Here is a 144,179-nt window from a genome sequence, read left to right as displayed (position 1 = left end):
GCTGAAAGACCTAGGCATTTTAAATTCAAACAAAAGCTGTATTGCGTCTCTGTTCATTTCTGTTGCTTGTTTGTACACCCCGTTTTGTTGCTGACACCTTCTTTCTGAGGCAGATAGATCAGCTCTGACACTGTCCTCTTGTATCCTCTTGTGGCCTTGAAGAATGAGAACAGCCAGGCTAGGGCAAATGACTTGGCAGCACAGCCTACTAACATCAGTGGCTCAACACTCAAATTTAGCTTCATGTGGGAACCTTGTAATTTATACTTGTGAATCTATGAAAAAATGCTTCCAAAATCTGACCAAATGAAAGAGCAGCGGGAAAAAATCTAAAAGCATTTGAAATTTTATCTAATGTTAATTATGGTAATGTGACACAGCAACATGTTACTTTTCAGTCTAATGAGAATGCATATATGCAGGGTTTGTTAATTACTAGGTTCTAATAAAACGTTTCCCTAATCTTTGCTTCTTGTTGGCTGTCTAAATGAAGAGCTGTGCTGTAAAACAGCTGGGATGTACTTTGACCTCTGAGGACATCAAAATGAAAGCTGTATCTCTGAAAGGTTAACTAGTCTGTGTAAGTACAGGCCCCTTTCATTTTTTTAATACACTTTACATAGCCTGAGATTAAACTTCTTTTGGGTTCATTAATCAATTATAACTCATTCCTAATTAAGGGTTAGGCATACCAACAACAGTTCTGACAGCTGATATGCTAAAAGTAATGAAGTAGTTCTAATTATTCTTTGACATTAAATTCATTCTCATATGGCATACTTAGAATGGCGTTTTAATAGGGCTTCTGATACTATTATTTCTGCAATCCTGTAATCAAAAATATGCTCTGAATTATTTCTTTTTAAACATAAAATGTGTAATAAAGACATCAAGAAGCAACAGTTTACAAATGTCATAATTTGCCGTATGGAGATGTTAACAATGAATTCACATTAGCTACAGAGAAGGATTTAAAAATGTATGAGAAACTGAGCAAAAACTGCCAAGTTTCACAAGTAATGTACTCCTGTCCCTGCTGGCTTGTCAGTTAAATCTAACACCTCTCTTTCTGTACAAGCTGTTGGCTCAGGGTGTGTGGAAAAAGGAAAAGGAACCAAAGGGAGGGGCAGCTGCTTCCTCCGCTGGAGATATCGTTTGCCTTGGAGACCAAATATTGTGAAGTTCTTACCTTTCAGTTTATATCAGAAAGATAGTGTAGTAACAGAAGAATTGCCATACCAGATCAGATCAGCAACGTGTCTGGCCAAGTCCCCTATCTACGGGTCTGACCAGCGCCAGGTGTTTCACAAAGAAAAGTGTTGAAGTCTGTATGATGAATAACTATATGTCTAATATATTTTTTACAAATCTTGCTGAAGTCAAGGCCTTAATTAGATATCATTGGTGTGAGCTCAAGAAACTAAGCAGGTATTTCAGACAAGAGATTTCACACTTTCATGTTGTGGGGTTTTACTATTTTTTTATTTTATAATACCAAAACGTTAAAGTGAAAAATAGTTTGATTTACTTTCTCTTATATCCTTGCTTATCAAATCCCAGCTGCGAAAAAACAAAACTCAGCCAAAAATTACTTGTGTGTGGGGTGGGGCTGGGGGAGTTCCCACGCTGTGAAACTATGAGGGGTTTTAGAAATGTCTGTATCTGTCAGTTCAGCACAAGTTCAGGTCAGACAGTTTCAATGCTGCAATAGCGAAATGTTTCTCTGCCCCCTGAACCCTGCTGGTGACAATAGTATTCTGTGCCTGGTAAAATGCGTAAATGTTCAAGGATGTCTTTTTCAAACTAGATTAGAGTATATTTCCCAAAGGAATGAAAGTATTTTTGTCATAGGTCTGGGTGACAGTGAAGTGTTTGTTAATGGTGGTAGAATGTGTAAAACTTGAGAGAAATACATGTGAATAGAGAACATTTTTTTATTGTCTTTTACAGTTTTCCCTGAAGTCTTCCTTCTTTTGGGGCTCCTTTTTAAGCATTTGGCAGATGGTCCTTTACAAGCTCCTGAAGGAAGATCTTCTCCTTGCTGGCCTCTAAAGGGTCAGACTGGGTCTGAGTGCTCCTGTGTAGTATACGAGGGGTCCTTGCGGTAGCAGCACCAGCTAAAACCCTAGGTCTGGAAGTCCAGTCCCCTCAGAACCTTGCCTCACCTCTCCACTGACATCCAGTCACCTCCATTCTTTCTTTCCTTTTTTTTCTCTCCGGACTGTAGCTTTTTGAAGGAATAAAAAAATAATAATAATAATAAAAAAAAAATATTAGTTAAACAGAAACCTCATTGATCTCCCATGTTGGTTTATCATTCTACTGTGGACACCTAACCCAATGCAACTACCTACTTCTCCTTTTTGTCTGGAAGCAGGGATGATAATAGAAATCACTTGTTTTGAAATGCCACATGCATAAATACAGTCACATATAGTACCTGGCCTTATTTAGATGCATGGGATATTTGACTGATTCTCTGTCATTTGCACTGGAGTTACTCCAGATTGACATAAATGTAACATTTTCATTTATTTTTTTATCCTCACCATGGGTGATGTGTTGAATACTATCAAAATCTGCTTATATTATTGTCTTGACTTTGGGCTGAGGATCCCATAGCCAGGATAGATCAGCCAGGTTTGTCTTGGAACTGATACTGAACCTCATCTGCATGATTTGCCATTTTCCTACATTTACTTCAGCAAGATGTAACTGGAAATGGCATGGAGCTGTCCCAAACAGATACACTGACACCTTCTCTTTGCTTCTCAGGAACAGTATGTTCCATACTTATTTCCTACAAATGAGCACCATTCACTGCTTGCCCTGAAAAGCTCCCTTTTCTGCATGCTGCTTCTATCCTGTGCTGTAAGCAGCTGTGTAGCCAAGGCCAGAGGAGCACATGCAATAAATATTTGTATAAGATGCATCTATTTTTATAACGTTCTACCTGTGTGGCAGCTTTTGCAGGGGTAACCTTGTATCTTTAAATCAGACCAGAGAGAATAGCTCTAGTTATGCTTCTTATTTCAGGGCCACTGTTAGATATAAGCCGTCCAATTTCTGTCTCCCTCCCAAACCTTCTTTTTTTACTTCTTTTGACTTCAGTGCGTTATGGTATCTGCCACACACACCTACCCATGATGTGTGATGTTAGCTTTTGATGCAAACTAAAACTATATTACAGTCTTCATGTGACGTACACGCAGCTTACAAATATTAATTATAAAGCTGTGATTTTTCAAATTGATAGAAATCTAGACTATTTTATTTTTTTATTTTATCGGTACTACTAATTCATGCTATCATATAACAGACACTGGCTGAACCTCTCTAGTTACAGGGTAAATTTTGGGTTGTTTTTCTCAAAAAAAAAAAAGTAACAATGAGGATTTGAATGTGAAAGAAAAGCAAACCTATGATCTGCATATGTTTAGACAAGACACAAACACTGACATGGAATGAAGATCAAGACTTCTGTGAGGGGTTTTCTCTTCTCCTATTCTTGTCATGCATATACCAGGAAAATCTGAAGGCTATACTGTAAATGTCAGGGTTAAGTTCCCTCTTTCTGCTTCAGAAGGCATGAATCAATACACAAAAAATGCTTTCCTTCTAAGTTTAAAGATGTGTAAAAGCTTAACCATGTTGAAGGTTTGCTGGGTTTGTTTTTTGTAATTACAGTAACAACTTCTTAGATGCCATAAACCCTAGAAAACACATGTAAATATTATCACTAAATTAATTTTGATTGAACATGCATTTAGATCCTTGCTTTAATTTTTGTGTGCAAAATACACAAGTTTTGAAACACAATCATAAGCAGGTAAGTAATATTGACTCTAGAAATGGAAAACATTTTACATTATATAGTACTTATACATCTATGCATATGTACATATATCACTGTACATATAATAAAAATGGATTTGAATGACCTGTAGAATGTGGTGATGAGCCCACAGACCTGCTGTCCTGTCCAAGAAGGGCAACAAACACTAGATGGGCACTCAGGTCAGACACAGCCTCAAGGTCTCAGCCATGGAAGTAAGGTACCTTGTGAGGTATGCGGACGGTCTACAAACTCACACTGAATGCAGCAGAAAGCATAAGCTTTACATCACATCCAGGATTCACCTGGGACTACAAATACGTTTACTTCTCACTAACAGTCTTAGGGCTATACCATGCATATAGAAATGAAGAAGCCATTATATTCCTCCTGGGGAAAAAATGTTACCCATTTTTTTACTTTTCAGACTTTGCTGCCAGGACCGCCACCAGCATCTGCTGCCACTGGTGCTGGGTTTCCTTCAACAGGTTCAAGACTTCAGGAAGTCTTTCTGTTCTACATCAAGACAGGAGAAAGAGGCTCATCTGGCAGCCTGTTGAACACTGCCCACCATTTACCTGTGCTCTTACAGGAAGGAGGCCAGAGGTAACCAGATCAGCTGCTGCTCTGCCTGGCTGGTTTTTGTGGGTTATACATTTCTACTACATCGGCCAGAAAATCACTGATAGTGTAGAGAGGTCTTTCTCAAGCAGTGATTAATTAAAGTCTCTTTATTCTTACAAAACAGGCTTTGGCTAACCAACTTAAATTTTATTTTATTTTTTTTTTAACAGGAAAAAACCTCCAAATATTTAATCAAAAAATTCCTAACCAGAGCTAGTCACAAGAAGATAATATTTCTCCTGACTAAGTTAGTATGTGGAGACTGTAAAGAAATATATTTGCAGCAGGTCTGGGGCACTGTTAATTTTTCTTTTTTCTGATTGCATCTGTGTGATTTCATTAACTGATAATTGCTTTTGATGTGGAATACAGAAGGAGATAAATGGCTTGTGAATCAATAAGTTACAAGATTTCAGAGTCACATTGATTTTTATCTCCAATTTACTCTGCATTGAATTTAATTATAAACAATACACTCCATTTGTTTGAAAAAATGTATGCAAATTTTTGTTTGAATTGTATTTAGTGCAATTATAATTCAGTTGTTTTAAAATAAATTATGACTTTTGAGCTGGAAAAACTGTCACTTCAATTCCTGCATTGGGAAAATATCCATGCATATCATCCCCTAATCATTATGTGGAAGCTCTTCAAAAGGTTCAATGAACATTTCTTAAAAAAACTAGCCTATGTAGAAGTTTTCATCAAGGATAGTAGTAACTCTAGGTGATTTTTTTTTTAATTATTCCAATTAATTTTTTCAAATTTTTTTATTAATTTATATTTTGTTAATTATTTCTGCTCACCTGAAAGTGTATTTTAAAACAATAAGAACTCATGTAAATAAAGAATTATTTTTATGACCTGGTATGGAACTGCTTGTTCCTGCATTCTAAAAGTGAAACATTCTGATTTTTTATTTCTTCTTTTAAGATTAAATTTCCTAAATTTAAATTAAGGTTTAAAAAATCTTAAAATGAAACTTTTGCTTTTGAGTTTCAAAACATTTAATCTAAAACCATTTTCTTCAAGCATTTGTGTTGGTAAGAAAATATTTTCATTCCATTGTGATAATATGTTTTTGGATATCAAACTGAAAGAACACTTTTTTGCACAGTGATATAGAGATTTATTTATACAGAATCAAGGTTTTTAAAGGAAACTGATGATTCTGCTGTCTTGTGAAGGATTTTCTTATCATTATAGCTAGTTTTCTGCTAAACCTAAATTTGGTGTTGTCACTACATGCCAGTAAATTACCTGTTAGAAACACCAGCCTAGTGCAGAGATTTAAGGTTTTTTATTAATGGCTTAATACAGGAATCAGTTTTATATAATATAAGCCAGATATATTTTCTGTTGTGGAAAAGGCTTCATGGAGGGACCTCTGGAAAAGGAAAATTGTCAAAATTATGATTGTGGAATTACGTTCACTTGATTCCTTGAGAATCACGGAAACGACACATACATAATATAAGAGGTCTAGTCTCAAGCATATAGGGTGTCAGAAAAAGAAATCTGGGAAATCTGAAGCCATACCTCTATGCACTGTACCCTTTAAAATATCTTCCAGTGCAGTTTGCTTTATAGCCAGGGGGTGGGGGGTGGGGTTTGCTTTTGTACTCAGACTGTCTACAAGAGCAACTTTGTGTGGTTAAATTCCCTTTAGAACATCCCAGCCCCAGCATACTTAGTGCTCAAGTTTATTCATGAGAGTCCTCAATTAGGAAATGCAGAATCAAACTTTTAACCCCATCATGGGAATGGAGAAGCTCAAAAAGGAATGTATTTTTAACACCTATTAGTAAGACTTGTTTCAGAGTGAATTAAGATCAATTGGAACACTTCCATGAATCTAGTTTGGCTGTGAAAGAGCTCTGTGATCTGATACTCACGACAAACATTCGTGTAACTTTCTATGTTTACAGAACTATATGATGAGTAAAAAATTTGTCAGTTATTTTGTACAGACAATGAAAGAGCAAATATAGTAGAAATGCTTAATTGTGATATTTTTTTTTTCTTTTTTTTCTTTTTTGTAATTAAAAGTTGCTTTTTGGTGGAAGACCATTCATAGGAATATAGAGACAGAAACTTATAGAGTCTGCTGAAAACTGCATTTCTATTACACATACACCCCATGTTGTGTGGCTAAAATGTTCAAGATGTGCACAATGAAATTCCATTAAAATACCTTTTTTTTCTTTGAAATGTTTCTCAAGGAATATATTTAATCTACTTAGAGCAAGTAAAACAGCAAATTATTTTTTACATAAGGTGTGGAAAGGAATATTTTAGTTTGTAGAATTTCACACAGCAGCATAAGTTTCTAATGATACCCATATAAAAATTGCCATCTTTTAATTTGTTTCAAATAAAATAATGTAGATGATTCAAATGTTTGTCTGGCAAATTTTACTTGTAGATGAACCACTCAATTAAAATTAGTTTTAAAATTGTTAAACATGTATTATATGGTTTGTGACATGTTTTTCTCTAGAATAAGCTTGTTTTGGCACCTTTTCCATTGATGCCTTAAACTGTAATAACAGTTTAACCTTATTTCTTAAGAAAAGGAGTTAATGGAAGATATTTCTCCACATAATTTGAGGTAAAGACTGATACAAAAATAATAATTAGTTTCTTTGTTACGCCTTCACCCTCTCTATTGCATCTTTTAAGCTTGACTAGTTCATAAACTCCACCTACTCTCCCTCAGACTATCAATTTCTCATATTTTACATTATTCTGTAATTGTTTTGTCACTGTCAGTCTCTTCTTTACAAATTCCTTCCTAACTTTCCTGCTTTCCTCTTATGCTTTACTACTGTTTACATTCCTTCTTTGTAGCCCTTCCTAATCTGGATCTCTGAATTATTTTAACCAAGTTTCAAGCCTGTGCCTAGTTTTTTCCAGGATTTCTGAAAGGTTTCTAATTTTCTTCAGTTTTTTATATGCTTTTCCCAAGAAATTGGATATGCATCTTCAGTAAATCTAGACTTTTCTGCTTATGCAATTCCCACAATAAATCTCAAGACTATAGTTAATTGCCGGTTTTTATTTTATTTTATGCATTCATTTTTCATCCTTTTTGTGTCCCTGTGTCTAGGACTAGAATCACAATCAGTGATACAGTTTACTTTATCCTTTCTGCCACCAAATTCAAGCAAACTGTTGATTTCAGCTATAATTGCTTCTTGAATCAATGTCTCTTTTGGCCTGAGTGAAGAATCACCTCTTACTGTAAAACTAGTTGTTCCAAGGTGATAATTTAAGCTGCTGAGACAGTGCTTCTCTAAACAATTTTCTGCTATAATAATTGGCCTGTTTCTATGCATGCAGTTGTTTGCCTGTATCATTCTGTTGTTGAAACTTAGTTGTTTCTTTGATCTCCTTTAGTAGATATTCAATATTCTCATTATTGTCATAAATACAGGAATCCACCTCTGCTAATATGTTTGAATTCTGTGAAATACACTTTGTAATTTTCTGCAAAGATCATACTGTTTTTAATCACAAATGCATTTCTTGCCAGCTGCATCACAGCTATTCACTAAAGTGGGCCAGAGAATGAAAATCTTTTGCCACTTTCTGTACTGCTCAGCGTGTTTCAGCCTTCTTGTGCTGACCTGTGTCACTGTTCATTGCCCCAGGCACCTGCCTCTACGGCAGGCAGGGAGTCAGATGCCAGCCCCTTGGGTCACATCTGAGAATTCTGAAGGGTTTGGGTGGGAAGAATGACATGAAACCCTGAAACCTGTGTGCTTGGACATGACCAGCTGAGATTTCATCTTCCACCCTGCAGTGGCTTGGCTCACCTGATTCTCTCCCACCTCTCTCTTCTCTTTGTTGCCATCACCAAACAAGAGGGCATGCTAGAGCTGCCCTAGAGGAACATGCATGGTAACTAGCTGGCCAGTAAACACAAGTAACTGGTTAGCCAGGTATTGCCATATGAAGCAATCAGCAGATGAGTCCTGCCTGGCTTTGATCTTTGTTTCCTGTCCAGGTACTGATTTCTTCTCCTCTTTCATCTGTTTTGAAGTGGTCAGCAGAGTTCAGAAAGTCATTGAGAAGGAAGGAACTGTAAGACAGGTAGATGGGCAAACGGAGCAAGGTCTCCTGAGCCTCATTTCATCAGGAAGTCAGACTAGAGCGAATATAAAACACACACAAAAAGAAGGAGACAAGTCAGAATTAACACTGCAAAATCTGAAATATTTCACTGTAAAGTATAATTGTAAGGAACTGTGAAAGGTCAGCTAGTCCATCCCCCTTAAGAAAGATTAAGTACTTGTACATTGCAGTTGATCAATGGTTTCAGCTGAAGAAAATGCTCAATTCAGGTGATCTCACAGTGTGGATCCCATCCCATTAGAGTGCACCCTTTCCTGAATGCCAAAATTATCTCTCCTGCAAACGATTATTCTCTGGTCCTGAATACACAAAAAGAACCATCTATTAATCTCTTCTTTTTTATGACTGATATCTGATAATTGATCAGATGGTTTGCTTTGATCCCTCTTATTTTTCAGCCAAAAAAACACCACCTCTTTCTGGATTTCCTTGGAATTATTAAACCTTATGTAGTGCCTGTGTCTCTCCCCTAGATTATCTCTGATTCAATTCCCTCTTTCCTGAAGTCTGATATTCAGAACTAGATGTCTGACTACACCTTCAGCTGCAAGATAAAATGATGCCTTCTTTTATCTTCCATATTACACTGGCCATTAATATGTGCCAAGAACAAGATACAGTACTTTTTTTGGTGACAATTTTATATTCCTGAATCATACCCATCTGATGCTTCAATAGCACAACCATGCCTTTCTTTTTTTTTCCGAAGTAGTGCTGTCATGCCATATTTCACTGTTGGGCATTTCTACATGTTTCTATTTCCTACATGCAGTATTTCGTCTTTTCAGCCTGTTGATTTGGAAAAATGTCTCTACTTTATGAAGACAGTTTTAAAGTCAGACTCAATTGTCCAAAAGGACCATTGCATTTCGCCCTCTTTTGCAGTCTGGTAGCATGTAAAAATATCATTCAGACTAAGAAAAAAACCCATGCCAAAGCAGAGTAAGTCACTTGTGGAATCCCAAAAGAAGTGTCCAGCCCATAGATGAATGTTTCATAAGCGGTGGTTCAGCTACCATTACCACATGCTATTGCATCTAGATAATATTTACTGAATTAATTTGTTGGACTGTCTTGCAGGTTATGTCAAAGGCCTTATTGAGCACAATTATATCACATCTGCCTTCTCATCTTTCAAATAGCACAGTTACTTTGCCTTTGGGCAAGTTCTTGGGCACTATTTGTCTTAAATTATAGGAACTATTTTTATCACTTTATTACATTGCAGGTGTTTTAAAATAGCCTTTACTTACTTTTTCTAGTATTTTTCTTAGCGTTTGAATTTGCATTGAATGTGAATGGGTCCCTTTTTCACCTTTTAGTTTTCTGAGATCTTTCCTCCTGGCAGCAAGTTTGCAATGATAATTGCTGCTAATGCAGGTAAGTCCATACTGATCTAGAGGGCATCATTAATCTTGCAGCAATATAGATAATAGTACTGCATGAGGTCAACTAGTATTCATAGCTCATGCTTGGATTTTGCGAATACCACACAAACACTTAACATTTTCAATGGTTTGGTCACTAAATTTAATGTAAAAATTATATAAATTGTCTACAGAAAGATGGACTATAAATTGTCTACAGAAAGATCCCTCCAAGCAGTAAAGCTGGTTTGCTCACATTCTCCTTCCACAGCACTGTGTTGCTAATCAATAATTAGTTAGAATATATTTGTGCTATAGACCTAAGAAAAAACCACCTTAGAGAAAGCTGCATCTGCTTTTTTTTTTTTTTTTTTTTTTTTTGTCCTTTTATGAATTTTTATTCAGGAAAACATTCTTTAAGAAATTGCATAACCATACACTCAGCCTCATGTATATGTTGAATTCCTGCAAAAGACCAGTTTGTATTTAAAAGCTTTCTTGTAGAGGGAGCTAATAATGTGCATGGTTAGTCAGTAAAGGTGTTTTCCACAGTGCTTCTCTGAAAGTGGACCATTTTGAGCTTAATTTTTCATAAAAGAAAGATAGTCTGAAATTTCACCCTGGAATAGTCCCATCAGGTGACTGGAGCTTTAGAACCAGCTTGAATTCAAGAGGGAATAGCATATGGTATTTCGATCTTTCTCCAAGGGTTTAAAGACACATTAAGACATTAAGTAGCTTTGCAAAAAAACAATCACAGTTGTTTATTGCGAACAGAAATAGTATATCAGATTGCAAAACTCTGACTTTTTAACATCTATAAATATCTTGGTAATCACAAACTTTCATAATGAGGCCTCAGTTTCACAAATATTTTTATGAAGGTTTAAATCCTCTGGTATACCATGGATGCACAGCCTGTAAGCATGGCTGTAAGTCCTATCAAGGTCCCTCCTCTGAGATTTGCCTTTTTACAACTGCAGCATTCATTTAGTGACTGAGTTCTGAATCATAAATGAGAAAAATTAATGTTTAGCCAATTTGGTGTCATTACAGTTATTTTTTTATCATTTTTAATAATAATAAAAACTAATGTGTGTGCATGTGTGTAGGGAATTTACTGGGTCTCCATCTTAAACCATTTGTGTCTGCCAGCTACTGCTCTTTCATTTGTGTCTTCAGGTTTTAGTTGAGGAACTTACTTGCTATTAATGCATGTATAATTTAAGAAGTTGTTATATTCAAGCTAAATAGTCATGCTTAAAAATGGCACCCAGAGAGAAGTGTATTTCACTGAGGTGTGAAAGCAACTCTCCCTTGAAAGACAGGTATAAAGTCTAACAGTATAGGAGAAGGAAACAGATATACACACACATACACAAAAAAAAAAAAAAAAAAAAAGCAAAACCATAATTTGACACTGAAGACAAAATACAGGGTGGGGGGACATGTGAAAAAATCCCAAAACCAGTCACATTAAAGTTAAAATGGAAAGCCTTGAATTCAAACTCACAAAACCTGTCTGTATTCATCACAACACTGGTGATCTGCTGTGCAATTATAGACACACTTGATCATATTTCTGCAGCTGATTTACAGTCTGTGTTTAGCCATCTTCTCTACTAAGACCAGAAGAGGTTGAAGTAGTGTTCAAGTTTTTGAACAGCATAAAATGTGATCTCCAATTTGGATGAATCCACTAAGTGCAAGTGCAATGCAAACAAGTAATAATAACAAAATACTGTAGTTTTCTTCTAATACCAGGTTTAAAAAATATTTTTTTATCACTTCAGGTGCAAAAATTACACTTGGCATTTTCAAAATAATAAGATTAAGCCAAATGAACTCCATTAGACCAAATAATAAGAGCCCATTTATTAATAATTAGCTTTATTCCTTCCTTTGTTGTACCCATAAGTCCTAGAGACAGAACATGGATTAAACAAGCAGAGCTGAAACTACTAGAATTCTCCGTTACGCAATTTTCAAATACTTGTAAATTCAATGGGGCGTACAGGAATGGATTTAATAGCAAAGGAGGACAAAATGAAATTTTGATCCTTCCCATTAACATTGTCTAGTGCTAGGTGTCTGTCACATAAGGGAGGAAAAGCTGTATGATTTGAAGACCTGTACAAATTCACCAAGCAGTAGATTTATGTGAAACCTTCTTTGAGACCGTCAACAGCCTTCTTTCAGCTTTAATGGTGTCTGTGATTCTTAAGCTTTCAAAGGAAATCCTGAAAAAGACAGCCTTTATCTGAAGGAATTCAATTCTTCTCAGCTATGGAGTCTGGGGATTCTTTAGTGTTCTATGTCCATTAGAAGAGAGCAGTAGGATTTAATTGAATGAAAATAATGACATTCTTGCTTGTGAAATTTTTCAAGAAGCCCTGTAGAATTGTGCATCTACAGTAGATTCTTTAGGTTGCTTTCAAAAAGATCACACTTTCCTATTAAATTAAATGGGAATGATTTTTAAGACTAACTTTAAATTTGCTTGCCTTTATTGGGAAAGGAAAAAGGGGGCTGCCAGTATTCAGAAGTGCCTTACACAACAGCATTATTTAGAATCATAGAATAGTTAGGGTTGCAAAGGACCTTAAGATCATCTAGTTCCAGCCCCCCTGCCGTGAGCACAGACACCTCACACTAAACCATCCCACACAAGGCTCTGTCCAACCTGGCCTTGAACACTGCCAAAGATGCAGCATTCACAGCTTCCCTGGGCTGCCCATTTCAGTGCTTCACCACCCTTACAGTAAGGAACTTCTTCCTTACATCCAATCTAAACTTACCCTGTTTAAGTTTGAACCCTTTACCCCTTGTAACTGCAGTCCCTAGTGAATAGTCCCTCCCCAGCATCCTTATAAGCCCTCTTCAGATACTGGAAGGTTGCTCTGAGGTCTCCATGCAGCTTTCTCTTCTCCAGGCTGAACAGACTTTCTCAGCCTGTCTTCATACAGGGGGTGCTCCAGTCCCCTGATCATCCTCATGGCCCTCCTCTGGACTTGTTCCAACAGTTCCATGTACTTTTTATGTTGAGGACACCAGAACTGCACACAGTACTCCAGGTGAGGTCTCACAAGAGCAGAGTAGAGGAGCAGGATCATCTTCCTTGACCTGCTGGTGACACTCCTTTTGATGCAGCTCAGGATACGGTTGGCTTTCTGGGCTGCGAGCACACACTGAAGCTGGCTCATGTTCATTTTCTCATCAACCAACACCCCCAAGTCCTTCTCCACAGGGCTGCTCTGAATCTCTTCTCTGCCTAACCTATAGCTGTGCCTGGGATTGCTCCAACCCAGGTGTGTTTCTACTGACTTCAGGGGGAGCAAAGTCCACTATCACTGGGCAAGACTGAAGGTTACACCTGAATATTGAAAGTTTCAAACCCAGTCTTTTCAGGTTTGACTCTTAAACTTAACCTATCAGCAAGTCCTACTGGAGTAACACTTCTGAGTTTTGTTCTAGCAGGTCACTTAATTGCAAGCACCTAAACTGGCTGATTCTTCTCCCTTTATCACGCCAAAATCAATTGCAGAGAGTCTACTACGTTGTAGGGATCTGAAATCATAATGTGCTATCAAGCTCAAAGCTACTAAAGATATCAGAGAAATATTTAGCCCGTCAGCTTTTGTTTCTTTGCTGTCTTTGTGAAATACAATGTGCTATTGCAAGGACAGACCCATTCTTTGATACGTTTTTGCTGAAATTTTCTTCAGATTTGAGTAAAAGGTTCCTTCATTGCTGCTGTGAGCAGTTTATTTGCCTTTATTTCTTCCAGATAGTGCTGCTTGTATACTGCTTTCCATCAAGACAACACTCTATACAGGCAATGCCCAGTTACACTGGGGGATTTGGACTTGGAAGTTTCCTGTGGAGCAGATCATGAAGGTGTGAGAGCAGTAGTGAGACTGGCCCATGACAGTAGTAGACTGCATGAGTATTTAGCAGAAAAAGACTGAAATACATGGAATGGGCTTAAAAAACAATAATCTTTACTAATATGTCCTGTTACTCACAGTCTGTGTCTAAACACTCTAGATCGGGAGGTATCAATGTGCCCTCAGGACTGCAGGGCAGCTGGACCACACTGTGGGATGGGAATAGCGTAGCATCCACTATCTGACTGCCCTTTTTTCCTGTTTTTCAGTCCCAGCCTGAGTCTCCAGAGGACCTTGGCTCTGCACTATGTTAAACATCTGACAGCCTGCATCCACAAGTACCTCATGACTGAGGGCAGAGCACACGCCTGCCACACACATGGGCAGCAGCAGAGGCAGCTGGCAGCCTGCAGGTTGGCAACAGGAGCACATCAAACGTGGGAAGCCCTGCAGTATGCCAGTGGGATGGTCCATAGTTACTGTGTTTTGGAAATAAAACATACACACAGGAAAATGTTTCATTTTGCCTGCTACCTCAGAAAACATTATTTGGAATACTGTTTGGATCAAACCAATAGTAGATATTTGTGGGGTTTTATCTCCCCCTCCCCACTCCCTCCTCCCAAGCCTGGACCTTCCCTTTCTGTCATCTCAAAGGAACAATATGAGTATTTAATTCATCATAAAACATTGCAGGTAACTTTAATTAATTAATTAATTTGATTATATATAGTTATATTGAATCAGTTATATTTCAGTTTGTATATTAGCCAGAAGAGAAGGAATAGCTGTCCTTCTTCTACCCATTACCTTGGTGATTTGAATTTCCCCGTGAATGTCAAAAATACAGGCTCCTTATCCCCCCCTGCACATGCAGTGAAGGTACTGTCCTGATTGAAATGATAGTAACACATTCATCAAGCCCCTGCTCTGAATGAGGCAAAAGTAACTTTTACCCCCCCCAATTTCAAATGAATCTCTTTACTCTGAGGTATTTTAACACTGGTGTCCAGTGCTGACAGCCTTTTAATGTCCTTCAGGAATGACTGGGATGAAGAAGAGTGTTAGGAATGGCTCTCCATCCCAGAAAGTGGTACTAACTAGGGCAACGAACATGTCTGTCACAGTTGTCAGTAAGTTGGTGACTGGGCACATTTACAGGAACCTGCAAATGACACTCTGACTCTGAGAGAGGAGGGCACTGCAGGTTGTTTGCTCCTGTTGTACCTGAGGGTGAGTGTAGGCAGCTCCAGTGTGGATCCATGGCTGGTACTGAGAGCATCTGCTTCCCTCAGAGCCCATCTGTACCTCCCTGCGGCAGCCTGCAGCCTGAAAACTCACGCTGTGGAAACTTCACCGCTGGCAACTGTGCAGTTCCCACTGTACCAGCTTTCAGGTTGTACACAAGCATATACTTATTATAATGTAATAATATGTTGTTAGCTGTGCTAAGGAAGTAGAGCACAAGGCTCTCAGAAAATATTCTTAGTGAAATCATTAACTGAGAACAAAGGGTTGTTAAAGCTGCCTTAACAGTAGCTTAATTTAGTAAAAATGGGAAGGAGGAGATCAGTGTTTTCCCTACCCTCCCAGGAATTATTTTAGGTTTGCCTGCGGTGGCACTGTGTGACACCCAGAACCAAGCTGGATGGTGGCACTGTAGGGGAAGCTGCAGAAGGACCCCAGGCACTTGCCAGCCTCATCACCTGCCCTGGCAATCCTTTTGAGCCAAATACTGCATCAGCCCTGTCAGGAGTCACCAAAACTCCCCACCATACCCTACCCCTTACCGCCGGGTCACCTCTGGCACCCTACCAAGTGACTTGGAAGCAGTCAGCAGTCTCCACTATTATACATGAGATGTGAAAGAAAAAATGGCCCAACCTGATTTTTGCTAGTCTACAGGACAACAAAGCAAATTTTTTTCCTCAAGCCTTTGGCACACAAGCCTGTAGGGCCCATGCTGGGTACACTGTGCTGTGGGACAGCCCTTCTTCAGGATGTGCTGTGTTGCATCCCTTGCTCTTCTGACCTCTCCTTTGTAAACTGTTCAAGCTTCCTATTACACCATTTGTCCTATCTGTCACTTTTGATAACCTGGCAACTGCTACATCCACTTGCTTTTAATTACCCTGCCATTTAATTTGTTTTAAGCATCTGTGTCCAGTTTCTATCTGGGGTCATTTTCATTGTTTGTGGCTAATAGAATTTGAAAGGAATATGTTTTTTCTTCTATTTCATTCTAATATAATCCATTGTGGTTTGCTAGTCATCTGTTGCTGTTGATTTGCTGCCGTACAGATGATTTCATTACCTAGAGATCATTGTTATTACCATACAATCCGTATTTATTAACTGCCATATCAATTATCCACCCTGTTGCTTATTGATCTGAAATCTCCCGAGCAGCTGATCTCCTGGGGCACATTTCATCCTGAGTACAAATCTAGCAAGTTCACTGGAGTCATGTAAAAGATGAACCTGGCTCCTCTGGCATACTGATCTCCTGCCAGTACCTTTATTAAGATGCCTACTGATTGTGCAATCTCCTGGCAGATTTGATGCCAGACAGTTTACAGATCCTGTGGTTCATGATTTCACTGATACTGATTGGTCATTTGCCACCATTATTTTTACTTTCTTCCTTCTCCCCTGTGATTCTCATACATGGGATTTTTTGGTTTGGTTTGGGTTTGGTTTTGATTTTGTCTTCAGTTTCCATCTGCCTGTTCAATTTTTTACTTTGTTCTCCCTTCTCTCCTCTAAGCTTCCTCTGCTTGTACCCCTGCCTTCCTGTACAGCCCCAAGCTGTGGTATCACCTTTACTGTGTTTCTGTTATGTCACCTGCAAGTCCCTAAGGTATCTCTTAGTTTCCTTACATCAAGCATTGGTATCTAATTTTCCCATTCTTTGCTTCTATTTTATGTTTCTTGGTCACAATTTGTATTTTGTGCTTATGACCAGAAGCCCTCTCTCCTTTCTTCCTAACCCTTTGGGAACCTCATTCTTACTTACCCCACCGCCTTCTTCCTGATTACCTCTGGTACAAAGACCAAGCACACATAAATGCAGGCAGGTCTTGTAGATTTCCTCTGTTGGCGGGTAATAATCATAGAATTATAGAATCATAGAATATTTAAGGTTGGAAAGGGCCTTAAGATCATCCAGTTCCCCTCACATAAAACCTTTACCTTTAGATGGTATTTGAAGAAACACTATAGTAAAGTGGGAAGTATCCAATTTACAGATGTGGTCTGTAAGGCAAAATTGCATCAGCACTATTGGCTGCGCTGGGACAGAGGTTTGCTCCACTTCTCTTGGGAACTGCACTGGGCTCTGAGTCACATCAGCTCCACAAAAAAAATGGTCTTGGCCTGTGCCTTGTTTTTTTCCTCAGTCTGGACTTTGGTTGATGGGTTTTCTGTTCAAAAGCTGGCAATAATTCAGATGAACAGCAACAGAAAATAAGTGAGGTTGTCCTGGCATTTAAATAATCTCATATTTTCATGTGCAAAAAATCCTAGAAAATAACTGCTCAACATGTTGAGCAGAATCATCGTCTCTTGCCTAACAGACTTCTGTTTCTGTAATCACTAGTGATTCCCTGAACCCTGGTTAAAGTAGAAAAAAAGAAAAAGTGACAACAGAAATGAAATGACCAAGATATCTGACCTCTGTTATATGAACACTTAGAGGATTGCTTGGTTGTGGTTTTTTTTTTCATTTCATTATAGAAAAGCACTAGCAAGTTTACCTTGAGAAAATATACTGTGATCATATTGGGTTTAGAATAATTTCATTTTTCTTTTTATTTATTTATTTAGTTATTTTTTTTAATAAGAGGTCTTCACTTCAGCTGGCCTCACTGGATTCATGCTACTGAACCAAAACAGGTGGCAATAACTTGTGAATATATGCTTAAGAAGTAACTAATAGACATTTTCTATTTGCACTAACTTTTGTTCTTCTGGGAATGTGTCAGAGGGATGGAAACTGACTGCGAGTGCCCTGAGGAGTGCTGTCCTGAGCTTTCCCGTGATATTAGTTCTCTACACTTGGAAGAAAGAGAGGCAGAGAGGAAATTCCTAATATTAAAGACTACTCTAGGGTAAGAGCTATGCCATTTCATTGCCCTTCGTTAATGCTGCTTGACTCATTACTGCCTTCTTTGTCCTGGAAAAGCAATTTAAAGTCTTTGGATAGTGCTGCTCTTACATATATGTCACTGGTAAGCAAGTAAACATAAGAAAGCACCAGGGCAAAGGGTTAGGGAAATAGGAGCTCCAAAGAAAGACTCACAGACCATCCAATTTAGTGCTGTTTAAACCGAAGTGTATCAAGATGAGGTGGATGGTGAGTGCTAGCCTATACAGCCCTGCCCTGGTGAGCTGCTGCCCCTGCCACAGTGGCAGCAGGGCTGCACCTGAAGGCTGGCTGCTCCCTACACACAGCCTTAGTTCTTACAAAGCTGTTTAGAAATGGTTTGGCTGATGTTTTATGAGAACAAACTCAGCCTTGAGATTGCTGGGGAGATAATGAGGGTTAAGCAGCTTCACCTTGATATGTCTCTTCTTCCTGAATAGCACTTTAAACTTGGCCCCACATGTATTCACTGACCAGGAGTTATTTGAGTGCACCAGCTGACCACTGAAGTTCAAGTATCATCTGTGACTGACTGAAGAGTTCTAATTATGCTGAAAGCATAGCACTGTGAGGCTGTGGAATGTAGGAGAAAAATCTGAGGGGAGAATGATGCAGTGATTCAGGGTTAGGTAACTACTGAAATTGCTGAACCTCCTAGGCTGAGCAACCATCCTGGGTTTTGAGTTACTGGCTAGGCTTAAACCACAACGGGGGGTCAGACACTACCAGAGATATCACTGCCACAGAAATTAGATTATTGTAATTTATTATGTCATTACAGTTGCTTTGCTCCATGCAGTGCAGGATGAGGCAAGACAAGTCAGAGGCTGCACCTGTGACTGCTGTAAAGTGACCCTAGAAATGGCTGGTAGTACCGGTTGATCCTGAGACCTGGAGCTTTGTGTCCATATTGTTAACACCAAGTCCTGCCTTCCCATGATGCAGGCAAATGTGGGGCTTCTCTGATGAAGGTGGTAGTGTTGAGTACAGAGTGTTGGGAACAGCCCACAAGGCATGTAAAAGAGATTTGAAAATTTGGAGTTATTCAAGACTTCCCATAGGGATGCCAGGGATACTCAGGCCAGCATCCAGGCCACCCCTGCAGAAAACGAGACATGAAGCCTGCCTTAAGGTGTATGCCATACAATGGCCAGACCCAAACCTCCAAGGTTGGAGCCCAAATATTTAGGTAAGGATTAACCTCAGCCAAAAGAGGGGTCACCTGAGCACACAGGTTGACAGACCACTGCAGGCAGCCCAGGAGAAGCCAGTGACAGTACAGGAGAGCCACCTTGCCAGGCAGGAACTAGTACAAATGAAAATAACAAAGTTTCAAATGACTTTCAAAGAACTAGTTTCATGTTGAGAGAACAACAGCTGGAGGAATTTTTTCACTAACAACTGTTTTTTCGTGATGTTGTTAATTGGTACATAGAAGCGTTGTGTAGGATGGTATTGTATCATGCTGGGAACCACATTTAATCTGCTGCCTGTGAAAGAAGAATGCATTTATATCTCTTTGAATTAACTATGGTTTCTTATTAAATGTGCTTAATGAATGAAAAACACTAGAATTGCAGTATTTCAGAATACAAATCCTGGTGCAGGTGCACCATATGTGTTTCCCTAAGAAGAAATTTACACTTCAGGGACTATAAACTTCTTCACTATTGGTTGGTTGTTTGGTTTTTTTGTTGTTTGATTTTGTTGTGGGTTGTTTGTTTGTTTGTTTAAAATTTGTATTTGCCTGCTATTTTTTACTCCCTACTGTTTTCTATTAAAAGAATGCATCATTTGTACTGCCCAGGATATATGAATTTTATATCACAGTACTCTGGCTTTTTTTATTTTCTTTTTTTTAGTTAGTAATGCAACAGGAAGGCATTTAATGCCAAACACTTAATGAAAGCAAATAGAACAAACATGAATAGCAAGTCTTCTAATGAATAAATCTGAATAATAAAAATCCCTGTGGAGCACAGAGGCAGATAGGTTAATCCTTTCACTTGAATTTTAAACCTGACTGAAAAAAATACCAGAAGGGTTTTCACGTTTAACACTTAGCTCTCCATGAAACTCAGAGAAAAAGGGCTTTTATTCTTAATGTCTGGTCTATAACTGTATTTGATTCCTAGAATCAACAAAAGGATACTTATAATGAAATTTCCATAGCATCAGAGAAGACAGAGAAGCAGCAGTGCTTCTCTGGTTGATGACAAAAAAATGTAGCAAACTGAAATGGAAGAGTAACCATTGAACTGGTTCTGAAATGTCATGGCAGAAGAATAAGACTGACCCCCAATCTCCCCATCTCTTAAAGCATTTACCTAACTAAAACTCATAGATAAAAAGAGATTGAAGTGCTGGTATCCATCATTCACTCTTGTCTATTCTTTGTGCCTTATTTTCTTCTTTTTTTAGTGTTTCTTGAAAGGAAAGACAACAAAAGAAAAATCAAACTAAAACCAAAAACAAACCAAAAAACAACCAAACAAAAAACCACAAACAAACAAAAAACCCGCACCAACAAACCAACAGCCCAAAACAGGAAAAAAAAACCTTTCATTGATTCAACTGCAAGTGAAGGTAAAACCTGGTTTTATCTATTCTAAATGCCAGTTGTTCTCAAGACATATTTCAGCACCACTACTTTTTCACTTTAAAGGTTGCTTTTATTTCAATCATGAAACATTGCCAGGTGAAATAAGGGAAATCTAGATCTTGGAAGCACCTTAGAAGCTATGGATTTAGTTGTTGAATATCTTTAAGCAGTTTACAGCTTTATGGGGGAAATCAGGGTTCTATCAGCATGTCAGAGTTATATGTTCCAAGACTGGACAATCTGTACCAATGTTAACCTTAGCAAAGCCAATGTATGTCTGCAGTGGTGCACACTTCCTCCTCCTTCCTGGACCCCTCTGCTTCCTCAAGAATTCCTGTTAGTCTTCTCACGAGGAGTTGGACGATAGGGCACTCCCTGACCATTAAGTCCAACTGCTTAACAAAGTCAGGAAGGGCCACACAGATAACAGCAAGGTCGGGTACTCCCTTATCATATCACAAGTTTTTTTTGAGATGGTAAATCATTCCCTGATGAAGAATGGAGGCCAGGATGAAAATCTACACTGACTCATTGATTGGCTAATCCTGTTTTGATCCTATAAATAGGGGTCCCAAGAGAGAGTCTCTTTGAGAGCTCCTGGACCAAAGTGAGCTGCAACAAGTTATTTCCCTCTGAGTGGGATGCCTCTTACAGCCATTAAACTCCCAAAGTTTATGAAAGAGGGGGATCATCGGCCCAGGCTGTAACTGCTGCTCACTGACACTCAACCCTTCACCTGCTGAGGAGTGCTGAGAAAGCTGACAGTATTACTTTTCACTGCACCTGAGGGAAATTTTCAGCATATGTATGTATATATATATATATATATATACACATCTATAAATCCATATATCTCATCCTAGTGTGTTGTGTTAGTTTAGGTACTTGTAAGTGTATGTACATTAGCTTCAACAATCAAATGGTGGTAGAAGTCCTGTGATTACTTTTTAACAATGCAAACTGCTGCTAAATTACATTTGTAACCCTTTAGACATAAACCATTGATTAAGATTACTTTTTAACAATGCAAACTGCTGCTAAATTACATTTGTAACCCTTTAGACATAAACCATTGACTAAGATTGGATTCAGCCACACTCCTCTCCAAGAGGAATTTTAGAAAGCAAGGGGATCCAATCTGAATCTTGTGGCTCAATGGGAGTACTTCCCTTATCCCTTTCACCTCTAGTTCCTCTACCTCAATTTCCTTTTAAATTCTATTTGGTATTAACCATTGTCCAAATCTGAGACTACAACTAGATCCAGCTGAACCTAGGCTCAATCAGGAGTTTAGAAAGCAAGGGGGTATAGTCTGAGTCTTGTGATTCAAGGGACAATCTCCCTTATTCCTTTGTACTTTTGGTTTCTATATACATCATTTCAATTAAACTCTGCATAAATTATTTTAACCCAATCCTGTATAAATCATTGTCAATTCTGACACAAGCTCTTTTCATATTTAACGGAGTGGATCTTGCCATCAAATTTCGTTTAATCACACATTTATACATTTCTATTAAAATTACTTTTGCTAATATCTTTGATAGTGATTCTTTTAGCAATCCTGAACACTCTGGTTTCGCAACAATGTTTTACAAATTAAAGGAGTACAAAAGATGCCCATATGGTCTAGACCATTTCTGTAACCGTCCTTTTTAACCTTGTTTGAAGGTGGCAGTAGAAAGATAATTAGTATTAGTTACCAATAGAGAGATTAGTTTTGTTTCCTTCAATATTCTATATCAAATTTCCTGCTTCCTTTGCTGAATTTAGAACTTCAAATTTACTGCATGACAAAACTCTATCTAAACGAAATCCAGTCAGTGAAAAGTCAGATTTAGGATAAGCGTTTATTTTCATTATGAGAATAAAACTGAACACTTGAAACATAATGCTTAGTCTTTTGCAAATATGGATGTTGAAACAAGTTGCTTATATGTAGGGTCCAAGAAAGCACATGACTGAAGGCTCACCTTTGGTTCTGGCTACAGAAATCATCAGCTATGTCAAACCATCCTGCAACATGGGTAAAGTGTTAGGACCTATTGATTCAGAATTGCGTTTGCAAGAGAGATATCAAAGCCAGCAACAGAAGTACCCTTAAGATGGATAACATCTACATGTAGAAAATATCTAACCTCAGATATCCAAGCATGAAGATGACGTTTTCTAGAAATTCAAAACATTGTCAGCATTCAATACTGGATAGCAAAAACCTTAATACTAACTGTGCCTACAAAAAAAAAAAAAAAAAAAAAGGAAAAATATTTTTTTATTTCTTTGAAAAAAACCCAAGATGAATAAGGGAAACACCAAAAATTTCATGCATGCAAACACACACTTTTTTTCTTTAAAGAAGCAGAGACATTTTGTTACTTTCCTTTTGTTTTCTTATGAAAATAATATTTATTAAGAACTGATTGCTTTTGAAAAAAGAAATGAGAGCTCAGAAAGTGTTTTGAAAAGTAAGAACTAGCCTAATAGCAGCTTTGAAAAGTTGCAACGTATGAATCAAAGAGGTCACACCATATCAGACACTGAATAGAAAAAAAATATTGCATGAGGTCCTTCCCGAGTTATCAGTGAGCCAGAAATACCTTCTCACAGCAACATGAAAAGCAGATGCTCCTGCTGGCACTGTCACCTATATCTTCACATATCTCCAGGCTATTCCTCTGGGTATACAAGTGCTCTACCAGGCTGACAGGGTCTGGCAAATTCCTAAGTGCCTGGATAACATCAGATTTTCACACATGAGCCACTGAAATAAACTCAAAATAAGTTTACGAGGAGTGATATTGAATCACAAATTCCTGTGGTAACTGTCTACGTTGACCATCACCATTAACAAACAGTCCGGATGCAGGGTGCTTTTTATATTAATGGTATGGAGCATACTTCTGAAATGGAGGAGAAGAATAAAATTGCTGAGGTGAGCAGCTCGAGAGAGGAGGTCTGCAACGCCTGAGTGGGGGGAAGCTCAGCGCCCAGGAGCCTCAACTCAGAGCGGCCAGAGCCACCAAGGGAGCCTCAAGTCCTCGACAGGACCTGCCCAGGAGCCGCCAGCTCCGCTGACGCGAGCAGGGACTCACAGGGGGCGGAGCCAGGAGCAGCGGCACCAGCCCTGAGTGGGTAAAAACCTGCCCCAGGGAGCGCGAGCGATCAGAGGCGTGGCGAGGCAGTTTGCGGACAAACAGTGGGGGGTTGAGGTAGTTCGCTCAGGCAGGCGAGCGGGAAGATGGGCACTCGCCTTATAACCAGAACTCGGTCTGGGAGCTCTGCTCTGTCTGCCCCGGCGGTGGCCAGCGTAGGCACCCAGACAGAGCAGGTGACAGGGGAGGCTGCAGCGCAGAGCTCGGAGTGGAGGGAGTGCCTGCACTGGGCTGGTGAGGGAAAGGTGCACGATGGGCAGGGCTGCGCTCGGTGCTCCCTGGTGGAGGCCCTTCTGCAGCAGGTGGCTGAGCTGCGGAATGCTATTACCGGGCTGCAAGATGTCAGGGTAGCTGAGAGGAAGCAGGGCTGCTTGCTCCAGGCCAACACTGTGCAGGGGCCTCAAGCTTCCCCTCCAGCTCATGAAGGAAAGAAGGAGGCCGTTAACCCAGGAAGTGGGGGAATAGTAACAGAGAAAACCAAAAAAAAAAAAAAAAAAAGAGAAAGAGGACAGTTAAAGGCAAGGGACTTCCTCCTAAATTCGTTGTCCCCACGCAGAACCGCTTTGCTGTCCTGCAGGGAGCTAACGAGGAAAACCACTCGCACCATGAACAACCAGCTGATGCACTGCTAAAGAAGATCTCTACTAGTGCTGCCAGGAAAAAGTGGCAGGTCATAGAAGTAGGGGGCTCTACTTTGAAAGGCACAGAAGGACCCAATCTCAGCGGAGGTGTGCTGCCTACCAAGGGCACGGATCAGGGATGTTACAGAGAGGCTGCCTACTCTAGTAAGTCCCACTGACAATTACCCACTTCTAGTGATCTATGTGAGTTCTAGTGAGATAGGCAGCAGTAGCCCAGAGAACATAAAGAAGGACTACAGAACCCTGGGAGAGGTGGTTAGGTGCTCTGGAGCTCAGATAGTCTTTTCGTCAATTCTACAGGATAAGGGAGGACCTTAAAAAGGCTAGGATTGGCCAGGTTAATAAATGGTTAAAATGGTGGTGCCATGGTCAGGGGTTTGGGTATCCAGAACATGGGACTCAGTTTGGGAGGCCAGGTCTACTGGGGGTTGGTGGAGCTGCTCTGACAACGAAGGGGAAGAGCGGTTTTGGTAGGAGGCTTGCCAGACTGGTCAAGGAGGTTTTAACTAGATGTGTTGGAGGAGAGGGGCATCACTCCATCCTAACACACCCAGTCAGTTGCCAGCATCTAAAATAAATGTTCAGAGCAATATAGAGATATTTCAGCCACTCCAGCCAATGAGCCGGCTTCAATTGGAGCTCGTCTCAGATCCCTCTATACAAACACCCGTAGCATGGGGAACAAACAAGAGGAATTAGAGATGTGTGCACGTCTACGGGGGTACGATATAACAGGTATCACAGAAACATGGTGGGATGTCTCCTATGGCTGGAGTGTTGGAAGGGAAGGTTACAGGCTCTTTAGAAAAGACAGGCCCAGCAGGCGGGGAGGGGGAGTTACTATTAATGTCAGGGATAGGCTGGAGAGTATGGAACTCTGTCTGGGGACAGGTGAGCAGTCACCAGAGAGTTTGTGGGTCAGGGTTAAAGGGAAAACAGCCATGGGAGACATTACTGTGGGAATCTGTTACAGACCACCTGCTCAAGAGGACTCTGTAGATGAAGCACTCTATAGACAGATAGGAAAAGCCTCACGCTTGCAGGCCCTTGTTCTTGTGGGGGGACTTCAACCACCCTGACATCTGTTGGAACGATGGTACTGCATGGCACAAGCAATCCAGGAGGTTCCTTGATTGTGTGGAAGACAACTTTCTTCTGCAAGTAATAGAGGAGCCGACAAGGAGAGGTGCCATGCTTGACCTTGTGCTCACCAACAGGGAAGGGCTGGTTGGAAATGTGACGCTCCAGGGCAGCCTTGGATGCAGCGATCACGAGATGGTCGAATTAGAGATCCTCAGGACAGTGAGAAGAGCGTGCAGCAAGCTTACTGCCCTGGACTGCAAGAGAACAGACTTTGGCCTCTTCAGGAACCTGATTAGTAAAGTTCCATGGGATATAGCCCTAGAGGGCAGAGGGTCCAAGACTCTAGGTTGATATTCAAGGATCACCTATTACAAGCTCAGGAGTGTTGTGTCCCAACCAGAAGGAAGTGTGGCAGGAGGGCCAGGAGACCTCCTTGGATGGATAAGGAGCTGCTGAGGAAAATTCAAATGAAAAAAGAGGCTTATAAAAGGCAGAAGCAAGGACAGGCAGCCTGGGAAGAATACAGAGATGCTGTCCAAGAAGCTAGGGTCCAGGTTAGGAAGGCTAAGGCCCAGTTAGAATTAAACTTGGCCAGGGATGTTAAGGATAACAGGAAGGGATTCTACAGGTACATTGCGGATAAAAGACAGACTAGGGACAACGTAGGCCCTCTCCAGAAGCTAACAGGAGAACTGGCTACCCTGGATTTGGAAAAGGCTGAGGTTCTTAATGACTTCCTTGCCTCGGTCTTCACTGACAAAGGCTCTGACCACATCACCCAAGTCTTGGAAGGCAGAAGCAGGGACTGTGAGAATGAAGACCTTAAGCCCACTGTAGGAGAGGATCTGGTGCAAGACCATCTTAAGAACCTGAACATTCACAAGTCCATGGGACCTGATGAAATCCAGCTGCAGGTCTTGAAGGAGCTGGTGAATGAAGTTCCTAAGCCACTGGCCATCATATTTGAAAAATCATGGCAGTCAGGTGAAGTTCCCGATGACTGGAAAAAGGGAAATATAACCCCCATTTTCAAGAAGGGGAAAATGGAAGACCCAGGGAATTACAGACCAGTCTCACCTCTGTGCCTGGCAAAATCTTGGAGCACATTCTCCTGGAAGGCATGCTAAGGCAAATGAAAAACAACAAGGTGCTTGGTGACAGCCAGCATGGCTTCACTGAGGGGATATCCTGCCAGATCAATGTGGTGGCCTTCCATGGGGCTACGGAACTGATCATAGAATCATAGAATCATAGAATCATAGAATCATAGAATCATAGAATCATAGAATCATAGAATCATAGAATCATAGAATCATAGAATCATAGAATGGTTAGGGTTGGAAAGGACCTCAAGATCATCTAGTTCCAACCCCCCTACCATGGACAGGGACACCTCTCACTAAACCATCCAACACAAGGCTTCATCCAACCTGGCCTTGAACACTGCCAGGGATGGAGCGCTCACAACCTCCCTGGGCAACTGATTCCAGTGTCTCATCACCCTAACAGGAAAGAATTTCCTCCTTATATCCAATCTAAATTTCCCCTGTTTCAGTTTTAACCCATTACCCCTTGTCCTGTCACTACAGTCCCTGACAAAGAGTCCCTCCCCAGCATCCCTATAGGCCCCCTTCAGGTACTGGAAGGCTGATGGACAAGGGTAGAGCAGTTGAAGTCATCTACCTGGACTTGTGCAAAGTGTTTGACACTGTCCCGCACAACATCCTTCTCTCTAAATTGGAGAGACATCAATTTGATAGGTGGACCACTTGGTGGATAAAGAACTGGCTGGATGGCTGCACTCAAAGAGTTGTGATCAATGGCTCAATGTTCCGCTGGAGACCAGTAACGAGTGGTGTCCCTAAGGGATGGGTGTTGGGACTGGTCTTACCCAACATCTTTGTCAGTGACATGGACAGTGGGATTGAGTGCGCCCTCAGCAAGTTTGCTGATGACACCAAGCTGTGTGGTTCAGTTGACACGCTGGAGGGAAGGAATGCCGTCCAGAGGGATCTTGACACGCCTGTGAGGTGGGCTGATGCCAGCCTTATGAAGTTTAAACACGGCAAGTGCAAGGTCCTACACCTGGGTCGGAGCAATCCCAGGCACAGCTACAGGTTGGGCAAAGAAGAGATTCAGAGCAGCCCTGTGGAGAAGGACTTGTGTGTGTTGGTCGATGAGAAAATGAACGTGAACCAGCAGTGTGAGCTCGAAGCCCAGAAAGCTAACTGTATCCTGAGCTGCATCAAGAGGAGTGTGACCAGCAGGTTGAAGGAGCTGATCCTGCCCCTCTACTCTGCTCTTGTGAGACCTCACCTGGAGTATTGTGTGCAGTTCTGGTGTCCTCAACATAAAAAGTACATGGAACTGTTGGAACAAGTCCAGAGGAGGGCCACGAGGATGATCAGGGGACTGGAGCACCTCCTGTATGAAGACAGGCTGAGGAAGTTGGGGCTGTTCAGCCTGGAGAAGAGAAGGCTGCGTGGAGACCTAATAGCAGCCTTCTAGTATCTGAAGGGGGCCTATAGGGATGCTGGGGAGGGACTATTCACTAGGGACTGTAGTGACAGGACAAGGGGTAATGGGTTAAAACTTAAACAGGGGAAGTTTAAATTGGATATAAGGAGGAAATTCTTTCCTGTTAGGGTGGTGAGACACTGGAATGGGTTGCCCAGGGAGGTTGTGAGTGCTCCATCCCTGGCGGTGTTCAAGACCAGGTTGGATGAAGCCTTGTGTGGGATGGTTTAGTGTGAGGTGTCCCTGTCCATGGCAGGGGGGTTGGAACTAGATGATCTTGAGGTCCTTTCCAACCCTAACTATTCTATGATTCTATGATGGGACAGACTGTCTTTCAGAACCACAAGGAATCAAAGGACTACAACTTGAAAGGACTACAAATGGAAGAATTTCCACTTGTTGACCAGGAAGACATCACTGGATTCAAGAGGCTGTAAGCTTATGTATTTCCTTCCTTCTTCTTTCTTTCTTTCCTTTCTTCCCTCCATTCCTGCCTCCCTCCCTCCCTTCCTTCTTTCTCTTTTTCTCTTTCCTCTCTTTCTCTTTCTCTGTTTTCCCCTTTATCTCTTCCCCCTCTCCCCCTCTCCCCCTCTTCCCCTTCCCTTCCCTTCCCTTCCCTTCCCTTCCCTTCCCTTCCCTTCCCTTCCCTTCCCTCCCTTTTTCTTCTTTTATCCTTCTACTTCATGTCTTTCATAAGAATAAGAACTTGGCCAGACTTTTGTTCCTCCTGACAGTTTAGGGAAGTTTTGCAATAAAATAAATTGTAACGTTTCAAAAAGGGGAGTAGGAGAAATGAAAGAGAAAGCATCAATACTTTTTAATGTGTTAATTATCAATTTTAAGTTATTCTGAAACCTGTTGTTTTATAAAGGTGTTCTTTAGTGTCAGGCTGCTTGTTTTCTTTTTTCAGGAAAAAACTGATGGGAAGCTCACTCCAAAATCACAGGAATATATACAAAAGCCTTTTCTCCCAGTAGTAAATGAGTCTGTATGTGGAAAAGAGCAGTCTGATGGGCACATAAATTCTGGCTGTACTAGGGACCTAATTACATGCACAGTTCTGGAACTATCTGGATATATTGCCCAGGAGGGGACAAACACTCTCATGAGAGTGAAGAAAATTGTCATTAAGGACTGTTTTAGGACAGCATGAAGGGTGGATATCTCTAGATATCTTGGCCGGATGTCTTAGGGAGTGGACTAGATGACTTTCGTGATCCTTTCCAACACAAACTATTCTATGATTCTGTGATCTGTCAGGGATGACTTTACAGCGAATGTGAATGAGCAATGAGTAGCAAAGAGATAGCAGCCCATGGTAATGAGATTTCTGGCTTAAACTCCTGCCTTGAAATACTTTAAACTCTGCAATGTAGGATGTTATTTGTATTGAAAATCTATTCTCTAAATATAAAACAGAACATGTATTTTGCCACTAAATGTACTTAATTTTGCAGCTTAAATTATTGTAATTTTGTTAGTTTATGTCTGCTAAGAAAAGCAACCTGACATTTTTGTTTCAAAATAATCATGCTTTAAAATCCTTTATATGTGACTTACATTGTAAGAAGACAGTAGAAAGAAATTAAAAACCCCAAAAGATAGAGATAATAGAAGTTTTTGTTATAAGAAATGTGCACTTTATGCACCAGATGTCATTTACCTTGTGCTTTTCCTGAGTATTGAGCACTTGGGAAAAGGAACATTAGCATTAGTAATGTTGGCTTGGTGACTTTTGGGAGACAAATTTTAGACATATCCTGGTCTACTTCCTTCCTTATGACATTACCTGGTTAAGTCGTCTAGGTGAGGTTTGGCAGATCTGATGAAAATGACAGCAATACTGGGAAAAGAAAAAAAAAAATCAATCACAGTGTTTTAAAAATATCTTTTAGTTACATAATGCTGCAAACACCCTTGACTTGGAGCCAATGCCAATACTGGCAATGCAAACCATGATCAGAACATCATTTCCTCATTTCGTTTTTCCAACACCAGAGCTTTTCCGTTCTTGTTACTGGGGTACAGCCATTGCTCAAACACTGCTGAACCTTAATTTTGTATCAGATCCAGGAATTTAAGGGTTACTCTGGTATGTTGAAGGCTGATTACTTTCTTATGTGCTTTCTTCAAACAGAAAGACCTTCACAACCCTGGTCATTTTTATGTAGGATCTTAGGGCACAGATCCTTACAGGTTAGCATCAACTCTCTCTCAAAGTTATAAAAATCCATATTCTAGTTTCTGTCCTTATACGTTAAAGTAAGTTTCTCCCTGGTTTCTACTCATTAGTCTTTGTCCAGTGCAGAAGCACTGGAGCATGAAGGTTTTTATTCCCTTTTTTTTCTTTTTTTTTTTTTTTTGAAGATATGTTCAGCCATGATGGTGTTTCTCATTAGCTATATCAACATGTATGTTAATTTTCACAAACTTCTTGGGCATAATGCTGTTTTTCACCAAGGAGTTGATTATGCATTGTATGAAAACAAGTATTTGTTCTCAATGCAGTGCCTTCAGACAATGTGGAAAATTCCAGAGCTGTGCTCTGGGAAGGATAAAGAAAATCAGGCACCTCAGTCCTACTCACAGTGTGTCCATGTCATTAATTTCTTTGCTAAAATGTCTCTCTTTTCTAAAATTACTTATTTTTTATATAGAAATCTTTTTTCTCTCAGCATTTCATTTTCCTGCCCATGAATCTGTCATGCTGTTGTTGTCCGGAACTGAACACAACAGTCCACCTGAGCACAAAGGCATTATTACATCTGCAGTATTATTTTCAACTCCATTACCTTTAGCTGTGTTTACCTCTTTGGTCATTGTTTTGCTTTGGTGTGACTGACACTAGTCATCATACTACCTGTTCACTATGGCAGCATGCTGACTTTTCCCAAGCTCTTGATTTCTTCTAGCTATGCCCTGTCTAAATGATTTGTACCTAAAAGGGTGGTCTTCTGATCACCACTGCATATGGACTGGAAGGATGCCATCTGAGTGATCCAGAAATGGATTTTGTAAAGTGAATGTGTTCATAAAATCATGGAATAGTTAGGATTGGAAAGGACCCTAAGATCATCGAGGTCCAATCCCCCTGCCATAGGCAGGGGCGCCTTACCCTAAACTGTGTTGCCCAAGCCTCTGTCCAACTTGGTCTTGAACAGTACCAGGGTTGAAGAATTTATCACTTCCCTGGGCAACCTGTTCGAATGCCTCACCACCCCTCATGATAAAGAGCTTCCTTATATCTAACCTAAACTTCCCCTGTTTTAGTTTAAACCCACTACTCCTTGTCCTACCGCTACAGCCCCTGATGAAGACCCCCTCTCCAGCATCCTTATAGGCCCCTTTCAGACGCTGGAAGGCTGCTATGAGGTCTCCATGAAGCCTTTTCTTCTCCAGGCTGAACAGCTGCTACTTTCTCAGCCTGTCCAGTTGAACCTTATGTTTCAGTTGTGGCTGGGGCAGAAATGTGTGTTTGTAATTATTCCTTTTAATCCAAAAAAGCAGGGAACATATAACCCAGAGACATAATGAACATGCTGCTACTCAGCTGCTGGGGCACCTGTGCTGCTTACCTTGACATGCATTCTTTATCACATTTCCTTTATAATATTCCATGGAATCATTACCCAGTCAGACCTTCATGATAATGGTGGCCAACAGGTAATATAACACATAGAGAAAACAGTCCCGCATCTTAGCTAAACAGGCAACAATCAAAAGTAACAGCTTCATAGTTAGGAAATTAGAAAGTGCAAATTCTGACAAATGCATCTGTATTTATAGCTCTACAAACACATTTAATTCAGTCAATTTGTGTATCTAGCTACCTTTTATACACGCAGATCTAAAAGTTGCAGACAGCAGTAACTGGTCACTTTTGATTTAGACTCTTTTTTTTTTACTCCTACATTTACTCTTTTCACTGCCACATTTTGAAAGAGATAATAGAATGAAATTTTCAAGAAAAATATAAAAGCTCAGTGAAGCTTGCATTTCCTTCACCTTAATGTTCAAAGCAGGTAATTAGCTTTATTCCAGGCTTCCTTTTTCTTATGCTTTTCTCTGCACTTACCCCCAAGTCAAATGGTCAGCTACATGGTTTGCGTAATTAGTGCCCTTTGTCCAAGGTGGAGTCTGTATGCCTAAATCCAAAACTTCTGTACTCAAAATCATAACAAAATCTGCCAACTATCTTTTGAGCCATCCAGTGCCTGTGGACACCTTTATTTTTAATGTTATTATCCCTGACTTGCCTCTTTTTGACTCTTCATCTTTATCTTCAGGTAGATAATCTGAAGTGTCCTTAGGCTTGTCAAGGTCTTATGCAGGAACCCACAAAGTGCTCCCCATACTACTTTCTCTTAGGGTGCTTTGATACGCTGTGGTGGCTTGACCCTGGCTGGACACCAAATGCCCGCTAAAGCTGCACTTTCACTCCCCTCTTCACCTAGAAAGGGGAGAGAAAATATAATTAAAGGCTTGTGAACTGAGTTAAGGACAGGATCCATCTTGGAGCCAGCTGACATTGTCTGACACAGGGAGCTTCCATCAGCTTCTCACAGGAGCCAACCCTCTAGCCCCCCGATACCAAACTGCCACACAAACACCTAGGCACAGCTCTGTGCATCAGCAGTCACTGGAGGAGGTGGCAGCATCACTTCTTCAGGATGTGAAGTAATGCTTGGGATATTTCTCTCCAAACTTCAGTGTTTCTTTAACCATAGTTCCCATGAAAGTGCCTAAGCAGAAAAGCTATTTACAAGATGGAAGAAAAGGGAGTGTGGGAGGGAAGTATTGATTTCCTTCTGTGAAAAAAACGTCGTGTTTCATGGAATAATAAGAGGAGTGGGGAAAGCAAAAGTGAAAACAATGTTTTTTAAATAGTGACTGATATATAATCCAAACTCTACTTCCTGAACATGGACTTTGTGTGCATTTTACATGAAACACTAACTGGATAAAACAACAGTGTGATTTTGGGAGGGTCCCATAGGAAACAAGGAAACAGTTCTCTCCCTGCAGTTGCTGGGTGAGGGAGACATCACTTGTTTAACTCGCTGTTGTCAGTATGGTAAGTCCTTATGAAACAAGAGACAGAGCCAACAAGAGGGAGATTGAGAGATCCCTCCTCAGTAAATGGAATATAGCTTATGTGGTGATAGCAGTCTCTCAGGGATCGTTCAGATCCCTTTCTTTGACCACTTTTCAAACATACGGCTGAGCTTCTACTCCAGTTTTGGGAGAATGGTGCTAACTAGATTTAGTGAAGAGGATGTGGATGCAAATGTCAGAATTGCGTCAAACAGCTTTTAGGTATCTGCTTTTACCTGCTCCTTCTCCTCCCACCACTGTCCTCTCTGTTTTTGTTACTCACATAGATACCAGAGCCATAGATGCTAATGCAATGCAATGGAAGAGGCAGTTGTATTACAACAACAATCTTTAAAAACCAGGATTGAGCAGACAAACACCTAGAAATAAGCATAAAAAAAACTCAACCCAAACCCCCATCTTAATGTAAAACAGACTTCATAGCCTCCCTTCACTCTCTTTTCCCTAGACTTCTGGCATCTCTCTTGAGGCGTCATGCAGATGCTTCTGTCTATCTGGAAGCCAGTTTAAAGAACTCAGCATAGAAAAACCTGGTTTTATCTAAAATGCTCTCTCGGCAGGTGGGAGGCCTGGGTTAAATTTCTCCACCAAATACAAGAGCTTAATCTCCATGCTTTCTGTGCTCTAGAAGCCTGCCTTAATCACAAGGCTACAGGCACCTAATTCAGAGCCCTTGATTCTTCTCTTTGACACTGCAGTGCCCTAGACTGTAGTATGCTTTTATCACTGTGTACTTCTGGGTCTTTACCACTGGCAGCTCCTTATGTTTCACCTCCACACTGTGAGTTCTGCTGTAATTGTGTTCATGTAACAGGAATAACCCCTCCAACACTTGGAATTTAAGGATTTCTGGATCATGTCTCTTACCCTCAGTGCTGTAGAATCAATCAAAGGAATGAAAAAAAAAAAAAAAAAAGTTTATACATAGTAGAGCTGCTATAGAATAATTCTTTGCTATAAATTTCATTCCTATAAAGAGAAGATATAGTATCACAGTGGGATTCACTGAAAAACAAGTTTGCCTTGGCTTTTGATCCAGAGTGGGAATTATCCCAATGTTTTTTATTTTTAAGTCCGTGTCATTTCACAAAATCCTGGCCATATTTTCACTTTATTCTCAAATCATTTGACCATCAGTCTCTGAAATGGATGCATTTTTCTGATTGGTTCTGTCTGGCTTTTTATTTTTTTAATTGCAAGAAATAAGGAAACCTGAAACAGTGAAGATCAAAGATGTTTAACTTAATACTAGTCTGAGGCATCCAACTCTACGCTATTCTCTGCAACAGAAATGCATAAGTAAATGAATGACACTTCTCAAGCTTCTCCTCTCAGTTTAACAACAGAGGAACAATAAAATCTTTTGCTAGAGTTAATAATAAGGACATTTCACTGGAAATTTTGAAAGAACAGAAGCACAGGGTCATATATTGAGGTTTCTCATTTTACTTGAGCAAACCCCTATTAAAATGAAAAGGAGAGCTCCCTAAGCCTGAGTGAACCAGAGTCATTAGTGGGTATAATCTGTAATTTCTTAGTAAAGGTGAAGTTTCCATAAATGATCCAGAGCCAAACCCTCAGGAAGTATTTAAGTGCCTAAATTCAGTGACTAGGTATGGCAGCCAACAAGTGCTCAGAGGAAGCTTTCCATGATTGGCTGGGTGCCCCAACCTCAGGACATCAGCAGGAGGAAATATCCCCATTGCACACCAACCATGAGGCAAGAAGGTGGAAGCGTAGAGATGACAACTTTGACATGGCCGCTACATAAGACCATTGCATGTTTGTGCAAGGTGCTGGCACCAGGGAGATGCAGGGGTGACCACTTTGGGAAGAGGTCTCAGCTGCCCCATGCAGGATACAGCCGTGCCAGCCAACAGACCCACCTCAGGGCAAAGCTGGGCCCATCAGCCAAGCCAGTGGTGCCTCTGGGAAAACATATTCAAGAAAGGACAAAAATGCTGGACAGGCAGAAGAGGAGAGGAAAAACAAGTGTGAAAACCAGCACTGGTAACAATGAGATCAGAAGAGGAGGTGCTTCAAGCAGAGAAGCAAATTTTACTGACAGGGACTACAGCCTGTGGAGTACTTATTCTGGAGCAAGATTATCCTGAAGGATAATGGGAGGAAGGAGTGGCAGAGAGGAGCTGTTACGGGTGATCAAGCCCATCCCCACTTGGAAAGGAGAGAGGAGTTGAGAGTGAAGGAGCGCAGTTGAACATGGAAAAGGGGGAAGGAAAGGTAATGTATAAATGCTTGGGTTTTTGTTTCTCACTACCCAAATCTATATTAATTGACAATTAATTACATTAATTTTCTCCATGTTGAGTCTGTTTTGCCGCTAATGTTATCTGGTAAATGATTTCTTTACCTTTATCTCATCTCAGAAGCTTTCTGCTCTTGTGAACCTGAGCAGGGGGAGTATGTTAAGAGCTGCATGGGCCAAGGCTAACCCACCACAGAAGGTTAGCAACATATGCCCATGAAAACCCTTAGCCAGCCCTGGGCTCCCTAGAAAACGAGAGAGATGGACTTACTGGAGAGAGTACAACAAAGGGCCACTAACATGGTGGACTAGAGCATCTCTCCTTTGAGGAAAGGCTGAGAGAGCTGAGACTGTTCAACCAGGAAAAGAAAAGCCTCAGGGGGATCTTATAATTCTATATAAATACCTGAAGGGAGAGTATTTGACTGCAGTGTCAGGTACTTTCCAGTGGTGTCCGTAACAGGACAAGAGGCAGTGGGCACACACTGAAGAACAGGAGGTTTCCTCTGAACATCAGGAAAGACTTTCACTGTGAGGTTGACACAGTGCTGGAGCAGGTTGCCCAGAGACTTTGTGGCGTCTCCATCATTGGAGACATATATTCAAGACATCTGGATATGATCCTGGGAAAATGGCTGTTGTAGAGGGCCCAGCTTGAGATAAGAAAGGGGGCTGGACAGGAGAAGATGACCTCCAGAAGCCTCTTCCAACCTCAACCATTCTGTGTAAGTGCCAAAAAGTGAAAAAGAAGATTTCATCTTTCCTAAAAATAGGAAAGTGACAGGATGTGAAGTCCTTTAAAGATCTCTTACTTGTTATGACAGAAATTTGACAGAAAAGACATCACTTTGCAAGAGAAATGTTGAACTAAGACTTGACTGAAATCTCTCTAGACTATATTGATTCAGAAGTTTTAAATGCAGTGGCTTGTCCCATTTTCACAAAACCCTATGAAAGGTGAATGAAGGGATGAAAATGATCATTCTTGCCTTCTTAGGACATTCAGATATTATTTCTAATTTAGTCAGGAGAAATGGTATCTATCATTTTGTAAAAGACTATAGTTTATCATTTACAACTACCAGTTTCACCTGCTTCTTCTTAATTTACATGACAAGCTGATAAAAGATCTTTGTCATCATTACTGAACATGCTTGCACTTTTATATAGTCTTCATAATTTTATTTAATAGGAATATTAAAGTAGATGAACTACAATTTCTTTGTTTATGTAGTGCACCCAATGAGTAATGTATTTCATCAAACTATCAATGCATACATACAGTATTACTAGATGTCACCTCTCTTTATAACAGAATTTTTTTCTTTCAACACATTTTTGTCACCAAAGTAGGAAACAAAATGAAGTAACACATTCCAGCTGTCACTGACATTTTGCATTGCACTTCAATCTTGCAGTACCTTCATTATTTTTTTTTTGACTCCTAGGCTTTCTACTTCCTATTTCCCACTTTGGTACAGTTACATAAATCAGGTACTCACTTAGAAGCACTATCAACTGAAATTATACTGTCTATGCTTATTGAATTTGTTTTGAAAGTAGAGATTTCACAGATGAACACTACACAGCAGACCTGCTCTCCAACTCTATAGTGACAGTTAGCAGGTAGTCTCTTGGTAATACTCCTATCCTATTGACTCTGCTGACTGACCAGGTTTGTTCAAATGTCAGAAACTTCCAAGAAGGCTAAGTATTTCATCTGTTTCCACTTAATCTTCCACTTAGGCAAGATTCTCCAATATTTATAATTTTCCCTTTGCCAACATACAGTGGCTGCTTTTTTCCAATTAAATGTTAAATGTTGCTTCATCCTATATCAAAGTGAGGGCAGACAACCTTTTAAAATACTAAGCAAATTGTTACCTGTTCTGGTATCTACAGCAACTCTTTTGAACATTCAAAATGCCTTGTATCATTCAATCCCACATTTTGCAAAATGCTATTCCAGCCTCTTTGATGCAGTTTCTGTTTTGGAGTCTTTTAGTATATTACCTATTTTCAAGATCTTCTATTAGTAGAAATAAAAACATTTCAGGTTTTTAGTGACATCAATATATAGAATGTGGACAACATGTTTGCTTTCTACCAATATCTTTGACAGTCTACCTCACTTCTTAACTGCAGGCTGTATTTCTATGATTTAAGAATCTTCTTTGCATAAAGAAGATCATATATTTTTCTGAGTCTTACAAAATAAACATTGGTTAAAAAAGTGGATATACCTTGAAAAATGTCTATTATGTGCATTTTTGGACACATTTGAATATTCAAAACATACTGTGACATAACATTAACATTTTAAAAGTGCCCTGATACTTGGAGAAGTAACATTATTGTATCTAAAATATGTGTGCCATAGAAAGTCGGTGAATATTGTTCCTGTTTTGTCAAGGATATTTTGTCAGAGCCCATACCAACCCCTAAATTCCTTGGCATGCAGACAGTAGGAAGTATCAATCAGACGGTTATAGCCCTGTCATCTGTGGCCTGTAGTTTTTACTTATCTTTTTAAATCACATACTTTTTTTCCTCTTTAATGTTTTATTTTTTTCTAGAAAGAACCTGACTAAACTCCAGCTTCCAAGGCCCATCTCTTTAAGGACTTGGGCATAAATTTGTATCGTCAGTTAGATACCTAATAGAATACTAGCATTTTTAAGGCTGTCGTTTCAGCTGATATGTAACTTACAGATCTCTTAAGTACTTCAGATGTCTATTTTGCTCCTGAGTATTTTTTCAAATCTATGCAGGTGCTGATGTTGCCTTGCAACTAATTAGTTGCTTAGAACTTCATCTCAAAACTAAAAGCAAGTGGGGCAAATTAGTTGCAAAAGCTGTATCTGATGACTGAGTCCTAATTCTTTGGCATGCTGAGATAAAGCTTTATAGATGCTGCGTGCAAACCTTGGCTTAGGGTTGCAGAAGATCAGCAGAGTTTATTTAAAACATAACATAATGTAAGGTAACATAAGGTGACCTAACATAACGTAACAAACATACATCTAGACATGCTAATGTTGTGTCTCTAAATTGTAAATATAGACTGTTAGCAGTGCAGGTGTCAAACTGACACCAGTCAAAAAATTATCTACCTGGGCAAGTCTGAAATGACAGCATATAAAAAACAGTTGTCCTTGAAAGAGCAGAGAAGTTAGGCTTAGTTTGGCTTAGTTTAACGGTTCCAAAATTTAAATTGCATTTTATTTAATGGAGTCAATTTCCAATACATCTAAAATCCTAAAGATTTCATTTCAAATGCCTTTACTATAAGGCAGAAAAAATCCTAGTCCTTGAATGGACAAGGTAAAGCAGTTGATGTCATCTATCTGGACTTGTGCAAAGAGATTGACACTGTCCCGCACAACATCCTTGTCTCTAAATTGGAAAGATATCAATTTGATGGATGGACCACTCGGTGGATAAAGAACTGGCTGGATGGCTGCACACAAAGAGTTGTGGTCAATGGCTCAATGTCCAGCTGGAGACGAGTAACGAGTGGTGTCCCTAAGGGATGGGTGTTGGGACTGGTATTGTTTAACATCTTCATCGCTGACATGGACAGTGGGATTGAGTGCGCCCTCAGCAAGTTTGCCGATGACACCAAGCTGTGTGGTCCGGTTGATATGCTGGAGGGAAGGGATGCCGTCCAGAGGGACCTTGACACGCTTGTGAGGTGGGCTGATGCCAGCCTTATGAAGTTTAAACACGACAAGTGCAAGGTCCTACACCTGGGTCGGAGCAATCCCAGGCACAGCTACAGATTGGGCAAAGAAGAGATTCAGAGCAGCCCTGCGGAGAAGGACTTGTGTGTGTTGGTCGATGAGAAAATGAACGTGAACCAGCAGTGTGTGTTCACAGCCCAGAAAGCAAGCCGTATCCTGGGCTGCATCAAAAGCACCGTGACCAGCAGGTTGAAGGAGGTGATCCTGCCCCTCTACTCTGCTCTTGTGAGACCTCACCTGGAGTATTGTGTGCGGTTCTGGTGTCCTCAACATAAAAAGGACATGGAACTGCTGGAACAAGTCCAGAGGAGGGCCACGAGGATGACCAGGGGAGTGGAGCACCTCCTGTATGAAGACAGGCTGAGAAAGTTGGGGTTGTTCAGCCTGGAGAAGAGAAGGCTGTGTGGAGGCCTCGTAGCAGCCTTCCGGTACCTGAAGGGGGCCTGTAAGGATGCTGGGGAGGGACTCTTCGTCAGGGACTGTAGTGACAGGACAAGGGGTAATGGGTTAAAACTTAAACAGGGGAAGTTTAGATTGGATATAAGGAGAAAATTCTTTCCTGTTAGGGTGATGAGACACTGGAATGGGTTCCCCAGGGAGGTTGTGAGTGCTCCATCCCTGGCGGTGTTCAAGGCCATGTTGGATGAAGCCTTGTGTGGGATGGTTTAGTGTGAGGTGTCCCTGCCTATGGCAGGTGGGTTGTAACTAGATGATCTTGAGGTCCTTTCCAACCCTAACTATTCTATGATTCTATGATTCTATGAAGTAGTTGAAGCCAATTTTATAGCTTTGCTGTTATTATTAGTAGGATTAGGTTTATAACCTACATTTCCTAAGCATGTGAGATATATTTTGGTAGGCTTAGGTTTGCTAATTCCTCATGTTTCTTGATTTCATTTACCAAGTCTGGAAAACCACAGAACAGAAAAATATATAACAAGGATCTTCAAAGTGTGAATTTAGTTTCACACTATTAAAGAAATTGTCACTTTGTGTAGAAGACATGTAATTCTAATGTGTAGAAGACATGTAATTCTAACCCCAGAAAGGACCCTTTTCACTTTGTATTACATCAGAAAATAAAGCACGCTGCCTGGAAAGTCTTTATAGTCTCCTTTTCCTTTTCCCTTTATTTTCCCTTTCCTTTTCCTTTTTCCTTTCTTTTTCCCTTTCCTTTTCCCTTTCTTTTTCCCTTTCACTTTCTAACATTAAGGGCAATTCATATCCCAAAATATTGGTATTGATGGATCTTGGGATATAGATAAAGTAGTTAACATGAATATAGAGCATTGCCTCAATGCAGCGCCAAAGGCCACCCTTAGCCAGAAAACAAGAAAGAGTACTTAGCAGACATGCAGCCTTCATGGAGCCTTGATGACCCCTCCAGCCATACAGCTTACCTTCTGGAATATCCAATGTCATACCTTGCAAAGAAAAGGAATAGCATATACTTCTTACAGCACATATTTCTGATATGTAGATTTATTGCTAACTCCTTCCTCCTTCAGAATGTCTTTAGCTTCACTTGGATATGTGACTTGAGATGCAGGGTGAGAGGGGAGAAAGGAAGTAATGAAAAATTCTCTGCATAGATGAATAGGGAATAACTATCTGCTAAACTAAACTGAACTAGTAAGATGAGTTTAAACTTAATTAAAACATAACTAAGCCTTATGTAAGCTGTCAGAAGACTTAAAAGGGTATCCTAGGCCCACAGGTTGCTTATGGGTTGAAAAATAATACTTTTTATACCTTGAAAGCAGTAAAGCAGCTATCTAAGGTACACCAACTATTTTATGAAGCAGCAAGTGCCAAACGGAGGTTCAGGCTTTCAAGCACAACTTCCATTTATGCATAAGTGACTTGCACAGTCAGACAGCTGCAACATTGGTCCTGCTCATTAACAGCATTTTTTATGAATGTAGTAGTTAGGCATCTGAAAATCCCATTTGTCATTGTGCTTCAGATTTGTTGGTTAATCATGTCTTTAAAACAAATTAAATAAATATGTTTTCTGTTGTGCAGAAGTTTTGACAAAAGTGAAGGATGAGTCGCAGTCAAGTTGGAAATTTGATCCGTATCTACTTTATGATCCATTATAGCAAAATGTTGGGCCCAATTCAGTAGGAACTATAACTATTCAGTGTTACACTTGGCAGAGAAGAAAGCTGTGTTTCGTTTAAATAGACTGAAAGCAGAGGATAAATAGGAGCATACAGGATGTCTCTTTAGGCTATTTCTCAGGGTCTAATTAATGCTTGATAAAATTTTTGCATAGATTAATTAATTCAGGGTATGAGCTATTCACCTACTGTATTTATAGGTGCAAATAAGTGCCTAAATAAAAGATAGGGTTTAGGTAGCTAGGGGTCACGCACCCTCCTCCAGGAAAACAGGAAGCTCATGTAATTCTGCTGCAGATCACTAGGTGGGGGGCGACAACTCGGGAACAGAGACCCCGAGGGACAGAAATCGCTAATTCACCCGGAATAACATAAAGCACGATTCCCCTTTCTCTCAAACAGTTCTTGTCATGCACAGACATCACTGGACCTGCGGCAGTGTGCTAACACCTGAGCCCAGGTCAAGGCTGCGAATGATGAACAGGCAAGCAAAGCCCACATCAGCCCTATGTAGCTCCAGCTTTTGCAGTCTGCTGGGAGGAGAAAGGCTATGGCTTACCGAGTGCTTCCTCCTAACTCAGATGCCGTTGGTCTTGTGACAATTAACTTATTAATCTTGTATTTTTTCATTATGCATCCACATAATATATTCCTCAAGAGCCTAAATAGTATCTTCTCTTTCCCCCATTATCCTCCTCTTTATGTTGGGATGGTTTTGTTTTGTTTTGTTTTTTTCACTCCAGTTTATGAATTTAGCATATTTGCTCTGTTAAATTGATCCAGCGGGACTTGAATTACTGACCACCATTGAAAAGCCTTAGTTAGGCTAAGTTTTGTCTTCTCAGTGATTCTTTCTTTAAGGTCTTCCCTTCCATCCCTCTCCCTTTCCATAGGTCTGGTGGAAGAATCCTCAATTTTATGGGGAAAACATATTTTAAATTAGAAGATTAAGTGTGAAATAAGAAGTGTCACAGCCTTTCTATTTCTGAATGTGAATAATGACAAATTGCAATATCAACTTTTTTTTTTTTTTCTTTCACTTCTGGGAAATGCTTTTCTTTTAAGCCTTGCTTGCTGAAGACAGATAAAACTTCAGGTGATGTAGGGGTGTATCTAGGAAATGAAAATAGGGACAGAACCACAGGTCATGGTGGACAGTATATGGCAGCATCGACCAGCTTCTTGTACCTAAGCCAGACCTCAACATTGCAAAGTCTCTGTAATTTCAGTACCTTCAAAGCTGAAGGTCCACTGAAGTTCTGCTTTCTATCCGGTGCCTCCTCCTAGCCTGTCTCCAGCTCTGAACTGAAGCTTTACTGGATGTGCCTGGGTTCTCCTAGAGCATAGGTTAGCCTTGAACAACCACAGGGCCAGGGCACAGTGAGGGTTCACACCACAGCAGCTTTAGGAATCTAAGTCTGGCAACTAATTGGTGAGAACCTGGACTCTCCTTCTGCAGCCAGGAGAAAAACAGCAGGCTCCTGCTGAGGTGCATTGCAGCAGCATCACCCCAACTCCTGGGCCGATCAAGTCTGGAACATGATTACCTCCCCTATCTAAATCCAGAAGAGCTTGTTCTTCTTTCTTAACAAGATTTCCATAAGGTTTGATTTCTATTGCCCTTCTGAAGGACATTTCAGAGTTATTCAGTTTCTTCCCTGATACTTTACCAAATCATTTATGTCAAGCTTAAAATGAAGGTCCTTGCTTTTAATACCATAATGTCTCCTCTGTCACTGTCAGGGAAGCTTGTATCCCTAGAAAGGTTTTCATGCAATACCATTATTTGCAATTAACAGAAGAAAAAATACTGTATTTTGTCTAAAAGGAAAACTCAGTAGCTTACGGCTGAAATTTCATGTCAGTAAAATTAAAGTGGAAATAATGGAATATTGGATAATTAGCCATCTGAGCATGTAATCAAATAAATTCTGATTTTTTCTGAATTTGCATTTATTTTTCTATCTTCTGTATTTATACTGTCTCCCATGTTTGATTTCCCTCTTCGTCATAGCATACAATGTCAAAGGTCTATTTAGTTAAGCATATAAACCAAAATTTACCTAGACGTTTTACTATCTATGATACTCTGATTTTTCTGGTGCTATTACTCTTAAAACTATCAGTCTTGGTTGTACAAGTTGCAGATCTCAATGCCATTAATTCCAGAAAACATCTATTTGGTTTTGCAGTTTATAAATCCCAGTTCAGTGACTTCCTTATTAAGCTCATGAAAAGTGGTGTGGTCTACAGCTCCTTGTTCACATCTAAGCTATTTCTTCAGTGGACCTGATTTGAGTTATACATGCGGCTTAGCAGGGTATCTAGACAGGCTTCCACCTAAATGCTTCTCTTCCCACAAGCATTAGGTAAGAGATTAGCCCAGTGCAGAGGTTGTTATATTACAGCCTCTGTTTTGTGTTGTGCAAGTAAGAATAGGGAATCATAATAGCTTCTTCTTAAACACTGTTACTGCTATTATTTTAATTCACTTCAGTCCAGGTAATATACTCCCTGGTCTCTGCTTTCATGGCAGGCACATGCATCTCCTCATTGTTACACCTGGTTTGTGGAAAATGTCAGGGCAGCCTCAAGGACCACACTGAAAGTCACGCCAGAGAAGCGCTCAAGTGACTCACAAGCAATATCAGCATTTGGATCTTCAGGCATTTCATGTTCACCACGGCTTGTGGGTTTCTGGGTTTCATGGTTTTGCAAGCCACAAAAACCAGGAGTGGCAAAAGTAAGGCGGTGGGGGTCTGTTATGAAGCAATGGTATTGCTAGCATGTTGCAAGATCACTCAGTCTATTTGAGGGTGAGAGAGCTATGAAAGTATTTGAAGTAAAAAAGAGAAAGAAAACTTGAAACAAAATCTTTCTCATGGCTTCTTGAAGGGGTAGTTTCCTAGACAGCGGAGGGGAAATAAGAAGTCTGGTCTTGGCACCAGTTCTTAGGTACCAATGACCCTTTCTTAAGTGGCCACTGTCAGACAGCTTCTCTTTTCTTTCTCAGAGGCAAGATCAGTGGAGACCTTTGCCTGCCTTGATGACACATACTGACTTTGGGCTCTCTTAGATGGTATCTGCATCCACCTGTGCTTCCAAGCTTCAAGCTTTGTAATGGCAGGTTCCCTCTTTCATTCTACAGTTTTGTGGTTATGCATGCTGAGCAAGTGTGTTAATTTTCCATGACTTGGGCTGTTACAAACTGCAGAGAACCTCAGAAATGCCCAACAAATGTTCTAACAGAACGTAAAGTAACCACACCCAGGACAAAATCTTTCATCTGAAGCACAGAAGGAACTTCAAGACATCTAGCTTCTCAGCTGGATAAGGAAACACATTTCCAATTCAGGTTCATAAACCCACACTTTTATCTAATAGGTGCAATGCCAACTTGTTTGGCCATTAAATTAATTACTGCTATCTATTCCATGTAATTTATTGTCAATGTTTTGTGCTATGATAATGTCAAGAGGCCCCCAGTAGCTCTGAGGACCCACAGACCTAAATGCTATACATTTATATCAGTCTCACAGAACTGCAAATAGATTATCTCTGAGCTTTGGTTTTCCTCCCAAAAAGGGATCACAAGAAAGCTGTGGTTATGAAAAGTAAAGTGTCTTGCTCAGGAGCACACGCAAGAATGGATCAAAGTTGTAAACTGAACCTAACTGTCTTGCTTTACCTTGTAGACTCAAGTCTGCTCTGCTTCCCAGCTTCACAGATGTCATCTCTCAGCTTCTTATGGGTTAAAATCCATCACTTATTGTGAAGTACTTGATACTGTTTTAGAAGCAGAAAGTTTACCAGTAGTTCTCCCATGTTATATCTCACTTCTTTTTTGCAGTGAGATATAATATTGGGATAAGCAAAGTAAATTTTCACATATCTACTTGAAAGTGAACACACTGTGAAATGACTGAATGAGACATCCCAAGAGGAAGTGGTCTGGAAAGACCATTTTCTTGCCCAGTTATTCTATTTGTTGTGACAACTTGCATTTCCCTGGAACATATCCAGATGACAAGGAATGCATCTGACAGAAAAACATCATGAAGAATAATTAAATTAAAATCCTTGGTGTTTATCTGTTATTGTTTTCATTTACACTTTTTCTATGAGATTCCTTGCCTTTGAGGCTTAGCCATTGCCTAAAGGGACAGCAAACCACAGAGCTACAAGGGAGGACAGGGGACAAAATGCCTTTAATGTCTGTATGCCTGCAAATAAATTTGATTAGATTTCCTTCCTGTGTGCTCCAAAAGACTGACTATAATTTGAAAGTGTCAGAGCTCACCAGAGACATAAAACTGTGGAAGGAAGTTAGGACTGTGACAGTCCAACTGAATCTGTAAAGCAGTACAGGAGCTACAGGCACCAAGGCATCAGACTTCCGTGTAGCTGCCAGCTCTATAAATGGACATATAGAACTGTTCCAAGGAGCACACCAGGCTGTACGAAGGTCTCTGGCTCAGCCACCTATTCCGGGAGGGGTGCAGCACCAGGTGCGAGCTGAAGGAAGTTAGAATGGACTCAGCCAGCTGTAGCTAAACAGTCTTGCAGCTGCAGCAGGTGCCATCCCACATGCCCCAGCTCTGCCTTTGGCCCTGGCAGCAGTGGCCAGCCTTTGGCTTCAAGTGCTCTGGCTGAAGCTATGCATATCTTTATACCTGTGTCAGTCTGTTGCTCCAGGCAGCTGCCAGTCTATCTGTTTCATATACATACATGTATGTGTGTGGTTTTGTGTGCATGTGTCTGTATTATTTAAAGTATAAAGGTAAATAAAACTACACCTGAAAGACCTAAGAAAAAATAAAACAATGAACAGTTCTGACAAGGTTTTCCACCTCTATATATTCATATAATGAACTTATATCTTTCACACATGATTGAATTTGCCCTCTAACTATTTTCAAAATATCACAGAATTTCAACCAATCCTTTTTAGCATTATTATTATTTCTTGATATCAGCAGTAACACATGCAAAAGTGCCAGCGAGTGTAGCACATTTAGTTTTTCCTGCTCAGGTTAGTAGTGAAAGTCAAACACCCTAAAGCACAATTACACCTGCTCAGTACTTATATCTGATTCTTCTCATCTCTGCATATCCTTAAAATTTATCCTGCCTAGCCTGACTGATCACCTGCATGATCACCTGTTTTTTTCTGGAGCTGCATTTGAAACAGAAGGGGTACCAAGGTGAAAAATACTTGTACTACAAGTTTGCATTTGTAATGGAAACTGCTCTGGTATTTTTCCTCACTGTGTTTAAAATATAATAATGCAAACATAAGAGAAGTTAAAACCAAAATCCAACAATTAAGCATCCCAGAGCCTAAGAAATGACCAGAGAGAAATCAATGGAGCCAGTGTGTTATTTATAGTGGCATATTAGTCTTAGCTAATTCTAACTGAAATACAAAGTACTAGAGCAAAAGTAAGAAACAGAAATTTTAAACACCAAGAAAACATGATCCCAGCCAGCCGAGATTGAATGCCTGGATTGGCACATAAAACTCTTGAGTTAAAAACGGTGGAATATTTCAGCAAATAGTTAATGGTGTTAAAGGAAGCACAGTGGTAAAAAACAAAAAAAACCTTGAAAAACAGGTGACCTTAAACATATCTGTGAAAGGTTCTGTGTTTTCATCTGCCATTCATCTGTTTCCATTAAGGTTTTATAATGTTAATTTCCAACAGAAGGGAAATGGAAGTTAGTCTTCATATTGTATTTAACTCACAGAGAGTATTGATTGTTATGCTAGATAATATCAGTTTAATCAACATGTTGTGTGTATTTGGATGGCTTGTGTAATAATTTATTTCCTGTTGTTTTGGGGATTGGCGGCTTCTCTTGAAGTGACATCTGCTGGAAGTTCCTCTCTGCAATTTTGTTTCTCTTATGAGTTCTGACACTTTCACACTGCAGTCAATCATTTGGAGCACACAAATGGAGGAACTTAATCAATCTGATTTCAGATAATATTGACCATAATGTATAACCCATTAGGTGAGAGATTTCAGCATTTTGCTGTGTCATAATAGAGACCTTAACTTAGTGACTAGCCATTCAGATAATGTCATTGAATGATGGAAAAGTTTAGGCCAAAATGAGAGGTTAAAAATTTTAGTCTTTGCTCAGAGCCACTTTAGCATCAAAGTAAGATCAGGGGGCTTGTGGCCTTGGCAGGACTCTCATCCATTCTGCTATCCTGGATCTCTGTGGTAATAAAGAAGGAACATAGGCTTTAATGGAGCAACAGCTGTCATACCACCTTTTCAGGCCCATTTGCTTTCCTTTTCAAACATAAATTTTGGGCTGTCAGAAAACCAGACCCACTTTGTGCCCACAGTTCTCCAGAACATATACAAGCAGTGTGTCTGTCCACCTTAGAACGTACCAAGGTATAAAACAATATTCTTGAATACCTGCATTTCAGATAGGACAGGCCTGGCTACTGCTGTACTTGCCAAAGTGGAATCTCCATTTCAAGCATCACAATATCTTGCTGCAGCAGGGTCACAGGGCATCCCATCTCATACAGCCTCTGTCACATAATGCAAGACAACTCGCAGTTGTAGACAACTGGGCTGATGCTATTTCAGTGAGGTAGCCCACATGAACACAGGCTAAGAAAAACCTGAAGGCTTGGCCTGTTTCCAGCTTTCTCATAAAAGGAGGAATGTAGCATTAAACATCAGACTCCAAGATGAGGAAAGCTGGAAAGCTGGAAAGTTGGATGTGTGAAGCTTTAGCCATATATTCAGCTAGTCCATAGTCAAGAGTAGCATAGGAGTACTCTATAAGGGATTGTCATGCAGGCTTATTGCTTAGTGTTCAGTCCTCTGCTGTGTGTTAAGCTAGGCAGATCAAGTTTCCCACTCAACTGAATGTTCAAATCACCATGAGTGCACCTCTACTACCTCCTCTCTGAATAAAATGTTCCTACACTTGTTTTTTTTAATGAAAATAGAAGGTTGCCTTTCAGGAGCGGCAGGCTGGCCTTGAGTGGGACAGAAAATGACTCTGAGTCAGTGTTAAGTTCCGGAGAAGAAAAAAATTAAATAATATTTGTGTTCAGAATTATTTAATATATTATATTAAACAGCTCTACCAACCTTCTTAGAGAACTTAAAGGCTTTTCCATCTGTCCTCTTGAGACATACAGCTCTTTTCATGTGCATATAGGATTTATGACTTGGAAGCTTGGATTTAAGGCCAGGGAATACACACAGAGAAACCTATATCCTCTCTTTCCAGATACATTTCATTATCTACTGTCTCTTTCAAATTTCTCTGGAAACTTAGATTTTGTTGAGATTATTTCCATTCTTCTTCATGTTTATTACTGAATATCTGGACTCCTATTGTATCACCTTCATCATCTACCTGTGAAGTACTGTCTGAATTTAATGTATGTGGTAAGCTCTTTTCAACATGGTGTTTTCAGCCTAGAACCAGAATAATAATTTTAGTTCCTAACCTCAGAAAATATTTTATGAACAATCAAGAGCCTCACAGTTGACAAGCTATGTTGACCTAGTTAAGTCTCAAAAAAAAAATTATTCTACTGCAGTTAGGATCTTGAATTTAACAAGATGTCACAGCCAATTGTTCTCTTTGCAGTCCATTCATGTCAACCTTGTGTATTGCTCCCCAATGAGTTAATATAACTCTTGCAAAATAAAACTAGGAGCACTTTGTAAATTCCTTCCCCTTTTGCTCAATATCTAGCTAGAACTTTCCCAACAAGTTTAACTGCTTTCCCAATAGACCACACAGGGAGAATCAATGCAAATAGACTGCCCAGCTGTGTCCCTATCTGTGTGATGTTTTCATTCCAGCTGTTTTCATTTCACCAAAACCAGCCTTTTCTGATAGCTTTTGGTAATAGACAATAAGAGCAATGATTTAATTTACTGATTATTCTCCTTCAGCTTTTGAACATCTCCAGCATGTTCACAGTGAGAGAATATTTTTTCTGGGAAGAAAAAATGAGGAAGAATGGTAGTGCCACATTTTAATGCAGATGAGTTTGTTAGGTTTATGTGGTGTCGTGGTTTAAACCAATCCACACAGGTCGTCCACTCACCCCCCCGCCCCCGACCCTCCCCACTCCCGGAGGGATGGGGAGGAGATTCAGGAGAATGTAACTCCCACGGGTTGAGATAAGAACAGCCCAGTAACTAAGGTATAACACAAACCACTGCTGCTACCGCCAATGATAATATTGATAAGAGAAAATAACAAGAGAATACGATACCACCGCCGAACAAGTTCGACCCCCCCCCGAAAAGAGAGAGAGCCTGCCCTTCCGGGTAACTCCCAGTTACCTCTCCGGGCATGACGTGCTGTGGTATGGAATACCTCTTTGGCTAGTTTGGGTCAGGTGTCCTGTCTCTGCTTCCTCCCGGCCTCCCTCGTCCCCAGCAGAGCATGAGACTCACAGAGTCCTTGGCCAGAATAAACATTACTTAGCAACAATTAAAAACAATCGGTGTTATCAGCTCTCTGCCCAGGCTGGAAGTCAAAACACAGAGCTTGCACCAGTTACTAAGAAGGAGCAAAACGGCTCCTGGTAAACCCAGAACATGTGGTTACCAGCACCAGGAGGAAACGGCTTTAATGAAGAAACAAGCTATATAATATAAAATAGAGTCTTTCATTAAGAATGAATGCTATTTTTCAGATGTTATTGCTGTAGAACTTGGATGAAAGAAAGATCTTACAGTTTTGTGATTCAGTAAGCCTAAAATCAGTAAACTGGGGAGCCTTGGAAGTTTCAGCCATTCATCCTAGTTTGCCTGGCTGAAGATAGCCAGCTTGTTTTGACATCAGTGTCTTACAGTGTGCTATGTCTCTGAATATTGGTAATGTAAAATTTCACAGTTTTCTTTTCCTATCCTCCTTTTCTAGCCCAGTAAAACCTTTCAACCATCACTCAAAGTTAAAAAGAAAACTAATTCTGCCTGAATTCCCTGTTGGATATTATGCTTCTAGCTGAAAATCAATCTTAACTTCAAGCTGCAGATGAGAGAAACCAAGGATCATGGGAAGTTTCATCAAAATTAACTTTTTGGGGGAAATGAGGGAGAAGGAAGGAATGTTAAAACCCCAGGGAAGGAGCTGATGAAGGAAGCTGCCAACAGGTCTTCCTGGAAACACACTAGTGGCACCCTGCATGGTGAAGATCTCTGTCCACCACATTGGTGATTTCCGCTTGCAGCCAGATTTGCTTTACAATGAAAATGAAAGGACAGGTGATACTTTGGTTTTGTATGTGATGGGGAGAAGGGGTCAGTAAATTCTCTTATTTCACAAAAGCAGAAAAAGCAGGTCTAAGGGTTCAGGTTTTTTCACTGTGTTAAAGCAAGAATATAGTTTCTGGTTTATCTTGAATGTCAGGAAGGTCCGAAAGCTAGGAAGGCCTGTAAAATGCTGGATCTTCAATAGCAGCTAGGTGACATCTTACTACTGATGCTCATAGCAGGAGATCTACGGAGCTGGGCTGTGGCAAACTTGTATGCTCATTTTCATTTCCTTTCCTAAGCTCTAATTTGAAGTTTCCTAACAAACTTATTTGGGGTTGTGGTATGTAATATCTGGACTCATGTCTTTGAAGTACAATGTCTCATGCATCAGCTTCTTAGAGTGCTAGCAGAAGGCAGCTGGACCCTTGCATGATGGTTGTCATCAAAAGGATAGTTGTTTTCTAAACTACCTAGGTGATAATATGTTTTGTATATGCTCTTTCAGATGTGCCTTACTGTAACACTCTGTCTTCTAAATTCATCCCACTGATGCCTGACTTCCTTCTGTAAATAAGTACTGCTGGGGGCTTCTAGGTTTTGTTTTTTGTTTTGTTTTACAGAAATAAAGGAAAAGGTTCTATGAGATCATAACTGCATTTTTTGGTACCAGTAACTAGCTAGAACTGAGTGTCACTGGTGAGTCTGCTGTCATACAAGGTCAAAAATGGTATTTGAAACTTGATGTGAGTGATTTTAAATGGCCCTCTTTTGTAAAGAATGGAAAAGATATGTCAAACATGTCCTTTCCAACCTATTCTGTACTGGCCTTCTATCTGTCAACAGGACTTCATGGATATCATGTCATGGCCAGCAATGAAAAAGCCAGCAGAAACCGCACTTCATCCTGATGTTTTCTTCCATTTTCTGTAGTATTTAGTTAACTGCTAATACTAATGTAATCTTTATTTTCTATCCAGATCAGAAATTAGGATGAAAATACTCTAACATATCTGATTGTATATTACTATCAGTTGTTTAAAAAAGACTGTCATTATATTTTTTTAAAGCAAAAAAAAAAAAAAAAGTCACTAGCAAGAGTTGGTTTTCTGCTCCAGGAGTCATGTTGTTCAATTCAATGTGTTGGCATTTGTCTATGCAAATTTTCTTGAACAGCAGTCACAATTAATAAGTCCATCAACTTTCACTATTGCTGTTAAACACAATTTGCACTTGTCAGGTGCTTTTTGGAAATTTGGGAAGATTTGCTGAAATTCTAGAAAACTCCATCTGGCCTTTTTTTGGTCCATAGAAGGGCCAACACATAATCTGTTATCACCGTGTCAGCCAGTGCTGAGCAAATACTATCACCTGAGACTGTGAATTACCTACAGCTTTTCTGTTTTAGCACAAGAAGAAAAGCTTGACTCTGAACTTAACCTGGCATATGATGTTGCTCATCACCACTAGAGGCATTTTTTAAAATGCTATAATTCTGTACTACCAACCTTGAAGGAAGGGGAAATGCATTATCGCAACTCCAGCAATACTTTATACTGAGAGCAAAGTTTGTTAAATGTGATCTGTCTTCTATTGCACAATTAGAAGGAAAAAGTGCTAGGTTTTATAAGACAGCTTAACCCTACATTTACACCATGTTACTTTTTTAGCCAGCAGGAACGGATTCTGCAGCTCCACAAACAGCATGCTCCTGCTTGCAACAGATAAGAAAATGCTGTTCGTAATGCATTGTTTTTCCTTCTAGTACAAGACAATAATGATGCTGAAGTTGTAATGACATTAGCAGATATTTAGTATGGAAGTGGATGAAGTGTGCAGTATTTTGTATCTACACACATACACACCCCTACTTTGCCTTTTTAAAATCTTTTTTGTCCCTTATACTTAGCTCCTGTTCTTTTCCCTTTCATCCATAAGGCCTAGTTCTATCTGAATTAGTTTTGGATATTGTCCCAGATGCCACAAGTTGCTGTGGTAATTTATAAATAATATAAATTCAGTAACCGTAAAATTTGGTTCCATGTTTCAAATTGTTTTCTGTGACGTTCTTGTCTTCATAGTGACCCTTATTCATAAACAGTGGTTTGCATCATCAGTTCCACCTGTTCTTTCAGGAGATTGACTATCTCTGTTTTGTGCTGAGAAGAAAAAAGTAGAAGCAACAAGTATAATGTGTCTTGCTTATTGCTTATTATGTTCATGCATATTGAAATGAGCTGGGTAATGTGATATCATAACTAACAGGAATAATCTTAGCAGTTTTCCAAACTAGCCTGTTCAGCAATTTGCTATTAACATTGTGAATTGGTCTTCCTGGCTATGTTTACTTAGTATGTCTAATGGCTTTGCCCTTATTATTCTCTCTGCCTCAGTTAAGCTAATAGCTATGACCCTTTCCTGTTAGCCTTATGCTCTTCCTAATCGTAAAATGAAGTTGCTGACTGATGTTATGTGAAGCACAATGCTCAATTCTTGCAGTCAAATTTTGACCCAATGGGAGTAAATTATATTTATCTGAGAGGTGCTTATGAACAACATCAAATGGTGAAAACCTCTTTGGTCAAGGACTTTTGATCTTTGCACGTGTTTCAAGGCACTTTACCGCACAGTACGGACATACTGACAGCTAGTGCATACTGTGTTGGAATATAGCACTGCCTTTAGCTCTTCCTTATCCAATAAGAATTTCCGATCTCTTCTGGACTGAGTCAGACCCCTGATGTGTGGTCTTGGAACTATGCCAATCATTTTTATTTGTATGCAACTGATTCTTATGGGTGGGAGGGAAAATATAACTTGGTTAATCAAAGTTCTTCAGCTCACTGCACGAGCAAGAATTTGATATTTATTTACAGCTATGGTGGTACCTTGCCAGAAGGTTATTTACTTGCTTTGCTGCCATTTCAGGCAGAAGGCATTGTCAAAATTAGTTTCATTTTCTTCCAAGATTTCAGTTCTTTGATTTTCATACAGCTGTGATCTTTCTTTGGCAGATTATTTACTTTCCTGATAGATGAAGTAAAGTGGTCTATTAAACCAGCATTTCAATTTCAAAATGTCTTTGCCACCTAGATAACTGTATAGACTGAGATCTAATACTAATAATATTTCATCAGTTGGGTCATAAGTAGCACTCTGAAACCTGGGAAGCAGCTGTTGAAACCATAATAACCATTCTTGACCAACTTCTGCAGACCAGAAGTCCATGCCAAATATCAGATATTCCAAGCCCCCCCGCCAACCTCTCACCAAACTCTTGAGTTTGACAGAAACAAGGAGGTTAATGATAACTTATTTACAAAGAAAGAAAGAAATATGACTCCTTGTGTAGAAGTAGAAAACATTAAGCTCTTGTAAATTTGTTCTAGAAGCTTGTTTGAAACTCTCAGGGAAGCTGTTTCCTAATTTCTTTCCTCATCCTTGCTTTTGTATCGCCTTATACATCCTCTTTGTAAACACTTGTGTTGTCAATTCCAATGGTTCGTTTCAGAGAAATAAGTTGAAGACTTTAATTTTCGTGCCTTAAAACATTTTTTCCAGCACACATCTAACTCCTGCATCAGGTAACATGTAAACTTTGCCTCCTATTCATCAATCTTACCACCTCATTCTGTAAAAGTGCAAAGAAGTGTCTCTGAGCGATAGAGGATAATATATTTGCTATTGCTATATCCAAAAATTCAGGTTGGCTGTTCTTAAGGATATTTGACTAATTAGGAAAAAGTGCCCTAAATAAAAAATACAGAAAACTGCAGTGTTCTGAAAGTCCTCCATTCTGGAATGACACATATTAAAATAATCTTTATTTATATATAAATTAAGCAAAAAAATCTGATTAATTTTTAATTATGCAATTAAATTCATAGTTAATCTTGGAATTCAAGTGGTCAAGCACTGGAAATGTTAGCAAATTACGTCAAGTACTAAAGACTGAAAAATTCTGTTCATCAATCAAATAATTTGTTTGTAAATAAAACTATTAATGACACCCATGTTTGGATATATTTGTGTAAAGTAAGTAGTGCCTATTTATAATCCAGACAAAATTTATATTCTTGCTTAATTAGTCACTATTTTTTAACCATAGTTGTGTTGCTTCTGCAAACCTGTGTTTTTTTAAAATAGCTTGAGGTTACATAATGATAACTTGAAAATAAATTACAGCTTTTATTATAATTAAGTTCTTCCCAGCATCACTATTAGCTTCAAAAATGTGCATAGTTAAAAGTATAGTGAATGTAACTAGGTAGACATAGCCGCTAGAGTTCATCGCAAGACTTATTTTGGTTAAAGCCACTGCAAATATTGGATTAATGGAGTAATAGAGCCTTCTGGGGATATTTTAGCGCAAAATTATTATTCTAAGCCCTGGAAACTTTTGAAGCTAATTCTTATATAGAAAGGGGTGAAAACCTAGCATCTTTTATCAAGAGTGAAATAGGTATCTGGCAGCTTATTACTAAGTATAACTGAAGAAGAATGTGTCTAATAGGGTGCATCTTATCATCTCTTTGCCAATTTGCCAAGGAAACCAGGAAACTTGAAAGGTTCTTCGTGGTCAAAGGTCATGTTTGCCTTTGAGTTTTCTATCTACTTGAAAGTGTGTCATTTACTAAAAGAACATATGTTCTGCCAAACTTCTCTGTTTGAAGACTTTTGTTGTTTACAGCATACATGACAGCTTCCCAGAAGAAACTCTGTTGACATTTTTGTGTAGTTCCTCTGTGTGACTTGTAATGCATCCTTTGAGAAAAAAATATCTTTTGAAATAAAGGTCTCCAAAATGTGCTTGTAGTTGCAAGGCAACCTCTTCTGTTTTCTTATTAGCTGACTTTAATGCTGTATAGTTATTTGTGGCACAGATTGAAAGTATAAATGCTTCTTCATTAATCTATGACTCAGGGTTTAATCAGTGCTGAGATTTGGGGTTTGGGGACCATTAATGCAGTTCTAACATTTACCCAGCTCTGTGACATCACTACGAGTTAAACATAACCTTGTAAATTAATAGTATTCTGGCCATCTATTAAATGCGTCCTGGGAGTGAAATGCCTTTTAGCTTTATTCAGTCTAGCTTTTTGTACACAGACTTTTCAACCAGTAATCGCTGCACTCAGGATTCATAATCTTTCAGAATCAGAGTTAATGCCCCAGGATAAGATTATTTTTTTGGTGCTACATTTTGATAGGGAATTAGGAGGAATACTTGTGCACTGAACTCCAACCACCAAATTCCCTCTGGTATGGACAGATAATACCGGTGTTAGTAGCTAAAGACAACATTACTACACCTTGAATAAAAAGGTTTTAAAAATATTTTGTGTGAAAAGAGAGCTAAAAAGACATCTAATGATTTTCTAAGCTATCTTTTCTAAACATGATTATAATCTTGCCAAAGTCTTATACTAAGTAATATTAAAAATTAAACAGAAGTGGTTTTATTTCACAGATGAATAAGTAGTTGCAAGCTGTTTGGGAAAAGGACACTTAATTCAGTGTATTTATTTAAAGGAAAAATAGAGGGAAGTCAGTGATCTTCAACTATTTTTTAGGCCTGATAATTATTTTCACTACTCAATCATACTGACTACAAAAATAAGAGTAAAAAATATTAATAACAATAGTACTTTGCATATTAAATTTATTTGTAAAATTATTTATGTACTTTTTTAAATCTTGGAGGTTATGTGACACAAATTGCTGAGAAGTGTCCTTGAGAGGCAGAATTTTCTTGGGTTTAGACTGGAAATTTTTACAACACACCCTTTTAAACTTCCTCCTTTACTCTCCCAGTTCTTCACACAGTAGTTGCTTCTTAGCAGCCTGCCCCAGCAACCACAGGTCACACTGTGAGGAGCACAGTGCATATTTTTAGTTACTTAGCGTCCTCTGAACAGCCCTGGTAACTTTGCATTTTGTAAGAGATTGGGTGACTGTATTTTGGGCTGTAAGTGCTAAGGTGTAGAGATTTTTAGCTAATCACCAAAAATAGTAGAAATATCAAGTAGTAGGGGTGGGAATTTGTCACTTATCTTGAGATTCAGTGTAATAATTTAAACTCTGAGATGTGTCATCTCCATTGGGCCAGAATAAATAACATAAGGTAGCGAGAACTAGCCTGTTTCATTTCCTGGTTAACTGAACTGAGTTCTGATTTTTCAATTCAGCAAAAGCAAACTTTTGCTGAGAACTGATGATTTTGAACCATTTTGAATTCCAGTGGACTATCCACCATAGAAGGACACTCACAAAAGGCAAAAAGGTTTTATATGCTAGCCTTTAAAATGAGTTTAAAAGACCTGTAAAAGGCTTGTCCCTGAGTTAATTAAAAGGCTGCTGCTAAATTCTGTAGATAAATGAATTTATTTGTTAGAATAAAGTTAGAAATGTATACCTATTTTCATGATTCTGTTCTATTAAGTTGTACTGTTTAGTAAGACATCATAGAAAAACCTGGGTTAGGGGACTTTAAAGGGAGAACGTCTTCCTTTTGTGTTTGTACTTTAGATGCTTTTAAATTGGAGCTTTGTGAGGGTACAGGTATAATGCACACAGTTTCTGCAGGTGGCTTATTAGAATCTGGAACTGTAGAAAAGACCTAGTATATGCTTAAGATAGAAGAAAAAAAAATAATTAATACTTCCTTGGGGCAAGAGAAACTCATGGAAAATTGGCTTAGCTAAAAACTCTCATCACTACTAAGTAACGTTTCTAGGAGGATATCTCCCTATAGAGGGTTTTCCTCTAAAATTAGAGAAGGTGGACCAATATGAGAACTGCTGTTACTAGTTTGGACGTTTAAGTGGTCTTCCTAATCAGAAATGCTCATGTAAATTTGTGCAAAGCTAGTAAAGGAGATCTCTCTTTCTTAGTGTATGCAGAAAATACAAGAAAACTTGGTGAGCAGAAGGGAACTGTGAAGAAAGGTGTTACAGAAACATGAGTAGACTGCAACAAGAACTGCATGGCAAACGCTGTAGAGGGCCATTACTTGCAACTGTTTTCACTTGCTAATTTATGGGAATAGTGCTAATGCACACAGCATCTCAGAAACAAATATGTGTCCCTTTCTTAAGAGCCCGGTCCTTCTCCCAGAGCCTTGTCTTCTCATTTTCTTCAGAATCACTGACTCCCATCACCCTGTCCCTGAAAAATTGTAGTGGAGTCAGTTTCACCAGCTGTGTACAAGCATAGCTATCCATAATGAAACATCAACTTCAGCAAACAGCTTCTGAATTTCTTCCTTTTAAAGATGGGGCTCTTTTTGATGTAAAACAGGTTCATTAGAAAAGTAAGAAACCCCTTAATAGTTTTTCACAACCAAAGCAATGTGTGACATAAGCAGTGTTCTATGACACTGTTTCATATTGTCGTGGTTTAAACCCAGCCACACAGCTCGTTCACTCACTCCCCCCACCTTCTTGCCCTTCTCCTGCTCCTGGCGGGATGGGAAGGAGAATCGAAAGAATGCAACTCCCACGGGTTGAGACAAGAACAGTTTAGTAACTAAGGTATAACACGAGCCACTACTGCTACCACCAATAATAGTAATGATAAAGGAAATAACAAGGGAAGAGAATACAACACCTCACCATCCGCCAACCGATAACTCCCCACCCCGCCTGACTGGGCACCGACCCATACCTCCTCCAACCCTGCAGAGCACTAGTGCTTCCGGGTAACTCTCAGTTACATCCTGGCATGATGTGCTGTGGTATAGAATACTTCTTTGGTCAGTTTGGGTCATGTGTCCTGTCTCTGCTTCCTTCCAGCTTCCCCTCCTCCCTGGCAGAGCATGAGGCTCACAAAGTCCTTGGTCAGACTAAAACATTTGAACAGTAACTAAAAACATCGGTGTTATCAATGCTGTTCCCAGGCCAAAAGTCAAAACACAGCACTGCACCAGCTACCCAGAAAGAGAAAAATAACTGCTACTGCTGAACCCAGGACACATATGAGGAGCCTAGATCTAGGTATATAGTAGCCATTAAGAAAAGAAAAAAAAAAAAATGCCCTTGACATCATGGAATAGTTCTGTGCTCCTTTGGAAGTGCGTAACTCCTGACACAGTGAAATAAGCTGTGTCAGTCTTTGCTCATTTCAGCTGACTTGATTTTGAAGAGATGAGCAAGATATCTTTTCTGACTCTGGGATGACCCAGGGGCAAGAGTAGACAGAGCAGTAAGAGCTGAATTTTTCTGTCAGTGTGACTCTGAGTGTCTGCTCTGTGTGGGATTAGTCTGACTTTCTAGCTGAGATAACCAGAGGATGCCAAGATCTGTAACGACTTCTTCAGCCCTGTAGCAGACACCTTTGTTGGCACTTCTGTTTGGCATCATCCACTGTACATATTAGAGGTCAGCATGCTGTCTGACAAAGAGGGAATTAAACTGTTACCTCTCTCACCTGCATTAAGCAGAGTAGATAACACCAACTAGTAAGCTATGAGATATAGATGGAGGACTATGAGTTTCCTGTCCAGCCTGGAGAAGAGAAGGCTGTGTGGAGACCTCAGAGCAGCCTTCCAGTATCTGAAGGAGGCCTATAAGGGTGATGGGGAGGGACTCTTCATTAGGGACTACAGCGATAGGACAAGGGGTAACTGGTAAAACTTAAACAGGGAAAGTTTAAATTTGGTATAAGGAAGAAGTTCGTTACTGTAAGGGTGGTGAGGCACTGGAATGGGTTTCCCAAGGAAGCTGTGAATCCTCCGTCCCTGGTGGTGTTCAGGGCCAGGCTGGACAGAGCCTTGGGTGATATGGTTTTGTGTGAGGAGTCCCTGCCCATGTCAGGGGGGTCGGAACTCGATGATCTTAAGGTCCTTTCCAACCCTAACTATTCTGTGATTCTATGACTGTCTTTGCTGTGAAATGAGGTCTTACTGTGTTAAACGATTGTGCTTTAGTCCATGTCATGGAAAAGGTATTCTCATGCGCCAGTAGGATGTCCAGCTGCATATGTTGCAGTACTTAGTATTAATGTTTACTATGTAATAGCAATATAGCTACACAGAAACAAATAGAATCATATGATAAGTAATCTAGGACAAGTTGGAATAACAGTAACTAAGGTCAGGAATTAAAAGCAGCATTACTCAGAGAGAAAAACCTGCTTCCTAATTTGTTTGTATGCTGTCTAACTGCCATGACTTATTTTGTTTAGGCCTACACATTTGAATGACACATGCAACACCCACACCAATTAAAGTCAATTCAGAGCCTTTTTATGAACTTACTTTTCTTATGTAAGTTTACCTGTCCTGCCCTGTTCCTTTGCTCTTCCTGCCTTCAAAATCTAACAGTTTAAGCAAGTTTTGCTGTTCAAATTCTGCAGTTAGTCTTCTTCTTGCAGGACAACTATGCCTCATGCAGCTAAATAGCTACTTGGTATTCCTTTAGTAACTAACTTAATTCACATCACAGGAATGAACCTGGGAGGTAATAGGAAAGCCAAAATGATGCAAGAGGGGACCAGCTGTTGATGACCACAGGAATGCAACATTTCTGAGAAGACAGTGATAAATCAGTTCCAACTCAAATCCAGAAAACAGGTGAAAAGCAATTAGGAGTCATCCAGGTGCAAAGAGAAAGTGGCTTAAGTAACTTGGGAAATTGTGCAGCTGCATGGTGCCTAAAAGCGCAGTTAATGAGCAAAAGTGATGGAACTGTCTGAACTCACAGGAGAAAACTAGGCAAGACTCAAAAGAGGCAGAGAACAAATTGTTTGAAATTTTCAGCTCTGTAGAATGCAAGGTTTAAAAAAGGCTGAGACTATTTCCTAATGTGAATGCCCCCCAAACCCAGCAACACTAAGGTGGGGAATCAGGTGTCTCACTAGGGCTCTAGAGTTTAGTGACTGTAATATCAAATTCCTGAACACAGTTTGTTGTGTTATGAAAGCAGACTGTAAACATTGGGTGCACTGCAATAAAAGCAAAAGAGAAATAGCAGGGTATTCACTGGCTGATTTGACTCTACCCCATTCTGCAGAATTCAAACTCTTTGTTATGTATTGCTTTTGGTGAGACATAGAAGTTGTGATGGGAAGACAGTGTTACACAAGAACTCTCCCTTGACTTCTCCAGTCCTGAAATAAGTATTGGTGGTTATTTTGGCCGACAACCACTGTATCACCTGTAATCACAGTCACCATGCAGAGACTCCACCACTTACAACCGCTTTCATTTTACTATCCGAAATGATTTTAAACCCAAATAGTAATTTCTTTTTCACTCCAGGAAATTTAAGACAAATGCGACTTAATACAAAAGTGAGAAACACTGTAAAAATTGTGAAGCTGACTTCCCACACATATACATCTCGGTGTCCGTTAGATGTCAATGTTGATTAACTGTGATGCTGATGGTGAAATACAATTTCACAGCTCTGCACTGGGCTCCTAGCAGAAGTCCACAGTGAGAAGCCGAATGTAATATCACTGGCAATGGCATAATAAAGGTCAAACTGGTCTAATGTTCACAAGTATGATACAAATGTGAAATAGGTGTAGCGAACAGCTCCGCTGTCAGAATGAGCATGTGGTGTCGTGTGAATGAGCTTGAACTTCTATTCTGGGGGAGGGAGGTAAGCATGCAGTATAGCTGCAGTCCACATCTCTGTTACAGATCGTAATCTTTCTGCATACTCTATTCCTAAAGACATGGTCACAGAGGCAGTCTGTACTTTGAAGCATACTGTCACTCTATGGCAATTCGGCAATTCCTTGACTAATGTATTTTTCACACGTGTATCCTAGCAGTCTTAGGTATGTGGGTTGTAGGGAATTCTGAATGTTCTCAGTGAGGTCCCAGTGTCAGAGATCTACTGCAAAGACACTAGAAATACCACCAAAGGGTTTGTATGTTACAGGTATTGGGAAAAGTAACCATTCAATGTTCTTATTTACAGCAACACAGTCACTGGCAGCACTGTAAGTTTTGCAGATCTCCGGTTATTGTGTTTTGAATGCAGGTAGCTTTTGGTGTGTATAAATGGAAAGTTACAGTGATATTAATTGGGTCCCACATGTAGATATCAATTTATAAAGATTGAAACTGTGGTTTTCAACAGTGAAGAATAAAATCCAGTAGCAGCCCATACAAGCTCTGAAGTTAAGGTTTCATTTCCTTTCTGGTATACGTCCCATAATCAACCCCACAGGTCTTTGGTTTTACTATGTGCTGACTTTTTATGCTGCAGATTAGATGCTCCTGCAAGGATGTGTACATAATAAATATAAAGATGTAGAGTATTATATCATAACACCCCTACAATGTATTTACTGGATTTGTAAAATGCTTTCCCATAGAGCCATGCAGCTTTGTGCCAGTGCATTTAAAGGCAAGTCATATCTTTTTTTTTGGCTCTGTTCTTAACGAATGATTAAATATTAATTATCTCCAGTGCTTGCTGATGGCATGAGGTGTTGTGACAATTATGGATACTTGCTGCATTTGCAATATGCTCAACTTCTATTACTCTGAAGAGCATCACTGTTGTCAATGGCAAAGTGGTCACAAGGTGTCTGTGGGCTTTATCAGTGTTAAAAAAATAAATCAATACTTGCTGCCTGTGAAAATGATTAAATCATAGCTGATACATTCACTTTGTTAACCAATGGGAGTATTTCTGGCTGAAGAGATTTCAGAGGATGTCTTCAGACTGCCTTGCACCATGAGCTGTAGATATGTAGCTTCCAAGTCTGTTGCATAGAAGGAGTAGCCTACATTCATGTAGACACTGACAGGTACATTGCTGCTGATTCTCTGGTATGGCATGACACCTTCACAATCCTTGCAGGAACCTGAGCATGTTGATTCCAGAGTACAGGGAGAAGGGGATAAGTCTCCTGAGTCTTGATCCCCAGCATCCCTACTTGAGAGAATTAATTAATATTCATCCAGTAGCTCCCAACACTTCCTGCTATATCAGCTTTATGTTCCCAGCACAGGTAGCCTTAAAAATCAGCAGTGCAGCTACAAATATCATTCTGCACTTCTGTTTCCTTCACACTCAGAAATCCAGACAGTGAATGAGAACTCTCATCACCAGTTGCTATATGTTCCTCTACACCAGAATCTGCCTGCTATGGGTAATGACCTGGTCAGAGCTAACAAAAATTTCCTGTCAAAACAGTTTTAAAAGATGGAAATGATTTTTCAACCAGTCAAAATGTTTGATTAAAATTTTCCTCAAAATTTCACTATCTGAAGGCTGAAAAGAATTAAGATTTTTAAGTTAAAAAAAAAAAATTTACTTTCAATTGTTCTTTTTGTTTTCTTACAATATGTTGCTTATTCAGAGAAAGCATCTCACTTTTTTCTCCATAAAGAGAAAATATGGGGGAAAGAAAGCATCAGAGACATTTAGCTTTGAAAGACACCAGTGTTGAATACCACTTCTAAAAATATGTAGAATGCATTTCATACACCTCTTTTCAACCAGCTTGACTTAGGTGTTCATATTCCACATGACTCTTGATAGATATTAACAAACTAAAACTCTTCTGTATAGTGACTTCCAGATCATTCAATGGGTCATTGAGGGCTGCATTAATGTCCTTTTCATTCTGGCTTAAGCCTCATAATTTTAAGCCTGTTGACCAACGGAAGCAGGGCTTATCTTAGCCCACAGCAAAGAACCTGTTCTCTTATGTTCTTTGATTGGAATCGTGATGGAAATATGAAGGGTTATTTTTTTGCTCCTGCGGGAAGAGGGGATCAGATTTCTCTCCTGCTTTCTGATTGCACAAGTAATTTGGGAAAGCAGACATCTGTCTTCAGAGTCTGGGTAATGCTGCTTCTGTCTCCTCTTGGACTCCTGCACCACAGTCTTAGCAGAGTGTATTTATTTCCTCTGCCTTTCAGCATCTGTGTTTGAGTCTATCCCTGCAGAAATGTCAAAAGTCTACAATAAATTCTAAGGGAAAAGGAAAATCATTCATTTTGACAAATTTCAGTGCAGAATCAGCATTGTTACACCAAGAAAATAAAAAATATAAGATAGTTAATTTCTCCCTCCCTTTCTTTTTTCCTCCCTCCCTCCCTTTCTTCCTTCTTTCTTCTCTCTCTTTCTCTCTCTTTCTTTCTTCCTTTTCCTTTCTTTCCTCCCCTTCTCACCCCCTACCCTCCTTCTATCCCTCTCTCTTCCTTTATCAATCCCAGTCTGTCAAGACAGTTCTCTTGGCTGTTGTTGCACCTGATAGATAGCAGTAATAAAACCCTGATGGATTATGTATGTCAGAGATTATGTTTGGCTATTTATGACATTCGGCTATTTATGAATCCCTGATGTGGAACATTTTACAAATTAGTGAAAATAGTTCTTGTGACCCTTCCACCAAAAATGTTGTGATGAATAGGTGAATCTATATTAACGTTACAAGAATCCAAAACCAAGAGCAAAATAGTGAAATACCAAGAATAGCAAATAACCTCAAGTACACACATACACACAAAGCTACAACAATAAAAATATTCTGAATCTTTTTCAACCTACAGAAATCAAGTTAGGCTTGTAAACAAATTATACTATGCTATACAAATATTGAACACTGATTACCCCTGACTGCCCTAGCACCAGCATCCTTAAGAAGGAAAATATATTAAAATGGTGAGGGCTTTTCAAGCTTTTTAAATATTTGAGGTTTTTGTTTGTTTCCTTTCCTTTTTTTCCAAAATCTAGAATTTCTTTTATTGCTTTTCTCATACATGCTTCTGAAGCAACCGAGTGACTCATGAGGGTGTCAGAATAGGTTAACTGATGTGTCTGTCTAGGCCCTCATAAAGGAAATAATCTGAGTGGGTCTTTGTGTGCACAAAATAGCATCCTTAGAGCTTAAGTAAGTATTGCAAGATGTTATCACAGGTGCAACCTAATAAAAGATGCTTCTCTTCAGTTCTTCCTGATAGCAAAATAAATCTACCTTTTGCGAATGTTAAATGTAAAATCTTTAATAAATAGATATTCAGGTTTCAGGAACTGTTTGAAAGTGATTCAACTGATATGAAGTAAAATCTGTTTTTACAGGTCCAGTTTATAGGTGTATGATTATACACAGATAATTTTGAGGTGTGTTCAGATAATCTTCAACAATCATAGTCAATCCCTCTGAGTTTACTGTCTGTACTTCATAGATGAGGAGCTAGGAGCAACATAAACCCCACAGCATTTATTGGCTTAGGTTTTGTACACTCAGGCATGTGCAAAACAGTTCTATAATTATGTTTCTACACATTTTCTGTATCATTGCAGGAACTGCTCAGCGAGACAAAATTGTATTACAAGGAATGGGTAATCTCTCATCTGGCCAAAACAATAGCCCATACATAAAGTTTCTGGATAAAAAAATGACTTGATCAGGTGGTGAATTGAAGATGAGTGAAGACACTGGTTCTTTTCTTTTACAGTGACTTTAATTGCAGTGTTGTGGGGTTATTTTTTGTTGTTGGGGTTGTTTTTTTCTTTTTACTATTTTCCAACTATTTTGCACAGTCTTAATTAAAATCTTGTTAATGTTAATACATTAATCAAGAAATTGTGTTTGTGAGACACTGAATCAAACTATCTCACAATAGCCCCACAATGTGCGCCCCAAAGCTTGTGATCTCTTTTCCTGAAGGAAGAATGGTTCTGAAAGGTTCTGAAACCCACCTCATGCCTCAAATAATGTTGTCATAAGGATTTATCACACTTTCCAGGCAGCAAGTGGTTATGAAATTAACCTCTTTACAATAGACTTGGTCATGGTTCATTTGCAGTTATTGAAATTTTTCAGAATCAGAACTAATCAACTTGATACCACATCAAATTTTACAGGTACAAGTCACCAAAGGCTTTTTCTGACATTAAAAGAGCATGTCTTTCTGATTTACTCAATCAGATCTCTACACAGCTTCAGTTTTCTTCTCTAGTATTCTGATCATTATTCCAGAAGTTATTAAAACTGATTTTATTTTTTTTTTAGCATTAACAACTGCATTAGTAAACAAATACAAAATATACCTGCCTCCTCATTTGCACACACACAAAAAAAAAAAAATGAGCTGCATAATCCCATGGCTGCTCTGTGAAAATAATGTTTGTTTTCAGAGATGTTGTTCTGGGACAGTTTGGACAGAAAGGGACATGGGCAGCTGTGCAAGTCTGCTTTCAGCTATCTCATACTTATTCCCTCCAGCAATCCCTTCCTTCTGCTTCCCATTGCTCCTCTGTAACAGCTTCTTGGTCTTCCATCCTCTGCATCAACAACTTACTGATCCCATCACCATGCCAACACATCTGCCCTGCAGAGGCTAGGGGCTGTGCTGAGAAGCATGGACCACTCTGTGTCCCTCCTTGCCAGCCATCTCCAGGGGCTGGTGCTCACCATAGATGTGTTGTGATGCCTCCGCTGCCTGCACGGTCTTTCCACCATGTAGGAATGTGCACCCCTGAATTCAGCTCTTTCTGGTGGGGCTTTTGCTCCCTGTGCAAGCACTGGTGAGAGGTGGGAACTCGGCATCCAGAGAGGCAACAGGTGTGAACATGAGCTTTTCAAGAGGGAGCAGGGAGAGAAGCAATATAGGGTAGGAGCACATATCAAGGCGAGGGAAAACGAAATGTCCTGTTGGTCAGCTGGCTTATGTCCACCTCACCAGCACATACTGTTCACCTGTGTGGTGGGTGATACAAGTGAATTAATGTGGTGACGGTGCTCCAGATAATGGTCTACATTGCTAAATTGCTGACTATGTTAATGGGGGTTGGTTGAAATGTAAGTAAATGGTAATACTTAGCTCAGGAGAAATATTTAGCCTACCTTTAGACTCTATCATCAAAAAGAACTTGCAACCAGGCCCTTCATTTAGTTATTTCTTCTCTTTTGACTCATATTAATACAGTTAATTTATTTTAAGCACATGAGCTGCACTGAATTACTCATAATATTTTCCTGAAAATGAACAAAACGATCAGTTGCATTCTGATAGACCAGGAGAAGGTGAGAAGGGTTGCTCTGTAAAGGATTCAAAATATCAGGAAGAAATGTTAAGCTTCCACATGTGGTTGAAGAGACAGTACTTAATTTTTTTCAGACACCTTAAGAGGGAAGCAAGCTGTTGAACTGGAGCATGACAGTTCCTCTGGGATAGATTGCAGTATTGGATATTCTTTTTCCTGTTAGTTAAACAAATGAGTTATCTAAAAATATTCTGTTGTTACCATATTGTACCCGACCAATGGAAAAGATGTCCAAAAGAACCTTGTTACAGAAGCCACACATCAGTTAAGTGATAGTTAACAAGTTTTACAACAGGAAACACCATTCACTCTCTTGAAAAGTACTAATTTCATGCATGGTCCACCATGATTATGGATATGAAATAATGACAACTTGTGCGTGATAAAAATGGCAATATAGGCATTACCTATTTATTAGGAAACCATTGTATTGCTTCTTGGTAGTGGAATATATAGGTTTGATTTATTCATTCAAGATGCTGGTATTCCTCAGATGAACAATATTTTTTGCTATTTCTAAGTGAAGGTATAAACCATCAATCTTATAATTTCTTTGTTTATATTATAGAACACGTAATCAAAGTGCTTATGCACGTTTCATGGAATAGTAGAATCATTTAGACTGGAAAAGACCCTTAAGATTGGTGAGTCTAATTGTTAACTTAACACTACAAAATGAAAGACATGAAAACATGCACCCTAAGCACCATGTCCACATGCCTTTTAAATGCCTCCAGAGATAGAAGGTGTGATTAATTTTAAGTTCCCATTAACATCTAGTGCTTTTCTTGACTCCTTGCTGTCTCTGTCCACACACATTCAAAATTCATACGTGACGTCTTGGTGGCTGCACCCAGGCATCTATGTTCTGAAAGACATCAAATTTCCTCCTTTGTATGTGCTGGCTATGGGATGTCAGAGCCCTCTAGACACCTATAATTCCAAACTATATGCCATCTTATATGTCATGCATTTTTCTAGTCCCTTAATTTTAGCTTGTTAAAAGCACACCTATTTCAGTTGGACGCTACTCAAGTAAAGCCCTGATGTAACTGCTCTGCTGGCAAATGAATATTATATATCAGCAATGACAAGTGAATTATCACTGGAAGAATATTTGGAGTTGATTTAGAAGCCTCCCTTAATAAGTCACCATCTATTTTGTCCCCAGCATCTGAGAAGGATATTCAGTCGTAATGGAGCAGCTAAGACTGAAACCAATAGGGAACTGACAGAGGAGCTTGAGTATGGTGGGTTTCCTGCTTGAAGAGGATTATTGAAAACATGAGAGAGGCACTAATTATGTCAAAACATCCATAGCAAAGCAACTGTTTAAATTTTATTTGCTGATAAGGCATGAGGACTTGTTGCAACACAGTGACATCTGTGGGTGTTTAAACATATTTGATTTGCTGAGCTAGAGTGGGAACTAGTCTAAATGCTTTCTGACATCTGTGTATACTTAAATGTGCTTATCATGTTTATAAATCTTTGTGTATTTCATAAACAGAATAGACATTGGTTTGATTGACAAAGCAAATAAAAGAAGGCAGTGAGACAGTTTCAGTGACAGAGGTTTGATATGCTATAATTTGTCATCAAAATATCAATTTCTGTATGAGTTATCATAATTTCAGATCTTATATAATGCTGAAATTAGAAAAAGAGAGTGGAACATGCAGATCTTTGAGAAATATCTCTAACTTAGACCATAGGTGGGGTTCAGAGCATCAGTCCTTCTTTATTGCTCACTTCATTCCTTATTTCCCTGCCTCTCCTGCAACCTGCCTAGTGGAAACTTCTGAACCTTTCAGAGTGAGTGGAAAGGGTGACAAAGGGAAAAAGGTGGCACTATTGAGGTAGCCATTGTGTTCAACACTAGCTATGCCCACTACCATTTGATAGAGTTAAGCAGGTCTGAAACAAAGTCATATGGACTCTTACATTATGCTGAGCTTGAGATTATTTAGTCTCATGAGCAAAATGTATATAGAGTGGTACTGGTTCAACACTGCAATGCTCTGAACACTTTTGTAGTGTTCAAAGTGACATCTGCAGTAATTTGCCTGAAAGTCACTGTGATAGATCAGAGTTCAACCTCCACTCACACTTCAGCTTCACAGGGCTCTGTGTTTGGCTTCTTGCTGCAGAAGCTTCTCCTGGTCATCCCTAAGTGTTAGATGCCAAATTCTCTCCCCTTTTATCATCCCACTATATTTATATCTGCATACTTTCTCTGTCACTTTCTCCAAACACCCTCATATTCCTGTTGAAGAATGCTTCAGTTGTGATAAAATCAGCTTTTGAGATGTGGAGCTCTCCTGGCAGTAACATCATCAATCTGATGTTCAGATTCTCTATTCAGAGAAGTAGATGCTCGTCTTCATGAAGTGTGACTTTGATTAGTGTTTTGTCATGTATGTCCCAAAACAACCACTTCCAGGACTCGAAAAGGACTCTGTCATCAGTTTATTCAGCTAATAGTGAATAAATGTGTAGCTGAGACATTTTGGGTTTTTTTTTATTAGGTTGGTGAGCTTCTACCATTAATATAACTAGATTCCTATTTTATTACTGGAGCACCCTTCTACTGTATATACTGAGGGTGTCTGGTGCAGAAGTCATGAGGCAAGCCAAGATGCAGAGAAATGGTTCGTAATTTGGCTGCTGTGTAAATGGATGATGGGCAGATGGTCGTAGGTGTGGAGGTAGGATCAATATATAACCTGCTTATTTAGAAAGTGTTTCCCTCCTAAAGCTTTTCCATTGTCAAGTCTGGAAAAACAGAAGTAGTCAAACAAGTGACAATGATGTGGACTTTTCTTACTAGGTATACATAGTATCTTGTGTTTCTCTTTCCACATAGGCTGAGAAGAACTGATTCTAGAGTATAATTTTTTTCCTGAGTTTTGCTATTTATGCAGATCAGGAGAAGTGGAAAAAGCAAGTGCAACTAAAAGGATATTTTGTGAAAGGAGCTTGTGAATACACGAAAAGTTATATAGAAGTACGGAAAGAAAGTCTGGCAATTGTAGAGGGTGCGTCATGAAAGCATATTGCAGCCCTGGTTTCAACATCTAAGAAAATGGTCAAAGGTCAAGGCCTATCCCTCTGGGAATCAAGGAGTTGAAACTTCATGAAGTGACTTTCAAAAGTAAGTAAAAGATGTGATTCAACGGCTGACACAGACCGCATTCTGTCATCAGGAGACGATCCATATCACTAATCTATGTTGCTTTTATATGAACTGCTTTCCAATTTTTTTTCTCTTGTGTCCTTGTTTCTGTACCAAAAAAGGGAGTTTATAGATGATACCATCAGACTGCTTCTTGGCTTTCATCTTTTCTTACTCACAGATCTTCTCATTTTTCCTTAGTTCCAATGATTCCAGTGCTCCCTCCAGTGAAATTTTCTTCAATTATACTGCAGTATATTAAGTATAGTGTTTTCCTACCTTGTAACCAAGTATCTGATACATACATCTTTAATAGCTCTAAATTCTGGCCTTTTCTGGAACCTAAGCGCAGATTCGTACATTCACTCATGGGTTTCTTATACTCATGCTGTATAAAATTTAAGACACATAACTCGATTTGTTCTAGATCTTAAACTTCAGCATAGAAATTTCTGAGTTTCTGTCACCTATTCTCACTTGGAAATAAAATATATGATTATGATGATGATTATTTTATAATAATTAAGTCCAGCATAGAGACCCTTCCTCTTGGCTTTGCCTCTTCAAGCTTTGAATGTGCATGCACTTTCTAGAAGTTACAACAAATTTTGTGGACATTGTTGAAGGTTAGGTACCAGAGAAAGTGACTGCTAGGGGATATTAACTTATAAGAAAGCCGTGCTTTAAGGAGAACAGTGATGATAACTGGTGGAGCTATCCTTTACTTCTAGAGTTGGGAAACAAAACAGTAGTTTGTTTTCCTTGGCAAAGAAGTGAAGGAGGAATTTGGGCAGAGATATATATGTAGATATATAGATATATCTAAAAAGACTTTGTGAATTTGCAGTAATGTAGATGACTAATAGTACATATAATCACAACTCAAGAAGGTAAAGGTTTGAGGTGCCATAGTATGCATCATCCACATCAGAGAGAAATAAAAATAGAGAATTACCAGTATCTCAAAAATTCTATTACAAGTTATATATTGAGGAAACAAGCTGTAAGCAATAAAAGTCCTTTTTATGAAAATTACATTTGCTTAAACTGTCAGAAGAAATCAGAAACAGTTTAAATAAAACATTACCTGATGAGGAAACACAGACAATAATTGATGATCTCATTTCAGTAAAACATCAGGTCCAGATGGGATTACTACTGAATTTCCCCAAAATATACTGATATAATTTTACCTTGCTCAAAATATATTCACACTGCTCTATAAAATTAGTATTTTCTTCCCTGTTCAGAGGCATAGCTACATCAATTGTATTTCATGTGCTGTCATAATATTTCAATGGGAATATTTTAATGTTTCCGACATGAAAATGAATCATACTAAAAGAAAAAAGAATGTGTATTAAAGATTTTTCCTTGTGTTGTACATAATATTGTTGAAGAGATACTTACAAAAGATTGTCTGATGGTGTGCTTCTAGCCATGGAAGATTACTATATTTGGCCTGTGAGAGGAAGACACTAGACGAGGCTGAGATGCTCTTACTGTGTCGCAGAAAACTTGGTGAAACAACACCTTGGGTGTCCTAGAAAGTGGCAAGCATAAGCTGCAACATTAGCTGCGTTTTGTGTCAAAATGTATCTATAGAAGAGGTCTTCCAAATGGCCATAATAATAGTAACAAGCAAACATCACTGATCAAAGATCCTTTTGACTAGCAATGACAATCACAACTTGTGGACAGTAACTGGCAATATACATACACTGTTAACACAGCCAGTGGGGAAAAAAAAAAAACAAAAAAAAAACAAAAAACCAAAAAAAACCCCCACAAAACCAAAACATACAACCAAACCAGTTTAGTTTGACTCCTTATCACTAGTTTGAGAATTGCCTTGTGTTTCTTCTGTCTGCTTCCCTGTCTGTCTCCTGGGTATTCTAGAGGAACTCTATTGCCCTCAGTGCTAAGTAAGTTACTCTCTTTGCTAGCCCCCACATCACAAGTCAGACACACATATGGGTGCCTCTGAACTGCTATGAACAGCTATCATTAGAAGCCGTATTGGATTAGGAAACTGTTGCTTGTTTATTTGTTTTGTTTGTTTGCTTGCTTGTTTGTTTTTCTGTTTGTTGGGGATTTTTTGTTTGTTTGGATTTTGTTTTGTTTTTTTCAGTTGTATCATCTCTTCCTGCAGAGATTACAAGTTAATTCAGATCTCAGACTGTTCCACGGGATGTCTGTATTATGGCCGGAAGTGATGCTGAAAGATAGCTACTGGATTTCTTGTGCACAAAGGCAATGGCTCACATCATGAAAAAGAGGTGGCCTGTCTTGCTTTGGTGTGGTACTCATATCTACTTCCACCCTGAACAGGCTCTGCGCGGCATGCCGGCTGACATGGCAGGCACAGTTTGGAAAGCAGGCAACAGATTACTGGAGGAATTTGGCACCCCCTGTTTTGCCAAGAAGAGCATCAGGAGGTGTGACAAAGTATGGGTTATGATAACATAAGCTCTGACCAGTGAAAGAGAGGGACATGAGAAGATGTAGGGACTTAATAAAAGGATAAAGCAGAAAACCTTCAGATGTGTGTGTCTGGGTAACAGAAAATGGAGTATGCAATAATGGAAAGATGGTACAGGTGTACCTTGAGTGTGCTTTCAAATGTTTTTGCTGTTTTATGTCTTCATAGAATAACTTCATCACCTATTAAAGTGTTATGACTTCAAGTTTGCAGTGTTAATAATTCCTTGATTTTGGCCTTATCTTTCACATGTGTTGCCTTCAGCTAAAACCTCTTCAGTATCTGATGCCCCCATATATTAATACTTTGACACTAAGTTGAAAAAGTTTTCATAATCACACACTGAAAGCAGACTTAGAAAGAGAATATGTCTTGCTTAACTTCAAAGTGCAACTGCAACTTTTCTGTTATTCTTTAGAGTGAAGAACCCCAGGCAAAGGACCTGCTCTTTTAAGAGTAAGCAAGTAAGAACAGGAGTAGGGTATCGCAGAAACTTTTGAGGAGGTGATATCCTGAAGTAGAACAGAGAAGGACATTTGCCATAAGGGATCTAAAATAATGTTTTTACCTTAGGACCTTATTTTCACTAGCCTTCTATAATCAGTAGGGACAGATGTTGCCAGAGGTCATTCAGTTTTGAAGCACCCCAGAAAGTGACTCAGAGCATCTGATAACATGGGGACTGTTAGGCATGATTGTTTTTTAGCTGCCTAAAGTTAGCCATGGTGAACTGAAACCTAATCAGTTAAAAAACTCTGAGACCTCCATTGACAGCACAGGAGTGCAGTTGGCCAGCTATCTTCTTAGTACTATGCTTCCGGCAGGAAAATACAGAGCAAGACCTGCTAGAGCCCTTCTCCACTGCCTAAACAGTATTGATAGCACGTACTGAGCACTGCCTCAACCCAATAAATGGATTGTCAGTGACTGTGCAGAGAATAGCACTCTTTATCAAGGCACGAATGCTCCTTGGTTGTAAACCTTGCACCTGCCTGCTCACTGCTAAAGATTTTCATAGCTGATGTGTTCTGGTTATTGTTTTCCCCTGCTCAGGGTTGACTGACTGTTCCATTGTAGGGTGGGAATTAGGAGTTCTGAGTGATGTTCTTGGAGTGAGTGCAGTGTCCTCTGTGGACCATGAAGCACATAAAGCAGAGAAAATATGGATTCTTCTTTTTTCAGTTGTAGCTGTTTATTCTTCCTCCTGTCAACAGGTTTTCCTCTGCTGCCACAGCCGACAGCGATTCAAAGAACCATATGCTTTTAGTGGTAAAAGAACTTCCAGAGTGTGGTTTTTATATTCTTGTTCTGTTTTTCCTGTTCAGCAAGAGGTTTAATACTTGGATACTGTATCTGTTTGCTTTGTATATACCTTTTCCACCTCTATTCATTCCTGTTATAATTCCAGTGGTATGACATGCAAGGTGTTTTCCACACAACCTGCAGCTCAGTGACCTTGAAAGGTAATGGATTCAGAGCTCTGACCTCTGCCTGACCCATTGTTCACAATGAACTACTTGTCATATACATCACATCCATCTGGGGTCTGGACCATGGCACAGGAATATTTTTCAAAGCACGCAGCAAGAAAGAAGGATACAGAGGATGCTTTCAATTGCTTTGCAGTCAATTGTCATATAATGTGCACATTTTTTATTTATTTTAAGTGTTTGCTCACATCTAGTACCAAATAACATAAAAGCACAGAATATCCAAGAATACTTGGATTATTTCTGGGAGCCTCATGCTCCTGTGTCACATTGTTATCTGTTATTAGCTTATGCCTGCATAATATGGAAGCAAAGGCATCATTTTTGCATTCAAGTGTATAGCTGAGGTTATGCTCGAGAATCCAGAGGGACATTAGACATGTTATCATAGGTCTGATTTGAGGTTCAAGCAGGGGCTTATGCAAAAAGCGTGTGCACAACAGAGACTTACAGAGTCAGGGAACAGCTACCGTATTGCTGCAGCCTGGGGATGCTGAAAGTAATGGGCTTGCAATGAACACAAAGCCTTGAAACTGTTAAGCTGATTGGAAACATCTGAAGCCAGTCCTGCCTTCTCCAGAAAGCTTAGCTAATCCTTGTCCTAGGCCAATGACTATCCTGTTAAAGCAACAGGCACACTCATTTTGGAGTCCCTGAGGCTGGCAGTATTGACAGTGGCTGCTGTCATTGCTTTTTCTTCTTCTGCAATATGCCGAGGCAGCCATTGCAGTCACTGGGTTCTGCTTACAACCTCTGAAGTTACAGTCTTGGTTTCTTTCATCATGTTCTCCAAATTAAAGCAGATTTCAGCTAGGAGCTAGGTATCTCTAAACTATCAGCGAATTTGCCAAAAACTTAATCAAGGAATTATACACAATCAAGACTGTACCAGATATATTGACAAGGTTAACATAACATTTAATAATTAAATTTAAATTATTGAAGTTACATTAAAGAACAACATAAGAAGCAGAAAATATACCTGCAAGACAAAAATGTTACTTCTGTTTTCCCCACATGGCCTTTTAGCAAGAGAGTTGATAATAGTGTATAGTCTTTGGTACAGCACACCAGTAAAACCTTATTACCTTGCATACAGACAAATTGCTGAAACTTGAAATGTCAAGTCATACTTCAGATTAGAGGCTTTGGTCTCCCCCTATGCTCTCTTCTCCTCCTATAGGCCAGCCCCTGCAGGTACTCTCCTGCCTTGGCCTTAGAACATCCACTTGAGCTTTGTTACAGGAGGAAGTTTCCATAACCCTGCAACTCTGAACAGCCCTCCCTGGGCTATGGGAGGGGCGAACTGGTCTTTGAGGACACCAATAGATCTCACTGGCTTTCAGATACAGCATGGTTAGTGTTGTACCCTGGCGTGAATGAACACCTTCACAATTTTAGTACCAGCTGGAGATGACCATAGTCTGCCCTTTCCACTCCATGGCTCTCAGATGTCCTTCATGCCTCCTCCACTAAACTTTAAGCCAAGCAGCTCCTTTGCCACTCCGATTTACTACTTTTTGGCTGATAGCCACAGGATGAAGGTGCACAGATGATGAAGGTCTCCCTGGTGTTCCTTCCTCATTCTTGCTGCTTGCACCCTCCATAGTCCTGTGGAAATGAGTCAGATACCAATGACAAAGTAGCCTGGGAAGTTTCTGCCTCCTGGAAGTTTAACTGTAGTAGAGAGGACCCATATGAAAGGAAGCATAGCCTCACAGCCTTGGTTTTGGGGATCGTGGTGGGAGAGCTTTGACTGGGCTCCACAGGCACAGACATTTTTTTCAATGGTGATAAACTGAAGGAGTCCTCAAAAAATATTTCAGAGAGCTGTTACCAACCTTATGGCCTTCTATGAGGAAGTGACTAGGTGGAGGGATGATGGTAGAGCGGTAGATGTAGTTTTTCTTGATTTCAGTAAGGCATTTGATACTGTCTCCCACAGCATCCTCATAGATAAGCTAAAGAAGTGTGGGCTTGACGATCAAGTAGTGAGGTGGATCGAGAACTGGTTGAAAGGAAGAAGGCAGAGAGTTGTGGTCAATGGCGCAGAATCTAGCTGGAGGTCTGTGACTAGTGGAGTCCCTCAGGGGTCGGTGCTGGGACCGGTGCTGTTTAATATTTTCATCAATGACCTGGATGAGGGAACTGAGTGCACCCTCAGCAAGTTCGCTGATGACACAAAACTGGGAGGAGTGGCTGACACACCAGAGGACTGTGCTGCCATTCAGCGAGACCTGGACAGGCTGGAGAGTTGGGCGGGGAGAAACTTGATGAAATTTAACAAGGGCAAGTGTAGAGTCTTGCATCTGGGGAAGAACAACCCCATGTACCAGTACAGGTTGGGGGTTGACCTGCTGGAAAGTAGTGAAGGGGAAAGGGACCTGGGGGTCCTGGTGGATAGGAGGATGACCATGAGCCAGCAATGTGCTCTTGTGGCCAAGAAGGCAAATGGCATCTTAGGGTGCATTAGAAAGGGTGTGGTTAGTAGGTCAAGAGAGGTTCTCCTCCCCCTCTACTCAGCCTTGATGAGGCCACATCTGGAATATTGCGTCCAGTTCTAGGCCCCTCTGTTCAAGAAGGACAGGGAATTGCTGGAAGGAGTCCAGCGCAGAGCCACAAAGATGATTAAGGGAGTGGAACATCTCCCTTATGAGGAGAGGCTGAGGGAGCTGGGTCTCTTTAGCTTGGAGAAGAGGAGACTGAGGGGTGACCTCATCAATGTTTACAAATATGTAAAGGGTAGGTGTCAGGATGATGGAGCTAGGCTTTTTTCAGTGATATCCAGTGATAGGACAAGGGGCAATGGGTGTAAACTGGAACATAGGAAGTTCCACGTTAACATCAGGAAGAACTTCTTTACTGTAAGAGTGACAGAGCACTGGAACAGGTTGCCCAGGGGGGTTGTGGAGTCTCCTACACTGGAGATATTCAAGGCCCGCCTGGACAAGTTCCTGTGTGATGTACTGTAGGTTACCGTGCTCTTGCAGGGGGGCTGGACTAGATGATCTTTTGAGGTCCCTTCCAACCCTTGGGATTCTGTGATTCGGTGATTCTGTACTTCAATGCTCTGTCATGTTTATGTAGTTTAAGAAATGGCCCCAAAAATTTTGTGGCCTGGGACTGAGAAAAGAATTCATTGCTTCCATTGGGGAAATTAATGGGATAAATTTAGCTTTCCCCTACTTTACTTATATTTTTGTAGACATAACATCAAAGCACCAGAGCTTCTGCACTGTCTTTGTTAATCTGGTGTTGCCAGAAATGCGGCTCTTTCAGAATCTGGCTGTGCTGGGGTGAGCAACACAGAGTACCGTTCTCTTCTCAGTTCTGTGCCCTCAGTCTGCACCATGACACCTACAGCAGCTATGTGCAGCTGGCTATATGAAGCCAATTGAAGTTGGTTTTGGGACTTTTTTACTTTTGGCTAAAAACCATGTTTATTCAGAAGGCAGTATACTCTTACTGATTTTCAAGCTATAGCACATCATGGAGGCTCTGTACTCCAGAAATAATACAAAATATAGGAAAATATTGGATTTATGTAACTGCAATTAATAGTATACATTCAATACATCTCTTATTCAGTAAAGAGCAAGGATTCTCAAGCCAGCCTTCAGGCTTTGTATTTAGTATAAGACATTGCCCTAGGAGATGTCATGATCTGGTTTCCAGCCACTCAAATACCAGTTTCTTGTGAAGCTCTGTCTGAAGCACTAAAGTCTTGTCCTGTCCTCTCTCCACTATTCTCTGGAAGGCAACAGTATCTATAGTGGATGGATGTCACTTAGTTATATATGTTTCTGGGAATACAGTGTTTCCTTGGGCTGTCCAGGCTCTTTGACTTTGTTCTGGAACAAGAAACAGCCTAACCCTGCCTCTAAAGTACAAATAGCCAAGTGAAGTGGAAATGCTCAAGCAAGGGAGCATGAAATCTAAGCAGTTATGAAACACAATGCATTGCTATGAAATACATCAAGGCATAAACAACTCAGGATTCAGATTTGACAAATACCTTTGTGCTAATTATCCACTGTGCAACCTCTCATTTGCAATTTCCTGATCATTTTTTTTTTTTTTTTTCGCACAGGAGAGGAATAAATAAAGTGAAAGGCTGCTTTTCTGCTGGGTCTTAGGAGAGTTACCAGTGAACCAGACACTACGAACATATCCATCAATACATTAAGAGACTCTGTAATACAGCTCTTTCACAACTAGCTTTAAAGCAGGACAGCTAAATGGCACCATTTTCTTAATGTAATAACCTTTCAATAATTTAATCAAGGCTATGGGGAAAAAATGCCCTTCAAAAAGTTCACGTAATTGCACAGCCCTTTCTCAGAGCTCTTAAGAAAGATCTGGTGTGTCTTCTTTGGCTCTTACAAAGATGAACTGGCAACAACAGGAGCTCCCTATTCAAAACCTAGTAGTTTCCATTTGTCAGAGGCCCGGAAAAGCCAAATGCTTCTGAGGACGTAAAGATTCACTGGGGGTAAAAGAAGTTAAAAAGTCAGCATCAATCTTTAAAGGCACTGCAGTCTGTAAGTCGTGAGTCTGCTCATGAGATTTATTACCTGTTGACCTCCTTCCACCACTCAGGTTATAATGCAATGGTAGCCTAGTGGCAGTGGCGAGAAGGAACTCTTCCTCCTTGATGGTGACCTAGAGAATTATTACCATGAACCAGTCACACAAGCATGCCTTATAAAACCATTCACGGCAAATTCACTGCCATCTGCTCACCTCCTATTTAGTACATCAAGGATGATCGTCAATTCCTCAAAAGTCAAAACCATTTCACATCCTGAAGTTGTTCCCTGTCTTCAGGGAATATTGCTGGGGTGAGTAGCTTTGAGAGAGGACACCTGCAACACTGGAGCAGAGCAAAGCGAGATCGGTGTCCAGGAGCCTCACCTTGGAGCGACAAAAGCCACTGAGGAGGGAGCCTCAAGTCCTCAACAGGACTTGCCCAGGAGCTGGCAACTCAGCTCACTCGAGGAACTGAGTCACCGGGGGCAGAGCCAGGAGGCTCGGCAGCAGCTGTGAATGGTTAAAAGCATGCCCTGGGAGAGCGAGCAACCAGGAGCACGGCGAACACAGCGGGTTGAGGCAGTTTGCGCGGGCAAACAGAGAGGGTCAAAGCAGTTTGCATAGGCAAACGGAGAGGGTCGAAGCAGTTTGCGCAGCAGCTCGCATGGGCAGGAGAGCAGGATAACTGCCTGATCAAGAGGACTCACCTGGAGCGCAGGAGGAGGAAGGACTGCTTGCTTGTGCGGATAGACGTAGACAGACCGATCAACCAGATCATGGTCACAACACGATCAAAAGCTGTAGTGAGGAGTGATGTGAGTACCCAGACTGAGCCTTCCTGCAGACATGTGGCCGTGCAGGTCTCTGGCTGCAGTAAATGCCTGAGCCTGGCACTTGTATTGGAGGGAGCCAGTGACACCGCTTGTGTGTGGTGTGAGCAAATAAATGACCTGCTCAGGCAGGTGGCTGAACTGAGGGAGGAGGTAGAAAGGTTGAGAGACATCAGAGAATGTGAAAGCGAAATAGATTGGTGGAGCCACACCCTAAGGCAAGGGCAGAGGGAAGTGGTTGAACAAGTGGTGGATCCCCTTCCCTCCTACCATCAGATAGGAGTGAACTTAAGGGACAAGGAGGTATGGAGGGAGGTCCCTCCTCAGAGAGGTAAGCGAAAACCCTCACAATCCCTTCTTTCCTCCCAGTTACCCTTGAATAACAGGTATGAAGTCTTGGAACTACAGGGCCAGGTAAATGGAGATGGAGGGGTAGATCTATCTAGTGTGTCACCTAGGGCTTGTCATTCACCCTCATGCCTTAGAACTTCTTCAACCAAGAAGAAAAGAAGAGTAATTGTAGTGGGTGACTCCCTTCTGAGGGGAACAGAAGGGCCCATTTATCGACCAGATCCACCCCGCAGGGAAGTCTGCTGCCTGTCTGCAGCTCAGATTAGAGATGTTAAAAGGAAACTCTCTGATCTGGTGCAGCCCTCTGACTACTATCCACTGCTGGTTTTTCAGGTTGGCAGTGATGAAATTATTACAAGGAGGGCAAGGGCAATGAAGAGAGACTTCAGGGCCCTGGGACGGTTGGTTAGAGGGTCTGGAGTGCAAGTGGTGTTTGCCTGCATACCTGTTACAAGCAAGGGTGAAGAGATAAATAGAAAGAGTCTGCAGATTAATATATGGCTACGTGACTGGTGCCAAAGGCAGGATTTTGGCTTTTTTAATCATGGGCTGCTATATGAGACACCTGATTTGCTGGTGGCCGGTGGGATACACCAGTCCCAGAGGGGGAAAAGGTTTTTAGGGGAGTAGTTAGCAGGGCTCATCGACAGGGCTTTAAACTAGATATGGAGGAGGAAGGGGAGATAACCGGGCCTGTTGGGGACAAGCCCAAGAGAAACATGCTAGGGATTGAAGGATGGCGGACTAGGGAGAACTCTCAATCTATTGCTTCATTTGAGGGAAAGGATAGTTGTTTAGACCCTGTCCCTCAGGGGAAAAAGGGTATCAGGGCCAGAGTCAACAGAGCTCACTCACAGAGCTTTAGGTTAGACTCAAAGTGCAAGGGGGCTGTAGCTGGGTTTGAACTAGTGGAGCATTGTTCTAGTATTAATGAAGACCAAAAGGCCTCCTGCCTCCCAAGGGTGCCACTAGCGTGCTCTGCTCACTCCCTGAAATGCTTGTACACCAATGCACACAGCATGGGGCATAAACAGGAGGAGTTAGAAGTCTGTGTGCTGTCTAAAGGTTATGATCTGGTGACAATTACAGAGACATGGTGGGACAGCTCACATGACTGGAATGTGGTCATGGATGGCTATGTCCTTTTTAGGAAAGATAGGTCAGCAAAGCGAGGTGGTAGAGTTGCTCTTTATGTGAGAGAGCGACTAGAATGTATTGAGTTCTGTCCAGGGGCAGATGAGGATCAAGTGGAAAGTCTCTGGGTATGAATTAAGGGACTGGCTGGTACAGGTGATACAGTTGTGGGGGTCTATTATAGGCCTCCTGATCAGGACGAAGGAGTTGATGAGGCTTTCAACAGGCAGCTGAAAGCAGCCTCACGACTACACGCTTTGGTCCTCATGGGGGATTTTAACTACCCTGATATTTGCTGGAAGACTCATACAGCCAATCATTCACAGTCTAGGAGGTTCCTCCAGTGCATTGATGATAAATTCTTAATGCAAATTGTGGACAAACCAACTAGCAGAGGAATGCTGCTGGATCTAATACTCACTAACAAGGAGGGTCTAGTTGAAGTGTTGATGGTCAATGGCAGCCTTGGCTGCAGTGACCATGAGATGGTGGAGTTTAGGATCCTGTGTGGGAGGAATAGAATACCTAGCAAGGCCACAGTTCTGGATTTCCAAGGGGCAACTTTGGCCTCTTCAATCAATTGCTAAGGGAAGTTTCATGGGAAAGGGTATTAGGTGGTAAAGGGGCTCAAGATAGTTGGTCAGCATTTAAGGACCACTTCTTCCAAGCTCAGGATCAGAGTGTCCCAGTGGGTAGGAAATCAAGTAAGGGAGCTAGGAGACCAGCATGGTTAAACAAGGAATTGCTGGGCAATCTCATGTGGAAAAAGAATCTATGGATTATGGAAGGAGGGGCTGACCACTTGGGAGGAATATAAGACAGTTGTTAGACGATGTAGGGAGGCAATTAGGACGGCTAAGGCCTCCTTGGAACTTAATCTTGCAAGTTGGGTTAAGGACAATAGAAAGGGGTTTTTCAAATACATAGCGGATAAAAGTAACACAGGAGGCAATACAGGCCCACTGTTGAATGAGGTGGGTGCCCTGGAGACAGAGGATTTAAAGAAGGCGGAGGTGCTGAATGCCTTCTTTGCCTCTGTCTTTACTCCTGCAGACTCTCCCCGGAGGCCCAAGATTCCTGTAGCCCCAGAAGGAGTCAGGACAAAGGAGGAGTTTCCTTTGATGGATGAGGATTGGGTTAGGGATCAGTTAAGCAGTCTGGACATCTATAAATTGATGGGTCCAGATGGAATACACCCGCGGGTGCTGAGGGAGCTGGCGGAGGTCATTGTTCGGCCACTTTCCATCATCTTTAGTAAGTCGTAGGAAACAGGAGAGGTGCTTGAGGATTGGAGGATGGCAAGTGTCACGCCAGTCTATAAGAAGGGCAAGAAGGAGGACCCGGGTAATTATAGACCGGTCAGCCTTACCTCCATCCCTGGAAAGGTGATGGAACAACTTATTCTTGACTCCATCACTAGGCATATCAAGGATGAGGGGGTCATTAAGAGTAGCCAACATGGTTTTATGAGGGGGAAGTAATGTTTGACCAACCTTATAGCCTTCTATGAGGAAGTGACTAGGTGGATGGATGATGGTAGAGCAGTAGATGTGTTTTTTCTTGATTTCAGTAAGGCATTTGATACTGTCTCCCACAGCATCCTCATAGATAAGCTAAGGAAGTGTGGGCTTGATGATCAGGTAGTGAAGTGGATCAAGAGCTGGTTGAAGGGAAGAAGGCAGACAGTTGTGGCCAACGGGGCAGAATTTAGCTGGAGGTCTGACTAGTGGAGTACCTCAGGGGTCGGTGCTGGGACCAGTGCTGTTTAATATTTTCATCAACGACCTGGATGAGGGAACTGAGTGTACCCTCAGCAAGTTTGCTGATGATACTAAACTGGGAGGAGTGGCTGACACACCAGAAGGATGTGCTGCCATTCGGTGAGACCTCGATAGGCTGGAGAGTTGGGAGGGGAGAAACTTGATGAAATTTAACAAGGGCAAGTGTAGAGTCTTGCATCTGGGGAAGAACAACCCCATGTACCAGTACAGGTTGGGGGTTGACCTGCTGGAAAGTAGTGAAGGGGAAAGGGACCTGGGGGTCCTGGTGGATAGGAGGATGACCATGAGCCAGCAATGTGCCCTTGTGGCCAAAAAGGCCAATGGCATGCTAGGGTATATTAGAAAGGGTGTGGTTAGTAGGTCAAGAGAGGTTCTCCTCCCCCTCTATTCTGCATTGGTGAGGCCGCATCTGGAATATTGTGTCCAGTTCTGGGCCCCTCAGTTCAAGAAGGACAGGGAATTGCTTGAAAGAGTCCAGCGCAGAGCCACAAAGATGATTAAGGGAGTGGAACACCTCCCTTATGAGGAGAAGCTAAGGGAACTGGGTCTCTTTAGTTTGGAGAAGAGGAGACTGAGGGGTGACCTCATCAGTGTTTACAAATATGCAAAGGGTGGATGTCAGGATGATGGAGCTAGGCTTTTTTCAGTGATGTCCAGTGATAGGACAAGGGGCAATGGGTGTAAACTGGAGCATAGGAGGTTCCACGTGAACATCAGGAAAAACTTTTTTACTGTGAGAGTGACAGAGCACTGGAACAGGTTGCCCAGGGGGGTTGTGGAGTCTCCTACATTGGAGATATTCAAGGCCCGCCTGGACAAGTTCCTGTGTGATGTACTGTAGGTTACCCTGCTCTTGCAGGGGGGTTGGACTAGATGATCTTTTGAGGTCCCTTCCAACCCTTGGGATTCTGTGATTCGGTGATGCTGTGTTGGTAAAATATTGGTATGATTCCATCGACTGTAGGATCTCACCTTAAGTGATTTTATTTTATTTTAATTTTATTTATTTGGGAAATTCAATATATTGTCACTGCATTTGGAAGGTTTTTTTAAATAATGAAGATGGAGCAGTATAACAAATCTGGAAAAGAATGAATCTCTGGATTTTTATAGGAGTCTGGAAAAACATGCGTCTTATACTGCGGGTCGAGGGAGGAGAGAAGGAGGCCAGGGGTGGCAAACACATCCCCACCCTGGTTTTCAGATAGCTGGGAACAGATCAAAAGCCTCTGAGCAAACAGCCTACAGTTATGTCTTTTAGCCCTAGAACAGGGCACAAGCAAATTTGCATAGGACTGTTATATAAAAACAAATTAATTAAAACCTTTTTATGAACTTGGGTAAATGTAAGCAAGTAGCAGACTTTTTTGGCTAGTTGGTTGTTTAAATCCCCACCCCACTCCCCACTGTTGAACTTAAACCCAAAAAGTTCAGAAAAGCTGACATAAAAATGGAACCCCTTCACCTGAATCGCTGTTTCATTTCATGACCATTTCATGACCAGTTCAGACCTTTAAACATGATATAAAAATACTTGACTTTAAAATTAAAATGTCATTTTTAAATTAAGAAGATTTAAATTATTCCTTTGGAAAATGTCCAAATAGAAGAAGTCCTCTTATATGTTTCTTCTTCCCTCATAGCTCCCATTCCAGAAAGACTAAAACTCTTCCCCAGATTTACAAAACTAGTTATAGTCTCCTGAAACACTGCCTATATTCACTGGTCTCTGATCTAGGCAGGGAGTTAGGCTACCAGATTACATTTTGCAGTTTTATTTCTCTCAGTAGTGTTTCTTATTCCCTATAATGTTACTAGAAATTCACAGTACAGCCAAAAAGCATATATACTATTTTCTTTTTTTGTTTTTTTTTTTTTGTTTGTTTTGTTTTTTTTTGTTTTGTTTTTTTTTGGTGTTAAAAAAGCATTCAAGGTTCTGATTAGTTATAACAATATGAAAAAAAACATTCAGTAAAAAATGGTATTTAAATATAAACATCTGGATTTTCAGAGGGCAAAATTTACCTAGAGAATATTTCTGTAGAGATGTTGAAGTCACTGAGTATAATAGAACTTTCCAGGCAAAAGAATTTAAATAGCTTTTGTGAACATGAAGTCTGTCCTCCTCACTGAGAAGAAATGACAAGAGTTCAAAAGCAATTTTACCATTCAATGCCAGTATGATCATCAGATAGCTTGCTCTAGAAAGAAACAGGAGAGGCGTAGCAAGTGAAGTTGCAAGAGGCTGTATATTTTCACTTATTACCCAGTAAAAAACCACCTCCGTAATTACATCATTTGTACTGGTCAATTGTGCTAAGTTATTGTTTAACTGTTATTGCTAAGAAAAAAAATATCAGAAATTATAAAAATTGATGCTCTCAGCCTTGCTGCTTTGTTAAAAAATGCAAAGGTTTTGTTTAGGTCATAATTTTTATAGATAATTTTCTTCTTCAGCAACTGTGTCAGGAAAGCTGAGTTGGACATCTTTCTTTCAAGAGGAGGAAAACATCTTGCAGAGCCCTTACTTCGTATGTGGGCTTTAAAATAAACCGTTCTGACTGAATAAGCCTGCTGAACCACACGAGATGCCAGCAGAAGAGTCTCTTCTTCTCCAAGTGGTGTTAGACCACGGTTGAGGGTTACTGTGTAAATCTGAAGCACAAGGTTAGTGTGGGACCTTGTTGGTCCCTGAACTGGCTAAATTGCAGGGAAATCATCTTAAACTGTCAGCCTTCTCTTGTCTCCCTCTTCCAGAGGTAAGAAACGTAAGGTTCATTTCCCCTCACATTTTAAAGTGTCGCTCCCCATTCCATCTCCCTATGCTCTTAACCTCCAACACCACTGGGTGAGAGGTGCCCTGGGAACAGCTCTTGTTACCCATGAATGTAGAATGAGAGGGCAGAGACAGGATCTACAGGGCATTTTTCCCCCTTTCCCAGGCTTGAGAAGAGGAAGTCCCTTTCCACTGTCCTCTCTTCCACGCTCTTAGCCCTACAGTGAGGAAACCAACAATAAAACTAAAGCATCCTCATGAAGGAATTTCACTGTTGCCAATTCTTGTGGATTTATTGTGATTTCACAACTACAGGGTAGTTCTCACAGTCCCAGTTCCTGGAATAAGGATCTTATTTCTAAATTTTAGAGAAAGATTTTAACTTTTGTGGTTATGGAGAAAAAGGTTTTCTTATGTGAAGCGAGTCCAAGGTAAGGAACCAAAAGGCAAATAAAAAAGAAATCTCTAAAGCATGACTGTTATTATTTAAACATCATATTGCTAGGGGAGGGAAGGAGTGTGACTCATGGTTTTAAAATGTTTTTAGGGATGGGAAAAGTTGAATGGGAGAAGTGGGATATCTTCAGAGCTTTTTCTGAATGTGGCATTTACTGTTATAGTGACAGAATTAATTAACCACACTTAAGGGTAGGAGTATCCATTCTGGATGTGAAACAATTGTGGCTTCTGAGAAAAAGAGAAAAATTTTGAAGAAGGGAATTAAGCTATAAGAAAAAAGAAAGAAAGGCCATGCAGCTTCTTTTTTCAATATTTCTGTTCCAAAAAAGAGTAACTTCAAATCTGCATCTTCATTAGGCGTGCACATAGTACAGCGGTTCATTAGTGACTATGCGAATGCTGTTTGTCTTGATTATGGAATGGCTCCCTGTCACAAACAACATTTTTTTACAGATTTTTGGTTTATTTCATTTACTATTTAGGTATTTTCTACTCCTAAGATAATTTCCTGCAGAGGAAATGCCATTGTTTTCATACAAGATGGATTTTTTTAGCAACTGTTACTGTTTCCTATCAGCAATTCCGTGTTTTGGGACAGAACCAAATTGTCTGTTTTAAATTCCGTCTCTGTTACACTTTCACCAGCATTGCTTATGAGATTGCAATTTCACAGCCCATAATCTGGAAAGACTATAATAGAATCCTCATAAGTGTTTGCACTGCATTTGTAACAAATTACAGGTGATAGCACTGCTTCTTGTGTTCATTATGATCATCTGGCACCATGAGATCTCATTGCTTTCACAGGCTTGTGTGATTTTAGTGGTGAATCTGATTCTACAGTGCTGAAATGTGGATACCTATAGTTGCAAATACCATCTTTCTGCCAGATTTTGTGTAGACTGCATGTCTTTACCTATAAATGTCCTATGTAACATGTTGGGGAGGACTACCATGATGATGGCACTCCCAGAAGCTGATATTACTCTCTCAAACCTAACCTCTTTGTTTAAAATTAAATATGCATGAGATATAATCTTAACAGTTCCAGATAGCCATGTATGGACTTTTAAGTACATTCCAGTGCTGTTTTCTTTGGCCGGTGTTGTGTGTCTCTAGTACAAATAAAACCAATCATGCTATTTAAAAAGGTTTCTGTCATCTTCATCTGTTTATGTGAGCTTGCAAGCAATTCTGTCTGAAATGTCTGGGGAAAAAAAAAAGCCTTTTTTTTATTTTTTATTTTTTAAATACAGTGAAGTATACAGGGGTGAGAACACAGTGCATTAAAGACATAATTCTATTGATCCATACTCCATTCTGAGTTCACAATCATTGACTGTACTATGTACCACCAGCTGGGGTCTGCCACCAACATCACACATCCAGTTTTCCCTGGGGCTTATTTGGATTTCCTTTCAACAAAAGATGTTGACAATTATTACCAGGTGGAACCAAATTCTTGTGTAGTGTAAATCAGTGGAAGTCAAATGAAGTCAATCTGGCTTTGTACAAGTGAAGGTTCAGTGTGCAGGGACACTGCATGTGGTTCTTGGAGGCCAGTTCTTTATTGAACAGCTTAGTTCAACTTTATATTAGATATAACTTTCTTTTAAAGATATGGTTAATCTAATATGCTAAGTTTCCAGATGAAAAGAAAATGATTGCAGCCCTCAGCTGCATAAGCAGAGGAGACATTCAACAATTTATGATCATTACTCATTGTCATATGAGTTTTCAAAAAGGTTTTCACAAAGATGTAACAGATCACTTCAGATACTTCACATTTTAGTTATGTATTTTAGTTGGGCTAATGAATTTCTTTTTACCTAGTCAGACAGCTTAGCTAGCTGACCCACTATTATAAATGGCAGTAACATAGAAGCCATGTCCTTGGCAGCTGGCCCTAATAGATACTGTGGTAAATGGTATTTTTACTCCTGTTTAATCTCCTACTCAATTGTTTGCTACCTGATTTAGCTCATCATTAAGAAACAGAATACTCAGGTTTTTGCATTTAATGGGGAAGCTCTTTTCTTCAGACAGGGATTCTGCAAACTGCACATCTTTATAAAGTGATACCTTTGTGTTGTCCACCCTGAAGTCCTGGCAGCAGACAAAAGCTCAGGAAATTAAATCACATGCTTACAGAAGTTAGATGGATCTGGATCCTACCCAGAGCTTCTAGTCAAGCTGACAGCCCTTTGCTTTGGCCATAGCTGTTGAGGCTTCCAGACCAAGCTTATAATTAACTGCCAAAAACTATCCAGAATTAAAATACAACTCAAAGCAAACAATTGCTTAAACATATGCTCAAGTTTTCTTATAGTTTGGAAATTGTGACTCAGATAAGGTTTTTTGAGCCTGCTGCTGTGAAGAAGAAACTTCCAACTACCTCCATTTGTACAGATAAAATTAAGTAACCCAAGCCACAAATCCTGAAGCATCACTTGAAACAGGTGCCTGAGGCCCTTCTTGTACAACCCTACCCATAAAGAGCACCTAACACTTGCTTCAGAGCCCTGTAGGGCCCCTGTTAATATTTTAGACATTATCAAATACCTGTGTGTCTCTGGTTTTGGTACTTGTCCACTGAACCCTATTTGGTTTTAAAAGGAGAGCAAACTTAATGTTTTCTAGTTTTCCTAGGTAGGTCTTAGAGATTGAAAATGTTCATTATATTGTGTTCTCCAGGGAGACTAACTAGTTATTGGATGCCAGCACATTTTTTTCCAGAGGTATTGTAGTGCAAGAAGATGTTAAAACATAATGTTTATCCTTTCTGTAAGATGTTACATAGGATTTATAAATTTTAAAATTTACATTCTAAAAATATACTGCAAGAACGTGTACATTCTTCTTGTTGGCTAAAGAGTCCGTGTGCAATATAAATCAATAAACTAAAGCCAAGATATCACCGCAATAGAATTTAAGGATGTTTGCTTGGAATGCACATTGAACACAATTAAGATCCTAAGAGGTAAAATATGGACTCCTACTTCATATTATCGAAGTTCCAAAAAAGAAATGTTTTATTTTGGGTTTTTTTTTTTTTTTTAGCTTTGAAAAGAATTCTGAATAGGCAAAAAATATGTACTTTTCACAATTTGCCATCATTTTATACCTTTCTTATAGCATTTTTTTTTCTTTGTGACTATCTATGCACTTTATTTGGGCGTTTAATGGTTCCCTCAGGGCAGGACCAATTATTTATGACATACTTCTCCATGTAAGATTTATTTGGGAAAACTGTTCCTATGGAAACTGCTGTTTTCAAACAGGCTTGTATTAACTTCAAACAATAGGATTGCATATCCGATAGAGAACACATCTTTTATTAGCAGTGATACCCTAATGACTTTGACAACCAAATAAACTGCTCAGAGGAACAAAATTATATATATTCTGTGATACAGACAAGTGGGTATTCAGCTGTCAGCTGGTACAAACAAGGAATTAGAGTAATTCAGTTCATTTGAACAAAGTCCAGTTTGAAGGTCTCTTAGAATTTCAAAACAAAGCTTTTAAAAATGTCAGTGAGGAACCTGCACTGGAATGCCATGAAAGGGCATTATCTGTTTACATTACAAACATTATTTGTTTTATTACAGATAAAACACTGGTGGGTTTTACTTTGGAGATGTCAAATTTCATGTATATTATACACCTACAGTTTAAGGCTTTGGCACTAGAATAAGATTGACAGGTCAAGATGCTATAGATACTTGATCTTTGAGGCTTCAGCTTCAAGCTCTTATTATTAAGTTTTTTCTTTGTGGCGTTTTGCTATTTATTCTCTCCTCAGTTTAGCTCCTGCTTATTTTCTGGTCTTTTTAGTCCTCCAGACTAAATGAAACATAACACAGTTGCAGTATTACCCACCTCAGCGGGTTTCTAAATGAAAAAAAAAAAATCATTTTTATCTGCCTGAACAAAAATTTGCGTTTAAAATATATAATTTAAGAACCTACTACATAAATTGTCTTAGTGGTATTATTAGATTTCTAAAGTTGTAATACCTTGAAATAATCTAGTCAGAAACAGGTCAGGGCAGGTGGAAGGGTGTCTCATAACAACATCCCAGTCTCTCCAGTTTGGACTCTTCCTTTAGTCCCATGCAGAAGTTAATGATGTTATTGCAAAGGCCCCTGCTACCCGCCTTCCCACAGGCAGGTTCATAGCCTTGTTTATCTTCTTATTCATCTTCTTAAGAGATATTCAGAAAGAATAACTTCCATCAGCTTTCCTGCTGGAAATGCATTCTGTACACTCAAGTGGCCTTTTGCTTATGTAAATGATTAGCCAAGAGCACTTCATTTATAAAAAGGAACTGATTCAGCCTGGAACTGAATAAACTCCAAGGCCACAATATATAAATGAAAGAACCTGTGAATTCCAGGTTGAAGAGTTTTAATGGCCCAAAATAAGCTAGAAGAAGGACTATCAGGAAAAAAACACCTCACTTCGCTATACTGCAGGTCCTAAGTACATTGTCACTTGTACATGAAAGTGGAAAAGCATATAAATTCATATGTATGTTGAACTGCTAAAATTCAACATTGCCAACACAAGAATTAAAAAAATATTGTGAACTAGATCACCCTAAAAGACTGACTGCTCATTTTTTTTTAGCCTATCTCACGAGATTGACTGGAATTGATTAGGATCTGGGACGTTTATAAAGAATTACTTTGAACCTTCTCTTCTGAATGAAAGCTACTTACCACTACAGACTGGTCAAAGGACTTTTGATGGCAAAAACTTTCACACAACTGGTGACTGAGGTCATCTGATGGGACATCAGGTAAGTTTGTTAGGTAGCCTTGGTTTCTAAGTAGCCCTAGAAAAAGAAGATCTTGCTTCTTATTCTGAAATTCCCTACAAACTTTGCCAGATTTGCCTAAGCTCAGGCAAATTATTGGCCTCTCTTTCAGAGACGACACTTTCCAGTAGCTGGCAAAATCAAAATAATTTTAAAATGTGATTGTAGGATATACTATATATAATCACAGAATCACAGAATCCCAAGGGTTGGAAGGGACCTCAAAAGATCATCTAGTCCAACCCCCCTGCAAGAGCAGGGTAACCTACAGTACATCACACAGGAACTTGTCCAGGCGGGCCTTGAATATCTCCAGTGTAGGAGACTCCACAACCCCCCTGGGCAACCTGTTCCAGTGCTCTGTCACTCTCACAGTAAAGAAGTTCTTCCTGATGTTAACGTGGAACTTCCTATGCTCCCGTTTACACCCATTGCCCCTTGTCCTATCACTGGACATCACTGAAAAAAGCCTAGCTCCATCATCCTGACACCTACCCTTTACATATTTGTAAACATTGATGAGGTCACCCCTCAGTCTCCTCTTCTCCAAGCTAAAGAGACCCAGTTCCCTCAGCCTCTCCTCATAAGGGAGATGTTCCACTCCCTTAATCATCTTTGTGGCTCTGCGCTGGACTCCTTCAAGCAATTCCCTGTCCTTCTTGAACAGAGGGGCCCAGAACTGGATGCAATATTCCAGATGCGGCCTCACCAAGGCTGAGTAGAGGGGGAGGAGAACCTCTCTTGACCTACTAACCACACCCTTTCTAATGCACCCTAAGATGCCATTTGCCTTCTTGGCCGCAAGAGCACATTGCTGGCTCATGGTCATCCTCCTATCCACCAGGACCCCCAGGTCCCTTTCCCCTTCACCCCCCAACCTGTACTGGTACATGGGGTTGTTCTTCCCCAGATGCAAGACTCTACACTTGCCCTTGTTAAATTTCATCAAGTTTCTCCCCGCCCAACTCTCCAGCCTGTCCAGGTCTCGCTGAATGGCAGCACAGCCTTCTGGTGTGTCAGCCACTCCTCCCAGTTTTGTGTCATCAGCAAACTTGCTGAGGGTGCACTCAGTTCCCTCATCCAGGTCATTGATGAAAATATTAAACAGCACCGGTCCCAGCACCGACCCCTGAGGAACTCCACTAGTACCAGACCTCCAGCTAGATTCTGCGCCATTGACCACAACTCTCTGCCTTCCTCCTTTCAACCAGTTCTCGATCCACCTCACTACTTGATCGTCAAGCCCACACTTCCTTAGCTTATCTATGAGGATGCTGTGGGAGACAGTATCAAATGCCTTACTGAAATCAAGAAAAACTACATCTACCGCTCTACCATCATCCCTCCACCTAGTCACTTCCTCATAGAAGGCTATAAGGTTGGTCATACATGACTTCCCCCTCATAAAACCATGTTGGCTGTTCTTAATGACCCCCTCATCCTTGATATGCCTAGTGATGGAGTCAAGAATAAGTTGTTCCATCACCTTTCCAGGGATGGAGGTAAGGCTGACCGGTCTATAATTACCCGGGTCCTCCTTCTTGCCCTTCTTATAGACTGGTGTGACCTTTGCCATCCGCCAATCCTCAGGCACCTCGCCCGTTTCCCACGACTTACCAAAGATGATGGAAAGTGGCCTAGCAATGACCTCCGCCAGCTCCCTCAGCACCCGTGGGTGCATTCCATCCCGACCCATCGATTTACAGATGTCCAGATTGCATAGCTCATCCCTAAACCAATCCTCATCTACCAAAGCAAACTCCTCCTTTGTCCTGACTCCTTCTGGGGCTATAGAAATCCGGGGCCCTCGGGAAGAGTCTGCAGGAGTAAAGACAGAGGGAAAGAAGGCATTCAGCACTTCTGCCTTCTTTATATCCTCTGTCTCCAGGGTACCCACTTCGTTCAGCAGTGGGCCTATATTGCCTCTTGTGTTAGTTTTATTTGCTATGTATTTGAAGAAGCCCTTTCTATTGTCTTTAACCCGACTAGCAAGATTGAGTTCCAAGGAGGCCTTAGCTGTCCTAATTGCCTCCCTACATCCTCTAACAACTGTCCTATATTCCTCCCAAGCGGCCAGCCCCTCCTTACATAATCCATAGATTCTCCTTTTCCACTTGAGTTTGCCCAGCAGCTCCTTCTTTAACCACGCCGGTCTCCTAGATCCCTTACTTGATTTCCTACTCATTGGGACGCTCCGATCCTGAGCTTGGAAGAAGCGGTCCTTGAATGCTAACCAGCTATCTTGAGCCCCTTTACCGCCTAGTACACTTTCCCATGAGACTTCCCTTAGCAGTTGACTGAAGAGGCCAAAGTTGGCCCTTCGGAAATCCAGAACTGTGGCTTTGCTAGGTATTCTATTCCTCCCACACAGGATCCTAAACTCCACCATCTCATGGTCACTGCAGCCAAGGCTGCCACTGACCGTCACCACTTCGACCAAACCCTCCTTGTTGGCGAGTGCTAAATCTAGCAGCGCTGCTCTCCTAGTTGGTACGTCCACCAATTTCGTTAAGAAATTATCATCAATGCACTGGAGGAACCTCCTAGACTGTGAATGACTGGCTTTTTTAAACTTATGCTTGTGGGAAGGACAACAGACGCTATTGTTTCCTCTGTTTCTGGAAAAAAAAAATAAATTGACTCAACTTGGACACTTGAATCCAAGAAAAGGGTCATGGCTGTGAAAAAGGTGTATTTCTATCCAGTCTAAAATTAGAAACTGTACATTTTGGAGGAAAATTTCTTGAATCTCTGTTCTTCTTCAGTTTCCAATGGGCTACTGTTACCTGATTCTGCAGCCAGCTTGTTGGCTTCTGTGTACCTGCTTCTATAAGCCCACACCACTCTCCAAGCAACATACAGGGTGGCAATTCCAGGGTTAAAAATCCCCCCATGCAGCCAGAGGCCAAAGTTTTTTAACATCTCTGTGTTAAATAGTTAAGCATCTAATCCTCCCTTGTGAGCCTTGTATTTCTGTAGTTATCATACTGAACTAGCATTGCTACAGTTTCTTGTACAATAAAACCAAGTTTTACTAAAACAGGAGCTGATCCAATGCATGGTTAAAAATTGGAAATCTGAAAAGAGAACAGTCAACTTTTTATCCTTGTAGAGGAGAATTAGCAAAAACGTTATTATTGATGCTTCTTAACATCATACTTCAAGGCCTAAGTATCTGATGAGACGAAGAGAAAAATAGCGGGGTTAACAACAACTAAAACCCCCTAAATAACAACCCCCACAAAAATCAAACCAAAACAGAAAAACCAAACCAAAACACAAAACATCTATTTTAGAAAACTGCTTCTTTCCAAGTACATAACAGGTTAATAAAAGTTAAACAAAATTTCATACATTTGAACATTAAAGTATCTTAACTTCCAGGAATTACAGGATAGTACAAATTTAACACATGGCCCAGAAATTTTAATTTATTTGTTTTGTACTTAGAGAATGAAATTAGTCCGTTCTTTACAGAATTATAGTGGCTCCTTTTCTCTGACTTCTGTATTGAGTTTATATCTTGGATGATATTTTTACTTACAATAGTACTGTTTTTAAAACACACATGTGCCCTTCATTTGTTGGTTCCAGCATGATCAGCTATAAAAAGAAACCAAAGTGATGATCAGTGGGTTTCATTAAATTACTGGATTGATTTGAAGACCAAACTGAAAAGCTTTCTTTTCAACCGGGATATGTCCTTTAGAGACTTGTCTGTATATAACAATATATATATTTGTGCTGCTGTAAACATCTAACCATTCCACATGAAAACCTTGAGTTAGAATCATAGAATCATAGAATAGTTAGGGTTGGAAAGGACCTCAAGATCATCTAGTTCCAAACCCCTGCCATGGACAGGGACACCTCACACTAAACCATCCCACACAAGGCTTCATCCAACATGGCCTTGAGCACTGCCAGGGATGGAGCATTCACAACCTCCCTGGGCAACCCATTCCAGTGTCTCACCACCCTAACAGGAAAGAATTTCTTCCTTATATCCAATTTAAACTTCCCCTGTTTAAGTTTTAACCCGTTACCCCTTGTCCTGTCACTACAGTCCCTGACAAAGAGTCCCTCCCCAGCATCTACCCAGGCTGCCTGTCCTTGCTTCCATTTTTTATAAGCCTCTTTTTTCCTTTGAATTTTCCTCAGCAGCTCCTTACCCATCCAAGGAGGTCTCCTGGCCCTCCTGCTGCACTTCCTTCTAGTTGGGATGCAGCACTCCTGAGCTTGTAGCAGGTGATCCTTGAATATCAACCAACAGTCTTGGGCCCCCCTGCCCTCCAGGGCTATATCCCATGGAACCTTACTAAGCAGGTTCCTGAAGAGGCCAAAGTCTGCTCTTTTGAAGTCAAGTCCAGGGCAGTGAGCTTGCTGCACGCTCTTCTCACTGTCCTGGGGATCTCAAATTTGACCATCTCGTGATCGCTGCATCCAAGGCTGCCCTGGAGTACCACATTCTCAACAAGCCCTTCCCTGTTGGTGAGCACAAGGTCAAGCATGGCACCTCTCCTTGTCGGCTCCTCTATTACTTGCAGAAGGAAGTTGTCCTCCACACAATCGAGGAACCTCCTGGATTGCTTGTGCTGTGCAGTGCCATCGTTCCAACAGATGTCAGGGTGGTTGAAATCCCCCCACAATAACAAGGGCCTGCGAGCGTGAGGCTTTTCCTATCTGTCTGTAGAGTGCTTCATCCACAGAGTCCTCTTGAGCAGGTGGTCTGTAACAGATTCCCACAGTAATGTCTCCCATGGCTGTTTTCCCTTTAACCCTGACCCACAAACTCTCTGTAAACTGCTCATCTGTCCCCAGACAGAGTTCCATACTCTCCAGCCTATCCCTAACATAAAGGGCAACTCCCCCATCCCCGCCTGCCAGGCCTGTCCTTTCTAAAGAGCCTGTAACCTTCCATTCCAACACTCCAGTCATAGGAGCCATCCCACCATGTTTCTGTGATGCCTATTATATCATACCCCCATAGATGTGCACACATCTCTAATTCCTCTTGTTTGTTCCCCATGCTACGGGCGCTTGTATAGAGGCATCTGAGCTGAGCTCCAATTGAAGCCGGCTCGTCGGCTGGCACAGCTGGAATATATCTACATTGTTCCAAGCATTTATTACAGGTGTTGGCAACTGACTGGGTGTGTTGGGATGGAATGATGCCCCCCTCCCCCAACACATCTAGTTTAAAGCCTCCTTGACCAGTCTGGCAAGCCTCCTACCAAAACTTCTCTTCCCCTTCTTTACCAGAGCAGCTCCACCAGCCCCCAGTAGATCTGGCCTGCTAACTTCAGTCCTATGTTCAAGACACCCAAACCCCTAACTATGACACCACCCTTTTAACCATTTATTAACCTGGCTAATTCTCCTAGCTTTTTCTTGGTCTTCCCCTGTGTCCTGGAGAATTGACGAAAAGACTATCTGAGCACTGGAGCCCCTAACCACCTCTCCCAGGGCTCTGTAGTCTTTTTTTTATGGTCCCCAGTCTACTACTACCTATATCTCTAGCACCCACATGGATCACCAGTAGTGGGTAATAGTCCGTGGAACTTACTAGAGCAGGCAGCCTCTCTGTAACATCCCTGATGCGTGCTCCTAGTAGGCAGCACACCTTCCTCGAGATGGGGTCAGGCCAACAGACGAGTGCTTCTGTCCCTTTCAAAGTAGAGTCCCCTATTACTACGACTCGCCGCTTTTTCTTTGTAGCGCCAGTAGAGAACTTTACCTGTGCATGATCCGGCTGTTTGTGGTGCAAGTGTGTTTCCTCGTTAGCCTCCTGCAGGACAGCAAAGCGGTTCTGTGTGGGGACAACATATTAAGGAGGAAGCTCCTTGCTTTTAATTGTCCTTTTCCTCCTTCTTTTGTTATTTTTCTTTGTCACCAATTCCCAATTTCCCGGGTTGGTGGCTTCCTTCTTTCCTTCATGAGCTGGAGGGGAATCTTGAGGCCCCCACACAGTTCGGGGCTGGAGCAAGCAGCCCTGCTTCCTCTCAGCTACCCTGACATCTTGCAGCCTGTTAATAGCATTCCGCAGCTCAGCCACCTGCTGCAGGAGGGCCTCCACCAGGGAGCACCTAGCGCAGCCCTGCCCATCGTGCAGCTTTCCTTCACCAGACCAGTGCAGGCACCCTCTACACTCCGAGCTCTGCACTGCAGCCTCCCCTGTCATCGGCTCTGTCTGGGTGCCTACGCTGGCCACCGCCGGGGCAGCCAGAGCAGAGCTCCCAGAGCGGGCCCTGGCCATATGACGGGTGCTCACCATCCTGCTCGCCTGCCCACGCGAACTGCCGCACAAACTGCCTTGTCCCGCTCTGTTCGCCTTGCTCCTGGTCGCTCGCGCAAAAGCATTTATGAGGAAGAACAGACTCCTATGGCTGCTTGCAACCTATGCTTAAAAAAACAGTAAGGTTATATTCCAGTTCAGTCTGAAACTTCAGGACAAGAGGAAGCTGAGTGCTCATTTCTCTGCAATTCAATTTCTCGCTCCTTTATGCCATAATTTCCGGTTATCTGTCTTGAGTTCCCAAGTACTTATGTTTTCGCATGAGAAATGGTAAAAAAGTATTTGACTTACAGCCAGTCCAGGGATGGGCACTGGCTGTTTCTGGGGCACAATACGGAGCATTCTGCCAGCAAATGTGTGCTGATGCTACCCAACATGGATTTGTGATACATATGCTTGGCACCTGCCTTGGCTCCCAGTCAGATTTTCAAGCAAGTCAAGCTATTTATTACAGTCTCCGTGGAGAATTATTTCTCTTTTTCCTTCCCATCCATGTTTCTTATTCATCACTAAAACCAGGGTCTGATGGAGTCTAGCTTTTATCCTGCTGAGAGACAAGAGGAAAATTATTGAGGATAGAAAAAAAACCCAAACAAAACAGGTTTTCTGTGGAACAGTGTTCCAGAACAGACCTGATTGAGCCTGAAACTTCCCAGTTTTAGTGTGTGCAACAAAAGTCTTCTACTAAAATAAGTATGTGACAACTAATGGCCCAATGGAACATATAGGTATCTGTCAGCAGCTCATTTTATTTAAAAAAATTGGATTAAAAGAACAAGAAAAGGAAGATCTTCCTCCTAGGGAAGCATTTGATATAGCTTTAATAGTACGAGATTCTTTGATGCTATCATGACAGGTGCTATGAAAAACACTCATGTTTCTTTGAATGTTCATGAACCCTTGAATGTTCTACTTAAAAACAATTGATGTCCATGTTAGAACCTGACTAGAAGATCACACAAATCCTCCTGACTTTCTTCTAAGGATTTCCCTGATGTGACTTTTAAAATGCCAAAGTCCTTATTAGTCACCACCTAAAGGTATTGCAACACTATTCATATTATAGTTTGGTTGTAGTTTGGTTTTGTTTGGTATTTTGTTTTGTTTGGGGGTTTTTGTTTGTTTGTTTTATTTTGTTTTCCCCAGGAAATTGTTAGTTAATAAAATTGTGCTAACCTTTCCATTCATTTTGATATTGAGGCAAGCATTGCAACCCAGAGAACTCTAAGATGTACAATTAAGGGAACATGTGAATAATAAATATAATTGACAATCTTGAGTGCATGGTTAAACCATGAGTAGAAACACAAGGTCAGTTTTCGTTAACCATTTAGATAAATTTAGCTTTTAATGGAATCTAGAACCAACAGAAGTATTTCCTTTTTTAAGACATTCTAATGGGAAAAGAACCAAAAGAGATATTGTCTTGCAACGTAAGCACGAAATTGTTGGACTAAATCAGCAAATGAGAATACAAAACTCAGAAGTCTAGGCTTGTTATTCAAACTAAGAAAAATTCAAAACATATGTATGGTAGAGAAATAAATGAGAGACCAAATTCTGACTATAGTTACACCCATAAAATTTCAGTGATCAATCTTGGGCTATCTGGTGATAGATTTTTAAAATACTGTGTTAGTTAATTAAGGGGGTGGTTTTCTAGTAGGTTACAAATACATTTTTTTTGACTTGTAGACATCTCTTTAAAATAACAATTTCATGCTTTAGAAAATGAATATTTGCTGCAGATATTTTTTAAACAAAATATCTTAATAGAATAGGAGCTTGATTCAATCTTTTGATTTTAAGTGCATGAGTGCATGAGTGAAAGTTATTACAGAAACATGTTTCTAAACTACAAAGCATATACAGAAGTCCATTTTACATTTAATTGTCAGAACAGGGAACCCATTTCCAACAAAGCACAAAAATAATGACTTTAGGTAGAAATCATTCCCCTTACAAAAATCTACATTGGAGTCTATTTTCATTCTCTGATTCAATTTACAAGAAAATCATATTCAGAGATATGCAGAACAGATTAACCTTCTCCTTAATGAACTCAGTAGATTACAGGAAACAGGTAGCTTCAGCAAGAGTAATTACCACTACATGGCTCCATGTTGCAGTCAGATCCACGTTATATCCAGAAGCGGGTCTTTCTTGCCTGTGCTGCTTGTGTGGTATTTGCACTGGAGATGGAGGAAAAGTAGTTTGGGGTAGGATATGCAGGTTAAGTACAGAAGTGAGCTGCAGACAATGCCTCTTCTCCAGCAGTAAGGAAATTTAGGGAAAATATGCATATTTGAAATGGCCAAAGTGTAATCCCATTTGTATTTTTATGTTAGCAGTGTTACCTGAATTCAGGAAAAAATGCTAATGGCAAATTAGAGCTCTGTTATGCATTCCACAGGAATAGTGGTATGTGAAGTAATTACACTCCACTATAGAGTTGCCAGTGAATAAATAACAATTCATGGTTTGTTTTAATGTGTTACAATTTTGATGTCAGTGTTTGGCCTGAAATAATGGAGAGCTATTTTAAGTCATTACTGAACATGTGCCATTTTTATTTCTAGTGGTAAACTACCAAATGTGAAACTGGTCATTGAAAAGCTCCAAGGGAATATTAAAGTAAGCATACTAAATGTGTTTATGATTTTATGGAGGGTTAACAGAAAAATGGATTTTAAGATGCACATATCTTATGTGAACCAGAGAAAATATTGTTTGTTTTCTGTGGTGCACATGATAAAAAAAGAGAGAGGTAATGAGGGAAGTACTAAGTGCCCAATACCCAATACTTTCCCTCCCTGGTAGAGTAGTTTGCTTGTGCTAGTAAGAAATTACTAAAGAGTATTGAGCAGTGGACAGAAGTTGATTGCTTCCATGTGTCATCTTCTCCTTTTGTTAGAGATCTCTAAATACAACCTTCGGGGTTTTTTTAGCCATTTTCTCTCATCCTTTTATCTTTTTGTACCAATAGGGTAAGCAAGAAAAATAGAGAAAGTTTCAGAAGAACCAAATAATTTGCAAGGGGAAATGTTGTGTCCTTCCAGTTTCTTAGAAGGAATTTAAGCTCCTAGTGCAAGATTTCTGAAAATTTTTATTTCTAATATTTCTGATTTTTCCTCTTTAATAATTATTTAATTAGAAGAAATATTTCATGTTGTATTTATTTGACTGCGCTAAAAAAACTGATAATTGATCAATATTGTCAGTAGTCAAATAAGACTTGAGGATCACAATCTCTATTATAAAGAATCTAGAAAATGTGGGTTTGGCCTGGCAAATGGAAAAGGCTGAGCTTCTTATCTGTGAAAATAAGCAATTATCAGGATTAATTAACTGTCTTTCCTAGGATTTTAGACTGGGAAAATTCCTATGGGTTCTTACAGTATCTACCAGCTGCTGGTGCTTGCCATTGCCTGTCCTTTTGCAGACATGACAATCTTTATATAAGCATCTGAAAAGGCTTCCTCTGCCCTCTCTCACCTGTCAGCCCAAGCTGCCTTTCATTATGGTTTGACGGTGTACACAGGTTATATTCTCCTTTCAGCCTGTAAGGTTTAGAGGTTGAACATGGGAGAATGAAAATGTCTATGATGCTTAAATCATTATTTGTACAAATAGGTCTCTGGTATTTTTCCTATGGTTACTCACATTTCCCACATCTACACATCCTGTGAGTGTACTAAATCTCAGATAAAGAATCTAATTATTTTTGCTGCTAAAATATGACCATCTGGTCAAATTATGCTTGTCTTATTCCCTTACTGGGAACAGGCACAGTTGTCTTTCACCCTGATTAATATGAAATGCTGACTTGAATTTTTTATGTAGAATTGTTAATTTCCTTTTTTTTTTTTATCTTGTTTTTATATCAGGCAATACTTTTTAATTTGTCTGAATGTTTTTAATTAAAAATACTTCTAGGTGCACAAAATTCTATTCTGACCACAGGAGAATTGATAAGAAATAGACGTGTTACACTACAGATAAATGTTCTTCAGTGTCACGATCTGAAAGGAATTGTCTAGGATGACCTCCCTGCCCTTGAGATCAACAGCCAATTTTTACTTAGATCTAGTCAATATTCAATGAAAAAGAAAGAAGAGGAAGAGGAAAGAAGAAATATTACCATTCATGGATCCAGCAACATCTCATTGGTCCTCTTCATCCAGGGTATTGTCAGGGGTGGGAACTCTCCGTCTGACTTGAGCCCTGCACTTTTGGGGTGTTATCCATAATTTGTATACCAAGTGTAGAGAGGTATTAATAAGGTAGTGATGGACATAGTTTGGTGAGCACATGCACAGTTCCAAAGCTGGGGTACCCCAAGGTCCTCCAGATGGTGGTTGTTCCTCACATCGTGGTGTCTGTTTTTAGACTCCATCCTCTGAATCAGCTCATATTTGAGTCATTGTTTCACATTCCTATGGATGCTTGTCAGCTTCAAACAAAAGGGTCAGAACAATCCTGTCTATGCAGTATCGTGAGCAAACATCCTTATTGATTGATTTGTTTCCACTCAAGGCCTCCCATGGTCAAATGTAAATGGTGCCTGAAACACGCACAGTTTCCTGTCTCTGACTCTTACACTATGGAATGCAAGTGGTGTTTAAGACAAGCTCAGTGTCCAGCCTCTCCCATTCAGGAAGCCAGATACTTTTACACAATATATGAAAAATGTCATCATATAGGTTTAATAATAAGTACCTTCCCCAACTCCTCCTTCCCCCCCCCCGCCCCCCCAAAAGAAATTCAGAAACAGAGCAATTATCTTTTAGCTACTTTACTGCTTTACTGAACTGGATCCGATACCCATCTAGCCCTGGAGATTTACCTTTTCTGGAATCCCAAATAAATAGGAAGAAACAGCAGAATTAAAAAATAAATAAATAAATAAAACAAATTACAATCCTGATATGAAAACAGGGAACTTTAATTTGCAGCTGATGTCATCAATATGAGCTTTGTTTTTCTGGGAGTAATACATAATACTAAAAGAAATGTTTAATGGCTGCCTTAATTTCAGTTAGCTTGGTCAGTGTTCTTTTGGGCACATTTTGTAAGCCAGTAGGGCATTATTCTTCCAGGTTTATTGCTATTTTCTCCATAAAAACCTCCAACTTGTGGTTTTCATTAAGAACAGTGTTATCTTCCAAGTAGCACATTTCACATGTAAGCTCTCCTCTTAGAGTAACAGTCTCCTCCTACAGGCTTTACTTGCTTTTGTTTTTGTGAAGCTTTTCAAATATAGTATGAAATATAGTATGAAATCCCTGTGCCTTCAATCTGTTCTCCTGTGCGGCTGGAAAATCAGGCACAATTTTTATTTACTACTTCTGCATCTTTTGACAGTATATTTTGCGTTATTTCATAATCTTAATTCAGAGTCCAGAAATCTAATTAATTTCTCAGGATATATTGAATTATTGTTTTTTTCCAAAATGAAATGTGTTTTGCTTTATAGCAACATCTTTTTCTAAATAATCTATGCCAGTCACATTCAGGCACAGAGTTTAGATTTCTGTTTCGTGTTTGGGAACATTTTTAAGAGAGAATGAAAAAATACCTTTCTTGTGTTTATTTCAGTTGTTCCCTTTGTTTAAAACTAATCCCAGCTGAACAAGTTTGTATGGCTCACCTATTAGATCTTATATTGTTAAGTTAATTCCTATGCTTGATGAGCATTTTCACTGATCACTTTTATTCTGGAATAGAAAACATGGTTGTTTAACAGTTATTGTTTTGCCAACAAGCAGAACAATTTAAGCAAATGATAAGCCAGGAAATTTTTCATACAAGTAAGCTTAATTTTAATTCCCCAGAAAAGTTCCGGAATAAATAATCAAACTGACCACTGAAAAGAAACTAAGGATTGGCAAAAGCCAATATGGATTTGTGAACAAACCATGTTGAGCTGATCTAATTTCAACTGAAAGCAGAACATGACATCACATGGGCAGGAGAACCACACATGATGTTATTGTAAGCAAATAAGGAAATGTATTCTGTATATGGGTATGGTAAGTTCAAAAGTGTTGTTTCTATCACCTCTCTTTTTATTTTCTATATATAACTACTGTAAACATTTAACAGACAACTTTTCTTGTAGCTTCATACTTAATATCTCTTGATTTTAACAACGATCCATTGATAACTGCTTCCTAGGTGCGTTTTTATGTACCTCTCAAATTATCCTATTTATCCTCAAAAATACCTTTTCAAAATCCAAAACTTCCAAATCTAACTAGAATACTTGCTCCCATTTCCTCCTTAGTTTGATTCTGTCTATGCGCACATTTCAGCTGGCAAAACCAAATTGCCATGCAGTGCTAAAACAGAAAGGCAAAGCCAGCAGTTACTAGCAGTATTACAGCACCCTTAGCCCCCTGTCCCAGGGCGGTAAATACAAAAGGGGTGGGGCACAGGAATTTGTAGTGAACACAAGAATCAGTACGGGAAGTACGAGGTGGGGACAGTTAGAGCTGGGAGGAAGAAGCACCTGTTTGAGAGCTGCAGCTATGAACAGCATAATGAACATGTCTCACCACCAACCAGCAACCCTGTTACTGTTAGGTTTCCAGGGATTCAGTCAGGTTGTGTTACTGTCCCTGATCAAAGTGAGCAGCTGATGGAATAAACATGCTTACCTTATGGTCTGCTTATAATAAACACCTGCAATACTGCTTACTCCAACTGTGGGCAATTCAGACTGCTTTCTCAAGTTGTGCTTGCTAGAAATCAATTCCTAATGAACAGTGCAGGTGGAAGATAAATGAAAACATCCTATCAATACTGGCAAAATGTCATGAAGCCTTATTTGAGCTTCATCATCAACTCATCTGGCTGAGTGTGAATCTCCACACACTCTCTCTTTTCACCATGAGAGTAGCAAATAATCCTCCCAGTACTTCTCTGAGGAGAGCGTTCCCTCTGGTTGCTATAGGAAAAATAACAAGTATCTAGTAATGCAGCCATTTTCATTGCTTACTCTTCAGTTAGGAGGTAACAAGAGTGATTTTCTTTTTTTTTTTTTTTCCCAGTAAGATGGACAGCTTGCCAACTGAAATCTCTGATGCTGTAGGTAAATGACTGCATGGCACATGAAAAAAAAAAGTGTTATTTATCAAGCAGCTGTTTCTACCTTGCTTTCAGAAAGGAGCTGGAGTTGAAAAAGGAAAACAACAAAGAAATGCAAAACCCAGCTTTCAGTAGCTGACATTTCAAAATTTTAAACGTCCAATATCCTTCAATTACATGGGCAAGATCCCCAAAAGTTTTTAAAACTTCTTAATAGAGATTTTAAGACTCTCACAGATGGAAACCTTTCTCTATTACAGAAGCTGTATTTCCTAGATGACAAGTGGAGAGTCTCATCACCTGTGAAGTCAGCAGCTGGGGCAAGATTAATTAGCAAAGCAGAGAAGGTTGTTGTGCCTGAACTATAAGACAAAGGGAAAAAATATCCTCCCTCTTAAGACAAGGCTTCAAGAGGAGCATAAATATTTTCTTTTATTATTAACACTGAAGTTTCACTTGCCTATTCAGAGCTGACATATATTTTAGATATAAACAAACAGCTGAACACAAGTGATAGTCAACCACATAGAAGTTAGAGTTAGCTATAATATGTTTTTCAAGACAGTTCTCACATTTACTGTCATGAACTTATAGAGTTACTTATGTTGGAAAACTGCTGTTCTCATGTGGGTTATCTATGACTACATCTACCAGTTTTCTTGTAACATTGGAGTAAATTTCATCATTCACTAAAGAGATGGCTAATCTCATGAAGGTGAAGAACTGAGCCTTTGTTAAAACAGGTACGGTAAACAGCTGGGATGTGTGATCATCAAATTAATGCTCAGGATATCCTAAGAACTTTCTTATTTACATGGTTATTTAGCATTATTTTTTATATATGTGCATGTATACCTATATATATACACTTAGATCTGACATCTCAAAAACCTAATGTCCTTAATTATAACAATTCTCTTTGTTCTACATTTCTTTTGTAGTTTGTTTGGGTTTTAGTTTGTTTTGTTCCTGCTTATCGCTCTGCAGAAATGGAAGGCTAGTGAGAGCCGCCTTTTGGCCATCTTCTCATTGTCTGTGTTGTTTTGCCCTTTCCAGGCACTCACAGATAGTAGGGTATTCGGGTAGGGGTGCTTTTTTCATAGTTCTGTAAAGTTCCTTTTGCTCTTTCTCTGAAAGAACAGGTAATGAAGCAAACAAGAGAAAACAAACCCTGCCTGGTCATAACAAGGAACATGGCCACTCATTCATAACAGAAACTTTTCCTTGGGAGGTCCAGGGGAGATGCTGCTCTGTTACATGATAAAATAGCTTCCCAAGTGAACAAACAGAAATCCTATCATGTGAAACAATTCAAACTGAACTGAACAGAGCACTAGCATACATACTACAAGGAGTATTTTTATACGGTCCAAGGGATAAGTAAGGCGAGTTAAAGGTCTTTTCCATATCTTTTTGGTATTTTGGAAGCAAAGGCACCTGACAAGAAGCTTAGCAAAAGCATAAAAATACTGTGTGTATGGCAACCAGTACCAAATTAGGGAATTAAATGTTCTTTAACATAGGATAATGCAGCAAAAATTGAGGAAAAAGGTATGGGATTGATATTCAGAAGGCTTTATTGCCATGTAAAGTGATACAGTCCTAGGAAAGAGGCTGACAAGGGAAATAGTCAAAGTTAAGATCCTAAAAGACTTAAAGCCAAAATTGAGAAGTATCTAAGCTGGCTGTGGGGGAGCATGGCTGAAACAGGAGCTAGCTCAGTGCAAAGGTACAGTCTGGAGTTATTATCCTCATTCGTGATGCACTGTGTCCTTCTGTCTTTCCAGTCAAAAGTAATCTCAGTAAATATTTGATGGTTTGGTTCTTTTGTTTGTTTGGTTGGTTTTGTTTGTGTTTTTTAAAATCTTCAGAAGTACACAAAAGTTATGGCATTGTTGTTGTTAGAAGTGGGAGAAACCACACTGTATCATGGCGGGGAGTTCCTAATGCAATTTGCAACCTGTGGGGGAGAATTTAACCTCCAGGATGCTGAAGATAATATACTGATGCAAATACCTGTGAAATGATTGCTGCTTCCTTTGGGCCAGATTACTGCCTTCTATTTATATTACCTCTAAGCTTCTTCCACTATTAGATTCCTTTCACTTATCCCCTGGTATGTACATTATGTCACCTTCAGCTCACAATGACAAATCCACAAAGGGTGTCAAAGAGTCTAGAAATCAAGTGTCAGCATGTTGCCAGAAGCCTGAAGGAGCAGGACTCAAGGAGGATTTGCCTGAAGGTTCTTGGCCAGAGGACTTTATTTGCAGATGCATTCAGCTGTAAACATAAATTGAACAGAATGTGATTCTTTTACAAGGTTTCCTGTCTGTATCAGTCACTAAAATGAACTCAAAGAAACAGAGGATTTTATTTCTTTTAGGTGTTGACCACTGACTTTAGAGAAAAAGAGCAAAGTCCTCAAATTGTCTGTACTCCCTGGAGAGATGAACCTGTAGGACTGTTTTCTCCTAGTGCCTCTATCTGCAGGAATAATTTTGTAGAGTAGTTTTATAATATGTATTTTTCCTTACCTGGGATCTCCCAGGGTTAATAATCTTTCTGGGTTTAGCACCTGTCAAATCAAGCCTCAGTCCTCTCTGTGAGAAAATACACAGATTCCATATAAACCAGAGTAATGCTAGTGTAAGGGGTGGTGGATGAAGGATTTCTGTGATATTAACACTTCTTTGTATATGAAAGTGCCATAACAAAACAAAAACAAAAACAAACAAAAACAAAAAAAAAAAAACACCACACAACAAAACAAAACCCACACTTGTAAAAAGTCAATTCACAAAACAATTCGTAGTGCAAATCTTTCTTCTACAGCACACTTGATGAATTATCCATTACAAAACAGCCCATTTTAAAATTGAAGTCTGCAGAATACTACATTCTTTCTGGACTGGGAGCTCTACATATGCGGTCTCACAGGGGATAAAAAAGTAATTACTGAAGATCACCCTTTCCCAGACAAGTGCTGTGGACTGTTCAACCACTCATTTACAACTTAATTCCAGGGTGCTCACTGAAATAGGTTTTTAGGTGCTAACTGGAGGGGCTAACAAAATGGTTATTTAAATTAATTACACTTGAAAAAAACCAACCAGAAAACATACGCTTAATTATGTGGTAGAATTGAAGTTGTTACTTTTGTGGGGGAAAGGGGAAGACAATGGAATAAGATTTAATTGCTATTTCCTCTCTCTCTCTTTCAAACATATCAACTGCTTCCTGGTTCAATATATTTTCTACTTTCTCTTAACATGTAGATTAAGTTGAGTGAGAAATAACAGTTTACTGTTGCACTAGCTGTAATATTTGAAACTTTCCATAGATAAAAAAATGCATATTGCCAACTTTTTAGCACTGCTCATTTAAACCATCTGAGATTCTGCTTTTTTTTTTGTGGCCTTTTCCACCCATTTCCAATATCATTACTGAAAAGGTACTGACGTTCAGATCTGCAAAGTTATTTCAGTATCTATCTTTCTTTGAAATCAATGTGATTTACATTCCTAACTGCCTCTGAGCAGCAAAGACTGAAGGATACAGTAATGTTCAGGCATCTACAAAGTAAAATAATCCCAATTCAAATATCAAAATTCAGGTAAACAAAACAAAGCAAACCAACCAAACAAAAAAAACCCCACAACAAATGAACAAAACCAAAACCAAACCAAACCCCCCAAAGTTGATAAGTTGATTCTTCCTCTCTGGTAATTTTAATATGAGTGAAATATTGTACAACAAAGAACACCCAGATGATCCTCTGTCTTGATCTAAATAGCATCCTTCAGTCAGAAGTGAGCATACATTGGTCCTATTTCTTTATCTATCTCAGATCTTCCACCTTTTCTCTTCCTGCCAATTTGCATTTCCTTTTTAGAAGGCCAGTCTTTCCTTACAACTTCAATGTGGTCCCATACAGTTACCTTGGAGGACTTACCATCTTCAGTTCACCAGATACACTTCAGTCTCTCTTCTGAAAGTCTGTCAGCCATTTTTAATATCATATAGAACAGAAAGATCAATTGATTTATTTGTTTCAGCTTTCCTTCTGTGCTGCTTCCAGGACTTTAACAGTCTCTACCCCCTGCCTTCCTTCCCGCTCCTAGCATGAGGCTTCTCTTCAGCACTTTCTTTCCTCTCACCTGTACAGGTTCTTCTGCCCATTTCCCCATGACCTTTCTGCTGTATTATTACTCTGTGTTCATGAGTTTCAGGATAAGAACTTGATTATTGCACGTAGTTAATTAATTAATGGAACCTAAACTTGTATCATAGATTCTTATCCTGTCCATACACGTTTATATTCACATTTGTCCAAGTTCTGTCTTACCAGTCATACTGACAAATCTCACTTTAAATCACTTCTCTGCTTATCTTCACAGAAATCCAGGTTATTCTTCTGACCTTCAAGATATTGCAGACATCCATTTCTTGCTGCTTAGCTGCTGCAGTTATCTTCTTGTGTGAACTTTCATTCTGACCCTTTATGCCAATGTATCAAGATTTCAAGGCTTATTTGGTGCCTGATTTCTGTTACTGACTTCACACTCTTTTGTGCCAATACATTATGCATAGTTTCATTGCTCTGGATTAATCTGTAAAGCTGTAACAACCTCCCTCTTCAAATTCTCTCTTCTTTCTTTTTATTACGATAGCAACACTATTAATTTAATAACGAAAGCTGTATCAAGAATATCATTCTCTGTATCTATCTGGTTTTGAGAGATTCAGAAAATGTATATACACACATACTAACCCCTCTAAGTATATGAATAATTTCCTGCTATCTTCATTTTGCCTTGTTCTTCAGTGCTTATAGAGCATTCTGGTTAAATAAACAAATCAAGCCAGAGGCCTACATCCTCAGAAGCTACATCTGGTTCATTCTTCAAACCAACAGATTCTTTCTATTGTTTTCTTATTATATACATTTTAAAATTTATTTTTTCTGTCCCTTGGGACAGAAGCACAAGCATATCTGAATGTATTTCTTCTCCTGCCCACAGCTTAATTGAACATGAAGTTAATAATTGAACAACTATCCTAATCTACGTTATGAAATACCTTAAAATTCATACAATTATTGGGGTTTTGTTGCTTTTGGGGATGTGTTTCCCTTCCCCTCCACCATCAGGGGAAAGAAATTCAAACATGAAATCTGACAAATAAGTTAGAAGATTAATTCCTTAATACAGTAAGGCTATAAGCACATTTAAGTGCATCTTATTAAAACTTTAAGGGACGTAAGAAAAGCATATCTGTAACCTGAAGATATTTATTCTCTTGTTTCTCTAGAACTGGAAAAATAATATAAGGTAGAAGGCATGTATGTAAAACAAGGCAAGTAGCAAGTAGTTTTCTTGTTGTGAAAATTTACTTTGTAATTTATTTAGCAATGATGCTACTGTGATTTAAGCCAAGCTGGTAACTCAGAACCACACAGCTGCTCACTCACTTCCCCTCCACCCCCGAATGTAACTCCCACAGGTTGAGATAAGAGCAATCCAGTAACTAAGGTATAACACAAAATCACTACTGCTACCACCACCACCAATAATGATAAGGGAAATAACAGGTGAAGAGAATACAACCGCTCACCACCCGCTGACTGATACTCAGCCAGACCCGAGCAGTGATCTAGCCCTTCCGGGTAACTGCCCCCAGTTTATATACTGGGCATAACGTGCTGTGGTGTGGAATACCTCTTTGGCTAGTTTGGGTTAGGTGTCCTGTCTCTGCTTTCTCCCGGCTTCTCCTCCTCCCTGGCAGAGCATGAGACTCACAAAGTCCTTGGTCAGAGTAAACTTTACTGAGCAGCAACTAAAAACATCTGTGTTACCAGCGCTGTTCCCAGGCTGAAAGTCAAAAACACAGCACTGCACCAGCTACTAAGAAGGAGAATAATGACTGCTACTGCTGAACCCAGGACAGATACAGAAAGCTCAGGCACAATATTTAAATTATGAAAATTCTGTATTGTCTCATCCGCAACAAAATAATTTATGAAGGGTCTATGGCAAGGTCATGATAAGGTCTTTTCTATCCATAAAAGTACTCAAGAAAGCATACAAATGTTAAACAAAGGTACCTAAGAGCAAGTATATAAATCAAGCAAAATTAATAAATGAAACCAAATATCTAAGAATGTAGCCTTGAGGTAAAAACTTTAGGTTTGCCTGAAAAATGAAGCAACATTGTCAACATTTGCAATAGTGCCCTTGGATGTTCACTGTACAAGGTCTCACATCTCACTAAAATTTCCCTTGAAGAATGTACAGTGGCAATTTGTTAATTAAACGTTAATTTGATATTTAAAAAAATTCAATTTCTCTGGGACTAAGTATAGAAGGTTTTTTTTCTAACAAAATATTTTGCATTATTTTGTGTATTAATATCAAACTGGTTACACATTTGTGTATATTTTTTTCAGGAAAAAATATCTGTTGTGATAAAATCAGTATCTTCTTGACAATCAAATATCTAGAGGATTGGACATTTCCAACTTCAGTAAAGAGTGCATTGGATCAAACATGAAGGTGTTATCAACAACTGAGAAAACAAAATGCATTCAGGTTAAAAAAAAGTCCTAAACCACATTTTTATTTACTACTGGAATATTTGTGAAAGAGAAGATTGCTTTATTCAGGTGTTCGTTTACATGTTTTTCCATGGATACTATACATGCACTTATAAGAAATATTGCTTTTCAGACACTCATTTGGATTCCAATGCACATTGCATTAGATTCTAAAAGAACATCATTTTGAAAGCAAGAAGCAATTCTAAATTGGCACAATACTTACTGCTTTTAAAACTACGTGTACCATTTATGATTTCTGGATTAATACAATCACTTCAGAAGCGCATATTACAGCTTTTGTATAAAAGCTGTGAATAAATTGAATATATGTTGATTTTGCTTTTATTTTTTTTTCTCTAAAATAATGCTTGTCATATGTCCAAACTGACATTTTACTGACAAGCTTGAAAAGAATATTAAAGGGTTTTTAATGCCACGAACATACAGAGAAATTTTAATTTTCAGAATGAGATTCAGAAAATAAACAAAATTTTGTAAATATATACCATGGTGAATACGCTTCTGTTTGTTGGAAAAATTATGTGAAAAAACATTACTAAGCAGCATTGTGACTTATTAATATCATAACTTAAATAAGTAGATAAAATTTGCAGAAAAATAAAACAAGATAAACTTTAACATGCTTTATATTAAGAGCATTTATAAATTTTTTACTCCAGCATGTTCTCAATAAAGATAAAGGTACCTGCATTAGGTAGAAAATCTACCTTTTGCATTTTACCTGCAAAAGTTTTATTCATTTCCCAAATGAATTCATGTAGATTTTGGAAAAAAGTCATCAAACTGGAAAGTTAAGGTTTTCTTTTTGGTTTTGTTGTGGGGTCTTTTTTTTTAGGTTTTGGGGTTCGGTTTTGGGGTTGATTTTTTTACTCCATGTTTACTAATAGATGCTAGCAATGGTCTGAATAAAAAAATACACAAATATAGTAGTGTTTGGAATGCCTAAGCTTGTATGTGTATTTGAAGTTAATAGTTGCTCATGCAAAAATAGTCTTCTCAAATGTTGAATCAAGAGGTGATTCACATCTGGATTTATGTTTTGAAATTTTCAGCAGTGATTTTCGTTGCTTATTTCTGTCCTGGTTTACAAAAGTGCAAAGTTTAGGTCCTTATCTTGTGTTTCCTGTAATTTTGAAAGATATTAATTGAAGCTTGATTTACATGCAGAGAGTGTTGGCAGAAATAGAAACAACTAATTTTACCAGTATAATCTCTGCTCCAGTAAGACCAATTAGATACACATCTTCCTTTTAACTAGGCTGTATAATAAGGATGAGGAAAGAAAATAGCTAGTCACTCTATATATGAGTAAGTTTCCAGTGAATCTGTTTTCCAGCCACATTTTTGGAGATAGATAAATGCTTCAGGAATTGGTTACATCTTGCTGTGGGGCTGTGGGGACAGCATGGCCCTCTTTCTCATTCTGCCCATCACCCTTGAGCACACTGTGCCTTGGGGAAACACAAATACCTTTAGAAGATCCAGGAGGGAAAAGTCCAAAGTTACCCCACTTCAGAGGTAACTTCAGCACACCTTTTCTCCTATATGGCTGGAATGATTCATTTTATCTGTTCTTTTCATCCCTGCTCACCTTGAGGAAATACAAAGAAATGAGTTTATGCTTGAGCATAGCAATTGTATTTTCACGCAACCGGTACTGAGATGAAGGATGGTTCTTTGCACCAAGTTACAGAAAAGTTTGTCAAAATGTGATGATCATATCAAAGACTTAGTTTCCGTTTTTCATTTTTTTTTTTTTTTTTTTAATTGTCCATTCAGAGTGAGGTAGTTACCTGGCAGTGAGCTCCCTCATTGAAAAAGCATAGAGGCAACAAGCTCCAACAGGCAAAAGATTAGTCTTGTATATTTCCTTGTGACTTTATTTGATTGGAGGATTAATTATTGTAAGCAAGTGATGTTTTGAACAGGCAACATGTGATTTCAAGTGTGAAAACCATTGTGTAAGGAGTGTGTGTAACAGGCCTTGGTCATGGTGTGGCAAAATTCCATTAAATTATATTCCATATCTCTATTATACACAACAGAGGATTAAGAACATTGAGAAAAGAGAGATGCCATTTTGCCACTGTACAACCTCTGTGGTATAGTCACACCTTGAGCCTGTGTGCAGTTCTACATCTCAAGATTGATGAAGAGGTACTAGAAAATGTGCAAATGATCCAAGGTATGCAGAAGCTACCTTAGAAGAAAAGTCTAGAAAGTCTGGACTATTTAGTTTGAGGAAGAAGAGACTGAGGGAAGGCGCGAACAAGAAAATCATGCAGGTGATGGTAAGCTGAATGCACCTCTGTCTGGCCAGAAACCTGATCCTGTGATAAATAGAGTATTAATTCAGCAGGATACTTCTTGGGGTCTTCCTAATATCCTGGAAAGTTCTTCAGTTACCACAACCTATCTCTTCTCAACAATTCTGATTTTTTCCTCTGAAATATCCCAAATATTGAGATAAATGCATTTACCTTGAAACTTTAGTCATGCTGAGACTACTCCTTCTGAATTCTTCAGTGAACCACAGGGAATTTTGTTTTCATTTTATTGTGTATGTGCTTTGATGAAAATTTGAATTTTATATAAAAAAGCTCTATTTTTTGTCCTGATTTTCTTCATCTCTTCATTTATATTAATTCTCAATAATTACTCAGGTGTTTTAGACAGACTTCAAATATTATTTTAATGACATCTTTACAACATTGTACCAGTAGCAAGACTAATTATCTCAATGACAATAGCACATGCTATTGGGCAGGGTAGTACAGTTCCATTGAGTTACATGAAGCACTTGACCTAATAGGTCTCCAAACATCTTGAAGAATATTTATCTGCTATAAGTTCAAAAGGCTGAGCCAAAATGCCCACTGGAGACAGTTTCTGACAAGGCCAACTCATCTTATTTAACTTGAATCTTCTCTGTCTCTAGCTGAAACTACTTTTTGTTTACTAATGCTATCGATTAAAGTACTGTCTGAGACCGTCTGAGACCCTCTGAGACTAGCATATTTGACACAACCTTGCAAGGCTTATGCATAACAGGGTATAACGTCAGCTTTTGGAAAGAGATTTATCCATGTCTGGTAACTACAAGTACTACCTTACTGATAATTTTCAATACTCCCAACATTCATGTAAGGTAGTGTAAGCAATGTACAGACCTGAGATTTGAATGTTGAAAGAGGCCTTTTCCAGAGGTCTGAACAAAATTTTTAGCAATGCCTTAGCTCTTGAGGATCTCTGTGATAACATTTGTCTCGAAAGAGTCTGAAAAACAAAGTTTAAATTCGTTAAAGATAGTTACCCCGTGTAGAAGTCCTAAGTCTTCTGTGAAGTTTTACTCTTCCTTACTATTAAACTTTCTATTTTTATCTGTAATCCCCTAAACTCATTGTCCCACTCCAAGAAAAACTGACTAGAAAGCTGAGCAAAGACTTTTGCAGTGGAAGTAATTTCAGATTGATTTTGTTTGTTTGTTAGTAAGAATGGAGCAACTTTTATTTGTCAGGTGAACCCTTCTACTTTTACTGACTTTCCCAGTACCTCTCTTGGTAACAGGACACCTTGCTCAGAGAGATAATTGTGCCAAACAATCAGCTATGGGACATAATTGCGAATTTGGAAGCTGCAAGTCTCCTATTGACTTGAAAGCTCTAAATACATGAGGTGTCATTTGAGGCTTGTATTTCTAAGGGATTCTTTAATCAAATCTTTTTTAATTCTTCCCCCTCTACACTCTTAGTAAATTGCTGACAACAATAGTAGTAAATTACTGAATAGAAAAAAAGTTAAGGCAGAGTGATAATTTAGTCCATTTTAGTACAACATCCCACAGAGAAATTTCCTGTTCTGATGTCACTGTTGCCCTTCTTTGTTCTTACCTGTGCAAAGCACATGTAAAATCTTTCCAGCTCTAGAATGCCATAATTTGTACAGGCTTTGCACTTCTGCTGTAAACTGATCTAGTATAAATGACTACATAGGCTCTGAGTTCAGAGATGTGATACCCCCGGTTTAGTTTCATAACCCAATATAAAAATAATAATAATAATAGTAACAATAATAATAATAACAACCACAGCTAATAACAACAACAATGGCAACAAAAACAACCACCACCATCCCCCCCCAGCCTAGGACCTAAAGTTCATTGCAAGGAATAAGGCTTCTTTTTTCCAGCTGGGATTTGCAATCAGTCTTAGAAAGATCTTTGGAAGGCAAACTGCAATCTCACTCAACAAACTATGTACACATGTGCTTACCCTTCACAGTCCTACTGGATTTAAGTGATTTCTGGGTAGTTTAGGTAGTTTTTATTTCTCGGTATAAACTTGAAGATAGATTTCTCCTATTTTTTTCTGTTGACTGGGAGATTTTCAATCAATATTCAGATATATAATACTGTATTTTAATGAACTTGTAAAAAAATCAAGTTTGATTTTATTCATGTTCCAAAAGATACTCTTTAATTCTCTTTCTTCTCTTTCCCTCCATATTGTAGTTTTCTCCCTGAGAATTACTGTTTACTATCAGTGTAATGTTTGCATTTTTAGCTTTGAGCATGACTGCTTTTGGCTTATGCTGGCATTTGATTCATTATTTGTTCATCCTGACCTTCAGGGTTCTCAGACAGTGAATTTATTTCCTAGGTTTTCAGAAAAGGGTCAGAAATATCTTTTATGCTGCAGAGGCTAAAAAGCAAATTAGTCGAGGTCAAGATAATGCCTGTAATGCCTCTATGGCAAGCATTCCAAAATATTTCATGGTTTTCAACCATGCTAAAGTATTCGTGAGTGCAGGGAACTGTGCTGCCTATGTAACTTCAGACTCTTTATACTCACTGAATAAGAACCATCTTTCTTCTAGGGGAAGAAACCTCACAAAATATTGCATATGTATATGCAATAAAATGCTATGATGGACAAATAGCAGTGGCCTCCTGTTGAAGGAAATGAATGACAGTAAGTGAGATCAAAACTTTTCAGCTGATGTATAGTTTGGTCTTAATAAAATGGTAATTTTAAAGCCAAAGAAACTGGCAAATTTACTTAGGTGAAGAAAGAAGCATTGGTCTATTGAATTAAACACAGCATTTTTCATTATGGATTATACAACGTTGCATACAATTTTCAAGTCAGTCAAATTATGGCTTAGAGAGAAAAAATTAAAAATACAGAGAAGAAAATAAAAGGCAGAATAATCTTATGTTTAGAAAATCACAGTCAGTAGTTCTACAAATACAGCTTGAAAATTATAGTCACAGGTTTCAGCGGGTGAGAGAAAATTTACCTGCCAAATGGAGCTACCTAAGTCATCAATTTATTACTAATTAGCTGTAGTTCCTCTCCAGGACTGCACATTCAGGTTTTAAAAGGAGAGCCTTCACCCCTGGTGCCTGCAGTGTCAGAACAGGTATGTCCCAGCTGGGAATGCTGACTTCATTCCCACAGGGTTGTGCACCATGCTAACCAGCAGTCTTTGTGGGGAGAATGTTTTGCAAATAGAAACAAATATACACTAACGTATTAAATGGTCCCACAGAAGCTCATATTTCTGCACCTAAGGAAACATGGGTCAAGGTTGCATTGTCCCTCAAGTCCTAGAGCTGGGCTAATGATACTGTTGAATCCATTTCCACAGTGCTTAGACCCCCAGGTAGTGGGATCATATTAGAGATGTTTTTCCCATGGATGTAACCATTAGAATATCAGCCACATCTATTTTATGTGAGTTTCTGCCGTTAAATTTGTATTCTGCATACATACATTGTTCTGCCATCTTCTAGGTCAAACTGCACAGGTTAAACTATGGATTAAAAATAAGAAACTTTTTATAATATTTACCTCTGAAAACTGAACAGATGTAGCACATTAAATCAATCACTAAATGCTTTGTGAGTTGATTATTTCTGTGCTAGAAGACCCTTGGGCTCATTAAAGTCTCTGAGACAGTAGCATACCAATCTCTCTAAAGGATCAGCATGTTTCTCTTCCGAGGCCAGCTCACAGCCAGGAGAGGGAGCTAGAGTAGGGCTCGGATCCGTGCATCTATTGCAGAAAGGGTGATAACAAGACTTTCAGTTTATGCCACTATCTGAAAATTGATCAGCCAGACACATCTCCAGCTACAGTACAACTATCTCATTTTTGTCTGAGGCCTAAAAAAACAGGATTGATTTTCCTTCTCTTTCCAATTGTGCAGACTTTTCTTAGTTGCCTTGCTTTGTATTTTGGTCAAGGAGTGTTCCTTGGGAAGCCTCACGAGCGGTTAGCGAATTTTGTGGGGCAGCAAAGTTCAAAATTCAGGTAGAATTATTTTATCAGTAATCACCATCAGATTTTCTTTCATACTCCTTTCCAACTCCTGTCTCCCTTGCTGAAGATTTGAAACCATATTTCCATGCATCCTTGACAGTCCTTTCTGCTGTTTATGATGTGTGGAAGATGGGGAGTGAAGCTGTTTGCTTGTAACACAGTAACTGCTTTTTGGCATGCCCTTTCACTGCTTTTGCTATAATGTTCAGTGAAACAGCATTTGAAGTTAAGTTACAAGAGCTTTGTTCTCAGTGAGAAGTGAATTATTAATACATTAGCCCTAGAGAAAAGGAACACAGTGGGTGGTGAAGTGAGTTGTGAAATGTGCACAAAGATGATCACTCGATTCAAGCAGTTATATAAACCATAAAGGACCACCCCGACTTGAAAACAGCAGCGTGGTCTTTCTTGTTGTTCAGCGCTAGTCATGGGTAATGGAAGAACAAGACAGTCTTACAGTCTTGTTAGTCTTCTAATTGATCTGGACTTTGGTTAATCTAAATTAATTAAGTTATTCTTTGCTCATTACACATTATTACTGAAGAACTGGAAAGTGCAATTAGGAAAAGAATAAACAGCAGTAAATGGTAGCTGAACAGATGAGTCAGCAAGGTGGTACATGTGTTGGAAAAGATGAAAAGACCATTACGGGGGGGGAAAAAAGGACTGATAGACTTATTCCTATTTCTAATGAAAAGTGAGCATAAATGGTTGAGGTTTTCAGTCTCACTCTTAGAGAGGAAGGTGTGCTTCATTGCCTCCTTTATTAATTCAGTAACTCAAAATGCACAGACTTTGATTAGGTTAAGTACCTGAGGGCATGGGACTGGATCAAACCTTGAACATAAACTGAAATAGATGGGGTGAAAGGATAAGAAAATTTTAAAATAAAATAAATGAATAAATAAAAGAAATAGTTCTTTTAAACCGTCTGTAAGTTATATCACAGAAGTATAAAAAGACATTTTAATTACAACTCGCAAAGCCAGTCTCTTCAAGAACAGATGCTAGCAAGTGCTTTAAGTAAAACCTTATGAAATTGATGCATTGTAGAGGAATTTGTTAATACACAGGGAAAAAATTGACTTCTATTAGAAGATACTAGCGTGAAGAATGTTTGTGGGTTTTTGTGAGCACTCATTCTCTACCAATGCTGCTATCAGTTACCGTTTCATAAACACAGTTGAAAGATTTCAAAGGTTCTGCATCCCCCTTCTGTTAGACTGCAGTTTATGGCCAGTCATGGGTTACAGCATTAATACGGGTTTTGTATTCACCTTACCCACAGTGATCATCATTTTTTGACCATTAATTGTAAGCAAGGAATAGTGACCTAACTTACATGCAGGCATATGGCAGAGGGGAATACTGATACTTCTCATTGCTTGTAGTAGAACTAGACCCAGAAGTAATATTTTAATATCAAGGATGCATATTTGACCAATAGTATTGGAAAATCTAATAATTTAATGCATATAAACCAGATCTTGAAAATTCCTAAGAAGTGACTTAAAAACTTCAGTAAGAAGTAACATTAAAAATTTTTGTTACTGTCTCTTGGATTTTGAACTAAATGTGTTTGGTCCAATCTTCCCCCAATAATTGTGAGAGTTTTCATTTGTTTTGGTTTTTTTCAATGAACACAGATGCTCACATGCATCCACGACTTTATAGCTTAAAAGAAATGCAAATAAAAAAAATCCACCAAAACATTGCCCTACTATAACTAGGTTCATGAAACTGTCATAGAATTAGCAATATTTAAATACAATAAAAAGGAAGCGTTATGTCTGTATTTGTTCTCTGTCACTCAGAAAGAGTCTGGATTTGTTACAGATGCAGCACAAATATCTTGCTGCAGAAGGAACTCTGACATCCAAATTAATCATTTATCTTTGTGCTGAGTGGAATTCGAGATACACTGTTCAGGCCAAGCACTCTAAGACAGTTGTGTCATAGAAAGCAACATTAGGTTTTCTTGCCTAGAGCTAGACATGCTTGCCTAGAGAAATATGCACTTTGGATATGAACAGTTTTCCAGGCCGCTTAGGAGAGGTGAAGAGGAAAAGGAGAGAAGATTGAAGGTAGCTGAGCCAATATGGTAACTTTCCCAACTCTGTGAAGCCATTTGAGAAGCAGAGAGCAGATGTGACTCTTCCTAGGTCATTCTCCTGCTGCAGAAGCTGACCACATTTCCGGACCCCAGCTATGGTTTTGAACTGGATATTTACTGGAGTGCTGTAAATAAACAGTTGTCTTATGTTAGAGAACTGGATATGAGCTAAGTAGATGAGCAGGTTAAATGCTATTTTCCAGGACCTTCAGAAAACACAAAGTTAAAGGCCTCATCACATGTTACGTAAGAGATCAGAACTTCCCTCCAATTTCTGCAGAAAACAAATTGAACAAGTTTTAACTTACTTCATAAGGTTTAGCCATATGATTTACTCTGATTCATTCTTTTATATAAATAGAGAAGGTGCCTTTTGTAATCTTGCAGAGGTTACACTGAATCTTTGAGGTGTGGGCACCAATTACTGGTACAGATTTTAGGAAAGAAAAGAGCTAGGTGTTGAAGTCTTGGACATGTCGACTGGTAAAATGATTCGTCAAGCACAAATGATCAAATGGTTTATAATCATCCATGTTTGCTATTGATCTCAAAACATAGTCTCAATCTGTGAGAAATGCATTGTATTTTTTGCTTGACCCCTTTTCTTTCTCTAATTTCCTTTAAAATAAATGTCATTCGTATAAAATTTTGTTCCTGCCAGGCTTGCCGCAATTTACTCTTTTTTTTTTGGTCAGCTGATTTCTAGGGAGGGGTGCAATGCTGAACACAAAATGATAAGAGCAATACTTTTATATTACATTATAAATATCTCCAGCTTGGTACTGTCAAGGCACAACCAGACTCTGCTATCTGTACTGAGACAAATGCAGTCTCTCATGCTCCCTTATTTGCTCTATTGTGGCAACAGCAAGAAGAAAGAGCACTCTTCAGAAATTTCCCTGTATCAAAGAAAACATATCTTCCATTGTCAACTCTTTACCACCCCTTTTCCTCAAGACATCTCTCAGATATGTGGTTATATGGTGAGCAGTGTGCATGGCTACTTACTGTCCTGGTTTGAGCAGCAGCAGTCAGTTTTCTCCTTCTTAGGAGCTAGTACAGTGCTGTGCTTTGATCTTTTGGCCTTGGAACAGTGGTGATAACGCTGATGTTTTCAGTTGCTGCTCGAATGTTTGGTGTGGCCAAGGACTTTCTGAGCCTCATGCTCTGCCAGGGAGGAGGGGAGGCCGGGAGGAAGCAGAGACAGGACACCTGACCCAAACTGACCAAAGAGGTATTCCATACCACAGCACGTCATGCCCAGGATGTAACTTAGAGTGACCCGGAAGGGGTAGAGGGACTGGAGCGTTGGACGAGGTATCGGTCGGTGCTCGGCTGGGGGGAGTGGGGCGAGTTATTGGTCGGCTGGTGTTAAGGTGGTGTATTCTTTCCTCTTGTTATTTCCTTTATCATTATTATTATTGGTGGTAGCAGTAGTGATCTATGTTATACCTTAGTTACTAAACTGTTCTTATCTCAACCCGTGGGAGTTGCATTCTTTCTGATTCTCCTCTCCGTCCCTCCAGGAGCAGGGGGAGGGCAAGAAGGGGGGAAGTGAGTAAAAGAGGTTTGTGGTTGGGTTTAAACCACGACAGTTCTTTTTGGCGCCCAACGTGGGGCACGAAGGGTTGAGATAACGACGGAGATGATCAGATTAATAGTCGTCACAGTGCTGATTTATTGGCTCTCAAAGTTGTTTCTCTTGCTCTCAGCGCTTCAGAATGTAGTACATTACATAGAGCCGGTATTCCCTGTGTTCGTGTTTATCAAGTGTGGGGCTTGGGCTAAGGTTTTTGTTTCACTGTACTTTATGGCAATGGCTTGTAATACGGGTGGGCTCCAGCAGCAGGGAGAGATGGACGTGGCCGTGGACTTGTACCCGGCCGTCCCGCTGCTCTTCACCGCCCTGGCCCTTGTCCTCGCCTCCGTCTTCGTGAAGCTGCGGGGAGCCGAGGGGGAGCGGCCCCGAGAGCCGGCGGCGGCCGAAGCGGCCCGGGCGAGCGGCCCCGGGGACCAGGCGGCGGCGGGAGCGGGGCCGGAGGAAGGGAGGAAGGCGGCTGCTGAGCAGCGGGAGGAGGCGGCCGAGGAGCCGAGCCCCGCGGAGGAGCCGAGCCCAGCGGAGGAGCCCAGCCCCGCAGCGGCCGAGAGCGTCCCCCGGCAGCCGCCCGCCGAGCCCCAGGAGGATGCAGGAGCCCAGGCAGCATTTCCCAGCACGGCAGAGGAGGAAGAGCTGCACCCGGGAAAAGAGAAGCTGGTGGTGGGAGAGCCGGCAAGCACGGCAGCTACACCAGCCCCAGGGACAAGTACAGCAGCATCGTTGGAGAGTTCTGAAGGGTTTGAATGGCCTGTGGGTACCCTTGGGACCTGCCTGCTGATTGTGATGGGGATCAGCATGGTGGCACACACACAGAGTATGTTCTACCCACGGCCATTTTGTCTGATCTCAGAAGTTAAGCAGAGTCAGGTTTGGGTCTTGTCTGGGGTTAGACAACAATATGGGAGGACCAAAAGATCTTCCCTAAGGTTGGACAGTCATGAGTGGCAGGGTGTGTGGGACAGTATGAGCCAGTATCTAGTCCACTGGACCCCTCCAGTGCTTTGGAAGCATCGGAGATGGAAGGCAGCTCTATGGAGTCCCCAGCAACAAGCTGCAGAAACTACTGAAGGGGACAGTGAATTATTCGAGCCTGGTGGGCCATGACACTTCAGGCCATCAGGGCAGAGATGCAACATAGAGATGGACTCATGATCGAGGGGTGGACTTAGCAATGGACACTATTGCCCAGGTTATTCACGAGTGTGAACACTGCACACAGCCTCTCCTGCTCTGAGAGACTGTAACAAGAGATGGAGCCTGACATCATGGACCAGAAGGACTCAGCAGCTTTATAGGTCCATGCACTAAGAAATGATGTTTTTCTCTGTGTATATGTAGATGTATATATATATGTAAGAGTGATGGCATATTGAAGATGTGGGATCTGAGCATGACGTGAATGGTATGGAATAAGGGGTGGATAATGTCCTGGTTTGAGCAGCAGCAGTCAGTTTTCTCCTTCTTAGGAGCTAGTACAGTGCTGTGCTTTGATCTTTTGGCCTTGGAACAGTGGTGATAACGCCGATGTTTTCAGTTGCTGCTCGAATGTTTGGTGTGGCCAAGGACTTTCTGAGCCTCATGCTCTGCCAGGGAGGAGGGGAGGCCGGGAGGAAGCAGAGACAGGACACCTGACCCAAACTGACCAAAGAGGTATTCCATACCACAGCACGTCATGCCCAGGATGTAACTTAGAGTGACCCGGAAGGGGTAGAGGGACTGGAGCGTTGGACGAGGTATCGGTCGGTGCTCGGCTGGGGGGAGTGGGGCGAGTTATTGGTCGGCTGGTGTTAAGGTAGTGTATTCTTTCCTCTTGTTATTTCCTTTATCATTATTATTATTGGTGATAGCAGTAGTGATCTATGTTATACCTTAGTTACTAAACTGTTCTTATCTCAACCCGTGGGAGTTGCATTCTTTTTGATTCTCCTCTCCGTCCCTCCAGGAGCAGGGGGAGGGCAAGAAGGGGGGGAAGTGAGTAAAAGAGGTTTGTGGTTGGGTTTAAACCATGACACTTACTCATCTTTTGCCAAGCATCGGGATATCACACTATTTAGTTGACTGCAGATCTGACTCCCAGAAGGAACGCAGTGAGAAGCTAATGAAAGATCTTGAAGTCCTCTTGTGGATCCCAATATCTTTATTAACAGAAAACAATTTTTGGCTCATTTTTCTTGATCAAAGTGTTAAATTATACAGGTTTCTTGAATGAAGGTTTAGAGTCAGGTGTGAAAGAAAGAAAACAATACTGCCAGAGGATTAGAAAAATAAGATGTTTTCTGCCTTCACCTCAAGCCTATGCTGTTTTAGCTCCCGATCTCAAAACACAGCAGACGTGAAGAATCTTCTGTTTCCTCTTTGGCAGGGACACCGCACACTAAACCATGTCACTCGAGGCTTCATCCAACGTGGCCTTGAACACTGCCAGGGATGGAGCATTCACAACCTCCCTGGGCAGCCCATTCCAGTGCCTCACCATCTTACATAAAGAACTTTCTCCTTATATCCAAACTTCCCCTGTTTAAGTTTTACCCAGTTACCCCTTGTCCTGTCACTACAGTCCCTGACAAAGAGTCCCTCCCCAGCATCCCTATAGGCCCCCTTCAGATACTGGAAGGCTGCTATGAGGTCTCCACACACCCTTCTCTTCTCCAGGCTGAACAGCCCCAACTTCCTCAGCCTGTCTTCATATGGGAGGTGCTCCAGTCCCCTGATCATCCTCGTGGGCCTCCTCTGGACTTGTTCCAGCAGTTCCATGTCCTTTTTATGTTGAGGACACCAGAACTGCACACAATACTCCAGGTGAGGTCTCACAAGAGCAGAGTAGAGGAGCAGGATCCTCTCCCTCGACCTGCTGGTCATGCTCCTTTTGATGCAGCCCAGGATACGGTTGGCTTTCAGGGCTGCAGGCGCACACTGAAGCCGGCTCATGTTCAGTTCAGTTTTCATGTTCTACCAAGACCCCTAAGTCCTTTTCCACAGGGCTGCTCTGAATCTCTTCTCTGCCCAATCTCTAGCTGTGCCTGGGATTGCTCTGACCCAGGTGTAGGACCTTGCACTTGGCATGGTTTCTTCATTTATTGTGTTTAATTAATACTTTCTTCATTTATTATGTTTAATTTTCCTCCATTGTAACTAACTGATTGGCTTAGCTATATTGTTCCTCATGCTTTGGATATTAATTTTACACGCAGCTGGAAATAAGTTCTTTTGGGAATTCTCAGCTAAGAAGGTATGTCTAAGACATCGAAACACCAAGTCTTTATGAAAATGAAATTATGCCTAATTTTGTTCCCACCAAAGATATGTAATCAAACATTCAGGGCCAAGAGTGCAAGTGAAATGGCACTGTGACCAGATTTGGACTGTCCACATAGGAGACTGGGCTTTGGAATAGCTGCTGCATCAGCAGGGCTGTCTTAAGTAACATGGAGGCCCCAGGAGCAGCAGATGTACAGCACAAGATCAAAGGCTGAATATCGTATATGCAGGAAGACTGGACTTGTTAAGTGAAGTAAAGCATGGAGACAAAAACAGTGGCATCCTAGTGAGAGACATAGTTCTATCACAAAGGTCAGACAAGGAGCTGCAAGCAGAGAACCAGAAGTGGCAGGCAGTGTTCCTTAGCTTGATAAATTGACATTGTTTTTGGAAAAGGATAAATATGTTATCATTTTGCAGTTTGAAATCATCTTTGATCATACAGATGACTGCCTCTTTGCAGCAACTGAGCCAAGAAACAATTCAGCGCAGTGTAGCGCTTACGCTTCTACTTAACACCACTGATAGCTGAAGAATTATGCACGTGATCTAACCTAAGCTTTACTGAGGACTGTCTTGTAAAAGAATGCATTGGTGCATTCTAAACCTATAGAAAGGTATGGGATGGCAAAACAGAGCATGGAGTAGGTTATGTGTTCATCATATCTTCAGTACAGGATACAGAAAAGATCTTTCTTTAGTTCCCTGAGGCTCCTTATTTTGAAGTTCTGAAGCTAGTTGTTTTTCTTCGTATCACTCATCTCAGATGAACTTCTCTTGCAGGACCCCAGATGATCCCCAGCCCACGTTTGTCCTCTGGGTAGGCTCTGGGCACAGTGTCTGGAAGAAGGAATGGGAGAGTGTATGACTAATCTTGCTTTCCTACTGCTGGAAATATTTTCTCTCTCAGCAGCACAGATAAAAACTGAAAATGAGGCCAATTAAAGTGGACTATATCAATAAACAGAGAACACATAGCAACATTTGAGCAATTATGTAGGGCAAAACAGTGTGGTAGCCAACTGTCTGCAATATGCTCTACTAAATTTAGCTCATATATCATACACGTGGGTGGGTGGTATCTACTGTGGTCAACTACCTTGAACTTGTTTGCTGTCTTATTGATTAGGCATTCAGGTCTCAGCCATTGTAAATTCTTTTACTTCTCAATGCATACTATGCTGCCTGGGGAGCTCATAGCTACAGTCCTGTTTAAAGACTGAGTTTTAAATTGTTTCTTTTCTCAGCATTCATTTATTCAGTTCTTTTTTTCCTCTCACTGCCTACTGCTGTTGGAGCTTAGTCCTGAGGAGAGCAATATACATTTAAATTGCTCCTGCTACAGTGTTGCAAAAGCTGTGTCTTATCAGCTGAAGTGAATCACTAAAGCTACCTTACAATTTAAGCTACAGCTATTTTTCATGAAATCAAAAAATGTGCATGGCATAAATATATGACTGACCAGATTTTGGCTCTCTCTTATTCATGCTGGGAAGCGTGCGTGTGCGTGTGTGTGTGTGTGCGCGCGTGAAACCTATCATCCTTCATATATGCACTCAACATTTTGGATGACAGCCTTTTCAAAAATTCTAAATGTAAAGCAATAATCACTCTACGGCAAGATTATTTTTTTTTCTAGCATGCTCATGAAAACAACAAAATCAATATTGATAGATAACTGAATGGTGGAAAGATTTTTTAAAAGTTGTGAGGATATTTTCCAACAAGATTTTTAATTTTATTACTTTTCAACTACTGTTGCTGAATATTGAATATTATCATTAACCCACTATTCATATGGATTACTGGGGGTTCATTCAACATATATGTGATTATAAGAACATGTATTACAAGTTGCAGTGTTGGCACAACATGTTATAAAGGTGTTCCTCCCACTGTTTGATACTTTTGATTTTGCCAGTCTCTTGCTCTTGGTAGTGGGATTTTTGTACTTTTTGAGAAAAACTTCAGACAAAACCGATCAGCTGCTTCTGAGAATAACATTACAAGAATGACTTGTCATTTGACCAATTTTAAGTAAAATCAAGTAGAATTAGATAACTGTTGTGTTCCATCCATTATATAGTTCTGAGGGCTTTTCATCAAGGGCTTTATATTTTGCAATAAAACATTCTTTGTTTTCTGTTCCTTTTGGTGTTCACAGGAAATTATAAGCAAATTATAAGCACTGAAAAGATTTCTGTACTGAAAGATGTAGATTTCCATATCTCTATACATTTATAACATACAGCGTAAGATCTAAATTGACTGTAACGTCTGCAGCTGATGGGGAAGGAAAAGGGCTGTTCTGAGAGCCATAATCTGCAATAAATCAAATACATATGCCAGCATCATAGTAATAATCCTGTAACGCAGGGGATACGAAATAAAGCTGCCATTAAGGTGGAAACACAGGGAGGAAAACTGGAGCTGCAGAAGATGAGAAAGAGTCAGTTTTGAGAAGAACCAGAGGAAAGACAGAAACAAGTTGGGAAGTATAGAAACTGACACTGGATATTCTATCTACTAACACAGGCGTAACCACCTGTGCAACTGGCTTGGAGATACTGTGGGAAAATTATCAGCTATGCATGTAATTACAGAGCATACAAGAATGCATGCACCAAGGCCAGTCAGCCAAACTCAATTCTGCTCTTTCCTATCTTATGCATTCCTAACTACTAGAAGACATTGTTTCACTAATGTAACTTTAATTCATAATTATAGAATAAATTTGATACTTATATATAACATCTTATTGTCCATTGAAGAATAATAAAAGAGCATAGCCCTACATGCAATATTGATTATTTTAAAAGAGAATTACTGTGTAAATATTTAGACAACACCTTCTGTAATAAAAAAAACAAAAAAAAAACCTTTATTAGTTTTATAAATAAAGCTGTGTGAGATACCAAGTTAGACTTAGTGGTAGTACAGAGGCAGAAATGTTTTGGCTACACAGTGGGAAAAACACTTTTTTTTTTTGTGAAGTAGAACAGCTGGACCTATGCTAAATGGAGAGTGAAGTATTAAACATGGTTAGTGTCACTATACACACAGAGGGCCTGGTTTTCCAAAGAGACAAATCTGTCTGCCTCTGTTTTAGTAGAAGATCCTAGTACCACAGCAAGCAGCCTTTCAAGGCTTACAGCTATATACACTTTAATGCCACGTTATGTTCTTGGGCAGATTATCCACCTGGCAGAAGTAAGCTAAATATTGGTTTGCTGGAGTCCTGAAATTTCTCTAAATCGTAAGTGCAGCAAGTCGGCACAGATTTGGCAGAAAACACCCTGCAGTGTTTCTGTATCAAGCTGTACCGTATCCCACTGCAGCCATGGCAAATGCTGCAGCCAGGAAGACTCTTGACTAACAAGAATTTTCCCACCACTCAAGTTTAAATGAATCCTCATTGTCTGACCGTGGAACAGAAAAGCAGTATAACCTGTATTGGTCAGGGCCATTTTCTTGGAGAGAGAAGTGGCTTAAATTAGTGGAAAGTCTAAGAGATGTAAAAGGCTAGATACTTGAGTCATATAGCTAATGCATAATCTCTCATTCAGTGATTTCAGAGTGTCGTGGTTTAAACCAATCCACACAGCTCGTCCACTCACAACCCCCCCCCCCCCGACCCTCCCCACTCCTGGAGGGATGGGGAGGAGAATCAAGGGAATGTAACTCCCAGGGGTTGAGATAAGAACAGCCCAGTAACTAAGGTATAACACAAATCACTACTGCTACCACCAATGATAATATTGATAAGAGAAAATAACAAGAGAATACAATACCACTGCCGAATGAGTTGGACCCCCCCCAAAGAGAGAGTGTGCCCTTCTGGGGAACTCCCAGTTACCTCCCTGGGCATGACGTGCTGTGGTATGGAATACCTCTTTGGCTAGTTTGGGTCAGGTGTCCTGTCTCTGCTTCCTCCCTCCTCCCCTTGTCCCCAGCAGAGAATGAGACTCACAAAATCCTTGGCCAGAATAAACATTACTTAACAACAATTGAAAACAATTGGTGTTATCAGCTCTCTGCCCAGGCTGGAAGTCAAAACACAGAGCTTGCACCAGTTACTAAGAAGGAGCAAAATGGCTCCTGGTAAACCCAGGACACAGAGAAAACCCCCCAGTGTCCAGTTTTGCAGCATTAGACATGACCTATAAGCAAAAAGAATGACCTTTCACTTTATGTCATATACAAATATCACAGTGAAATTGCAGGTGGAATTTATTGGATTAGATATATTCTGATATTTATTATGTTACCATATCTAACATATGTTTTCAGAGACTTTTAGCAACTAATGCTAATACCCAATGTTCTACTTCCTATTATTCTGTACAGCCTGTCCTGACATTTCATAGTTCATATATCCTTCAATTAGTCCTTAGTTAAATCTAATGTCCCAAAAGAAATACAAAACTTCAATTAAAATAAATAATGGACATGGAGTAATATGCTAAGCATAACATTTACCTGTGGCACAAAACACACGCAACTGTCAGTTTCCCACCTCAAATTAGTGAAAAAAGTGGGACAGAATTTAAAGTGCCTTTTCCTCTCTCAAAAAGCCTTAGCTAGCCTACTGATTTACGGGGTCTCATTTCACTTCTGTTTATCAGACAGAATTTGGTTGAATTTCTTCAATAGTTATTGCAGTAATGCATACAAACCTACACAGGATTGGAGCTCTTGTTTTCTGGGTTTTACACAAATATTACTGCAAATATCAAATGTTATTGCAAATATTACAATCTTAGAGGGCAAGGCAAGTAGTTAGGAGAAGTTTGTAAATCTGAAGCTCAGTGGTAAACCCAAGAAAATAATGCACTATGAGACAGGAGAGGAAGGTTATTGGCATTAAGTGCTGAAGCATCCAAAGAAAATATAATTTGGAGTTATCAAATTCCTTGAGAGATCAGTGAGAAATATTCCCCCCAAAGGCACATCAGGAAGCTTCACGGGAGACCTTGTGAAGACCTCATTATATCTTCTCAGCCTTTGGACTATGCTGGCAAACCTATTCTTGGTCTTCTGCACAGCAACCTCTTGCTTATCTCTCTGCGTGTTTTCATCAGATAATAAAATATCCCTTATAACTCTTAGAGGTGTAGATATTACATATACAGCATTGTGATACAGTGGAGTTTGTTTTTGTGGAACAGTTTCAGACAAAATCAAGTATTTGTTTTCTCTGGTACCTTGTTTGGCAACTGAGCTTTTTCTTGAAGGCAACATTTGTCTTCTCATTTAAATGTGAAAACTGTGTCTAAAATCACATCTGCAAAGGAAGCATTATTTAGTTACTGAGTAGTGAATGTTATTAATATGGTTTTCACAAACCCTGAAGTATGCTGTGTTTTTTTTTACTTCTGAAAAGATAGGAAGTATGTGACTGGAAAGAGAGATTAAAAGTGTGTACTGTCTAGCCCAGTTATGAGTTATCTTTTTCTTTTCTCTTTCACAGATGGCAGATTTAATATTTTACTGATGTTTTAAAATAATTGCACTTCAAATATTTTCCTATTGTCCTATTTCCTTTTTCACCTTTATTATTTTCAGCATTTTCCTCATTTCCTCTCCAGGTTATATCGCAAATCCACAGTCTACCTTCTACAGTTTCAATTTAATCACAGGTCAGACAGAAGATTATTAACTTTCCTGTTGTATCACAAATTAAGATTTACATTTTAATCAGCCTGGAAAACTTGTGTTGGACGATGGCTCTTGCCTCTGGTGATTTTCTGGGATTTCTTCGTGCACTCATCCCAGTGTAGGGAAAAAGGATTGCTATCTGATTTCCTGAAGTCTGCTTGGAGAAGGTCTTTCAGCCAGCTTGTGTTACAGTTTTTGTAATTGTTATGTCAATCGCAGGCTCTGATTTTTGAAAGTTAGACTTTTCTAAATTGTTTAGCTTTGGTTACATCAGTGCTGCTATCAGGAGTTGCACCTGAGCCAAGCTTGAGGTCACTGGGCTGAAGAGTCTATAAGACTGAGCATGATGCCCAAACAATGAAGGTGTGCAGAAATGCCTGTGAGAGTTTTCATGAAAGAGGAAAAAGGTCCCAGGAAAGTATTGTGGAAGATAACCTGGTTCTGTTGTGAACAATTTCTTGGAGATGAGAAAAATCGTTGTGGAATTTGGACTCTTTACTTTCTGGAGCTCTAAGGCAATATAGTACTTTTATCTACAATGTAGAGAAGGTAATTTTAAAGCTAGATACTGGTGATATCACTGCATGTAAAAGCTGACTGAAGAACTTGGCTTTTAGCTTTTCAGAAGTTAAGGAAGATGTGTTTCTTTGTTTTCTTTCTTTTGCAGAAAAATTACAAAACTTTATGTTTCGTGTTTGGTTATGTTAAGATGTCTTTCTTCTATATCAGAAAATATAAATATTCCATATTATAAATTGAAATTCTGCTTTTAATATTACTCTATATAACCAATTTCCTGAAACTGTCAAATTCATTGGTATGGTTTATAGTTTTTGTTTTTGAAATTTTTATACTGGTGTTAAATGAGTCAAACTTCATAGTAAATTCTTGTTAAAATATCATGAAAATATGTTTGTCATACTGGTAATCAGAATTACAATGACATACCAGACAGTTCTGTAATTTTTAGCTCTCTTCAAGATCCTGTAAACCTACACTTCCCAAGGTGGGAGGAGAAAGTTTCAGTCAATCAAGCAAGATACCACTTTGAGACAAATAGCTTTATTTGCCCCTAGTTTAATAAAGATGCTCAGAAACGGCTTCTGATTGACCTTGACTTTAATCAAGCCAAAACTTGCTTGGTTTACACTAACTGATGTTATTCAGAATAAAAAAGCGCTGAAGCCAGTGAGCTGATTGCCACAGCTAGAAAAGGTGAAACATGGTTAACTATGTGTTTTAGTGTGGTTTATCTAGCTGGATCAACAAGTTTGGGTAAAACATTCCACGAGAAGCCAGGGTTTCATGGTGTACCTTGTGATATGTACCATGTTCAAGCAAACAAGTTGATTTACTACAGCTTTGATTTCACCTAGGAATGTGGATTTTGTTTAAGAGAATAATTTCAAAATCTCCTTTAAGAAGCCCATGTCACTGAGGTGAGTGAAATAGTACCAGTGTTAAAGGTATGAATGATAACAGAAAGCTTCAAAGGTCACTTTTTGTGGAATCCTCTGAGAGAAAAGATTTTTAATTAGAAAACTACCAAAATATCCAGCTTAATAGTAGTTATTTATACAACATTTACTCTACTTATAAGAGTCTTTTAAAAAAGAGAAAGAGAAATCAGTGAAAATTAGGCACCTACTAAGTATGTTGTTTTACACATTTACCAGGTGCAGTTAATTACTGATCAATTTGACTAGCTTTGCATATTAAAAATATAACTCTATTAACACTTATTTTTAGACAAAACTTGAATTACAACCTATACATAAAGCAAGCATAATCTCCCAATTTAAAGAAAAAATCAAAACCAAGGCACATTTCACTCATAACAGCATTTCACTGTGACGCTGACGTGCAGTAGAAAAGCACTTGCACTTTAATAAGAAATCCTTGTCATAAAATGTTCAATAAATATTTTTTTCTGACTGACTTTTTTAGGGGGAAAATCACTGCAAGGTTGTCTAGGGCAGACAAATCACTAAAGCTTGCTGAAGTTTTATGAAAGCATTTTTTTTCCACAGTTAAAGCAGCTCGAAAGTCCATAAGTGTCTAGATTGTACATAATCTGATATAGCTCTAATGATCGTATTATAAACTCAGTCTGCAAAACCAGTAAAGGAGATGAGCAATTCTTGTATACTACCCAGCAACTCTTCAAAAACTTATTTCTTAGTTCTTTGGTAGTAAAATGGAAACCCAAGTCATAATCAAATGTGAGATGTGTAGATGATGAAACATTGAATTCAACAAGGAGCTGGAGAAGCTCCTGCCTGTATCTCCCAGTTAATTATTGTGCTGCAGCAAAGTATCTGCAAGAGCTTCCTCTGCAAGGAGGGATGTATTTCATGTTGCTGAACCACTATGAGTGTGTTCAGCTGGGACAAGCTCACAGGAAAAGTATGTAGAAAGATGGAAATACTGAAGAAAATCTGTTTATTTGCCATTGCACATAGAGTGAGAACAAAGAACTCCTACAGGATTTTGTTTTGTGAAAAAATGTACAGAAAAAAATGTGGGGGTTTTGGACCAAATTCATACAGTCTGTATCAGCTTTCAAATTTACAGGTATTTATTAGATTATATAAACAAAGTATCAGCTCATTTAAAGGGACAGTGCTCTCTCTACATCTTTTAGTTGCCTATGATTCTGTGAATTGATTCCTCTGAGATAACACCATCACCTAGTTTTATCCAGAAAGTCAGATCTCTGGCTTTCTGTATCACTGTATAGCATTTAAAATGCTAATAATTTAAAAAATCAAAGACCAGTAGGTCAAGATATTAGCCTGCTTACTGTAGGAAGCTCATCTATCCTGGATATTGATTTCCACAGAATCAAGGGGGACATAAAAACAGAGTTAGAAAGCACACAAGAAGTATGTTACTTTGAAGATTGGGATTATAAAGAGAGGATGAGAAAACAAAAAGATATTCAGAAGGAAGTAGGCAGACAAGTAGGCAAAGCACAGTGAGAAGACCATTACAGGGTGCTGGTGGGAAGCCAATAAACTGCATTGAGAAGGAGGATTAGCAAGCACAGTAATGTATGAGGTATCTAAGGGGGATGTTCAGAAGTGAGTTTTCATTTCAATTGTTATGTTGGACATGGAATTAAACTTCTACAAGAGTCTCAGCTGAGGTTTCTGTGGCCTGCAGGTGTGAGAACTGAGTCTGCATTTATGTGCTGTAATCTCTTCCAGTGTTCCAGCATATGTTTCAATTGAAAATATTCAATATATTTTAGAAATACCCTGTTTTCTGGAGATCTGCTTTGAAACAGAAGTAAAACAGAAGAATTAAATTAAAATCATAACTCTCCGTTGTTTTGGGAATGAAGGGTTATTTTCTGTCAAGTAGAATAAACCTTGATGTTTGCTTTTTGTTCCCAAAATAAAATGAGTTGTTACAACGCATTATGCAGAGCTGCAAGTCATCTTCATAACCCCAATTGTTTTAAAGTATCTTTATTCTCTCTTCCAAATGAAAAGTCCTTGACTGGAAGACAATGGTCTATTACACAAATATCCTTGTGGATAGTATGAAGAGTGATGAATATATGGAAGCCATTATGAGGAGGATAACATACAATTAATCAATTTAAAATGAATATAGATGAAGAGCATGTCTTCTCTTGTGCAGCAGAAAGTTTGTGCAGACAGCTGTAACGGCTTGTAACTCAAAAATGTTTAGTTTTTTTTGTTTAAAAGTTTACAGCTGTATGCATGCCATCCATTCTCAGGGCCCTTGACCTTAGGAGACCAGATACAGTCACTCAAAATAGCTAGCACAATTACTATTTAAGAAAAAGGGAGACAACTTAGAAAACCAAGGCAAGAGAAGTGATGAGCTGTCATTGAGACTCATCAGTGACCTCATTGTTTCCTGTCATTGTCTTGTCTGCTAACAAAGAGCCTCTGTACATTCCCCACAGCCTGTTGCAGCATTGGAGAGCAGCTGTGGCCATATGGCAATCAATGATATGACTAATTTACACAATGTTACCCATTGAGGAAAGACCCACTGTGGCAACCAAACAGCCACTGCAGTTTATTTTACTACAGAATGGATGCTTTTGTGGTGAAGTGAAGGACCATAACTTCTCAGGAACTGATGTCCACAGGGCTACCCCAGACAGGAATCTGAACTAGGGGTTGAGGGTGGCCGCAGCATGGGCTGTAGAAACTTCCTCATGAATGGCTACTGTCCAGCAGCAGAACAGCTGGTTGGTCTGGGTGACCTGTCCCATCAACAGCCCAACCATCCTCAGATGAAGGCAAAGTGGTACCTCAGGTTCTGTGACAGTCTGGAAATCCCTGTCGACAGACACATACTGGGCAGGGGACCCTGCTGACACTGGTTGGGGCAGTCAGAACCCATGGGTGCAAACAGACCTGGCACACATTCCCTGAGATGTCACTCAGTGTGGGGCAGAGAGGGTTTGTTCAAGATGTTTTGATCTTGGAAGGGTGACTTTAAAAACCAGCTTCCTCCAGATCACCAGTATGAACAGCCTGTTTTAAACCTGGACTTCTGATCTGAAGTGTGCAGAAATTATGAACTGTAAGCAGCCATCCAAACACATCTGGCATCTAGCAGTAGGCTAGTTCCATTCTTCAGGTACAAATAAATATATATACTGAAGCTAATAGGCATTGAGAGTAGTGGAGCTCTCAATTTGTCCTCTGAAAGAGTACATGAATAAATTTATGACACTTCAGGCAGGTGGATATTATCCATCTCTCATTTCTGTAAGGTTATTTTACTGCCTATGTTTAGTCCAGCCCATCTGCACGCCTTTATGATAATTTCCACACTTTTAGTCTGAAATTGACAGTTCAGCTTGCTATATATCAAGCCAGACTCTTGTGGGTCATCTCTGCCTTTATCCTTTCCCAAAGTCATCACACATACATTTAGAAATTAAGAAGACTATTTATGCAGAGCTCTTCTTTGTGCTGTCCTGGAGTCTTTAAGAAGCTCTTTTCCAGAACAAGCTGAAAGACGTGTTGCAAATGCTGATATTGAAGAGCCAGCATTTCCTGCCTCCTATTACCTCTGTGCTTATCCCCTAGACATTTACTTCCATTAACAACACGATGCCTTTGAAAATCGAGTGCATTCTCATCAAGTTCATTCCCAACTGAAGCCCTTGCAAGCTGCATTTAAGTTCTGCTGACAAGACATTCTGTCAGCCCCACTTTTAGGCTTCCTTCCATAATGATGATATATTCCTTTAAGATCACCATAATGGTGTAACCTGGAGTCCTCAGCCCTTCTAAAGGGGCTAACTTTAAAAGCTGTAAGCAGCCTGTATGCTCTGGCCTCTGCAGCTCTGTTAATAAAAGGGTGCATGTGTCTGGGTTTAATACTGCCTCGACTGTATACCTGGCAGTGATGGAATTAAACCAGAGCTAATAAAAGTAAGACAAATGGATAAATAAAAAGGTACTTACTGTAGATGCATACATAGGACACATAGAAAAACAGAATAGTAAATTCCATCTTGATCTAAATACAATTCAAACCAATGGACTGAATGCAGTTTGATCAGCTTTGTGCAGATACACATTAGCAATGTAATACTGAAAAATGGTTCACAGTTGCCCACTGGGAAAGAACAGGTGAACTGCACAGGTCATTGTCAGGTCTCAGTTCTTGAGCTACAGACACACACATGTGGGGACACCCCTCCACACCCCATTACACAGCTACCACACCCACAACTTGCCATTACAGGTAGCTGGGAAATGTATATTGAAAGGCAATACAAAAGCAAATAAGCAGTCATTCTGATTCAGCTCCTGTTACTTTTCTTCACATTCTTGATTAGTCTGTTCTTTAGTGGTCCTTCTGAAAGAAAGCAGATGGTTTTACAGACAAAATGTGATATGGGGAAGAATTCTAGTCCTAAACATTTTAGTCATTTGGGAAAATTAAACAGTCATTTGGCTGGGGCTTTTCTTCTAGTTTTTAAGCCTACAACTTTTTATTTCTGATTAAACCTTACTAAAACAAAAAAAAAATCTATGCTTATTTTCTCATCTTATCCTCCACTACAAAGAGTTAAATATAATTTGGGGTGCAAATATAAGTTTCAGAGGAAGGGATGTATATTAACACTTAACTGCTAGGAAACCTGCAGTGTGAATGACTCCAGAATAGGCAAAAAAAAGGGTAAGAAGCATATTGCAAAGTTACTTCTGACCACTGATTCTGACCATGATGATGAACCCTCCAGTTCATCCAGTTGTCCTGGGTTTACCAGTAGCCGTTTTGCTCCTTCTTAGTAACTGGTGCAAGCTCTGTGTTTTGACTTCCAGCCTGGGCAGAGAGCTGATAACACCGATTGTTTTTAATTGTTGTTAAGTAATGTTTATTCTGGCCAAGGACTCTGTGAGTCTCATGCTCTGCTGGGGATGAGGGAGGCCGGGAGGAAGCAGAGACAGGACACCTGACCTAAGCTAGCCAAAGAGGTATTCCATACCAAAGCACGTCATGCCTGGAGAGGTAACTGGGAGTTACCCGGAAGGACACACTCTCTCTTTGGGGGGGGGGGGGGGTTCAACTCGTTCAGCGGTAGTATCGTATTCTCTTGTTATTTTCTTTTATCAATATTATCATTGGTGGTAGCAGTAGTGGTTTGTGTTATACCTTAGTTACTGGGCTGTTCTTATCTCAACCCATGGGAGTTACATTCTCCTGATTCTCCTCCCCATCCCTCCAGGAGTGGGGGGGGGGGGTGTGAGTGGACGACCTGTGTGGATTGGTTTAAACCACGACACCAGTCCACCAGTTCTTCATGTCTGTGATATTGTTCTCCTTCAGAACAAGTGCAGACACCAAATTAACAATTGATTTGTTGGAAAACATTTTCCAAGATTCAGAATTCAAATGTTTTGGTAACCAACAAGTTATAATATATTTTTAGTATTTTTCTGTCTCAAAGATGTCCCAATATTACTTTCACAAATGCAGCAATAATTGTTAAAGGGTATAGAGGAAATTGCTAATAATGTCCCAGGAACCTGGCCTCTTTCAAACTTATGATAAAACTAATTTACAATAGTTTATCTTCCCATTAATTCAAGAGAAAAGATAATTAATTTTTAGTGTTGGGAACTCTTAAGAACATGTCCCAGGGAAGAATCAAATACTTCAAAGATAAAATATGTTTCACACTTCTTAAAGCATCTTTTGCTTTGAATTACCATAAAGCCTTCTTATTATTTTAAAAAATACCTTTTTAATCTGCTTACAACTATGTGGAAGCTGCTGCCTGAGGTGCTAAACTGCATATAGATTTAAAGGTTATTTGTTTTCAAACATCCTGTTTCTCTCTTTTGAGAGCTGCTTCATCTCCAGCTGCAGGTTCTTCAAAGACAACCATTTGAGAAATGAGCTGCAGCTGAAATCAGGAGTAACTCTTTTAGTTTACATGCTGAACAAAGCATTATTTGAAGTTATAAGAACTTCAAATATCTTTCTAGTGAAAGATAATTAATTACTGTTTAAAAAAAAATAACCTACCTAGCTCTGATGAGTTTCTGTTTTATTAATTTTAAGCTCCTGTACAGTAAATTATTGTACTATATAACTCGTATTAGATACTTATTGTGCTATCTCATTGACCAAAGGCTCTCCTTTCTATCTTCTGCAAACACCAGCCTGAATCTCTCTCATAGGGGTCATTTTTGTCTCTCATACCAATAAATGTTCAGGCTCATGTCAGACTTCTTGCTGTCAAATGAAGATATTCTTGTTTTCAGTCTGTTATTTCCCTATTACTTACAGAACAGTTTCAATACAGGAATGAATGGAAGGGCTGTGTCTTGTCTTGTTTTTATCCTAGACCTTAATGTCTTTGTTCTCCAGTGAGATTGTCTGCATTTCTCTTCATAGGAGGAGGAATGGAGGAATGTGTGGAGGATATGTGTTTACTTTTGGAATGAGTTTGAGTTGTTAAGAATAGTAGATCAGTCCTGTTTAGGACAAATTTTGAAATTATTTATGTTAATACAATACAAAAGAGAGCAGTGATGCCGAACAATTAAGAACTCTTTTTTTTTCCTCTTCTCTGTAAAGGCTGTGATGGGTGGGGTAGTGGTGATACATGTTACACTATTAAGATCGTTTTTCTTTTCAGATGAGTTTTAGCTATAAGCGCAGGCTTTTCTGAAAGCATTCCACAATACAAATGAATGCAAATTTTAAAAAGGAATAGCATTAAAATTTCAATGTTTAGAATTAAGATATTTAAATCCATTACTATTGTTGGTTCTTACCATAGTATTATCATCCATTAAAAATGCTTTCTGCTTTGAAATGAGATGTTGTGACATGACTTACTGTCATCTATAAGCAGGTAAAGTCGGCATATAAGCCATTTCAATAGTTGTTTAATTACAGTGCCATTTTTAATTATCATTCCAATGCATTTTGAATGCCTAATTTGAGTTTTTCTAGTCAGCAACACTGCATGTGAAAAACAGCTGAAAGTTACAAATGAAAAAAGTGATGTTTATAAGTGGAACAATTATTATAATGGGTTTAAATTCTACTATTTAGAGGATTTATGTTTCTTCAGAGTCTGGACAATTATTGACTATTTATTAGAATCAGCAATTTTATTCCCCCTTTCTGTTTTGAAAGGACAAGAAAAAAAAAAGGAAGGTCTAATGCAATCTTTTGTTTGCAGATGCCAGCTCTTAACTACAAATGAAGGCTGTGGGAGACTTAGCTGAAGTGACCACTGTGTAAAAACTGTTTGCTGATTCTAATATGCAGACCTCAAGACTGTCATGGATTAGATCTTTGGGAAGAAAAGTAAAGCACTGGCATAAAAGCGCTGTTGAAATTTTCATCTTTTAAACATTTGCTCTTTGGAGTAGAAAAATGGACAGGTGCTTGGGCTCACTGCACAATGTATGGAAAAGAAATAGCTGCTGAAATTTCAAGCCTCTAATGAGAGAACCAGGTATAGTTAATCAATAAAACAATACTGAGAATAAAGTGTTTTGAATCCCACATTTCTCCAGGGATTTGCTGATTTCTTCAGTTTTATCAGCTTCCTTCAGGATCCATAATGTACAGGGTTTATTGAAAGTTGACATTTTTTTATTTTATTCTATGTTTTTCCCAGCCTATTCTAGTTAGGACTGTGACAGACACTGCTTCTTTGTAGGTTATTGCTCCTTCTAGGCTTTGGATTGTGGTTTGAGCTGCAGTTGCACATATCCATGCTCTGCCTATCTGCCATCAGGTAACTGAGAGCACATTCATTTTGGCCAGGATCTGACAGGGTTACTGTTGTCTTCCTCCAGGGCTGCAGTCCCAAGCCTAACAACTCAGTAATCAAAAGCCTTGAAATTATATCTCTGAAAATGGAGTAGAAATGGTACTAGGCTGTATCTCTCAGAAGATATCCAAGCCAACCACCTCCTTCCACTGTATGTCAGAATCTTGTAATGCCATTTTTTTCCTAAGATTTGTTTAGTCTGTGCTTTCTTAGACCTGAAAGAAAGAAGAGAGTTGATTCTTTAAACAAATCTGATCTTCCTGGAGTTTAAAATGTATTTTAAAGTTAGATATATTCTGTCCAGCCTGTTCTAACATGTGAAACCGCTTTAGACAATCATAAAAATCTGAACTCTGAAGGCTGAGTAAATGCACTAGACTATTTTTGTGCAGTCAGTCTAAATGAGTGTGGAGAAGGGTCTATGCCAGCCAAGTGGTATTCCTCTTATTGATGAGGAATCTAATAAATCTGTTTAACTTGAGATGGTTTGTAGCTTACACTCACTTGGGATTTTAGGGATATGATTTTCAAAGACTGTAATGTTTTCATCCAAGATAAAATCCACATGGAGTAGGAAGTGGACTCAGAAATCTTGTAGGGTTCCTCCTAGAGCTAACAGGTCTTGGCCTTGCAACCCAGTTAATTCTTGAGAGACTTGCAATGAAAAGAAGCCAAAACTTTTGGGTGTTGCCTCTCCACTATGCTGGGGAGCACACATATCTTGGAAACTAGTCTGACATTGATTGCTCTTGCTCTTATGATATATAATCCCATAAAGGGCATAGAGCACAGAATGGGTGTTGATGCTGTCTTGAGTAGGCTTAACAACAAAATTTATAGTCCTTATTTATAGGTGGTCTTTTTTTCTTATTTATGGTTTGCTCTTTGTACTTGACTGTGGCATTTAGTGACTGAATCAGACACAGAAAACTATTCAGGCTGACAGTTTACTCTCATTTCTGGCGTATATCTTATTTTGGAGTAATCCAGAGGGTGAGAGAGAAGGAATGTCTGTAAAGATTATATTCAAGAAGAATGAATGTATTTGCATGCTTCTAACCCAAGCTTTTGTCTCATCTTGCCTTCTCTGACATTACATTCAATCTCAGAAATGAAAAATACGTTAAAGAATAACCCTTTTAACAATTGACAAAATAATGCCACAGCTTTTCAGAAACCTAAATAGCCACTTTTCATACCATGATATATGATGTCGCACTGTTTCCAAGATCCTTCCTTAAAGAGGAATTATTTTAAAATATCACTTCACCTTTTTTAAACTTAGCATATGATTTTCATCTAGATATTTAAAGATTCTCAGAGTTTTCCAAAAGGCTAGCATTGCCAAAAGATACTTCTCCTGACTTTCCTCCCAGTATTGACACAGCTGTGTTAATGAAGCTACTGGAGTTCCCATGTAATTGAACACTGCATATACATCTGCGATTTTTCCAGTTTCTCCAGTTGTGCTACTTAAGATGCTGCTCTGGCTAAATTTAAAAAACTGTAATTAGTAGGACAGTTGGTTCTTTTCCCATTTTTTTCTTTTCAGATGGATGCGACATTTTTGGATGCTTTTTCAATTGTGCTAAGCATAACAAAACAACGGGTCAGTTACTGTCTCTGCTTCCAGTAGGTAACAAAAATACCTGCTTACTATGGCAAGCTACTTTTTTTTCTTACTGTCAAGTACAGAGCTGTCTTGTTCAAGGATGATTTAAAGGTAACACCTAAGAATAATTTTCTTTATAATTAGCATTAGATAAGTTTGACAGTATTAAAATAAAATAATAATAATAATAATTAAAAAAAACAGACAAAAATGGGTGTAAACTGGAGCATAGGAAGTTCCACGTTAACATCAGGAAGAACTTCTTTACTGTAAGAGTGACAGAGCACTGGAACAGGTTGCCCAGGGGGGTTGTGGAGTCTCCTACACTGGAGATATTCAAGGCCCGCCTGGACAAGTTCCTGTGTGATGTACTGTAGGTTACCCTGCTCTTGCAGGGGGGTTGGACTAGATGATCTTTTTAGGTCCCTTCCAACCCTTGGGATTCTGTGATTCTGTGAAAAAGGCCCCAAACAAAACAAAAGAAAAAAATCAAAACACAACACAGAAACCTCATATCCTGGCATAATAATAAGTCACACAATCTCAACAGTGTGTATTTCACCTTTCACACTGTGCTATATCGGCTATGTTGAGAAGTAATTTATTTGATGTCTTTCAGAAAAGACTCAACAATGCATTTACAGGCCACTTTATGCATGCAAAGACCTCCTAGCTCAGCTGAGAGCTTGCAAAACTTACTGTACCACACTAAATCCAAACTAAACTGTCCCGGCTATGTTTGAGTTGCAGCTCAAATGCAGACCTCTGGTTTAGATTCTGCTAATGCTGTTTCATGAATCAGTTTGCTTCTGCCGGTAAAATTTCAGTTAAAGAACATTTATCTCTGGGATGAAGGAAAAGCCATCAAGACTGCTACGTCTTTCCCTAAAATAAATACAGGTGCGCCAACCACAGATGAAGTATGTTTTGCATGACTAGAGGAACATGTCATTTTCTTAGGCCTGTCCTCAGCTGTAAGAGACATCTATGTCACTTTCAATTGAGGGAAATGCCTCTGATTTTAAGGAATGCTGAAAGTACATCCTTTGGCTCTTCTGATCCCTCTAAAAAATGAAATTAGAGAGAGATTGAAAGTTCTGCCACAAGTTATTCTTTAGTTTATGAAAATGTGTTGTATCGAATTACTTATTATGAGGATAGGGTGGCCTGAAGAAAAATCTCCTCTTGAATTTTAAAAGTTGACTTTTTGCTTCCCTAGCAGCTCGTGAGTGCCTTTGGTTATGTAGCACCATACAGTGTCTTTCTACAAAGGGCCTTTTGTGTTGTGAGAGTCGAGGTAAGCATGAAAGAGCCTCTGCTCTCTTTTGAGCTCTGTGACTCTGGAAGATGGAGACTAGCTGTACATTAATCAAAGCAATTACAGATAGGAAGGCTGCTGGACTGCTTTCTACAGGTTTTCAGAGTGGGAGGGAGAGTGAATTTGACTTTAGATAGCACAAGTATTGGGTATCCCACCACTATCTCTGACCATATTCCATACAAGTCACAGAGAGGAATTTTCCCCAAAGTATTTGGCTTAATATTTACCCCATCAGTTTCACCATGTACTCAAAGCTCTTTTACTGTTTTTAAAAACATATGATCTTTCTGTTCCTTCATGTGTGTATCCTTCAACTATTAGTAAGAATTTATCTCATTTTAAAAATCCATCTTTCAAACCACTCCAGATACAACTTTATCTTCCCGTTTATGGAGGAGAGTCCATTCTCATTCAAGTACCAACAGAGGTCCAAATGGAACACAATATACTGTTATCATTCCTGTTCCTGACGAGAGGGTGCATTCCCAGCCAAGGATGGGAAAATACAGCTACAGACACTGCACAACCATGGTTTTAATATTGCTAGAATTACTGTGTTATATGTCAATGTTTAAGATACCTAGTTCCCTCTTCTTACTGCATGAATATAGCTCACTGCTGGAGCAGAACTGAAAGAGTTGGATTCCTATAGGATTTCTGTATATGATATTTTGAAAATTAGAGATTAATAATTGCCATTACCTACCAAAAGGAGAATTAAAAAATAATATGGTAAAATAAGTTTTGATGTAGATTTAAAAGCATAAACCCTACTGTATTGATAATGACAGTCACGAGGCAGGAGACAGCAACCCTGCTTGTTACCTTCAAACACAGCATGCCTTACATGTTCAATTAACCCCATTTTAGATCCAGATCCCCCATTGTCCAAAGAGCAGGTATGGTACAGTGGCTTGTTTCAAAACTTTTAGATTAACATTTTCCTCTGAGATGAAAGATGGGTGTGGACGAGGGGGCAGCTAACTCTGGGGACCATTCCTTCCAAAACAATGTGGCATGTGAGGACTGTAAAGAAGACCTGAGTTGGGTAGTGTAAAAAGGCTCTGTTAAAGACAGACTACTCCTGACATGTGCAGACATAGCCAGTTTTTGCCATCTTCCCTGGGGACGAGAAACTGCTCCAGGAGGAGGGGAACTTCAGCAGCAGCGTATTCATCTGGTCAGACATTTTTCTAATGTTATCTTAATTTTTAAAGAAGGTTTCAATATCATGATTATGTTATATTATTGTTCATGGCATCCTATACTGTCTCTCTTATCCTATATATTCCTTCAGAATGGATTACTCAGTCTTCACAGAGTGATCCTGCTGTGTACTTCCTGAAATCCAGTTCTTAAATTCGAAGACAGTTGTATACGAGTGGTACAGAAGTAAGTCTGTCAGCTTTCCCTACATGTGGGTAGCAGCTCTCATGGCATATATATCTCATTCCTGCATCTATCAGCTTCTAAGCTATCATCTGTAAGATGATATCTGTAAGAATTTATATCTGATTGGCAGTGGTGTGCTTATGGCTGGAGATCCTTTCACAGTTTCAGAAGCAACGCCTGATTATGTGCAATTACTGCTGGGTTTGAGCCCATGAGCCTTTGTAGCTGAACTGCCTTATTTCTGCAGAGATTGTGGGAACATTTGGATTTAAACCTGTTCTCCTTTCCCACTTCTTCTCTCCCTTTCCCATGTTCAAAATTACTATATGTGAGTTGTAGCCAGACTGTGAATAGAGGTGATGCTATACCACAGAGGACAGAATGAAGAGAATGGGTGATGCATGACCTTTATGTTGAACCTTGGTACAGAAGGTACTGCCATAGCAGATTGGATATGTAGGCACATTTTCCAGAGCAATCTAAAGTAGCAATGTGGATAGCTGAAGTTGAGTTTTAAGTATATCCTGGATTTGAGAACACAAGTTCATGACTGCTGATCACAAGTCATACAGAGCTCTGTATCTGTCTTCACTGTTCAGATTCTGTCATATTCTACTTTGATGTCTTTATCAAAGCTTCATTTTACAGGCTAAACAACCTCTGGTAATCTAAATGCCTTCCATAGAAAAGGAAAACAATGACACAGTAGACTTCTTGTATCTGATTTCTGAGCACTGGCCTCTACTGCGAAAGAAGCCCTGCTGAAGGCTAGGTGCTACTTCCCATGTGAGCTGCACACACTGTTGGTACAATCATTTATGTGCTGTGAGTATATTTTTTCCTTCCCTAGGCATGGCTTCAGCAATAGGGAAGGAAGGGAGATTCATCCTGGGTTGCTTTGCTTTCCGTGGTCCTGCTCCATTTCATCCATCAACCTATGTCTATAGCTTGCTGGATATCTTAAATTCTAACGAGCACTCTACTTACAACCTCAGCAATGCATGTCATATCTACAGGTCTGTGGTGTAAAGGTTTTCTTAATTGGAATTTGGCAATGTGAATATGTATGTAGCTATGTAACTACCCGTTTCCTAGCAATAGGAAGATTCCTACAGTGAGTTTTAACCTGCAGTAGCTGACTGGGGAAATCTTACTGGCCACATTATTTTATGAATGAGGGGATGAATGATGTAGATAGTGCACAATGTTAGTGTGCACTGCCACCCAGGAGCTGTATTCAGGAAATGAAGCCTGCAATA

This window comes from Lathamus discolor, chromosome 5 (assembly GCF_037157495.1).
Source record: "Lathamus discolor isolate bLatDis1 chromosome 5, bLatDis1.hap1, whole genome shotgun sequence".
In the NCBI taxonomy this organism is placed as follows: Eukaryota; Metazoa; Chordata; class Aves; order Psittaciformes; family Psittacidae; genus Lathamus; species Lathamus discolor.
Note: the sequence above shows the minus strand (reverse complement) of the source record.